This window comes from Callithrix jacchus, chromosome 11 (genome assembly GCF_049354715.1).
Source record: "Callithrix jacchus isolate 240 chromosome 11, calJac240_pri, whole genome shotgun sequence".
NCBI classification, from domain to species: Eukaryota; Metazoa; Chordata; class Mammalia; order Primates; family Cebidae; genus Callithrix; species Callithrix jacchus.
In genome coordinates, this window is record NC_133512.1 from 44,476,322 (window position 1) to 44,620,500 (window position 144,179).

Sequence of the window (144,179 nt, forward strand, 5' to 3'; positions counted from 1 at the left end):
AAGGAAATCAGCCCAATAGTGGACCTAACACCCCAATAATGAGAACTGGAGACTCGATACACATGGTTTCAGTATCCCCGGGCGCCTTAACAATAAGCTGCGGGTTTCCGAGGAAGTCGAGTCTCTCCGTGGCGTTTCCAGGCTGCGGACCCAGCGCCTACCCGCCGAGCACCCCCTAGGGCCGAGGGGCGAGGGAGACCCGCGGGAAGGGGCAGCAAGCCGCCTGATTGACAGCCCGAAATCTGATCTTGTGAAAGAGACGCGGAGCCAATGGGAGGCAGCGATCCATCAGTTTGGATTGGAGGCCCCTGGAGGAGAAGTAGAGGAAAAACCACCGAATTGAGCTCTGTCAGAGGCGCTTTCGGCTTTCAAGGGGGAAGTGCTGGGCAATAATTAATGTTTTTATTAAATTTGGAGGGAAGTTTTTGCAGCCTTTCGCCTAGCGTGGCCTTCAGGTGGGTCTTTCCAACAACTTTCTATGTCTCTCCAGATAATTGCATGGTTGTGGGTCGCAAAAACTATCCTGATGAAAGAGGTGTCTCCGTCTCTTTAGTCCCGTTAGGTGCAAAGCAAGTCTCGTTGATCGCCATTGCTAGTTTTGCACACGTTTGCGAATCAGAGCTGCCCGGGGTACACCGACCGCGCAGGGAAACATCGAGAGTGTAAATAAATACATCGCCTCTTGTTCGGATTTTTGCTACTACCGAAAATATATAAATTGTGAACTCTCTTGGTTCTCTTTGGATCCAGGTGAAGGAGGCGGTGTAGGGAGGGTTATTTTTGTGAATGGGACTGTCGGAGGGTAATTAGCTATGCAAATTCAAGAGCTTCATTCATGATTTTTTTTTTTTTTTAAGCCTAAAAGCCATCTTGTTCCCCTCTAGGTTGATAGAAGTCCAGATCCCGAGGAAATCTCCAGCTAAATGGTCAAAATATAAAATACTGAGCTGAGATTTGCGAAGAGCAGCAGCATGGATGGATTTTATGACCAGCAAGTGCCTTACATGGTCACCAATGTGAGTGATCAGTTTGAAAGTTGCTGTTTATAAACTTGACTCCGACGGGGGTGGGGAGAGGCAGAAAATGAGAAGGGAGGGGGCACGGGGGTTGGGATTGCAGATACTTATCTGCTTTGTTGCCACTGTAGGGCGACTCTGCTTCTAGAAGCCCAGTCTTCAAAATGAGCTTACCTTTCAGTGATTTGGATAAGGCATAGTTTTGTTTTTAAGACCCCTTTTTTTCTGATTAAAGTGCCCAAGATGAGTGGAAGAGGAGGTGGAGGGCAGCAGCAGCTGCTGCACTCAAAGTTTTTGGCTGGGTTTGTCTGCCACATTGAAAAGAATGAAGTTGAGACAAATGCTGACACTTTTTGTTTATATGGGGTGTTTTTGTTTCTTATTCCCTTCCCCCCCGTTTTATTTCTCTCTCTTTTTTAAATTTCTCTACTCTTTTGGTTTTTTTTTTTTGGTTTGGTGCGGGGGAGGGGAGGGGTTGTCCAAGAGAGAATAAAATTCACTGTTTTAATCTAGCATTGAAACAGCCTAAAAACAACTTTAAGTGTAAATGCTTAAGCTTGTTTTGATGCTGAGATACCATGAATATATGACTGATAAATAGTAATGTCCTAGGATCGGCACTGGGAAGCAACTCTCCCTGACTGCTGAATTCTCAACCTAAGCTTTCACTGTCAAATAAGTGAGAAAATGAATATTACAGTTGATACTATGGACTTTTATTTTTCTATTCAGAGAGAAGATCCACTAGACTTGTGTATGCGTGCGTGCATGTGTGTGTACGTGTGTGTGTGTCATCTGAGGTTTACATTCTTTTAAAGGATTTTATCTTTCCCTTTGTAGAGTCAGCGTGGGAGAAATTGTAACGAGAAACCAACAAATGTCAGGAAAAGAAAATTCATTAACAGAGATCTGGCTCATGATTCAGAAGGTGAGGTTTGATTTTGGGCTGAATCTTTATTTTTTTACCTACACTCTCCACCCTGCTAAAAGAAAAGGAGCACTTCAGACTTTAAAATAATAAACTTTGAAATTACTGAATTTAAGACTTTAACTTGGAACAATTTACATAATGTGGCAGTTTGCATGGAAGAATATTTTATGGTCCTTATCACAAACTAATGAAAGAAGGAAATAAAAACTTAACAATGACATCCTTCTTTTAATCATTGTTTTGTGTTTAAATACCTTTGTCCATATGGCATATAACTCACCCCATTCACTAAGATAACAATTAAAAAATGTCCAATACAGTGGGACAAATTCAACAGCTATGTACACTGCTTACTTTCTTTCTTTCTACTTTATTGCAAGTTAAACAATATTAGTGATTGTTTGGTTTTCCACCCCTTTACACTAAAACCATCTACTGTAAACAGAATTTTCAAGGGCGATTTTGATGACTAAATTGTGAGGTCATAATACCTTGTTTATTGGCCATAAAATGTTCACTGAATCATACTTAAGGCCTACTTAATCATTATAATACTGTTTGGGAAATTAGTTTGTAGATTCTTTTTATGAACTCTTGGTAGGAAGTCAATATATTACAAATTATTGCAGCCATATGGAGACATTCATAATAAACTTAATATACTTAGATTTAATTATCAAAGTTCAGTTGGCAATTTTAATTAGATATACTGAATTCTGAAACTTCCTCAAATCTTCATACTATTTAGACACCTCCCTCCCTCCCTAACATGACCATATAGTTTTGAACTTGATGATAACCTAGTGCCAGAGAATTGTGTGTCTGACTTTTATAAACCTCTTATTGTAGTAATTTTCCTCTAAAAACTTGTATTTGAAGTGATTTCTTTTAGTTTTGAGGTAAAAAAGTTGAAAACATAGTATTTACAATTATACCATGTATTGTCATATCTTTTAGGTAAGATTCAGAAGATATAAATAAAATGCTTTTCGGTTTCCTAATCTTCCCCTCACTACTAGTTTAGCTGGAGTTAAATACATTTGAGAAAGATTTCAGTGAATAGACACACATTCATTTCAGCCTTTTTGTGAATTCAGGTAATCCTGAGCTTATTTAGTAAGTTGTTTGTTAAAAAGGAAAAAGAAAAGATGATTGACTATATTCTTTAGTTGACTAAAATAATTTCTTAAAGAGTTGCTTAATAGGCATGAAAAGTAGGCAGCATTATTGAGATACTGAAGTCATGCCTCCTATTTTCTTTTTATGTTGACTACATCTCTTGAAATTAAATTTATATTTAATACCAATTTCATGACAAACATTTCCATTTAATGCAGACTGCAGATTTGCAAATCTTATGTTTATGTCTTTGACTTGTTTTTTAGAACTTTTTCAAGATCTAAGTCAATTACAGGAAACGTGGCTTGCAGAAGGTAAGGCAAAAATTGCTTTAAAAGGGGGGAAAAGCAACTCTGGAAGGAAAAAAAAAAGTCCTGAACTTGCTGTCTTAATATTCAGCCCAATTAATTGAGCTCTAAAAGAGCCACCTCATGTGTCATGCATACATTAGAGCCTCTGATGAGTTTGTCTTTGGGGACTCTGGGGCTGCACTACCCAGTGTCATCACAAATTACCAGGAGAAATTGCTTCCAGCTCACAATCACATCTGCTTTTGGCAAGAACTAATGCACCAAGACTTCAAGTTCTAAGCCTCTGTTCAGATTTTAATTGCAATTGATCAGGTTTATATTATTGTACCTCCAGAGACCTCCTAGAGCCAGAACCCGGCTGGCTTGCTGTTTCCTTTCGAGCAGCGCATATCATTATTTGGTGTTCTGGTGGAGGACTTTTCTGATGGCAGAAATTAGTTTCTCTGGGTTCATCAGGACGGGATGCTTCAAGATTTAAGTGCAAGTGTCTTCTTTCCACCTTGTTCACAACACAGAACGTTAGGTGTGTATCCAATACTTAGGAAATCTGTGGGTTTAAAATAAATGTTTGGGAGATACGAGGATTTTTTAAATGTTTTCTATGTGTAACTCTTCATGTGATGTTTGTTGAAATTGACCTTTGCTGTTTTGTCAGTTTTATTAGGATTTATTTAATATAGCAAGGATACATTTAAAGGCATTACTTTTATTTTAGATGACTTAGTGATAAAAATTTGTGTTGCGATCTGTTATATCTTTAATTGTATGCAACTTTATTTGTAGGAACAATGAGATATTGCTTCATAAAGCTTTGTACAACTTCAAAAATGCCTAATATTGAGGAACTTTTGTTGGCATTCATAATTTGAAATTTTTCTTTTGGATTTGGCAGAAAAATGTGAATTATTAGTTTTATGATGTGTTTTGTGGGAAATGCAAAGAGGAAAATTATAGATATTTAATCATTGAGTGTATAACTGTGTTACTTGGTGTTCACATTATATGGGAAACATGCAAGTTTTGGAACAGATTTTAAGATGGTTAAAAAGGAGAGAGTGCCTCGCTTTAAATGGAACCCAGGTGTTGCTGTAGCTACTTTGAGGCAGACTGATGTGTTTTATCGGTGATCTTGAATGCAGTTGATCAAGTTGCTGTTAGCATGTAAAATAAGTTTCTTTGTTTTGCTGATAGTCTAGTTCTCCAAAGAGCTTTTTCATTCTTTATCAATCTTTAAAGTTAAATAGCTTTCCTAATAGTCCTTTGAAAGGGTGATTGTATTTATATGTTAACGAAGGTAAGACTTACTGAAAGTTTTGGCTGTATGTAAAGATCATTTTGCTAGTCTCTGTAAATGAAGCTTATTGCAACAGATTACTTTTACTGCAACCTAAGTCATATTCAGATATAACTTTTTCATGGAAGATTTGCATGAAGATTCTTCATTAACTTATGCCTATTAGTTTCGCAAAGTGAAAGGTTGTGAGGACATTACATTTATGAGAGAATTTATTTGCTTCTCCAAAATAACTTAAAATATCTATTTTAATTGTTCTGGAAGGTTTGTTGGTTCTTAGATGTTTAAATCTCATTGATTCCAAGTCAGTGCACTTGCTGGCAGATTTTGAATGTGCATAACAACTCTGTTTCTGGAATTTTAAAATGTGGAATCTGACAGACTCTTACCATTTTATAATCAGTTTCAGTACATTTTTTTTTTTAACTTTTGACTTGTTTTATGTCTTGTAGCTCAGATAAGTGATTTGAATAATTTATCCAAGTTTATCTTTTAAAACTCTGCAGGGAATAGTCTTTCCCCGGTATTATTAACATACCTGTAAATCAAACCTTAAGATTTAGCATTACAAAAAATAAACCTAGAAAATGATCAATGCATTTGAAAGAACATGGACTTTTGCTTAGAAAAGAATTATAATTTCAATTAAGTTTAGGAATTGATCATGAAGGTTTTATATGAATTCCCAGGTGGAGTACTATTTACAAACTATGAATAAGATTTCATTTTAGAATAATTTAAAAATATTCAAAATAGTTTACATTAATTTATCTTATGAAGTAAGCAAAAAGTTGTTAATGTGATATTTAAAATCTAATAGTGAGAAAAGAGATCTTTTTAAGTGCTTGTTTCTAGACTCCCCCTTTTTTTGGAAAATTGAATATATTATTTTGCACTGCTATTTTAACTTGACTTATCCAACGTCTTGAACAGTATCAACCAAGATGAAACCCCAAAATTACCCTAGTTTATTTGTAGCAAGATGTGTGCATTTATGTCTTTCTGGACATCCAGAAATTAAAACATTGCCAAATTGGCAGACTATGAACCATTTACGTATTTCTTTTTGTAAGGCTCTATAGCCAAGAAAGTGAACATGGAATTTTAAGACATCTTGACCCTTTTAAAAAAGATCATTGGCAATTAACCAAGTTTCTCCCATGGGTTAGAATTCCACCGGGAAGTTAAACAGGTCTAAAAACCTTGTTAGATATGAAAGTCAAGTTAGTTGTAACATGTCATATGATAATTGTGTTTTTGAAAAATTATGAAAGTCCTCAAATATTTGTGAAATGATATCTTAGCTATTTAGTTTGTTTTTTTTTTGTAAGACTATTCATAAATTTTACCCCAAATGCAACATATGGATTAGTCATGGTTAAATTACTGTGGATTAAAAAATTTGTTTTATTTCTAAGGGGAAGTTGGAACAGATAAGGCAGGACTGTTTGAGGGTGAGGATGGAACAAATATTTTCAATTCAGTGAAGTGCTCTCTAAAAATATGCTTGCATTCTACCAAGAAAATTAATTTTTATACAGAGATTTAAATATGTTTGTGGCGAATATAACTTTACATTAATATAATTTCCCAGGAACTAACACTGCAATATAAAGTGTATTTTTTTTGACATATATACACAGTTAAAAATAATCATCTTATTCTAAAGAATATTGAAAAGTTAATGTATTCAGTGACCACAGTAGCAGTTAAAAAAAAAAGCCAGGGAATATGCCAATTTTAAAATGTTGCCTTACCCACTTTGTTATAATTTTACTATGTGCAATTCTTTATTGATTCTTTGTCTTTTGAATTAGACTGCTACTGACAGAAAGGCTATTGCAGTTATTTGATCCCATGAAATAATGGGTTTAAATATCAATCCTATCAACATCATGGTGATGTCTTAGTCTTAACAACTTAAAACTCATAGTTAAAATGGAACCTCTTGTGGATGCAGAACAAAACGAGAAAGAAGTAAAAAATTGAGTTAAGTAAAGATTGCATTCTCCCAACTTGCTTCTTAAAACTCACCTACTAACACAACTTAAAGGGAATCATAGTTTTTAGCATATATCTAATGTAAATGTATGGCTGCTCTCTTGACTGTTATTTTGAGGTTCTCTTTCAATCAACAATATTCTGTCTTCAGGGTAAAATGTTTTTCAGTGGTTTTGTATTGAGTCAAGTTTAGTGCTGCCGCCACTCTTTGAGTCAGAGTTTTATCTCCGACACAGCCTTTCTATAGCAAAGGTTATTACATCATATGAATAATTTTTTTTCCTTTTGGTTTTATGTGACCTTCAAGCAACAGTTGGATTGACTTAAAAGTAGAGATGTCATTACTTTCTCCTCCATTCACTTTAATGGCTGATGCTAAATTTATATTCAAAATCATATGATCTTTCTTAAATAATATTTGCTATTGTTGTTCACTATGTATAATGTCATTCACAATATACAGTAGTCATAATACACTCATTTTTATTATTCAAAAATTCGACTTTTTTTTATGGAGCCTGTAATTGGTTGTGTGCTCATGAATTGTTTTTTCCCACTTGGTGCGATAAGGATAAAAGGCTTTAAAAACTACGTTATTTTATGTGGTTTACATAAAACATGAATTTAGAATTAAGCGTTGAATTAGAGAAGTTCATACAGTTTCTTACAATTGAACAGCAATCATTTCATGTGTATGTGGGCAGGGGGAGGATGGGCTATCACTTCTCTGTTGTATCAGAAAATAATCTAAAACATGAGAGAAAGACTTCTTATTTGAGTTCGATTTAAAGATAGCAGACAGAGTAAGTAGACTTTATTTCTAAACATTCACTGGAATTGCATACATTTTTTCATCCATGTCTTATTTATAAAATAGAAAAGGTTTTGTAAAAATAGAAAAATAGGATTTGGTATAGTGTACTGTAGTTTTTCCAGAGGATCCTAATAAATGAAACATTGCTGAGTTTTTCTATTTCAGTTAAAGGAAAGGTGCAGTTTCATAAATTTTATAGGGTAACTTATTCCCTTTGACTTCTGTGTAATGTTATAATCAAAAAATAATAATAATAGAGTCAGACCTCTGAAGCGTTAGATAAAATATTTGGCTAGAAGCAACAGCTAGTTGGCTCTGAGCTTCTCTTGAGTTTTCAAGGTACTGCCAGTCAATCCTAGTTAGGAACTTCAGCTGATTTGAGACTCGCCACAACTAAAACTTTACTGTTAGAGTAAGAATATAGAAATATTGAAAGAATGCCTTTATCAAGTATTAAAGGGGTTTTTGTCATTGGAAAATTGTCTCCTTTTTCTGTATGTTTTACTGTGTTTATACAATCATTTTAATGTTAAAAGTGGATGTGGTATAAAACCAGGCTTAGTGGACTCATGATTATTTCATTCCACGGCCTGTAGCTTCAGTTTAGGATTAAACAGAATACCACTCCATAAATGTGGATTTTTCTTGTTTTACTTCTTATTTGAAATAAAATTTAAATTTCTCACAAGAAATTTGTTTCTAACTCTTTGATTCAAAGAGAAATGCTACAGAGTTCAGCAAGCAGTTTACAGTATTCTTATGATAAAAATATTTGACTAATAGGCAAGAAAAATGAAACATTTCTGTAACGGTTTTTCTTTTCCTGTCTTTGAAAGCTACTTCGCATCTTTCTGTCTCCTTTTTTCCTGGTTTTATGTATGAAAGTTTCTGTAACAAGTTACTCTAAAGCAGGATGGGATATGTGTATGTATGTATTTGTGTGTGTGTGTATATATATATATATATATATGTATCTTTGTAAACTTGTCATTTATTTAAATATGTTTCTTTAATGGAACTGAGCTCTGAGACAGAGCAATAATATTGGTATGTTTATATTGCAAGTCCAAGTTTACTTGCTTTAGCTGCCTGGAAGGGTGTGACATGAAAAGATTGTGGTTGGGCCACATGGCTCATATGCTGGACTGTGTTTTTGTGAATGGAGGCAGAACTCCAGTTCTGCCTGCTTGTCTTGAGGAATTGCTGAGGAGATCAGCTGTCTCATTCACGGGCAGAAAGAATGACTCATACATCTTCCGCCTTGTTTGGCTCCAGGTCATTGTTACAGTGGATAGAACTGGTTTTAATTAAATATTAACCCCTTTTATACTTTGCTTTTGTTTTATTTGTAATTCTTCCACTTTTTCTTTAGCTTTAAAAGAAAATCCAACAGGCACATAGTTTGTAAGAAAAAGAGTGTTTTTGCTTGCCTGCAGCCAACCTTGGAAAATTTTTCATCGCTTACTTTTTCTTAAGTAATGATTATTATTTCATGTGAAAGTTAAAAATAGGCATAGCATAAAGGCAAGCTATTTTAAAATTACCCACCCCCAAGGCAATATTAGCTAAGAAAGGATATTCAAATTAAAAAGGAGAATTGGTGAGTCTGTGACATATAGTCATAATTAATATTTTTATGTGTTTATTCTGATAATATGTATGATATGTAGCAGAAAGAGAGAAAACTGTAAAACAATTTTGGATAATAATCTAGGTAAAGCAAATAGCTGAGAGGGCAGATCCCTTTTAAAGCTGAGATCCTGAGACTTCATGGCAACTTATCTATTAATGTGCAATGAACTGATAGAGCCACTCCAGCTATTACCAATAAAATCCACATGCTTCATCTTCTTGAAAGCATTTTATTGGTCTTTTGCTGTATACTTTCTCCCCTTCTCCTTTCCTCCTCTTCCTCTTCATCTTTAATTACATAGTGTGGGGAAACATTTTCATTCCCCAAAGGTGATTATATCAGGCACAGTTTATAATGGATAGTAGTGGAAAAAACATTACTTTTTTAGGTTGACCGGTATTGTTAATTTTCAACTTTGGAGTCTGTGTGGCTTGTTGCAAATTTTCAGGCAGCTGTAGTTTGCTCCTTCACAGAATTCCCCTGAATGAAGAAAAAAGGAAATGTATGATAGGAGTGTGGCAATACTCTGTCATATTTTCCTTGCCTAGATCCAACTTGTGTTTTTAGTTAACTTCTTTCCGTTTGCTCTAACTTGAAATTAGAGGTATACTTAAGCCTTTGTCTATTTAAGTAGCATGCTGCTTCATTTGCTCTATTCAGTTGCTGAAGATTAGCTTCTGTGAAAATGTGAGTCATATGTTTTTTGTTAAAATTCTGTAATATGTTCAGGAGTAAGTGTGAAGTATTTATTCAGTGTGTTAAAGAGTTAGAACAGGAATAGGATTTCTTATTCTTTTTACAAATTGTTAGTGTGCAGCTATTTTCTGTATATCTGTGAGGTATAATTTCTAGATTGTTCTACTCCTAAAATTTGGCCCTTTTTCTCCCCCCACACATATTACACCCATCAGTAACTCAATGCTGCTGTTGCCGTGATACATATTATGAAGTTGCAAATTAGCTTATGACACTACAAAAACAAACAAAAGACCTTTAGGACATTCATACCATCCTATTCAGTTACAAATATACTTTTGTTACTCACCAGCTATTTTTAACTTTTCCTGTAAAGGGATATTATATTTTTATTAGATTCTTGTAAATGCTGGCTTTTTAAAAGCCCAGTAATTGTTGTGGTTGATAAATTTGCATCTCAATAGTTATATCTCTTTAGCTGTTAATTCTGAGGGAAAACCAAAGCAAGGATATAATGGGAAAAATGTGCAGGATTCGATTCTGTGTACTTTCTGTTATTTATTCAATATATACTTAAAACACTTGTAATTTCTTTTGGCATGAAGACTTCTTTGAAAGCGCACCCTTCGACTTGTAATTTTTGCATTTTAGAACATTTTTTTCTACAGTGTCAAAAAATGTGTTAATAGCTGAGAGAATGCTAATGTACCAGTATTAGTTTTTTTTTCTCCTCTCCAGTAGTCTTTCATTAGAAGTAAAGATAATAAACTGAGCATTGTAATGACAGGTACTTTTTTGTGTATGACTTGAAAGACAAGGGTGCGTGGATAGAGGACTGGACAGAAGAAAATAAGGAACATTTCTTGAGTAGCTGGCATTGTGTTCAGACTGTTTCATTTAATTCTCACCAGAAAACGTGTATTATCACTATTAAACTGATGAGGAAAATTCAATTCGAAGAGGTTCAGTAACTTAACCGGAGTTGCGCAGTTAGCATGTCACAGAATTAAGATTTACAGTTCGCCGACTTTAAAATCGTTACCTTAGAGTATCAGATATTAGAGCAATACAAAGAGAAAAAAATTCTCCTTGTAATATATGCTGATCAAATAGGCATCAAGTTTTCAGTTAAAACTTGAAAAAGTTCTTAACTTGTTTGATTTCATTTGGTCGTGGGGATAGACTGCATTAGTAATAAGATTAATTATTGGTGTACAGAAAAGAGCTGTTAGAAGACAATTGAATGTCAAAATGCATACACTTTATAGCAGGCACAGTTATCAGATTGTTATGCTCTTCATAATATAAGCATAAATTTTATTCAGCCAAATATGTCTGTTTTGAAAGAATACTGTTGAGCTAATAAAAAACTTTACTTCTGGATATCGTATTCCTTTTTTATATAAATTTTTTTAAATGTGGAATTCCTTTTTAAGTAGATTTTTTTTAATTACCAACCTGAAGCATTTTCAAAAGAGACTGTTTATTTTGATAATCATTCCCCATCCAGAATAGGCTCGTTTAAAAAAGTTAATTAACAGCTATTTAAATATGACTTGGCTGGATAAAAAAGTTTCAGTATTATATAACACTAATAAAATAATATCAGCTAGTCAAATCACAGTTAATTAGGATGATAATTCATTATATTTTTATCCAATTAAAAGTAAGCTAACTTCTTTTTTTCGGGTGTGTGTGTGCGTGTGTGTGTGTGTATTTATGTGTACTTGTGAAAGCTTATTTTAGTAATATTTAGTTTGAAATAGGTTACTTCGATGTCTAAATCAACTGATGAAAACGTTTTAGAAGTGAAAAATGCACTTGTGTTTTGATTGCTGCCAAATGCATTAAGTCCTTGCTATTCAGTATTTTTCCTTTACTAAAAATAGGAAAGTCTTTTGACGTTAGGACTGATGAAATAGTGGTATTCTTTCTGTTAGTGATTAGTAGTTGCCAGGAAAATACTTTGAATGAAAAGAAGACACATGTTACTGTTTATTATTTTATTAATATGAATATAATCTTTGAAATACAGTACTTTATTATATGTCACCCAAATCAAGGACCATTCTTTCATTTAAAAGCTTTGTAGCATACTTTGGCAAAATTCAGGGCAAGCATTTTAAATTATTGTGTATTTTGCATGACAGAGAACATGCACCAGCAGACGTTTCTAAAAATGCGGAGGGACGTTTGTCATAACTGCACATCACTTAATGATTGTGTGGTTAATTTAAATGGGCTGCTTACACACTGGTAGTAGGTGAATTGAAATAGCTTTTGCTCCTTTCTTTAAAAAAAACTGCAGGAAATGAAAATTCTATAGCTTTCTTTATTTTGCATCTTTTATTTCCATCTGGCAGGTGAAATTCAGAGGGAATACACCTGCCATCCTCATATTTCTGACATATATGGTTCCTAGTTGACACTGATGATCCCCTTCTATTTCCCCTCATATGTAGTGTTATCAATACCATTTTAAATAAGAGCTCATTGGCAAATAATTATAGGTTTGGCATTGTGTTCAGACTGTTTCATTTAATTCTCACCAGAAAACGTGTATTATCACTATTAAACTGATGAGGAAAATTCAATTCGAAGAGGTTCAGTAACTTAACCAGAGTTAAGTTATTGGGAAGATCACCCTAAGAAGATCTTACCTGACAGATTTTACTTGACATTCCTTATGCTTTTGGCAGTTTCTTTCTTAATTTTTGTTTTTTTAATTTTCTTTTTCTTCTTCAGCTCAGGTACCTGACAATGATGAGCAGTTTGTGCCAGACTATCAGGCTGAAAGTTGTAAGTATAGTATGACTCATCTCTTGTATTTTCTTTGTCTTTCTGGTTTCCTTCTTTCCTGCTCTCTCTTTGGTTGGTTTTCATGTCTAGTGTCTTGTCTTGCATTGTACAAGCGCCTTTTAAACTTACAGTCATAAAATGATTTGATTTGTTAGGTTGTGACATCCGCAGAAACTCTATTTTGAGCAGAACCCCTGAATTTTGTATATCCGAAGAGAACTCCAAATAGTAGGCAAAGAAGACTGAGTTGATTAAAAGATGCTTTTGTTTTTTGTATTTGGTAAATATCTTTGGGAGGAAATAGGGTGTGATCCGTGAACGTGCACAGGTTTACTTCCAGTTTGCCAATATGCTTACTGAGAAAATCCTGGATACTGATGCAAGATAGAGTTAAAGTCTACTTGAGATTAGTTATTGTATAATTTATAAAAGATTCTGGACCAAACATTCATTGGCTTATTGTAGTATTTTTACATTCGTGAATTTATCACCTGCTTTTATTTAATTTTTAACCTGAAATTTTCTGCTTTCTGGTTGCAGTAACACCAATGGAAGTAGCCACTGGCTTCTCTCAGGGTTATTCCTCCTGTGTTCCTTTCCCTGATCCTTGCTCCAGGGTCTGTCAGAGAATGCATGAGGAATGATTCATGGAATACTTACTGTCCCTTAATCGCAGAGTGAGCGTTTTGTCTGTACAAACGTGGCTGCCTCGGGGTTTGCTGCTGATATTTATAATTTGCTATTCTACCAGCTAGCTGCTGTACTGACCTAAGGAGCAAATAGTAAGGGAAAGGGTGTAAATGCCATCTGGATTATAAAACTAGCCTAATGCATTTCTGTTTTGTTGGTGACATCTAAACCTGTTTTATTTCTTCAGACCATTGATAGTATCAGAGGAGGCAATATCAATAGTAACGGAGATGCTTGATATCTTACATCTTATGAAACCCATATGTTCACACCGTTATATCATAAATCTAATACAAATACCTGCAGTACTTCAAGTAACAGATGTTGGTGGGCAACGGCTTCAGCATTAATGTTTGGTATATTAAATTTCTCAGGCATAGAGGGTTGTGCAAGGTTTTGCCCAGATTCTTTAACAGGTTACATGATTTAGCTCAGCTTGGTTAAAAGATATTACTGTGGGTAAAATATACATACCAAAAAATTGATCATTTCAACTATTTTTTAGTTTGTAGTTCAGTTACATTAAGTACATTCACACTGTAGTACAACCTTCACCACTGTTCAACTTCAGAACTTTTTTATATCCCAAACTGAGGTTCTGTACTTGTAAAACGGTAACTCCCATTCCTCTGCCCTCAGTCCCTGGTAACCACTGTTCTATTAGTTTTATTTTTGATCTGAGAAGAAAATTATATAATGCTGTTTGATGTCTAAATACTGGGATTTGGCATACGCTTTCAAGAACTTACTCAGCAACTATTATAGACGTTAATTAGAGACCCTTAGAAACACTCCCAGAAGGACGATGGCTCACACAAGTCCTCCCTTTCTTAATTAAAGTATGGGAAGAGAATGGTCCTATTTCCAACATTTCCCTTCCTGTGGGCAGTTGAATTCTTTCTAAAAGCTAAACATGTTGTCTGAGTAAAAGAATTGATCTCATTGAGTTATTTTACATCTAAAGTCATTGGTAACAATTCCAATACTATACCAATTGTCAGGGTAAAATAAACCACTTAGAGGTAATTTTTTACTCCCTTGCTTATGTGACCTCTTTTCAGCTTTTCTTATTCTTGAATATTTAGTCTCTTTTTGAGATGGAGTCTTGTTCTGTCGCCCAGGCTGGAGTGCAAAGGCACAATTTCAGCTCACTGCAACCTCCGCCTCTTGGGTTCAGGCTATTCTCCTTCCTCAGCCTCTTGAGTAGCTGGGATTACAGGCACACACCACACCGCCTGGCTAAATTTTGTATTTTAGTAGAGACAAGGTTTCTTCATGTTGGTCAGGCTGGTCTCGAACTCTTGACCTTGTGATTCACCTGCCTCAACCTCCCGAAGTACTGCGATTACAGGCATGAGCCACCATGCCCGGCCCTACTAAGTTTCTTTGAACTCTCTTCTCTAGGTCACACTGGTGTGGTTTTTTTCCTTTTTCTTCTTACTCCTTTGATCACTCCTCTCACTCTACTCATCTTTCTTCCTCCTCTTTGTGGACCTCTTCTTTCCCTAGGGTTCTGTCCCCAAACCTTTCCTCTTATTTTACATGCACCATGCCAGCTTTGTCCCGAAGAACTTTCTGTGATGGAAATGACTATACCTGTGCCACCTGATACAGTGTCTACTAACCACATTGGCTGTTTAGAACATGAAATGTGGTTAATGGGACTGAGGAAATCAATTTTTAACCTTATTTAATTTTGGTTATTTTAAATGTAGACATGTCTGGCTCCTGGCAACTGTATTGGTCGACACAGCTTTGAAAAGCACTGTCTTCCACATTGTTGTCTCCAGCCTGGTTCTTCCCTCTGAAGCTGTCTACTGGACATCCTCGCCTGATTCCCCGCTAGTGTCCCTATGCAGATTAGAAAAAGGCAACACGTCTGGACTCACTCCCTCAGCCCTCGGCTGTGCATTGCACAATGTACCATTTACACACCAACTCCAATCTTTAACGCAATGCTCCACAGACAATTTACACTCAGCCACATTGAAATCATGCTTTTTCCTGACCAACGTTGCTCTTTTACTTCTGTTGCCTTTCTAAGTTAGTGGCATCAACATCCAAACTGAAATCCTGATATTATTCTCAGACAGCTCAGTTCTTTACCATAAACCTCAAATTGGTAATCAAGTTGTTTATCCTCCCTTTCAAAACTATCTTACTTTCATGGCCTCTCCTTCATCCCTATTTCATTGCTTTGATTCACCACCCACATTCTGCCTTGATTGAACTTCTGAATCAGCCTTTTGGTTGGTTTTCTTGCCTTTGATTTTCCCTCCTTGCGAACCATTAATGAAGCAGTGCAGTAGCATTAACACATAGCTCTTTGGCCTTGTTAATTTTCCTCTTAAACTTTCTGCAGGACAAAGTCCTATTTCTTTAGCTGTACAGAAAATTGTTCTATAACCCAGACCTTCACTGTCTTTTTGACTTTAACTCTTGCTACTCCAGTACCCTGTCTTTTCCTTTCCTCTGTACTTTAACCCATCTAATTTTTCAATTATCTGGGCAGATTGAGCTGTTTTAAGTCTCTTTGCCCTTGCATATGTTCATTTTGCTTTAAAAGTTTTCATTTTTGCTTTGCGATCTGGTGAAACTCCTATTTCAGAGTCACCTTAAAGTTCCCCTCATTGAAGGCTTTCTCAGCCTTTTTGGCCACCTTTACCCTACAGTTAGCTGGACTGCACAGCATCTTGTATATGGTATTTATTATATTATAGTATTTTAGATACATTTGTGTCTTTGATAAGATTGTGAACTTCTTGCGGGTGCAAGAAGCATGTCACAGTCAGCATGGCTTGCATGTTATAGAAGAACAATAAGTAAAATTACCACTGTTTTCATGATCACCTTCTTAGTGCTTATTTCCTCCGAAGATCTTCAGAGTCTTAATTCCTTTCTTAAGGTAGAAACATATGATATGCCTTAAAGTCGCATGTATAGCCTCATTCTGGGAAAACCTACTGAGACCATGATAGTTTAACCAAATGTTTGTTTTCAGAATCGTGAAGGTTTATTTTACTTCAATTAGAGAATATTTGCAGTTTAACAAATGTGGCTTTGGGACATGTAAATAAGATACATAATAATTACAAAACCTATAAACAGAGGCAAAAATAAATCTGAAATAGCCTAATTTTTAAAAAGTGGGGATATATCTTATTTGAAGTTTTCACAGACATGAAGGACTACTATTCATATCATAGTGACCAGTTAATTTCCATATTCACTGAGGAAAGGAGAAGAGAGAACTGATTTAACAAGAAGAATAGGGCATTTGTACTAGATGGTAAAGAGGATTTCTGGCTGCAGAAGTTTATCAAATATTGGAATCGAGAGGTTACGTGGTCTCCAAAATGCCTTTAAACAGATTTTTGATTCTCGTCTGTCTGGGTATGCTTAGTGGAGGCAGAGGGATCCCATCTCCAGAAAGAGAAAGAAACTCCATCCCCTCTGTGTGGCCTGTCTATAAACTCTGTGGGCTTATTTTAAAAAATAGGCCAGGCGTGGTGGCTCACGCCTGTAATCCTAGCACTTTGGGAGGCCGAGGTAGGTGGATCACGAGGTCAAGAGATCAAGACCATCCTGGCCTACATGGTGAAACACTGTCTCTACTGAAATATAAAAATTAGCTGGGCATGGTGGCATGTGCCTGTAGTCCCAGTTTCTCAGGAGGCTGAGGCAGAAGAATTGCTCAAACCCAGGAGATGGAGGTTGTAGTGAGCTGAGATTGTGCCACTTGCACTCTAGCCTGGCGCCTGGCAACAGAGCGAGACTCTGTCATAAAAAACAAATGTGAATAATCAGATTTCCTTGCATACCTCGATGAAATAAGGTGTTTCTGCCTTAGCTTTTGCTTTAGTCCTTTGGTAAATGAAGGTTAAGAGGATGAAGAACAGAATTTTGCTCAACACTGGATTTGACTGTAACATGTTTAAATGTATGCAGAATAATAGAGATCAGAGCATCCAAAAATTGTGAAAATGAGATTAAACCATAACACTTGGGAACTTTCTAGAAATTTTCCTGAGCATTCTTTATTTTTGTTTATAAAATATTTCTATTGGAAATGTGGAATCCAGTGATGGTTTACTATAGATTGCTAACGTTTGAAGGATTCTAACTTTGAAGCAAGTATAGGCATTAGAAACAAGTGAACACAGAGCCTGGGCATGGTGGCTTATGCCTCTAATCCCAGCACTTTGGAAGGGATTAGAGAATTCTCTTTGAAGTAGAGAATCTCTTGAGCTTGAGAGGTAGAGACCAGAGTGGGCAACATAGTGAGACCCCATATCTATCAGAAAATACAAATAAAAAACAAGTGAAAACAACTTTCTACAAGGGTATCCCAGGAAATCAATGAAAACTAAGAGAATCAAAACATGCTTTAACGAATTGTTCATTCCATAGCAATAAATATTTCCATAACTCAGACACTCTGGTGGAAAAAATAGAATTACATTAGGATGTGTTTTAGTCGAGAAAAAATAGAAGTGTATCTCCTTGAAAAGGAAAAATTAAGGTATATTTCAAACATAGGTGAACCTAATGTTTCTGAAGTGGATATACATTTGTATTTAAACAGAATTTTCCTAAATTGTATACTTTAATTACATCAGTAATCTTGTTTTCAATCTTATTTATTTTGAGGCAGGGTCTCGCTTGGTCGCCCTGGCTAGAGGGTAGTGGCACGATTTGGCTCACTGCAAACTCTGCCTCCTGAGTTCAAGTCTACTTCAGAACTCCTGAGTAACTGGGGCTACAGGCACGCACCACCACACCTGGCCAATTTTTGTATTTTAAGTAGAAATGGGGTTTTGTCCTGTTGCCCGGGCTGGTCTTGAACTACTGGGTTTAAGTGATCTGCCTGTTTCGGCCTCCTAAATTCTCGGATTGCAGGCACGAGCCACCGTGCCCAGCCTTAAATTACATGTTTTTAATTTAATTATATCATTTTTGTTTTGTTTTTGTGATGGAGTCTCATTCTGTCATCCAGACTGGAGTGCAGTGGCACAATCTCAGCTCATTGCAACCTCCACCTCCTGGGTTCAAGCATTTCTGGCCTCAACTTCCTAGGTTACAGGCAAGCGCTATTATGCCAGCTAATTTATGCATTTGTAGTAGAGATGGAGTTACACCATGTTTGCCAGGCTGGTCTCGAACTCCTGACTCAAGTGATCCTCCTACCTTAGTCTCCCAAAGTGCTGGGATTACAGGCGTGAGCCACTGTGCCCAGCCTTTATATCATTGATCTTTAAAAATCTATCACCTTTCATTTTGTTCCTTATAAAAAGTTTATGTGTTATTTTTATAACTAGTTTGTTTCCATTTGGTTACATTAGTTCATTTCAGTATTTTCTCTATAATGATTCACTTGATAGATGATGTTCGCATTTGCATTTCATATTCTCCTAGGACACTTCAAGGAGTGTGCATAACTCCCAGGGTTATGCAAAATTCCCAACAGGGTAGATCCTTATAACTCTAGTGCTTTGTCTTACACTCAAGAAAACACACTGGAATGCAAGTTGATTGGAAAAAATGTTATTAAAGAAATAGTAATAACCCTGACTCTATGCTATTTACAGAAGCATATCTCTTGCAAACTTATATGCTTTGTCAGATGTCTGTAATATAATACTAGTGGACCATACAGAAATCATCGAGACAAACCACTATGTGGGGAATCAACTGTTTAAAACCACTGTTATTATTACATGGATGACACTTTCTTTAAGTATATGAGAATCATAACTACACTTTGTTTCTTTAGGAATGTCTAGTTTTAAGAATAGGATTTAAGTTCGGTGCAGTGGCTCACACCTATAGTCCCAGCACTTTGGGAGGTCGAGGTGGGTAGATCACTTGAGGTCAGGAGTTTGAGACCAGCGTGGCTAACATGGCAAAACCCTCCCTAGTAAAAATACAAAATTAGCCAGGCGTGGTATCGAATGCCTGTAATCCCAGCTACTCGGAAGGCTGAGGCAAAATTGCTTAAACCTGAGATGTAGAGGTAGCAGTGAGCTGAGATTGTGCCATTGCACTCCAGCATGGGTGACAGAAAGAGACTCTGTCTCAAAAAAAAAAAAAGCATTTGACTCTTTTTTTTTTCTTTTTTTGCAATGAAGTGGAGAAAAGAAATACTTAGATTACTGTTACAAATCTGCTTCTTAGAAAACTGAAGTCAGACAGGTCTATGTAGACCCTGACTGAATAATTTATGTTAACATGTACTTGTCTAGGATCAGAAAATTCCATTTATGGTTTGTTTTCATAATTTCCTGCCTTTTTACTAAGCTACCTTTCTACATTTTGTTTCTTTCAACACATACAGTGAATACTTTATAAAGTTGATTTTTTTAATTACTAATTTTGAAAACTTTCTTGCCCGATTACATTTTTTGATATGAATGGTTAGGAAAACTTTGTCTTCTTTCATTTTCCTGACTGCTTTTACCAAAATGAGAGGACACACTCAAAGAGAAATGGAATTTCTTGGATTTAAGAACACGAGTTTTTTTTTTGTGGTTTGTTTTCAGTTTTAAATTTTTTTGAGGCATATTTAAACATGTCACCAAATAGCCAGACTCAAACTATCCATTTCAAGGATGACTAGTTGCATACCTTCTCATCCAAGTTAGTGTTCCTGAGAGCTATATGATAGCTGCCTCTTGATGGTTCTGAGTTTCTTTTGGGTATGCTTTCTGTAGCTGCTTTGTGGGTTTTGTTTTTCTTTTTTGGTCGTTTCCTTTTTTTATCTTTTTTACAGTTTAAATATTTTGTCAAAGCAGTATATTCATAGAGTAGGAAAAATGCAAATAAAATTACTCCCCATTCCTGCAACTCCACAACTCACAGGCCTCTCTAGAAGCAACTGCCTTTTAGTTATGCTACATATTAAATAATATGCTTACACTGCAACTTCTTGTTTTATCAGTTTTAGATTTTACCTGTTATCCTATGAAAACATGTTGGATAGGTTTTAATTACTTTAATGCCAGTAATCAGCTGTTTGATTCTACTTCAATCCGTTAACCTTATTCAGACCTGGGCATGAATAAAATCATTTGGGAAGCTCGTGCAAATGCAGCCTCATGTTTCCTGTCCTGTGAGAGCTTGACATGAGAGGCTTAGAACTAGGCCCCCAAATCTCTAAGGAGCTGTTACATGATTCTGATGCAGGCCCTTATGGAGTGTAAGGTTAGATATTTTGTCATGTACTTAATTGTAAAATAAAGACAGCAGTATCAGCCTTTTGCATTTCAGTTGTAAGATGAACCTTGTCATTCATACCCATATACAATTTGTTATGTAACAGAGGCAATCCATTTCTGAAAAATATTTAAGTAATGTTGTCATCTTTTTTTAAAAAATATACTAGGGAATCAAAAAATGAAGTCTATATAAAAATGATATTGTCAATACATTCTTAATTTTTATCATCTTTGCTAGAATTATATGTATTTTTCACTTCCAAATTATTCTCTACTTTAACTGTGAGAAAGTTATTGCTGATTGTAGATTTCTGGTATAGTAGAATCAATTCTAATTTAGAAGCATAACTAGCAAATTGTAAATCTTCCCAATGCTGATTGGAGAGGACCAAGGCATTGATGACCCACCCTGTTCTAGGTGTGTCTGGTAGGAATTCTTGTCATTAGATGTTCCACTCTTCCATTGATGCAGAGGTGTTCTATGTCATAATTTAAGTCCAGTCTCCCCCTTTCAAGTAAAGCAAAAATTTTAGTTTGATGCTTGATTATTTTATAAGGAATAAATTTTTCAAATCAAAATGAAAATCTAATGAAAAGTAGGCTCCATCTTGCAAGTATGCTTTCTTGCAAGAATTTTGGTTTTAGATATCTTCCCTGGAATCCATCAAGTCCAATAAAAGAAATAAAATCGAAATCATAGACTTTGGGTATGTCTGTTAACCTTTATTTACTTATCATAAGTTGACAGGGAAACAAATCTTTCAGGCCCAGAGCCACGTTATGATTTTGTGACAGAGGGAGAAGAGAAAGGATACTATCTAAACATAGTGAATGCATGCTTGAAGTTAAAAGTGGGTTTTAGAAAAAAACATAATTAATGGGGGAATCATGTATGTAGAATTTACTATGCAGGACCACTTTCATTTATAGTAAGTAGGTCTACTTTCCTTTATTGGTATACGTAAAATTTTCTCATTGTAAGTTTATGGAATATAACTATTACCCAGGTGCAGCCAGTACTTATGTTCTGTATGCTTATAGTGAGAAAATCACATTAGTCTTAATTTTAATAATGAATGCTCTAGTTGATACTTGTCACATTTTTGGTTTTACCAGTATGTTGTTGATAAGATAGACAGGGAAAACTTAATGCCAAGATGAAAACCAAAAATTAAATCCAGAGGTGCTTGTTCTTCCAGGTTTTTAGCCTGAAAGCTAAAAATATGTATCGTAACCCAAGTCTTTAGCTTTTGCTTTCTTATTTTTTCTTTAATTTTGTCCTTAATATAACAATATATTGTAGAAATTGACTTTTTAAATATGCTCAAGGGAAGTATGTCAGCAAATATTTTTTACTTACCCTCCCTATAATTAGTAAAAAGTTATTTTGAAGAAAGTGATCTATACCTTGTTTGGTTGAACTTGACCTCATATTAAATAATAATTTTGTTATGCAGTGAATGGACTTGTTAGAAATATAAGCCAAACAATATTTATTAGAAAAATATAGGTAAAGGATGTGAGTGGAAAATTATTTGCAGTACCAAATATTATATTATTTGTTTACATATTTTTAATAAATACACATACGTTTGTATATGCTGATATGTAAAAACATAAACACAACATTTATTACTATTTGAAACTAAAACAAAAGCAGTCATGAAAATAAATATATTTTGGGACTACCACTTCATGGAATATGTAAATGACCTGAAATAAGATATAAAGAAGAAATAATCTCAGCTCTAAACTAGTACTTGTGGACCTTCACATCATAATTATATGTTTAGTGTTTGTTATGGGTTTTTGTTCATATCATTTTTCCATTTTTTTCTTTTTATCATAATAAACATCTATTTAAGATGCACAATGCATATTTGCTTCTTTCTGTTACTGAATTTTTTTCTGATGAGAGTTTGTGCTGTGTCTTACTAAGTAAAAATTTTGGTTGGATGCTGTTGCTTTATAAAATCTAAAGTAAAGTACTATTTGCATGTGATTTTTTTCATGTAATTTTATAAGTATATTTGCATTATATGGTAGCTAATGGTAATGTTAACTCAAGAACTCCATTATTGGCAATATATCAGGAATGGCTAGATTAAACCTGTTTATACAATGTTTGATTAAGCTATAAGATCAGAAAAGTACCTTTGTGCAATAATTTTATATGTAATCTTTTGAATCTTGTAAATCTAGACTTTAGAAAAAAGGTTTTTTGTTTTTTTTTTTTAGTTTATTTCGCTGTAGGTGTGACATTATTAACCTATTCAGAGATTTGTTTCATAGTAACTCTAGTTGTTGGCTATACAGTCCTGTTATTAGTTTTCAGGTCCTGTTGAAAAGGTTTGAATTGTGATGGATCCTTTAATCGTCTCTTACTGTAGCAGAATCTTGTATTCACATTTCTGTTTGCAAAATTGGAATGATTATATTCTTGCAAATGAGATCCATATCCATTAGCTTTATTTTTATGATTTCAAATATGAATAATAAATCTTAACAGTTTGACAATTCTTATTTTACCTATGAGATTTTAGTTTAATTAATTAATTTATTGGGTACATATGCCTACGCAGTTGTAATCTGTACAGATGTTAAGTAGGTTTATAAGACTATAGATGTTTATTCATTCAATAGATGTGTTTTGAGTCCATATTATATGCCAGGCTTTGTCTTAGTCACAGGGGATAAAGTGGTGGAAAATGTCAGAAAAATATCTGCTATCATGGAGCATATTTACCCCATAATAGCAGATTTTTTTTTTTTGAATTATTTTCTTCAATTATTACATGTTGAAGAAAATGTGCTTAGATTTCATGTAATTTTTTGGTATTTTTTATTTGCTTGTATTTTGTTTTTGTTTTTGAGACAGGGTTTCACTTGTTGCTCAGTCTGGAGTGAAGTGGCATGATCTTGGCTCACTGTAGCCTCAATCTCCTGGGCTCAAGCAAACTCAATCTCCTTGGCTCAAGAGAACTCGGTCTCCTGGGCTCAAGTGACCCTCCCACATCAGCTTAGAACCATAGGTGTGTGCCACCATGCCCGGCTAATTTTTGTATTTTTTGTAGAGTTTAGGTTTCGCCATGTTGCCCAGGCTGGTCTCGAACTCCTGGGGTCAAGCAATCCTCATGCCTTCGCCTCCTAATGTGCTGGGTTCACAGGTGTGAGCCACCAAACCCAGACTTAATTTTATGTTTATTTCAACAAAATGTCCTCTGTCCAAAGGCAAGGCCACTAGATTTTCCAGTGGTTAATGGCTATCAGTGTCTGTGTTCACACCTTTTTGACCTATGCTAAAATTCATGTTATAGGGGACTGAGAATAATACCTTTGGACTTTTTAAAAATTATGTACTCTAATGTTAATTATTACTAGATACAGAGTATTGTTCTATTCATTGAGATTATATTTGTTCTTTAATATTCAGATCAGATGTTATTTTTCCCTTGATTATCTTAGTCAGAATTAGCTACTTCTATGTTCCAATACATACTTTACATACATTCAAATTTTAATCCTACTTTCATTGGCTTGTAGAGGATGGATCATGCCCTATTTATGTGTATGATTCACATTTTTGAGGTACTCATTGAATACTGAATTGAATGAATAGCTTCTTGGGTATTTAGAATCTTTTTTTTTTTTTAATGTATTCATGCACAGGTGGGTTGAACTGTTTGAAAACTAATGTTAATATCTGCTTTTATTTCCCTCTGTTTTATTTTTCTTTGTGGGCTAATGGAAGGCTGTTTGAATCTATGTAACGTTGGAGCTAAATCTCAGTTATCAGATTAGGGCACTCTAATAAATATTGTTAGATACTGCTATCTCACCATACATTTCTTAGTAATCTCTATTAGGACAAATAGTCTGAAATAACTTGATATTGTTCCCGTTTTACTTGAAGAGAAACCCAGGGCATAAAATAATCAAATCACTAAGGCATGTGATGACTGATATTACACAGCTGAGAATCCCAACACATGCTTGCTTTGTCTATGCAGATCTTCCCTCCCTGGTCGCCAATACTCAGACTACACGTACACGTTTCAAAACTGTTTCTATTCTGAAAACAGAAATCTGTATGGCTAACAAACATTGCTTTTTACTGATAGTTTTTGAAAATTTTTCTCATCAAGGTAGGACAGATGAAGAGAGACCAAGAGAACCCTCCAATAGAGGTCTGTCCCAAGAAAGATGTACTGTGAACTCATTTGAGTGAATAGCTGTGGGAAAAGTAGATGGGAGGCCATGAACTATTCTAGTCCTTGTCTGGGCTGCAGTGTATGCCCTTCTCTGCTTCAAAGATTCTCTCTTATTTATTCAGAATTTGAGAGATGTTTATGATAACACTGTATATTTGTGTGTTGTTTATGCACAGGTTTTGGCCCCAAAATGTTTCAGACATGGTGTATTTTTCTCATTGGAGGAGAACAGCCGTTTGGGAATGAAGGCAGTAGTAGTAGCAGCAGCAGTGGGGATATTAGTAGTAGCACTAGGAGTGTTACTGATGTTCATGGAATTCCCACTGTAGTAGTAAATATTCATAGAAATTTCAAGCTGCAGCTTGAGATGATAAAGATTAATGATATCAACTCCTTTAACTTAGAGATGAAAAACTGAAATCCAAAAAGGTTATCAGGCTCTTTATGATTTTAAAAGAAAGATTATATGCCCTTAACTGTGTATTGGGAAAATAGTAAATAAGGACAAATATTTGCTATTGGATACCTTTACTTATTAGTGATTTTTTTTTCTTTATGACATTCACTGTTTGTAACACTGGAATAATAAATACTTTTCTCACCCATTTTCTTATTCAAGAGGGTATTTTTAACTTCTGCTACATCACTAGCACAAATGTATATTTGCTGGATGAAGGAATGAATTCAATTCATTATCTTTAAGCCAGCTTTTGTCTCCTTTATCAATGTTAATGTTATATATGCATAATTCTTAGCTTAGTATTATGTAGATTTTTCACATTAAGGATCATGAGCTATAAACCAATACAAAATTTTGGATACATTTTGATTAGAAAGAAATATATGTCCCCCTTTCTCCATTCATTCCCCAGAACTTTTCAACACTAACATTTAGTCCTAAACTGTAAGATGCTTTTCTTAGAATTCTTTCCAGCCACAGATTTACCAACAAAAGTTCTGTCAAATACTATCAAGGCCACACAACATGGTTAGAAATGGCTCATCCCTATCAAGATGTATGGGTAGTATTGAAGCAAACCTCTAAGTAGTGTTAGCTTTTCCTTTGAAATGGTGGTCATGCTGTGAAGTGAACTTTTACTGCTGTTTGGGGTTGTTTTTCTCTGTTCTCATGAACACAACAGGCTTATTATGTTGATCTGATTTGACTCCCTAGTCCTTGGCACTGGGGCCAGAATGTCAGGTGATGCAGTTGTCTCAACTCACGGGTCTACAGGGAAAGCCAAATAGCTGGATGTCATCGCTGTGTTTCTCTGGATTTTTTTGCCATCCCAAATCTCCATGTTCTCATATTCTTTCAGGAGTCAATCCCTGTTTTCCTTGGTGAAAGCTCTATTTTCATTCACAGTTTTATTGTAGATTAAAGGCTGATGCATTAGAAAGTTATCAGCTAATCAATAAACTTCAGTCATCCTATTTTGTATTGAAGCTGTCCTGTTGATCAAAGGGGAAATTTAGGCTTTTGGCTTTTAAACAGCAATTTCTGAAAGTTCAGATAATGTGCTATGGAATGTGTAGACCTATCCTCTCATGTATAGGTCTTATGTAGAGATAGAGACGTGAATTTATGTGTGTGTGATGTACATATAAGCAGGCTAATATATACAAACATCTGAATTTTATGTAAAATATAACATTCTTTTCTTATGATTTTTGTTAAATTCTAAGAAAATGAGAAGTCATCAGTAAACTTCTCTCTCTATATATATGCACAGATGTGTGTGTGTGCATTACATTTTCTTTCCTAAGATTGGTATTAAAATGCTTCAAAAACCTTAATGTAAAATTTCAATAGTTGTAAATATATCAAAACACACATGAATTTTGTGATTACAGAAGTGGAAAAAATATGCTTTTTTTCATATTATTTATAATAGTTAAGGAAAAACAGTTTTAGACTCTTTACATTTGGCATCTTTATTTTGGTAACATGTAGCTTGTCCTTTTGGTTAAATTCCTACCATAGCTTTTTTTTTTCCATTATATGTCTTCCTACCATTATACCCATTATATAAGTTCCTACCATAGCCTTTTTTTTTTCATAATAAAAAATAAGTAATGTTCGCAAACATTCAAAGTGCCAGGCATTGTGCTAAGTGCTGTGAACTGAAAGATGAATACAATACTAGCAGTAATACTAATCACTTATATTTGTTTAGCATTTTAGATTTCATAGGCCATTTTCATATCCCGCATCTCATTTGCTTCTCACAACGACTTTGGGATATAGACAAAGCTCATATGAGTTTAGTCTGGTTCCTGTACAAGGAACCACATTCATAAGTGTTGAATGGCAGAACCAAAACTCACCTGGTAACATTTTCCCTTGTATGCCTTCCAGTAAAATGTACAAACTTGTTATTATTTGATTTGCCATGACTGTACAAGTGAATTAAAGACATATAATAAGTGTTTTTGCCACACGCATATTTACATACATAAATTTGTATGCTCCTATAATGCAATAAAAGAAAAATGGAAAATTTATCAAAAATGATTTTTATTCTTCATGGAATTATTCTAATTTATAACATAATGCACAAACTAATACATATATGGAAAACATGGATGGAGCAGACAATCGCCAAAGTTCCCTGTTTCTCTATGAAAATCTTTATCCTTGTGTTTTGGATTGCAGAAATGTGGTTAAGTTCTATGTATATGTAGGTCTTCGGCTTAGGGAATCCTGGTTTGCTTAGCAAAATGATGATGTTCTCAAAACAGAATTTTTAGATTTTGGTTTGGACTCTATTTGGCAAGATATAATTAGGCCAGCAACATTTACTAATGTTTGCTGAAATTAATTGTATGTCACATTGTGCATTTTGTCTGATCCTACTTTTTTGTATTATTTCATGCTACTCATAGTGTTGATGTGGAAGACACCAAAGCCATATGATGCAAACATGAGATTTATTTAGGCGACTGAGTCCAATGTACTGCATAAGAGTAGGACATTAGACCTTTGCCACTTGATTTCAAATCTCTATTATTTACTAAGTTTGTGACTTTGTACAAGCAATTTAAGATCATTATGCCTCAGTTTCCTCTTGTATAAAAATGGGATAAATATTATCTTCCCTAGGGTGAACGTAATACTAACTGAGTATATATATATATACACATACATATATATATATATATGTATATATATATAAATATATGTCCGTGTGTGTATGTGTGTGTAACATTGTATATGATTATGTGAAATATATAAGTAACATATTTGGCACATAGAACATGCTATATAAGTTTTTATTCTGTGTATACAGAAATATACAGATATATGAAATACACAATACATATGATTTATAATATATCACAAGTGCATTCATTTCTGATCATCTTACCTTTTTGTGTTGCTCTTCATACTCAAATAATGTCTCCCCATACCAGTATATGGGCTGTATCTACTGTACCTTTACATACTGTAAATAGTTATAACAACTTGACCTTTTGAGGTTGATCACACTAAGTAGTTCAATGCATATCTGTCATGACACTGTCAGAAAAAACTCAGAAGTGTTATTTGTTCAAACCTACTGTCTCTTTGACCATAGGAATTCATAAACAGAAAAGTGTTGTGCTGGAAACACTCTAAAACTTATAATACAGACCATGTTACAGGATCAGTTAGCATCTTATGTGTAAGATTATGGGTTATGAATTCTGGTCAGTCAAGAATACCCTAATTTGTGGGTCTAGCAAAATTGCTTCTATCCTCAATGTTTTTGTTGATTCTAAAGTTGATGTATTCGTTAAAAGAAAAAAAGTGTTGATTTTTCAATTAAGATGCAACCTTTACAATGCAAAGCAATAATAATTATAGTGTTCACTCAGCCGGAAGAAAAAATTTCACTAGTTAAATAGCAATAATCAAGATGAGAACTACATTAGAAGGGTGCTAATTTTATGATCATTGCTGTTTAAATGATAAAAATGAATCCACGGGACCCTTGCTGGAACACTATCTGCAGTGAAGTGGCCCTCTGGAAGTCCATTTAAAATTAATGGGCTGCTTAAATTGTGACTGACCAAAGATCACCTTATAAAATAGCTACTTTTCCAATGAATCAGTTATTAGGCTGTGGCTGGGCTTCTACAGGACCAGATGTGTTTGACCCAAAGTATTTCACAAATATTAGTGCAATCATTATATATAATAACAGATTTTTTTTTTTTTGAGATGAGGTCTTGTTCTCTTGTCCAGGCTGGAGTGCCCTGGGGCAATCACGGCTCACTGCAGCCTCAACCACCAGCACTCAAGCCATGCCTCCAATTCAGCCTCTCAAGTAGCTGGGACTACAGGTGTGCACTACCATGCCCAACTATTTTCAAATTATTATTTTTATTTGTAGAAAGGAGGTATTGCTGTGTTGCCCAGCTAGTGTTGAACTTATAGACTCAAGTGATCCTTCCTCACAAAGTGTGGGGATTGTAGGCATGAGCCACCATGACCAGGATATGATAACAGATTCTTACATTTTCAGCTTCCAAGGGAGATCAATAACAACAACTAAACAAATTAGAATTTGAGTTTCAACAATTGGATTCTGCATGCTAAATATAAGAAAAATAGATTCTAGATTTTCCCTCTCCAAAAGGAATTACTAGCATCAAAGAATTTGGCACTGAGATAAAATCTTAAAGTAGATATAAACTCACACAGTAACGTGAGCTTTGGAGTACTGCATGTCTAGGTTTGAATCTTAGTTTTATAATTTGCCATTTTTATGATTTTGAACTAATTAACATCTTTAAGCTGTGTAAGAAAAAGGGGAAAAATAAATGGGTTGATGTAATGATTAAATGAGGTATCTTATGTGAAGAATTTGGCACGTAGATGAGTATTGAATAACTCAGTAGCTCTGTAGAGTCAGGCAACATCAATATCTACTTAATTTATTTACTGTTTTGAGGGCAGAGGACTTTATAAGCTACAATAACAGTAATGAAGATTCAGAATAGCAATGTTGATCATACAGTTAAAGGAATTTAAGATAATCGCATTTGATTAATTTAGCCATGAAAGAGTTGGTTTGTGATGTCATTACTGCTGCCACATACTGGTAGCATATCTTCCCTAGATAGATGTAATTACTCATTATAGATTTTTCTCTAAGAGGTGAACACCATCTTCCTTTCCATTGTCCTCCACTAACAACTCAGAAAAGAAGAAATACTTTAGATGTAGCAGCAAATGTGTTACAGGTCTGTGGAAGACCCTGCTCTTTAATTTATGTCGCAGGTTATCTACGCATGGTACTCTAAGTATTTAACTTAAGAAAGGTAAATAATCTATGTATAGCTCACAATTTTTAAAAAAATGGGTTCCAGAGAACAAACGTCTTTTTTTTTTAAATTTTGAGACAGAGTCTCACTCTGTTGCCCAGGCTGGAGTGCAGTGGCATGTTCTTGGCTCATTGCAACTTCTACCTCCCAGGTTCAAGCCATTCTCCTGCCTCAGCCTCCTGAGCAGCTGGGATTACAGGCGCTGGCTACCACTCCTGGCTACTTTTTGTATTTTTAGTAGAGACGTGGTTTCACCATGTTGGTTAGGCTGGTCTCAAACTCCTGACTTCAAATGATGCCCCGGCCTCGGCCTTGCAAAGTGCTGGGATTACAGGTGTGAGCCACTGCAACCTGGCCAGAACAAATCATTTTTAAGTGATGATGTTGAAACTCATTTCATTTTAGACATTATATGAATTACTTGCATAGTTATAATGCCAGGATAAAGATAGAGAGATACTTAAGTATCTATTTATATGGGAAACAATTCTTATGCATAAAAACATTAGGAAAAAAAATGTGATTCCTGCCTTGAAAAAGCATACGGCGAAGTATGGAAGAAGGGGAAGCATATGCTGGGACTAGTTAAGGTACAGTAGAGTGGGGAAGTTAAAATAGCACGTAGGGCTGCAGGCTTTGGAGCCTAACCCTACTAGTTAGGCTCAATGCCCTGTCTCCTACTTCCTATTAATGGCTAGGTAACGTCGGTACGCCACTTAATCTCTTAGTACTTCCATTTCCGCATCTTTCAAAGGGGCTTTGAAGAGTGAGGTTATCATAGATAGAAGTGTAAGGAGGATAAAATAGGCCACTCATAATTATTAATATTACTACTATTATTGTGTTAACAATTTTAAAAATACTACCTGACAAATTAAATGAATGGTCCTTACAGATAATAATTTCTATAGTTTTTTTTTAAAGTAAGATCAACACAAATTGGAGTACTTGAGAAAGACCTCAAGAGGAATATGAAGCCTGACCTAGAACAGAAACTAGAAATCTACTCACGATATATTAGAAATGACAGGAGCCTAGAGATTATTCACCTGATTTTTCTGTATTTGTTGGATAATAACAGGTAATACTTGTGTAATGTTCACTGTGTGCTAGTTCCTCTTCTAAACACTTTATAGATAACTTAAGGCAGCCGATCTTCATAACATCTTTCATTAGTAGAAACTATTATTATCTCCTTTTTTCGGTGAGAAAATTGAGGCACAGAGTAGTTAGGTGGATTGTCTGGGGTCACACAGCAGCCAAGTTGTAGATCTAGCTCCAGAGTTTCCACTCTAAACCACGATGTTACACTGTCTCTTAGAGCTGTGTGCCAAAACTAAGATTGTCAGGAGCAAAACAGTTTGCCCAAAGTACCCAAGGGGTGACAGAACTGGAATGATCTTCCTTGGTACCTACTTTTTAACATATCTGTGCTTACCACACATCAACTGGCTTTTCAAGATTTGTATGATTTACCCAGTGGTGAGGGGAGGGCCTATTAAGTTGGGAAAAGACCAGGTATTAATTGCTCTGAAGTAAAAATGAGAATTTTCTGTCCATCAGAGAGAATGGTCGCAGTGTTTGAATATAGACATTCACACTGGATAGCGATGGGAATGAGTTTTGATAGGTTATTTTGTGAGTTAGCAAAACTCAGATGTATTCTAGGTTCATCTGAAGAACAACCAGAGGCAGCCTGGAAATTCCTGAGGATGAAAATGTCTGTTATTGGGGAGGAGAAAGTGGAAAGAAAAAGGCAAAGGAGTATAATGTATTTTTTAAAATGGATTTTAGCATATAGGCACACTTCTACTTAACCATATTTAAAACAAATACATGCTAAATAATGCATATATACCAGACGTTTTATGTCAGTGGAATCAAATGTAATAATTGAAAGAAATAGTCACTGGCTAAGAATTTATGCATGCCTTGTGTGGGAAGAGGAGAATCAGGCTTTATCTGACTTAACTTTTATCCCTGTGCACACCCTCAATTTACAAAGCTTCTATTTACTTCAAAGGGGTGAGGAGGAGAATGCAAACCAGGCCTATCATGTTTGTGGTCATAGGATTGTTTTGCAGGTGGTATCCATGTGTTTCTCCAAAGCTCATCTTTTCTATTTGCACATTTGGAAGGAGAGCTGAGAGCCCTTTCATCTTCATACTTTCTAGTTTCTTGGAACTATCAATTACAAAGGAGTGCTGTATAAATCTTCTTTGTGTGTTTAAGTGCTAATAGAAGCTGCTGAATATATCAACTGGCTACAGTATTTGACGCACCTTACACCTGGAGTTACTGCAGACACTTTGGTCCAGAGCTAAGTGTTCTAAAGAATTAGATTATAATGCAGAAAATAAAATGAGAGAGAAATATAAAACAAATTCATTCTATATGCAAGTCTCCACCATTGCTGTTTGTTGTCATTGTTTGCCATGCTATTTCATCACCAAGTGATAGAAAATGATTATCCCTATAATTGATCTGTGATCTAGAGCAGACGTTGTAATACCTGTTCCTTAAAATGGGCTTGGTGCCAACAGCTAAGCATCTCAAAAGGTTACATCTAAATAGGTGCCTTAGGTTTACGTAGCAGTGAATATAGTTTGACGTTTTTTAAAATAGGCAGTTAAACAGTAGAACACTTGAGTATTTAATATACCACCTCATTTAAAAATAGAGATCCACCTTAATAATTACATCTTTATTTTTTTGACATTTTGCAGTTTTCCTTGGAGTCTTTTAAACATTTTACTAATCCATAGGGATTAGTAATTTACATTTATTTAAATGAAATTTATGTGAAAATAAAATCACATGCAGAGTTTATTTCCTATGTAGTGCCTCTGTATACTGTATATTATGTATAACTTAAAGACTTGCATTGTGCAAGGATTAGTATGATTTGATATATATTTTAATGTTACTACAAAATCCTCTACCCAAGATAGAAGTAAAAAGATTTGTAATGTTCAAGTATTATTGCTTCCATGCTGAGATTTTCTATTTCCAATAGCACCTGTACACCACTGCTACCTAGTTATGATCTGCATTTTGTGCTTAATGTGGTAATCTAGTTTCCCCTTATTTGCAGTTAGCAAGTCAAAGTAAAAAATACACATTGGAATGTTGCCATGACACTATTGCTATGGAGGCAAATTTAGTAACAGTTGAAATATCTTAGTGCCCATCAGATAAGGCTTGGTTCCTAAAATATGGCAATGATCTTATTATATGGAGTTCTGTCCTGCAATATACCCTTAAGGGTACCCTCCTGGAATTGTGTAATAGGGAGACTCTAGTGCCGATAAAAAAGAAAGAAAGATCCTTTAAACTAGCTGCTGGGAGGTTATATCAACAACTCTGTAAAGTGTAATAAGAGTTTAAGGAACATTTAAGAAGCCCTTCTGGATTATAAATAGCATGAAAATTAAGAACATTTCTTAGCTTACAAGTGTATGTAATTAATGAATTGTGTAATACTTGATTTTATATTTTCAGCTCTTGCAATATTTCTTTATCACTAGATCATATCAACGAAGTCCAATATAATTGTAGCTTTGTATAAACATGTCTTAGTATAAATTGTGTGCAGAGTATTGGTATTGAAATCAGATTTCACAAGCTGCATATCTATGATTAGAGTACTTCTCAGTAACTGTTCATTTTAAAGACCATGCAGGTAGACAGGAGTAATCTCCTAACCTCCTTATGAAATACTGTGATTTGGCTTGGTTCATTTGTGATTCAGAACTCCCAAGTGGATCCCAGTGAAAAATCAGAGATGTGTTCTTGTGGAAAAAAAATGAGTGTATTACGAAGTCACAAAAATTGCTGATAATATGCTAGTATAATTCAAAAATTCTTCATTCCAATAATAATTTTCTTGGGATTATTATCTTATAGGTATGGAAATATGATCCAATAAATACATCTAGTTCCTACAACACTTGCAAAGTATTTAAGAAAATATTAAAATTGGTTTATTGTATAGGTGTCTTACACAGTGTCACCTCTTTCATGGCTGCGGTTACGTCTGTCCAAGGCTTTCTTGCTTTGCTTTCCTTTTCAGCATTTGGCTTGTTTGCTTCTCGTTCTATTGGCAATGGCTAGGTTTGTGTCAGTGGAGACTCATAGTTCATTATTCTGATGTAGCTCTTGTGCTGTAAATGTTTTTAAGTTAATATTTATTTTATTGTTAAGAAATGAAAAAAGAGGTTGATTGTTAAAAAGAAAGTAGCCCTGCCCGATCACAGACTTTAATTTTGAATGTCATACATCTCCCCTTTTTTTTGAGGGGGGATTTTTAGTCCTACAGAGTTAAATGAAAATTTTTCAAATTGGGTGAAATACTTTAGGTAAAAGCTTTTTCTGTAAGAGTGGCAGTTCCTCGTGGAAATTCCTTTAATATACATTGAATTAAATATTAGAAGAGATTTTTAAAATAACATTTTCCAAATTTATTTTGGGGTAAAAATTATTAAAATGTTGTGCCAAATAAGTAGTCAGTTCAAATAAAAAAAAATTTTTTTTTGCAGGATTTACCCCAGCTAGTATTAACAGCTGTAACAATTGAGGCCAGGTGACAGAAAATTTTGTTTTAAGAAGGTGTTTATTGTCAGGAAAATTGTGAGGTTTCCTTTGTAATCACTCTATCTTTGTTATTTTGGCAGCCTGTAAAGTTTTATTGGCATTTACTGAAAGGTACTTTTTTTGGCCCTAGCCAGCTGGCTTTCTTTTTTTGGGCAAACTTTCCTAGCTCTGGTATTCAGAACTTATTTTCAGCTTTGATTGTCTACCAATGGGGTTGTTTTGAACAAGGAGCCAAGCGACTGGTGATGTCTGAATCGGTCTCAATCATGTCTTCAGTAGGGTGACATAAGAATGCTGCAGGTGTAGTTCAACCATTGAGGGTTGTTTTCTACTTGTCCAGCATGTCATTTTGGTGCTAAAATAGTCCATTTAAGACCATTCACACTACAGACCCTTTTTACATACAGACTGGAAGAAAAGTATGTGAAATTATGTACCAAAAGTAAGGATTCAATCACTCAAAAGAGAATAAAAATTTTTAAGCTATATGGGATCACCAGACAAACTGAAATATCCTTTCCCAGAGCTAAATATTAAAACAGGTAATGCACAAACATGGAATAATGGAATAGTAATCGTATTTCCCAAGACTCATCAGTGTGGCGTATAGATGTGGAGTGTTATTTGCCTTGGTGTTGGTCTTCTCCACATTGTAAGCCATGTACCGTTGCTCTTACCTCTGGGCTTATTTGAAGAATTGTTTAGATCATGCTGATGCATGTGAGATGAATTCTAAATTTGGAATTATCCTGCTCTGGTTCTGAAGACCAGGGTAATAAATTCATTTAAGCAAGTATTTGCATCACTAATTACTTATTTTATTGCCTTTAATATACTGCTGGAGAAAATTATTTTATTTCATGTTAACGTATTTATTTGACTACTTGTTCTTAGTAAGTAAAACTTACAAATCTTAGAAATGCCCTTTTAGCAATTATTATTTCAAAGTGATGACAGGCATATTAGTATTTGGCAGTCTTCTGTGACAATGCAATATTATCTTAATTTTGTTTTGTATGTTACTATGGCACATAGATAAAATAACTAATGTAAAATCTTAAGGTGGAGCTCCTGTGTTTGTGCTTTAATAAAAAAGGAAAATTAAAGAACACATTTATCATTTACTTTTAAATCAGTTACCTTTAGATGCTACGTCTTTATCAACTATTGTCTGTTGCTTATGATCTGCTTTCTTTTTTTGGTAGCACCGGATTTCAAGGAATATATTTACCACTTTGTTTTAAACTATTTGTTAGAGGTCTATACAGATTGTCTACAGAGGAGACCACTGTGGAATTTGTTCTGGCATTCTGGTGGAGGTAGGCAATGCAGGATAGAAGGAAGCCCACTTTTCTTTTCTTTCTTTCTTTCTTTTCTTTGTTTTTTTTTAAACAGGTTCTTGTGGGAAGAACCTGTCTTCATAGTCACTCAGTAGCCAGGACAAAGCACCTTTGGTGTCTGTACATTCTGCAGGCCCATCTGCTGTAGCATGCCTGAGTACTTCATCCTGGACTGAGAAACACCAGGAAGTATTGGATTCTTCCAGCCCCTACTCAGCTAGGAATAATAACAAATACTCACCAGTCTTTTCCAAATACTTATTGTCCATTATTTGAAAGAAATTACAGTATTACTAGGCAGAGAAGAGATGGTTTATTTTTGGAACTTTGCAGGGCTTAAAGAGTGTCCCTGTTACAGCAGAGTGGGACAATTTCTGTAGAAGAAGTGTTTTCCATATTCAAAAAGGTCATAATTAGGTAATTTATTAAGTATAGCAAATTTTGAGAGGTGTGGATTTGGATGGGTATCTTGATTCAGGCACTTCATTTCAATTTATTAGATCTGTTTCTCAAATAGCTGCAGCTTGTTCAGGTTTTATTCTTGCCAGTTGGATATGAAGTACTGTATGTTTGAGCTCCCTGTACAGAATTTGTTTCCAAAAAAATAGTGTCGTGCTGCTTTCCATCTACTGGACCAGTAGGGGTAGAAAGATCTGATTTGAAGCCAATGCAAAATGCAAAACTGATTAGATTTGGATTGTTCATACATTAGGCCTTCCTTTCCCTGTTCTTATCCTTTTCCAGATGGAAGAACCAGTTTCCTCCCAGGGCGCTTTCTCCTGGCAATTAGACTGTGAAGATGAGAATCATTTAGTACCACTACTGCTGAAGTATCATTATATTAAGTTTGGGCTTTAAAATTTAGAGGAATGAATCAACATACTCTACATTTAGTCTCTTTATTTTTCAATGAATGAAGCTTGTGATGCTTTTAAAATTTGGAATATAACTTTGTCTTTCAATTCAAATAATAACATCTTACTTTCTCACATTTCCTACTGGAAAGTGAGGGGCCGATGTAGTCAAATTTTAAAGCATCCAGTGTTTTAAAATGTTAACCGTATTGCATCCACTGCTTTCTAATGTGTATTATGTGCCCTCCCTCCCTTCTTAAATTACAGTACTTGTACCCAATTTTGCTTTTTCGTGATGATTAAGGATTGTCATTATGAACCTCAGTTGCCACTCTTTGCTAAAATGCATCAAATGCCATCAGTTTTTATTGAGGCTTGTAGAGCTCTATGCCCTTATTACTAAATGGCTTTAGAATGTTATGCCCTTGGAATTCTTGTATCAGAACTTTACCATTTTCGTCTTGCCTCTTACATCTGTAAGCAGGCACTTACAGGCAGTGCATTTTAGAGATATAAAAACGATTACTTCACCTAATGCCTTCATTTTGCAGGTTAGGAATAGAAGCCCAGAGAGGTTGCACATTTAGTCTGTGATCATGCAGCTGGCTGCGGGTAGAAACTAGCTAGAGATTATACCACCGCTAATCCAGTGCTCTCTCTACCAGGCCACAGCTTTTGCTTTTCCTTCTGTCAGGAGATCTTGTCCTAACTGGCTTTTTCCATGTTTACTTTTATTTATTTTTTTTCCTTTTAGTGTGTAGTTAACTGACAGGGAAATTAGAAACAAGATTAAATAGAAAAAGTAGTGAAGTAACATCTGATGGCTGGAAGCTCTGTTTCTACAAGTCAATGTGCATCCTTGAGTTTGTTTGTCTTCTGTATAAGGAAGTGGTTGGACTAATACTGATAGAAGCAAACCTTTACTGAGTACTTGCCGCATGTCAGGTACTAAGTTCTCCTATGTGTTACCTCACTGAATTCTTACACAAATCCCAAGAGGAAGTTCTGTGGGATTTGTGACCTTACAATATTTGATATTATAGTAAGAAATTTTGATATAACTATATTTGCTATTACAAAAGGGGGAACTGAGTAACACAAAGGTTACCTAGCTCACCAGAGGTCCTTCAGTTAGTAAGTGGTAAAGTCAGGATTTAGTCTCGAGGCTGGGTGCCGTTGCTCACACCTATAATCCTAGCACTTTGGGAGTCCTAGGTGGGCGGATCACGAGGTCAGGAGTTCGAGACCAGCATGACCAACATGGTGAAACCCTGTCTCTATTAAAAATACAAAAATTAGCTGGGCATGGTGGCACGCACCTGTAATCCCAGCTACTCAGGAGGCTGCAGCAGGAGAATCACCTGAACCCAGGAGGTGGAGGGTGCAGTGAGCCAAGATTGCACCACTGCACTCCAGCCTGGGTGTCAGAGCAAGATTCCATCTCAAAAAAAAAAAAAAAAAAAGATTTAGCCTCCATGTTCGTAACCAGTCAGCTTTTATATGGCTGAGTCATCTACATGATCTCTTTTGGCTGTAACACTTGATGATTCTGGGTTTGAATGATAACAACGACTGGCTAACAGCATTAAGGACTCAATATACACTTTACTCATAGCGGCTCCCTCAGTCCTATCAGCAACTCTATGAGGGAGGTGCTGTGATTATTGCATTTTATAGATGAGGAAACTGAAGTACAGAGAGATTAAGTGGCTTGCCCAGTCTTTAGTTAGTAAGTGGCAGTGGCAAGATTTGGAACTACACAGATTTAAGTGCCTGCCAGCTTTGCCACTATGTCTTATTGCCTGAGAGTAGGTACTTGAGGATTTAACCTGCGAGTGTAACATGAGTTTTATAATACTTATTTTTGCTAATTAGAGGTGATGGGGTGTGTGTGTGTGAGAGAGAGAGAGAGAGCGAGAGCATGCACATGCATATTTACATGTAAACACATAGTCATTGATGATTTCTCTTTTTTTTTTTTTTGAGATGGAGTTTTGCTCTTGTTGCCCGCGCTGGAGTGCAGTGGTGTGAACTCGGCTCACTGCAACCTCTGCCTCTTGAGTATAAAGTGATTCTCTACCCTCAGGCTCCCAAGAAGCTGGTATTACAGGCATCTGCCACCACACCTGGCTAATTTTTTGCATTTTTAGTAGAGATGAGGTTTCACTATGTTGGCCAGGCTGGTCTCGAACTCCTGACCTCAGGTGATCCACCCGCCTCGGCCTCCAAAGTGCTGGGATTACAGGTGTGAGCCACTGTGCCCTGACTGTCACTGGTGATTTCTTATCTATGTCTTAGATAAGGGGTAGGCAGGTAAATAAGTGAATGAAGTGAACTTAGTACAGGTGGTATGGGGAATGGGGTGGTGGGGACTGTGGGGACTGTGGCATATAGGAAAGCACAGATCCTGGTCAAAGGAGAAGCTGATACCAGGCTCAGCCAACTCTTGACCTGTTTTTCAAGCAGGAAAGTGGACCCAGTATTTGCTGGATAGTGTGTATGTGTGTGTGAGTGTGTGTGTGTGTGTGTGTGTGTGTATGTGTTCCTAGAGAAGGAAGCAGTTTGGATGTTTAAACCAGGAAAAGATTTTGAAGCTGATTTTTAAATGATTGCAGTTAACTGAAGTTATTTAAAACCACTCTGAAACAAAGAAATGTTGCCAACATCTGATTTAGATCATCAGGGCTAGGGGAAAGTGACCTTCCGAAAGTGAGAGTTGGCCACATCTTGGTATCCCTAGTACTTTTTGAAAAGATGAAAGATGGATCCCAATCCGGAATACTTATCCATTCTCTTCTATTAAGATGTTATATGGTATTCTGCAATGTAGAGACAGTTGAATCTATGTCTGCTTTTGAGAAACAGCTGCCTCATGAGGCTGCAGCATTCATCCGAAGGCCCCAACTCTGTAGAGTGAAGAACTCTGGCATCTGATTGAAGCTCTGTCCTCAGCACCAGTTTTCAAGTCTGCAGACACCTGATGCTAAATAGGGGTGTGAGGTCTAGGATCACTTCCAGGACATTTTCCCAACTCTTTCATTTAGGTACACCCCTTGTGGGATCCCTGTAGGGATCCCTGAAAGAGAGTTACTGATAGGAGTCTGGGATCTCTCTCTCATTCTGTCTTCTCTTTCTCTCTGTCTCTGTCTCTGTCTCTCTCTCTCTCTCTCTCTCTCACACACACACACACACACTCACAAAAGTTTAATGTTGTCTTGTTTGAAATGAGTTCTGAGACTCAGGACTGATTTTTGAACTGCCCAGGAAGATCCTTGCAAGTGCTAAGGATCTACTTCAGGAAGCAAGGTGGGGCATATTGATGACTGCTTGCCTTCCCCCATAAAAGTAGCTTTACTTTTATGTATTTTACACATTGGCCTTTCCTTTATGATTCCTTTAGTACAAAGGTCTCTGAAGCTAAAACAAACACTGGCTTAATCCTGAAAACTTAATCATATCTAATGTCTGCTTTAAAAACCCTGATGTTCCTAACAAGGGATCAGAGTTTACAGTACTTTTTCCCTGTGTTGCCAAAATAACATCCAGAGGCAAACTGGGTATCTGATCTCAGCAGACTGACAATACTCCTTTAAAAACTTTGTGGCTTTTTTTTTTTTATAGCTGCTCTCCTTAAATAATATTATTTAAGAAAGAAATACATATCAACTTGCTGTGCTATGGTCTAAATTCCTGTCTCAGAAATATTATAGGTGAATGTATTTCCAGATGCTGCAAATAATGGAAAATCATGAAAACTCGAATCAGGGTCCCTGTCCTTAAATGTGTTTCAGTTTGCATTTTGATAGCAGTTTAGAAATGTTATCGCTTGTTTTGTCACAGACATAATTCACATCTTTCTTCAGGCACTGTAAACAAGAGAAATGGTTTAATGGCCCCATAAAGGCACTCTGCTGATGGCTGAGATTAGGCCCTTTAGTAATGGATATTGGTGTGTGTATGTGTGAGTGGTATATGTACACAGTGGGGGTGGGGAGGGCTTGGGAGAGGTAAATGTACCAGAAAAGAGTCTTTGAGAGTTTCAGATGCAGCTGAAAGTGCCTTCTGCTTTTGTGTGTCTTGGAAGATGGATTCACAAAGCGTGTGACACCATTGTCTTTATTTATACTCAAGCCTTCCCCTTTGCTTCTAGAATTTAACTGAGCACTAATTGAGGTCATTGCGATCCATTTATTACCTGAAATTGAAGTGATATTAACTTAAAGTGAATGCTTTTCATCTATTGAGTGTATTCCTAACTACATATATTTGTATAAAAGGCTGTGTGCATTTTTCATGCCATGCTTATATCTGGTCTTAAATAATCTAATTTATGTACACCTTTTACTTTCCCCCTCCCTTTAACAGAGATTTTTTAAAACATCACTGCTATAGCCAAGTGAACATTTATTTTACAAGCACTTTAGTGTCCACATCATGATTTGTTTTGAGATTTTCAGTTACATTTTTTAGACAGGTGCAAAAAATTCTCCATGTTATACATCATCACCCTGGTCTAAGTAAATGCCTTGAAATTTCTCAAAGCACATAAATTTGTAGATATTTAGTCTCAATTTTGTGTTATTTTTTAAATCAGCTAGTTTGTGTATATTGCTGTAAAATTGGCTACACAAGGCTGTTCATTTTTGATTTTGAGAGTCGGAGAAAACCAAGAGTTAAGAGATTAAAATTAAGTGTCCTTTGTTGACTAGTTGAGCTGCCTCTGTTACTAGCAGGTGTCACTTTCCAGCCGGCCACTTTTATGTTTTTCTTATCCTTTTTCATTATAGACTATATTCTGGAGCAGGAATCAGCAAACTTTTCTCTGTAAGGAGTCAGATGGTAAATATTTCAGGCTCTGTGGGTCATATGGTTTCTGTTACAACTATTGCATTTGGCCATTGTAGCTCAAAGTAGCCCTAGACTAGACCGAAATGAATGGGTGGGAGAGTGTTCTACTAACACTTCATTTACAAAAACAGGTGGAAGGCCGGATTTGGCCCCTGGGCTGTAATTTGCCAACCTCTGTTCTAGAACAGCATACAGAAGACTATCCTAAAAGAATTTTTGAACAGATGGCAAATCACAAACCCAAAATAAAGGGACTGTCTTCAAGGCTCTTCCTCCAAAACTACCGATTTGATTTCTGTTTAGAGAAGAATTAAAAATGTGATGTGTTTCTCTTCCCAGGGTAATTGTTTGCTCCACACAGAAACTGCTACCCTATTTCACTCTTATGACGAGAGTTGGGAGGAAAGCTGAGTGAAAGGTCAGAGCCAAGACAACTTATCACTGTGTTTGCTTTCACTGTCCACATATAGAAGGAGACCTTTCCATCATTGTGACATGTTGGTTATCAGAGTGTAGGGAAAGCTTCAAATGTAGAATAGCAACATTCTTTCTTCAGTGGAATATGAGTGGTGTGAATTTTTAAATGCTTTTCGTCACAGTAATAAATTGCAAGAAGGCAGAATGCCTAAAAGCAAGCATGAATACTCTGAGAAGTATTGCTTTTTTTTTTTTAAGATGCAAGTGCCAAGAATATAGTACTAAGGTCATGTATACAGATACATTTATCATACACACATGAATTAGTCAAACTTAAAGAATACTGTCTAATATCTTTATTGGGGAATTTTAAAAACACTAAATAAAGCTCTAATTGGACTTCTAGGAGCTCTTGATAATAAGGACTGTGTCTTACTATTTATCTTCCTTCCATAGCTTCATTTTCCTTCACCCTCTCAGGACCTGCCGTAGTGTCTGGGGCGTGGTAGATGAATTAATAATTAGCTGCTTAAGAAATGAATGAATAAAAATCTCATATAATGTGATGGTGGTGGTCATACGTGAGTGTGTGTGTATAAATAAATTTGAATTATATGCTCAAGAGTTCAACAGTTGCAATGTTAAGATTGAGTCCAGGGCTCTAATTCTTAATGTGTTAGGACTTAGCATTAGATCTTTAGTCAGACATGGTGCTTAGCTTCTTTAGGCCTTTTTAAAAGATCTGTTAAATGGGGATGATTATATATACTCTTGTCTTGAATGATGAGACTCAAATACAGTATGGGACTATTCTTTGAAAATGGTTAATTATTATGTGTGTTTGAGTTACTTTTTTGTTGTTTATATATATATATATATATATATATAGGTTGTGTTTTCTATTAGGATTAGTTAGTTTTTTCTGTTAAGAATCCAAACTCAAGTAGAGTTTGTTAACATTTAAACATATTATCTTTGTTAAATTTACAAGACATCATCATCTTTACTGTAAAAATATAAACAAAAACATATGATTCATAGATTTATTTGTTCATTCTCTGGATTTACATTATCCTGTCAGTTATAACAAATATTATGTGTTTTCAATGCAAGGATACAACTAATGCCCCAATGTTATGATTGTTTGGGAAAGTATTCTCCTATGAGCAAATTTTAAATTTATATTCTCCACCAGGTGCAGTGGCTCACTCCTGTAATCCCAGCACTTTGGGAGGCAGAGGCAGTCAGGAGTTCGATTCTAGCCTGGCCAACATGGTGAAACCCTGTCTGTACTAAAAATACAGCCAGATGGGGGCGTATACCTGTAATCCCAGCTACTCAGGAGGCTGAGGCAGGAAAATTGCTTGAACCCGCAAGATGGAGGTTGCAGTGAGCTGAGATTGTGCCACTGTACTCCAGCCTGGGCAACAGAGCGAGACTCTGCCTCAAAATAAATAAATAAATAAAATAAGTAAATTAAAAAAATTCACATTCTACACCTGTATTTCAAGTGTCCAAATGTGATTTTAAGTTATGTATCTACCCTCAACCAAAGATGCAGTCATATATCAGCATTGCTCTTGGAAATTTAAGGGCATTTATGCTTTGGTAGAATAATAATGACAAGATTGTGTCCCCTTTCTAAAATATAGGCAGAAAAAATTGAAAGTGATGATGAGTCAGAGTTCATAGTTTTAAGATGAAAACAGTTACTAATTAAGCAAACACTTCATGAAGAATACCATAACCCCAAGTAAACTTCTGAATTAAGAAGTGGTTAAGTTTATTTTGGAAGTGCATTTTTTAAAGTCTTGGTATTTTGGAGCTCTTAAATTTAACCATTAGAACAACTCAAGTCATCATTAGTCAGCCTTAAGATGTGGTTTTAAAGGTCACGCTTCCATCAAAGAAAAAATGCAAGACACATTGCTTGAGCGTTCTTTCTGCCTTTCCTCCCCAAAATTTGGTTGTCCAGAGGAGTTGTGGATCATACAAGTTTCCATGGAAAATGTGTTTGAAGAATGCCTGAGGAAGACTGCAGATTTTCCAGATAAATTATCTGAACTGTCTGAAGTTAGGGATAAAAATATAGTATCATTTTGAACCACCGCTTTGCAAATGAAATGAAGGAGTTAACTCACTTGATTTGATACACTTGAAGAAGGAAAGATTCACTTTAATTAAAACTACAAACAATACAGATGCCTGTAACTCTGTACCAGACCCGGCAAGTATAGTACTATAAGAGAAATGAAAAGTACCTAGCAGCCTCAGCAGCAGGCTGGAGCCATGTTCAACGAAAGTAATTTAATTAGTGTTGATCATGACTCCAGATGATGGTGATTTGATAAGGAATAATTTAGTACTTAACAGCCTTTTACATGCACCAACTCCATGTGGGAAGGTAAAGCAAATTGCACAAAATGAATGTGCTGCTTTTGCTTGTGCCTGTGCCAATGAACTGGAAAACTGCCTCTTAGCAGACTCAGATTCTCAGCACGGTGATGAAATACCCAACACATTTTCAACTCAGCCCTCTCTGATGAAAGTGAGTACACTACTCTTATTTAAGAATAAATAAGAGAAGTCATTTTTGTGACATAGAATCTCCAGGAAGCAGGAAACTTAAAATGAGAAACATAATGTAGCCTGTGGCTTTTGTGCAATAAGTTGAAGATTTTAGGTTGGCTTTCTCTATTTTCCTCACATGCAGCAATTCAAAAAAAAAAAAATTCTTGCCAACTCAGATTCATTGGATTACTTATTTGGCTTATGATTAGAAAAAAAAAAATCAGTTTCAAGGGCCCACAGCTATGTAGCTATATCTATCTAATAGACAGATATAGTTATCACTAGACCTGTGTGACTGAGGCCCACATATGTTGAACCTGTTACAGAAAGAGCTGGGGATCCTAAAATTGCTGGAGCTGGAGAACCTGTAAGAATCCTGTTGGCATCTAAGGAAAAGGAAGATGTTGCTGGATTTTTTTTTTTTAACTCTTTTCAAGTACTAGACCTGTTTGAATGCAGCATACATCAGGTCACAGTGGATTCAAATTTGCCAATTATGAACATCACCTAGAAAGTTTTATAAGATTCAGAATCCTGATACAACCCAGCTGTAATGATTGGAATTTCTGGGAGTGGTATATTAGTTTTCTCCGGCTGCCATAGCAAAGTATCACTAACTCAGTTGCTTTGTGAAATGTGTTGCCTCACTGTTCTGGAGGCTGGAAATCCAAGATGAAGGGTGCGAGTAGGGCTCTGAGGGCTGTGAGAGAGAATCTATTCCCTGCCTCTTCCCTAGCTTCTGGTAGTTTCCTGGGAACCTCTGGCATTCCTTGGCTTGTAGAGGCCTCATTCTTACCTCTGCCTTCATTTTCACGTGGCAGTCTCCCTGTATGCATGTCTCTTTATCCAGATTCCCCTTTTATAAGGATATTAGTTATACTGGATCAGTGCTCACCTTAGTGACGTTATGTTGATTTAATCTTCCAAGTAAGGCCACTCCTGAGATTCTGGTGTTGAAATTTCAGCATGTAAATTTTGAGGGGACACAATCCAACCAATAACAAATGGGGTCTGAGAACCCGTGTTTCTCCAGAAGCTTCCTAGATAATTTGATGATGCGCCAGATATGGGGATCCTGTGTTCAGGCATTGGCTTGTGTCTGAGAACCCTTTGAGAATTCTTATGCCCTGCAGTAGACTGAATATTTGTGTCCCCCTTCCCGTCCTCACCCCTAGAAAGTTCAGATAGTGAAACTTAAACTCCAATGTGATGGTATTTGAAGGTAAGGACTCTAGGAAGTGATTAGGTCATGAAGGTGGAGCCAATGGGATTAGTTCCCTTGTTCCTTTATTAAAGAGATCCCAGGGAGCGCCCTTGTGATTTTTGCCATGTGAAGTTGCAACAAGAAGATGGCTATCTATGAACCCAGATGTGAGCTTTCGCCAAACATCGAATCTGCTGATGACTTGACACTGGATTTCCCAGCTTCCAGAACTGTAAGCAGTAAATACCTGTTGTTTATAAACCACACAGTCTATGGTTTTATTGTTATAGCAGCCTAAACAGACTAAGACATGCCCTCTCTTCTAAGGTCACTTCAGGAAACTCACTAGGCCAATCTGAAAGCAGTAGGGCACCAAACAACATTGACACTAGGAAATGCCTTTTGCTTCTAGGTCGATGCAAATGGACATTTTGATAGGAGGCTGTTGTCATTCTAGCAGCCATTCCTGATGGCACCCCAAACATGCCATTCCTCCCAACCCACCATTTCCTACCCATCTGGAATAATTTCTCCTGTGAAGTTGAAGCACATTTTCAGATGTCTCAGCTGGGTCAAAAAACCAGACATGTTCAAGTGTAGCTTAATCCCCCTCAGATGTTTTTAAACTTCATATTGATATACATTCATTATAATGCAAAAATCTGAATTGTATAGTTTCATGAATTTTACGTATGTATATATCTATATAACCACCACCCAGAGCAAGATATAAAATGTTTCCAGCTAGTTATAAGATGTTTCCCCAACTTCCCACCTGTGAGGTCATCTGTTTTTGCATGTAGTTTGTGCCTTTTTATTCCTGTGTTGTATTCATTCCATTGTATGCGTATGCCGTGATTTATTTATCCATTTGCCCATTGATGAATATTTGAGTTTTTCCAGGTTTTGCTACAATGAATAAAGCTTCTTTGAAAATTCTTACACATGTCTTTTGGTGAACATATCCCCTCCTTTTTCTTGGATATATACCTAAGGGTGTATTAACGGACCATAGGGTAGATTTATGTTGCCGTAGTAGATGTTGCCAAAAAGTTTTCCAAAGTGCTTTTCATACTATTCCATACTCTGCATCTTGCATAAAAATTCCCATTGCTCCTGGGCAACGAGCAAAACACTGTCTGAAAAAAAAAAATTCCCATTGCTTCATGTCTTCACCAATACTTGGTAATGTCTATCTTTTGCAGGTTAGTTATTCTGGTGCTATATATATCTATCCATCAGATAGCAATAGCTATGTAGTGATAATCTCATGTGGATTATTTTGCAGTTTTCTGAAGAATAAATATTTTAAATACCTTTTCATATATTTTGTTGTTGTTCCCATTTGTTTTGCAATCTGGATATCCTCTTTTATGAGCCAACTGCCTGTTTCAAGAGTTTTTGCACATTTTTTAAATGGGGAATATGTTTCGTCTTATTTATATGTTGCAATTCTTATTTTGTTAGATATGAGTTCTTTGGCAGACCTTTCTACTGGAAACATCTTATAGCTTGTGACTTACTTTGCTTTTTGTTAAATAGTGTCTTTTGAAAGTGTTCTTAATTTCAGTGAAGTCTAATTTGTTGATTTTTTTTTATGGTTAGTGCTTTTTGTGTACTGTTTATAAATATGTTCCTAATTCATGGTACTCAAGACTTAAAATATAATAATATTAAACAGTATAGTCTCTAATATGGCTGACATTTTATAGTCTCTAATATGGCTGATAAAGATGATAAGCTTTATATCATACTGCATGCATATGAATTAGCTATAGAGGTCTTATCAATTTTTAGTCATGTATATTTGATCTAATCTCTCAGGTATAATGTGATTTGTTATTTGAATTCCTTATATGTTGCTATGCTTTTTCTTATAAAAATGTAATACCTGATACTTAATCATCTCATCATCTAACTCCCACTTACAAGTAAGAACATGCATAAACCCAAGTTTTAGCACTAAACCTTAGTTTATGCATGTTCTTACTTGTAAGTGGGAGTTAGATGATGAGAACACATGGACACAAAGGGGAAGAACAGATGCTGGGGCCTACTTGAGGGTGGAGGGTGGGAAGATGAAGAGGATCAGAAGAAATAACTACTGGGTACTAGGCTTAGCATCTGGCTGATGAAATAATTGGTACAACAAACCTCCATGACACGAGTTTACCTATATAACAAATCTGCACATGTACCCCTGAACCTAAAATGAAAGTTAAAAAGAAAAAACCAAAACTTGGTTATACACATTTTGCTAAATATGTTCAAAGATGTAATGAATAATTAAAAACCATTTGTTTAAAAAAAAAGAAATGGATGGTTAATGTATTACAATGGTGTGTCATTTAGTAATTATTATTCTAAGATGTCATGTACACACATACAACATGCAGATATACACAGGGAGACAATTTTCTTTCTTTTTTTTTTTGAGGCAGAGTCTTGCTCCCTAGCCCAGGCTGGAGTACAATAGTACAATCTAGGCTCACTGTAACCTTTGCCTCCCGGGTTCAAGTGGTTCTCCTGTTAGCCTCCTGAGTAGCTGGGATTACAGGCACCCTCCACCACACCTGGCTAAGTTTTGTATTTTTAGTAGGGACGGGGTTTTGCCATGTTGGCCAGGCTGATTTTGAACTCCCGGCCTCAAGCAATCAGTCTGCCTCAGCCTCCCAAAGTGCTGAGATTACAGGTGGGAGCCACCACGCCCAGCAACAATTTTCTTATAGAGTACCACTTTATTGATTTATTTGAGACAGAGTCTTGGTTTGTCACCCAGACTGGAGTACAGTGGTGCAATCTTGTCAACCACTGCTTCATGGTTTCCAGTGATTCTCATGCCCTAGCCTCCTGAGTAGCTGGAATTATAGGTGGACACCATCAGGCCTGGCTAATTTTTGTATTTTTAGTGAAGATGGGGTTTCACCATGTTGACCAGGCTGGTCTGGAACTCTTGGCCTCAAGTGATCCGCCCTCATTGGCCTCCCAAAGAGCTGAGATTACCGGTAGAAGCCACCAATGCTGGACCTAGAGCACTACTTTAAAATCGTGGATTTTCTTTTCACATTTAACTAATTTTGTCCAGGAAATTTAGGACACATAGACAGATGTAAAGAGAATAATGTTAACTCCCTCCTGCCCTTCATTTGGCTTTTATCATTTATCAAAATTTTTCTAATCTTATTTATCACTTTCCTCATACATAATGATTTTTATAGAGTATTTTAAAGAAAATTCTGGATATTTTATTTGTACATATTTTATGAACCTCTAATATTAAAACTTTTTAAATATGACTACTGTGCCATTATCACATCCAACAAAATTTACAATGATTTATTAAATTATCTAATACTAGTCTATATTAAAATGAGTTATTTGTTCCAGAGTTGTCTTTTATAGTTGTTTGTTCAAATCAGAATTCAAACAAGTCCTCTTATAATTGACTCTTGAGGCTCTTAAGCCTTTTCTACGAGAAGAATTAGAGCTTTCTGCCTTGGTAACGTTAATGCACATGAGTATTCCTGACCTATGGAGATATACAAAATTTCCCTTTTGTTTTTATTTCTTTTTTCTTTACTTTAAATAGGTATATTAACCATGTGTGTACACACACACACTTTACATTAAAAAATACTTTGAAATAGAATACCCAGGGTAATTATTTTATTATTATGTATTAAGTTTCTTAGATCACTTAAGTAAAATTTGCCAATTTGGCAAATTGGTTTTCTAGCATTTTTCAGATGATTCTTGAGTGCCACTGAATACTTGTATCAAAATTTAAAACAAATAATATTTGTTTCCCCAAAGCTTGGTAGTTTCTGATATCAATTTTTTTCTTTTTTTAAATAGAATTCTAAATCTCATCCTGAATTGTATTTTTTCTTCTTTTTTATAGAATTTGTGGTATCAAATTTTTATATGAAAAATTATATGTAACATTCAAGCTAATGCAAATTTATAATGCTGTAATGACGTAATTAAGATTGAATGACAAATGACATCATAAATGACAAAATTCCTCTTGTCATATCTTCCTTGCAGATTTAACATACTGTGTTTTAATTTCAGTTTGTATAAAAGTTAGAATACATCTCCAGAACGTGTGTCTCTGTTATGTTTATCCCTGGACTATTCATACCTATTGTTATTGTATGTAAATTACAAAACCTATTCTTATGAGTGCTTTTTCCTTTTTTAACCCAATTTTCCATTTATACCAAAAATTTCATTATTCTAATTGGATTTCTAATAGGCATTTATATTCAGTTTTGTATGGAAGAATAAAAAATATATAGTTTTTTTTTTTCTGTGACGGAGTCTCACTCTGTCGCTCAGGCTGGAGTGTAATGGCATAATCTCAGCTCACTGCAACGTCTGCCTCCTGGGTTCAATCAATTCTCCTGCCTCAGCCTCCCACGTACCTGGGATTATAAGCACCCAACATTATACCCCGCTAATTTTTGTATTTTTGTAGAGACAGGGCTTGAAGTTCTGACCTTAGGTGATCCACTTGTTTCAGCCTCCCAAAGTGTTGGGATTATAGGTGTGAGCCACCGCGCCCAGCATATAGCATGTCTTTTAATTATTGGATTTAAAGCTGTGATTCCCTCCCCATATAAATATTTTTCTAGTTTTCCTATTTTATGATGTAGCTTTGTATGTTATTAAACATAAATGCATATAAGCATTACCGTGCATTAAGTCACTGTAAAAAGGTGAAAATATCATTTGATATAGAATAATTGTTTTATGGTGGATTACATGTGACAACGTTTATATATTTCGCAGATTTAATCTTCGCAGTTCTGGTAACTAGATAGGCTGATACTTAATCTCCATTTTATAGATGAAAACTGGCCTCAAAGATGTTGAGTTTTTGCCCAAAATAGTAGCGGTTGCTTCTGGACCTGCTCCTGGATTTTCTTTGTCACAGTCTAGTTGCCACTTCATTAAACTATTATTATTGATGCAGTTCATATATTTTCCTTTCAATAATGCTTAAAATTATATTTTGATCTTTATTTGAATCTTGACTAATCAGTTGTAATCTTTCTGTTTTAGTCATTGGAAACCGTTGTTGTTTCCAAAATGTACTTTCTTGAAGCTGAGCTTCTAGCATTGTTAATATCACTTAAGCAAATGACAAGTGATTCACTTCAGTTATGAGAGAAAATTCAAGCATGCATTTTGTTCCACAATAAATGCAGAAAAGGAGTATATGAAAATTCTTTGGAATATTCTGCTATTGAAAAATCATCAAATGTGATTTTTCTTCTATATATATGTTAATATGAAATGTGAATGACATTTTTAACAAAAGAAGTAGAACACATTAATCTTCATAATTCATAATAGCGTTTAATTTTTGTGGGTATTTTTTTCTTTTTTCTAGTGGCTTTTCATGGCCTACCATTGAAAATCAAGAAAGAACCCCACAGTCCATGTTCAGAAATCGGATCTGCCTGCAGTCAAGAACAGCCCTTTAAATTCAGCTATGGAGAAAAGTGCCTGTACAATGTCAGGTAAAGCCACGAGGTCTATGTATATAGGAGAGTGGTTCTTACTGAAAGAAAAAGTCCAGAATAATATGAAATATCAAGTCATATTTTATGAGTTGCACCTTTAATATGGAACAAGCTAATTAGGCAATGCATTTAGCAGAATTCTAAAGAACAATTTACCATCCAGTCACACACTTTGGATTCATTTTAAAGCAATAGTTTTCATCCAGATCATTAGTTGCTTTTCTACTATAGTGATGCATCTTGGGTTTGAAAAAGGGGTCTTATTTGGCACAAGCAGCTTTTGAAAGTTCCCATTAGAATGAATGCATTATACACTTTAGATAGAGTGTTTGTAGAAAAAAATGAAACATTTGGCAGGTCTAAGCAGTACATTAGTTATCTGTCAGGCTTTGCAGATGATCTATAAGATGAGTTCATGGACAATTGCAATAAAACTGGAATTTTATAAGGCTTAGCAAAGGCTATTAGCTATTAAAAAGCTGGTTGTTCTTCTGATGATAATAAAGGGTGGTGCAGTAATAGTACATTGTTCATTTGTTAGAAAATTTAGTAACATATATGTTCATTAAAAACCCTTAAAAGTAAATTGCATGCTGCTACTTTTCATATTGGCCTTTAATTGCATAAAGAAAAGGTTGGCTGTCTCTAGACTATTATCACTCTCAATTACAGTAGAAACTTAGTTCTTAAAAGGAGTTAGTTAGGAAACTTACACAAATGATTCCAAATATTTGTATGTTTTATGTTATATCACTTCAGACTCATAGTACATTATGATCCAAAGGGGTCTTCTACTAACTATTTCCTCAGATATTTATTGCATACACTGTTTATGTGCAAGATATATAAGATTCTAGAAACTTAGACTTGTGCCATTATGGCAGCTGACCAATGCTCAGATATTTTATTACCATTTGTTCTTGCAAACTTGTATTTTATATTTGCTTTCTAAGAGGTTTGCCAGAGCCTGAAATTATGAGCTAGCTCAATTGAAACTACAAGATTTTATTTTAAAAGGTCTCTTGGCGGGGCGCGATGGCTCACGCCTGTAATCCCAGCACTTTGGGAGGCCGAGGCGGGCAGATCACGAGGTCAGGAAATCGAGACCATCCTGGCCAATATGGTGAAACCCAGTCTCAACTAAAAAATACAAAAATTAGCTGGGCGTGGGGGCACACGCCTGTAGTCCCAGCTACTTGGGAGGCTGAGAGGCAGGAGAATGACTTGAACCCAGGGGGCGGAGCTGCAGTGAGCGGAGATCACGCCACTGCACTCTAGCCAGGCCCCTGGCAACAGAGCAAGACTCTTTCTCCAAAAAAAAAAAAAAAAAAAGTCTCTTGTAGAAGCTAACTATTAAAGCGTACTGAGTTCAGATAAGACAGTATTGATTGATCTGAGTTCTATTTTAGTGTCATTTTTACTTTTTCTCCTTAGAAGTACTGTGTATCCACAGCATTCTTATTTAACATATGAAAGAATTTCTAGTCAATGACAGTTAGATATGGAATTGTCATTGCATTTCAGCATTAATCAGAATTGTGACCGTGAAATCATCACTGTTTTATATGCCATATCTGACATCCATAAATACATAATACAGGAATTGCCTGAATATTTTGAGTTTCTTTTGGTGGATGAATCATCCCCACAGTGTTATATAGTATATGCAATAAATTCTGGTACTTCCATCTCTACACAGAAAATGTTATTGAGTATAGCATTTCATAGGGGAATAGTATCATTTTTTTCTTCATTCATGAGAGTGAGTTAGGTGAACCATTTCGTGGAAAAAGTGAGGTTTTATCCAGAAATACTGGTGAAGAACATAGGTGAAACCAAACATGAACTTCATTATATGAACGCTGCTGACTTTGCTTTAAAGCAAAAGCAACCTTGTGCAGCATATATTCCTTTACTACTTGTAAAATATTTTTTGCAGCTGGATATAATTCTGTTGCATTGATGGAGCCACAGAATAAATTATTTCATAATTTAATTCAAAAAGAAATATTTCTTTCTTAAAAAAAGTATACTGATCCTTGCTTTTTATTTTATTTATTTATTTTTTTGGTGACAGGGTCTCACTCTGTCACCCAGGCTGGAGTACAGTGGTAAGATCTTGGCTCACTGCAACCTCTGCCTCCCAGGTTCACGAGATCCTCACACCTCAGCCTCCTGAATATCTGGGCCTACAGACATGCACTACCATGCCCATCTAATTTTTTATACTTTTAGGAGACATGGGGGTTTCACCATTGTTGCTCAGGCTGGTCTTAAACTACTGTGCTTAAGCGATCCTCCCATCTCAGCCTCCCAAAGTGCTGGGATCATGGGCATGAGCCACTGCGCCCAGCAAATGCTTTTTATTTTAAAATGAAATACAGCATTCTAACTTAGAAATGTTCTGTTGTTAAAACATTTAAGAAAATTTATTTTCAGAAAAATATTTTATAGATGACAAAAATTAGTTAAATCACATTCCTGAAAGCTACACATAGGAAAGCAGTTTAAATTCATGATATGAGATCAAGCTTACTCATTGTATTCTTTGGTAATTGTGAGTGTTAGACTATAATAGTATTTTATTCCTAATAACATTATTTTGTAGTCATTCTCCAAGAAAGTTTAAATATATGGGAGACATTTTAATTTACCTCATTAATCTTCATTATCTCATGTGAGGAAGTTAATGCCAAGAATCACTTATTTAATATAATAATATGAAAATAAAGTAAAAGCATTGCCTTCTTAAAATCCCACCACAAATAAAGGCAAGCCAGATGTAGCCTCTATCTTATTAAGCTGATGCTAGTTCATTTTAAAATCTTACATAATATAAAAGTATTATAATATCAGAACTATTTAATGATTTAGGAAAAATCTATCAAACTTTATCAAATAGGTATATCAAGAACAGATAGAAAAAAATACCACTGCTTTTTTGGACAGTAATTTTACTTATACTAAGTTGTTTGTATATGCATTGAAAATACACGTTTTATATTTGCTCTGTTAAAAGGTTTTGCATTAATTATCCTATTTTCTGTTTAAGGGTGTTGTAATTTTGAAGTTTATCTTTTCTGGAATTAAAAGAAACAACAGCAACAACAAAGTTTTCATTTCCATTTGACTTAAGTCTAAAATATCTTTTCTTCCTTTGGATTAGGAACTTTTTTTAAGAAAATTGCTCCAAAGAAAGAAATGTTCTCTTTTCTTTTGTCCCCTGGGTAGTGCCTATGATCAGAAGCCACAAGTGGGAATGAGGCCCTCCAATCCCCCCACACCATCCAGCACGCCAGTGTCTCCACTGCATCATGCATCTCCAAACTCAACTCATACGCCGAAACCTGACCGGGCCTTCCCAGCTCACCTCCCTCCATCGCAGTCCATACCAGATAGCAGCTACCCCATGGACCACAGGTAACCTGCAGATACCAGTTTTCTAGAAACTGGTTTTTGCATTCTTGTAAGAAATTTCTATCAATAATTCTGAAGACCTAGAGTAGATTTAAGGTGAGCCTATTAATTTTACACATCTGTGCAAACTATTTTTAGAAAGAGCTCACTCTATCTATACTTATCATTTGTGGAGAAAGTCATTTATAAACATTCCTTTTATAAACATTTAAATTGGTTGCTAAAATGGAAAATTAATCTACTGACATTTGAACGTTTCCCTTTCGCTTTGCTTGAATTAAATTGCTTCACTTAAACTTTAAATCAGATCATCCCATTTTTATGAGCATATGTGTGTACTTGTTCTATAAAGTTAGGAGACTAATTTTAGTAGGTAGCTTATGGAATTAGGTTTTTTACCTTATATTGAATGGTTCAGCTATACATAGTTTTGCAGAATAGAACTTACTTGATTAAAACTGTTTACCATCCTTTCCAAGTAATGAATATTTAACGTCAGTAGAGACTTGACTCTGGACACTGAGAATATGCAATTAAAGAGATAGGACTGAATTAGTATTACTTAAAAAGGAGCAAGGCAAGAAACACAGCATAGGTCTAGGGAGAATACTGTGTTGGGTAATTATTGACTTCTAGAGATTAAGAAATTCATATTTAAATAAAATATTAAATAAAACGTTTAGACGTTCTGAGAAGCTTAAAATACAGCTTAAAATCCAGGTTGCTTATATACAGCATTTTTCCTTCTTCTTTTTTTTTTTTCTTTTTTGAGACAGAGTCTCACTTTGGCGCCAGGCGCCAGGCTGGAGTGCAGTGGCACAGTCTTGGCCCACTGCAACCTCCGTCTCCTGGGTTCAAGCAATTCTCCTGCTTCAGCCTCCCGAGTAGCTGGGACTACAGGCACACGCCACCACACCCAGCTAATTTTTGTATTTTTAGTAGAGACAGGCTTTCACCATGTTGGCCAGGATGGTCTTGATCTCTTGACCTAGTTATCCGCCCGCCTCAGCCACCCAAAGTGCTGGGATTACAGGGTTGCGCCACTGCGCCCAGCCAGCATCTCTCCTTCTTTATCTCTTCTGCTTGGGCTTCTCTGTGCAGTGGTGTGCTGGTAAATGTTTAATGGGCTGCATGGGAGAAAAACAAAACACCCCATCTGTAGCTTTTGCTGGGTATGTGATGTACATATCGCTTTCATGACCTACTATGAGCCATCACTGTGACAAACCTGAATGCCTAGTTGGAAAGAGCAATAGCACAGCATAGTATAGTATTTCTATCATAAGGATACGGGAGACATAAGTAACCTCAGGTGCATAATTGGTAAAGAAATGTAAAATAATTAGGAAGTGATGAGTTTTGCATTTTTATCTTTTGTTTTTAACATATATTTTGATGGTGCAGTTATGTAATTTGACTCTTAATAGTGACACTGTTTAAGAAATGGCTCAAAAATTTCCTGTAATTTAACAATAGGTCAATGCAAACTGTCTCTGAGACACCACTGTAAAAATAACTCAGCCAAAGAAATCTTCTAGATCAGCAGAGGAAAGCAGAAGATGTGCCACTGGCAACCTTCTAAATATAAGGGAGCACTCAAATCTGCTTTTTATAGTTTTTTTCATGGGACTCAATCTCTAATTCAGGAACTCATTTTGCAATAAAGGGCATAAGATGAAAGCATTCTTTACAATGTGACACAAAGCCTTATCTTTTCCACCCTTGTTTTCATCACTAAATCCTCTTGTGGGGTGGTTATTAAATGCTTCCTATTATCTTTTTCTTCTCACCCCATAGCCTTGAGTCTTTGTCAGAGGGCAATGGTATGTGCATCTGTGTAAACAGTTTTGTAAATACAGATGAAAGAATTCTTATTGCAGGGTGGGCCATTAAACAGATGCACATTGTGCAGAGCTAAAAGGGAAGGAAAGTATGAACAAACAAAGTTTTATTTTCTCCACTACTGGCGACTTCTTGGAGTTCTTGATAATTGAAGCTCCCTCTTCTGATCAGTGCCAGAATTATAGATTGTATAATTCGCTTTTGGTGCAAACTAGTTATTTCTTGGTGAAGGTGACTGCTGAATAAGCAATGTGCCTGGTTTTAGGTGACCTAACTTGAAATGCTTTTTAGCCAAATCCATTTTAGTTTCTCTACTTGAAGTCAAATATTTGAGACTGAGAACAGCCGGCCCGGAACTCCAAGAGGGAAGCTCAGGGTCTTTTCCCACTGACCCCTGACTGAGTTTTGAGGACAGTACCAGCTGGCCAGTCCCAGGAAAATCTCTAAAGCCGTATGTTTCTGAGGAGGATTTCTTAGAGGGCTCTGGCCAATAAATGACAGTCCCTCAGTTATAAATGGCAAATTTGCTCTGGGAACAGATCCTTTCCCCAGAACACCCCCTCCAGCCAGGCACCCCACTTCACTCTGGGAACGCTTGACAGCCAACTGGCCTGCACCCTGCTTCCTTTCCTCAGCCTCGCTCTGCTCCTCGGGCCAGCCCTTTGGCACCTTTTCCTTAACCCACTGTGCAGGAGTCCTGTCTCTCTTTCTCAGAGTTTCCACCACTTAAGCCCCATTTTTTCTTTATCGACGAGTTCATCAGCATGTTCTCCTTATCTGTTAACTCCTTTGCAGAAGCTTCTTGAATCACATTCTCTTCACCATTGGTCAGTGACTCCTAAGAATTGCACCAAAACCTTGCAAGTTTTCGGGAAGCATGGGTGTTTGATACATATATGTTCCCCAGCAACTTCCAACTGGGATCAGGTCGACTGGTAAAAACGAACGGCTTGATTCCTTACAAAGCTTTCAGTTACAAGTATTATTAACTTCCTTTTAAGGCTTTACAAGTGAGCCAGTTTCTTATTTTAACTTCAAGTTACAATTTTCTGATTCACTCCTTGACAGTCCTTAATGATAATTTCTGTTTCTTTTTTTGGCTAATGAAATAAGCAAGAGAAGGGAAATGAATGCAGTGCCATTCAGCCTAACTGCTTTGCAATATCCGAGTTTCTAAGTTTATTTTCTGCAGGTGTAGGTGGAATTTCAGTGCTTTCCCTCACCACCAGTGAGCCTAGAGTTAAATCACAGGATGGAGTGTTCTTAGAAATGCTAAAGCAATCGCTGTGCCATTCTTTAGCTTTTACCTTATTTTCATTTAACATTACCGAAATTAAATGCTAACTTTCCAAATTAAAGTCTCAGGAATGCTTTTAGTTGGGGGGGTGGTTAATAGGCTTATATTTGCTCATAGAAATGTTTTATAGGTTATTTTTAAGCACTCTTGGGGCATTTTTAGAGCACTTTTAAATCTTTAATTAATCCACATCTTTGTGGTGGGTCAATGATATTATGGATGAGAGACACAGAACAGAATGATTATGTGATTAGCCAATCATTACAAAGTAGAACCAAGAACAAAGAAGGTATAGGACGTAATCCTAGCTGTCTGCCAAGGCCTCAGAACTTCCTCATGTCCTAACAGTGGGACTTGCCCCAAATCTATACAACACTATCTGTTATTTTCACCTTTGGAGATCAGTTGTATATTTTTGCTTGTTTTTATCAACCTGATACTGTATTTGAATCTATAGGAAGCCAATATGGTCTGCATTGCTGTTTGACAGTAAAGAGGTAATTTTTTTAAAACCAGCTTGGTTTTGAGTCCTTATAATACTCAGTTTGTTTCTTACAATGTTAATTAGGACATTGTTGAGGAATTAAAAGTCCTGCTGATTTGAGAAAAGAGTCATTCTTCTCTTGCTTCCTCAGCAATGGATGGCAATGGAAGGAAAACCAATAAATTGATTTTTGTTTTTTTTTTTTTTTGCTTATTGATTAGTTTGGTAACAGATTTAAAAGATAGAAGATGCAGTTTGAGATCAGACTGTTTCCCCCCGCCTTTTTTTTCCTTGTAGATAATCACTTAAGGCCCTTTTTGTGTGGAAATCATAAGTGATCCAATTGATTTAGATCTGGACATTTTAGCCATTAAGGGATGTGTGTGTGTGATCCTCAGAGTTGCTCATTGCTCTCCAATCTGTACTCAAAGTCCATCTTTAATTCATATAGTGCAACAGTGCCGCAAGAGACTGATTAGAAGGGGAATACAAGTCATATGATTAAAAAGCATAGAGCCTCTAATCTAGGAAAGAAAAATGTAATGTTTGTTAAAGATTTCCACTTCAGGTCGGCTGGTATCATGTTCATTCACTAAGACATGAAAAACCGTATTAGTATTTTAAAGAATGTTCCATGTTACCATTTCATCTGAAACACACTCTTTTACTCCCTAGATTTCGCCGCCAGCTTTCTGAACCCTGTAATTCCTTTCCTCCTTTGCCGACAATGCCCAGGGAAGGACGTCCTATGTACCAACGCCAGATGTCTGAGCCAAACATCCCTTTCCCACCACAAGGCTTTAAGCAGGAGTACCACGACCCAGTGTATGAACACAGCACCATGGTTGGCAGTGCGGCCAGCCAAAGCTTTCCCCCTCCTCTGATGATTAAACAGGAACCCAGAGATTTTGCATATGACTCAGGTAGGCCTGTGCTCTGCTCAAATTACATTCAAGGCACCTTTTCACCTCCCTTGTCACATTGGTTAGTGTTGATAGCAGACTGGGTAGCTCTTGACCATTTTTTTAATGAGATCTTTCAGATTTTGTCCCTTCACTGAAACGTCATCTACGTGTAAAGAATTGGATTTCAAGTCATTTTGACATGACGTGAGGTTGAGATAGTGTCTGAAAACAAAAGCAGTTTAAAGAAAAGTACACTTTACAGAATTATGCACACTCTCAGCTCGAGAGGGATACTGCAGTTTTTTTTCTTAATTCAGTGCTTTTTTTAAATTTTTCTATTTTGCTACTGCAGTGCTACTTAATAGCAATGTTTACCAAAAGTAATATTCTTCTGACATGGGTCATATATTGCTTATAACATTAAAAAAATTATTGGTGGCAAAGACTCTGTTTGTAAGTAAGAATTCTTATATATTGATGGGAACAACACAGATTATTCATAGAGCTTAGCTTTGTCTCTGTGAGCTAGAAAGTAGTACAGAGCAGCATATCGAGGGGGAGAGAGGGGTTTCCTGAAAGGAGAGAGGGTTTGAAATCTTTTCCAAATAATATCGCCAACTTTGCCAGTATTTGAACCTTGAGATTTTAGAAGAATTACTTAACTCTGTTGAGTTTTTCCTTCTATAGTCTGCCAAATCAGGACATCTGTTTTTAACACATCTCAGGTATTTTGAAAAAATCTATGAAATAAAAGCTAATGTTTATAAGGTTACCATGTACCTTATAATCACTGAGGCAGGCAGTGATTCTCCTGCCTAAGCCTCCTGAGGCAGTAGAATATTATTAGCGTTATTGTATCAGTGGTCAATAGTTGGTTGTGGATATGGAAATATTTGAGAACAATATCATTTCCTTTTGTCTGGATATAAAGTTTGGGCATTCTTTGTGAAGGAACTGTTGCTTCCTCTGTGAGTTCTATCAGTCTACTGGAGTAAAAACTATCTCCACATCTGGAGTTATCAATTTGCATATAAGATTACCTGCTTCATAATGAACTTCCCTTAAGGCTCTGCAAAAGAGAGCCTATGACTTAGAAGTCTCCCTCTGGTCATCCTTTGTGTACCCTTCTGCACTGGCCAGTAGGTTCAAAGGACTAAGGAAATTGGCCACCTTGAGGCATGCTTCAACTTCTAAAAAGTGTGCCAGCTCCCCAAGATCTATGAATTCTTTGCCCACTGGCCTTCCAGGACCTGAGCGAATTCATCCCAGGCCCTGTTTTCTGAAGGCAGAGCACATTGCTCCTATAGATAGCCCTAGGAGCCTCTCACAGTATGGCACGATATTGAGATCAAGGATAGGAAGAGAAACAAAAAGTAGGGTGGGCTAGGATCTGAAGACTGGGCACTGGCTCTCTCCATACCATCATACTCTACCAGGCTAAATTTGGAGATTTCCTCAACTACTAAATTTAACATAGCTATGAGTTTGTTTTGGGATAGTTGCAAAGATGAGGAGCAGACACCTTATTTATCAGTTTGCTTGGTTGATTTATGATTTAAGAAATTTTAAGAGATTGTATAAGGGTCTTTATTTAAATTTTTGCCCCAGGGACTACAATTTGGGGACCATCTTGAAATTCTCATTGTGGTTTCAGTGTAGAACCTTTTGTACACTGGTATTCAGATACAATAGCAAGAGCAATACAGTGGGCTCTACTATAAATAGTATACCTTTCTCTTCATAAATTTCAAATCCTGTTAATTGATAATGTAATTTGTTATAGTTTCTTAAATTCATCATGATTTCAAGAAACCTTACATGGAAATCTACAAATTAGCTCAAATAATCATGGCACTAAAAAAGTTTCTTTTTGTGCTCTAAAAATCATTTTTGTTTGTTTGTTTTGAGTCTCCCTGTATCTCAAAACAAACAAACACTCCCAGGCTGTAGTGCAGTGGTACATTCTCAGCTAACTGCAAGCTCTGCCTCCCAGGTCCAAGTGATTCTCCTGCCTCAGCCTCCCGAGTAACTGAGATTACAGGTGCATGCCACCCTGCCCAGCTGGTTTTTATATTTTTAGTAGAGACAGGGTTTCACCATGTTGGCCAGGCTGGTCTCGAACTCCTGACCTCAGGTGATCAGCCCACATCTGCCTCCCACAGTGCTAGGATTACAGGTGTGAGCCACCATCCCCAGCCTAGAAATATTATTATATGTATGATACCAAAAAGAGCAACACTGAAACTGTTTTCTTGATCTGTGATTGCTCCATTTGTATCTTCTCATATTTATATCATATATACAGTTATATCTAGTGTGGTATTGAGAATGTATAACTTTTCTTAAGAAGATGTGAACATAATGGAAAAGGCATTTAAAGATTCTAATGAGGGCAAAATATAGGAATTTGTACTGTCAGAGCTAATTGCATTCATATATAATATGAACTTCAGCACTAGTCACTGACCCTCAAAAGCACAGATTGAGTCATGAATAACCTTAAAAACATAATCTAGCATCCTTTTTTGAAGGTATGCATGGCACCTCTTCTGTTAGTATGCCATATGTCTTGCAGATTACTTGTAAAATACTTACCTGAGAAGCTGTTAATTTTATATTGTATTGTCCTCTTTAAATTATATTTAAAATTGCCAAAGTTGTATCACCTTTGAGTTCTAATTTCAATATTGCCAATAAAATACAGTTCTGTGTTGCTCGAACAGTCAAATGCTAAAATTACAACTTTCCAATAGGATTTAAAATAAATATAGTAACCTCATAACCAGGGCCTATGAAAAATTAATCTGTGGGTATCCAAATATATTTTACTGGCCACAAAATTGCTGCAGTTGAGTCATTTGTATATGTGACACATTGCAATCAACAAGTATGATCTGTAGATATTTTGTTTGATTGTCAGTTTTTTTTCCGTCCCTGCCTAAAGTACACTTAATAACCTTTGAGGAAATCTAATGTATTTATCACTGAGAGATTTCTTTTCTCACCTAGTGGTGTTGAACAAATATCACATTAGGAAGTATTTTATGTGTGGTTTAAAAACAGTGTAAAAAAGTATTTCCTTATTTTTATTTGTATTTTATTTTGAGACAGAGCTTCACTCCGTTACCCAGGCTGGAGTGCAGTGGTGTGATCTTGGCTCACTACAACCTCCCCTCCCAGGTTCAAGCAATTAACCTGCTTCAGCCTCCTGAGTAGCTGGGACTACAGGCATGCGCCACCAGGCCTGGCTGATTTTTGTAAATTAGAGAAGGGGGTTCACCATGTTGGCTAGGCTGGTCTCAAACTCCTGACCTCAAGTGATCCGCCTACCCCAGCCTCCCAAAGTGCGGGGATTACAGGCATGAGCCTCTACACCCTGCTGTAAAAAGCATTTTCTAAGTCAGTTAACTCAGCATCTATGATCCAAAGGCTATTCTTACAAAAGGCCATTAGAACTCTTTATTGCTTGATTCAATACCCCATCAATGTTGTGTAAATAAAGGAAGCTTTGTAAGGGAAAAGGTAGCATGACTGTGCTCTAATAAAGCCTAACATTAATTATGACATGGGAAATGGAAGGTCTATTAGTTATAATTACAGCAATGCAATTTCAACTGCCGAATATTTAAGATAAAAAATGCAAAATACTATGTTGGTAGAGTAGAAACTTTTTTTCAGGAGAAGAGGAAAGAATTTTGATAGAAGACTGTGAAGAAACAAAAACTAGATATTTAGGGCCAATTTGATGAAGGAGTACAGTGTGATGATGATTGTACCATGATATTAGGTTTTAAAAGATCCGATCTAATCCATCTCTTCTTGTCCCTTTCCTTCTCTTCTTCTCTAGCATATTGTGCTGCACAAAACAGTACACATTTTTTTGTTGTTGTTGGTTGGCTGTTTTTTCTAAATCCAACATTTTTTTTTCACGCCCTTATGTCCAAATGTCCACATAAAAAGTGTTAAATACACACTGAGTGCTTCATTTGGAGTGTGTCATGGAGATTCCCTTATGCAGTGTCCTTTTTTCTTAGAGTTAAGACCATATTCCCACTTTCACGACCACAAATTTTGCAAATATGTGAGGTTTTGCAAATCTGGAATGCCCAGTGAGGCAGATATTTTAGATGTGTATAGCAATATATTTTATTAGGGCTGAATGTGTTGGTTGGTTGGTATTTTGCTTTTTTTTGTTCATTTTATTTTACTTTTTGATGTCTTACAGATTTTTTTTAGAGGGATAGTGGGCACGTGAAACTAAACTTTGACTTTAGAAAACATCAGCACACAAGGTTCACATGTTTTGATGGGGGTATTTTACTCTCAGGAATTTATTCTAAGAAATAGTGAGAGATACATAGTGAATGTTTGAGGGAAACAGAGAAAACAAAATATTATAAATATATAATAGGTGAATTGTAAAGTAAGTTATGGGTATCTATAAAAGAAATATATAGCCATTAGAAGTCAGATTTTTGAAAAATAGTTAATGAAATGGGACTACTGAGTGTTTGAAAGTATGTAAAGCATAACTCATGCAAATTAAGAGCCAGTACAGAAATACCTTGGCTATATGTAAGTGCTGATATTATAGGTGATCTTTTTAATCTGTGAAGTATTAATACTTCATGTTTTAACAATCCTTACGTGCTGCTTTCCTGGTCAAATAGAGTAAGTATTGTTTTAAAAATCAACCCATTTGTAGTTGAAGAAGAGAAATGTCCAGATTCACTAATCAGTCCTGTAAGTGAAAACAGATCAAGGATGTTATATATATATGCTGTAAGCATAAATGACTTTCTATTGGTTTGTATCTAGGACTGCCTTAGAGGAGGGAATAATGCCCCCTACTTAATGGGATTCATGTTCATCTTCCACAGTGCTTGCAATCCTACCATTAGTATTTTATTCCTTTGCACATTGAAGTGTATTTAAAAATCTTAACCCAGGAGTTGGTTGGAGGGGTAATATATATTATTAAGGTGTTTTTAGCCCTTGAGGCATATTCTGTCATCCTAATTAGTTTAAAGGGTGCTTCTTGGCCAAGTGGTGGAAGAACTTCATGAGAGTAGGGAATGAAGAGAGGGAAAGAAGAACTTTCAAAGGCAAGAGGAAGACAGCTGAAAAAGAAAATGAAGGATAATCCTGCATACTTTGAGCTTAGGGAGAGTAGGAAATAAAAGTAGAGGGTAGGGGTGAGAAGTCAACATTATGTGCTTGCCAAAGAAAATATTTTTGCATTTTTAAATTGTGTTTCTTAAAGCCACTCCTTCTGATACTAATGAGGCCTTTTTTCAATTTGGAGGCACCTAACACTTTGGTGGCGAATGTTGTTCATGCTGTTTTAAATTGGAAAGTTGACACAAATACATGTTTTATATAATTCTGAATCCCTTTATTCATGAAAGGTCTTGAAGTTCACCTACTTCAAACTTCTACTCCACACCCAAATTTTACAAATAAATATCTGACGTTCATCCAAATGAAGTAACTTACTGTCAGTTACACAGATATATTGTGAAGCAGCCAAAACTAAAATTAGGGTTTTCTAATTGTTAGTTTAAAGCAGAGTTCATGGTTTGTCTTTCTACATAGTTGTTCAGATTAAAAGGAAATACTGAGTGTGTTTGTATGATCCGGGGTAATAAGAGCATCTGGTTGAAGATGCTTTCCTTAATTTAGGAGGAGCACATTTCACATTAAATAGTTCCCACTTTATACTCTAAATGTTCACTGTGGTGAAGTGGTAAAATATAGCAACTCAATGATATAAATGATGAAGATGCATTCTACTTTCTTTTAAAAAATATGCCACAAGCATTGTTAAGAAATGAGATTATCAGAGAAGTGATCTTTTGCAATAGCTCTTTGGAAAAAGGTTGAAAAGTAGTGAGAAGAAAAAGTGGCTAATTAATGGCTCTTCCAAGCTATAAATTCCTTGATCGCATGAACTTAGAGTTTAAGTCTTCTCATTGGACCTCACTCTCTTTCTTAATGCCCTTGATGGATCAGTGGCTTATACCTCACCTTAAGCCGTGGTTTTCAGACCATTGTCAGCTGAATCCATTTTTCACAAGTAAGCTTATGAGGGACTGCAGGATCTAAAACAGATGTAAAGAAAGCGGTGTTTGAGGAATAGGGCGCTTGTTCCATTCATTCTTCATTTTTTTTCAATTTTTTTGAGATGGAGTTTTGCTCTTGTTCCCCAGACTGGAGTACAATAGCACAATCTCAGCTTACCACAACCTCTGCCTCCCGGGTTCAAGCAATTCTCCTGCCTCAGCCTCCCGAGTAGCTGGGATTATAGGCATGTGCCACCATGCCCAGCTAATTTTGTATTTTTAGTAGAGATAGGGTTTCTCCATGTTGGTCAGGCTGGTCTCAAACTCCCAACCTCAGGTGAGCCGCCCACCTCAGCCTCCCGGACTGCTAGGATTACAGTCGTGAACCACCGGGCCTGACCCATTCTTCATTTTAAATCCATCCATTGTTCACCCAACAACCCCTCCCAAGCTGCTCATATTCTTCTTTATTACCTTAGGGCTTTGACAAAAAAGCCAGTAGAAAAGCCTGTAAATTTAGAGAACGATTATCTGTCCTTAGCACATTGAAAAATTATGTGTAGGCAGAACAATGATGAAGTAAATACTGAAAAAATATTTACCTCATGTTAAATATGTTAAAACTGGAGTAGGTTTAACTTTCATCTGTCAGAGCTGACAGATCTATCTGGTATTCATAGGCCCAAGCTGGCACTTTAATGAAGAAATCTCGATACTCTTGGATTTCTGAAGTGGTAAGAGAGGAATGCTTTTATGTTGTAAATGTTATTTGATGTTTTGCTGTGTTGGTGGATACTCATCCTTATCAAATAGTATGGAGAAGTAGTGAAGTAATTCCTAAAGCTGCCTGTAGTAGTAAGCACTGCTTGGGCTTCCGCTTGCTGAGTTTATAATATGGTTTCAAAGTGAAAGTTACAGGATTAAATCACTGGGTAATGAAAGGAGAACAAAATGGTTATTTTCTGCATCTATATAAAAATGTTTTAAATGAGTAGTGTTTTATGGGTTTGGAGATGAGGTGTCAGAGCCTCGATCAACTGACTACACTTGCATGAAACTTAAGAAGAAAATAACATTCAGGCAACTAAACTATCCCAGTTGTTTATTTCTAAACTGTTACTATTGCATTTATTACTACTACTCGTCTAGCCATACCTCTGAAATTGTGTCATTAGGATATTTTACCTTAAAAAACAATTTATTATTATTTACTTACAAGAGGAGATACGTATTCTAGGGAAATTAACCTCATATATATTTTCTGATAAATTTTTTTTCATCCTTTCTGAACAATTGGGGCACACATGAACAACCAAAAATATTATCCAGGAAACACAAAGAATGCAGTGACTACCGAAGGAAGCTGTTGAAAGATACTAATTAAAGTCAGGTGGAACACAGGGAGTAGAAATAAAGGTAACTGGTGTTTACTTTGAACATCCCAAGCCTTGCCATAAACTAGCAGGCTTCATTATTTCCAAAATGGAAAGCCCATGATCAATAATTTCTCCCTCTTGAGAATTCTATGTATGTGTGTATCTTGTTTTGTTTTGGCTGATTTTTTTTTAAAAGAGATGGGGTCTTGCTGTCTTGCCCAGGTAAGTTGCTAACTCCTGGCCTCAAGCAATTCTCTCTCCTCAGACTCACCAGTGGTTGTGATTACAGGCACATCCCACCACTGTTTAAACATTCAGCTGTCACAATTCAGTGTTTTCATATTGAGGAAATTATTTTATCTTAGTTAATTTTTTAAAAACTGTATTATTGCTGGGATTCTAATTAGGCAGCTAAGGAGGAAAGGAAGTAGGATAGTATTCTTCTGTTCATATTCCCTTTGAACGTATGGAAGAGTCACCCACCAAGTTCTTACAATGAATGCCTTCTCTTCCCAGCAGCCCCACAGTCTGTCTCGAGGCCCACCTCCCTCTTATATAGTTACAGGAGAAGGCCTAGAATTATAAAAACCACAATATCTAGAACTCTGAACACCTAAACAAATTATTTCAATATAGATAGTTCATGTTTTACTCAAATCAACCTATTATGAATTTTATATCCAGCCCCTAATAATAATAAAGTTGTATTTCATGTATTGCAGTCATCAGACTTTAAATATATTGAATAATGGAAGTTAGGCAACGTATTTTTAAAAAATTAAATTTGAAATATTACATTTAAAAATATTCATCTTCATTTTGTCATTTTTATTTAGATATTTTTGAACCACCTTAAAGAGTAATTCCTTAGAAAATAACTGAGTATTTTTAAATCCCTGAAAAAAAAGTCAGCAAAAAATTAAAAGTTCAGTATATGTTCACTGTTTAGTGATTTTCCTCTGTCCCATATTTTTTTCTGAATGGTGGGTTCATCTCCCACCTGCCTATGTTAAGTATTTTAGTTTTGAGCTCTAACATATGGCCATACATTTATCTATTTATAAATTTATTTATTTATAAATGTATTTATTTGCCAGATATTAGAAATTGGAGGTTAAATATTTATCATAAGCCCATAATAATCCTTTGCAGGTTTAAAACCAAAGAGTGGGCAATTGTTATGTTTATCCTCTTCCTTCTCTGTAGGCATGGTAAGGATCTGTTGATCAGTGGTTTAGAGATACACACAGGGATTGTTTACTGCAGCTTTTTTCTCACATAGCTTCAGGTCTCTGAAAGAACAAAAGTGCTTTTTTCCCTTTGGAGTCAAAGACCAAATTACAAATGCCTGATAAAACCCATTCCATATTTAACACTATTCAGGATAGGACTGACTCTTCATAGAGTATTTCCATAATTACTCATATATTGCTTCCTCCCCCTAAAAACTCTGGATATTTTAAAATATTGCCATCTTAGTAATATCCGGTGCAGCAATGATTATGATTCCATGAACTCTGGCCTTTTGTACTTGATACGTAACACTTCCAAAGGCCAAACTGTGGTCTTATTCCATTCCAAAACATCATTTGCTGTTGGCTACATTTTCTCCTGAAACATGGCAGCTCATTATTTCTCCCCTAACTCTAAAACAATTGTTGAAAGAAATTCAAGGGTAGGATCGCTTGGGAACTTTAAAGAATGAGCAATTGAACTTTCAGAAAATGTTAGCATCCTGTCTCTTTCTCAACATCCGAAGATAATTTTCTTTTACTCAGCCAGTGATTTGTGGACTAGTAGATCACTTAATCTCTGATTTTTAGGTGCTTCAATTATGAAAAGTGACTGTGATGTCTTCCTAATTGGTTTTGTTATTATAATAGAGGTCATAGATTGGCCTCTCAATTTGACTTTGCTTTTTATTGCTTAGTATGTCTGGTAGGAGTTTTCCTCATTCCTTTTGTAGTTAAAATTGCAAATCTCCCAAACCAGTACTCTGACCTACTATATAAGTTTTTCTAAGAAATACTTAAATATGCTCTAAATCCACAGTTACAGTAAGTGGCATTGGCTAGTGATTCGATTTGAGAATTGAGACTACAGTCTGGATTTACTCTTTTTGCATTAACACAGGTCAAATGGACAGGGACTGCATTTTAAGTCAGTAATGGAAGGCTGAAGGCTGTCTTAAACCAATCATATCAGTTTTACCCATGACTGATTGATCCCTAGGGGCAGAGCCCCGTAGGCATTTCTCTTACATGAATGGACGCTATAGAGCCTGGAGTTTCATTCATAAAATGGAGACAGAAAGGAAACACACACATACACACAAGCACACACACACACTCACTCACTCTCTCTGGAATGTCCATTTATACAGAGCTGAAGGGTGTAGTGTTCCATCAGCTGCTGCTTTTGCCAGTTGACTGAAGTAATGATTAATGCTCATTGGTCCTGCTTGCAAGTAACCTGACACTATTTATGGCCTTGCAGTATTCCTAATGTATAGTGAATGAGAAGACAACATTCTCAAATCAGAAACATAAACAGGAACTGGTGGGTCTGAATTCCATTCAAGTATGTCATTTCAGCCCCACAGTGTTTGTCTAACTTGGATTTTACAGGCAGGAAAGGGGGAAGGGATGGATAATCTGCTGCGAGTTGTACTAGCTTGGAAAAAGGCAATTAGAAGAGGGTGGAGTGCTTTTATACTGTGAGACTTTTAGTTTCTTTTTTAATAAAACAACCAGGACATTTAGGCCCAGGACTGCTTATTTCAAGTGCGTAAAATGAACATACAACTGTTTCTATAAGTGGAACTGAGATTAGAAATTAAATGAGACCATTTAAAAGTACATGTTTGGGTCTCTCTCTGTGTGTGTGTGTGTGTGTGTGTGTGTGTGTGTCTTTGTGTTTGTTTCATGAACGTGAACAAAGAATGGAACAGACAACTTTTTAAAAAATGTTTAAGTAAGTATATGCTTCTAGGTTTCAAATATAGTTGGAGAATTTTTACAGTTAAATGATTTCTACACGTGAGCTAACTATTTAATAGGCTTGAGGAAAAGAGAAGTTTTATTTCTTAAAACATTTTTAACTAGGACCTGAATAACTTGAAAAAATTTTCAAGGAATTCTTATCAGATTAAATAGACATTATTGTTTTTATCGAGTGTGTATGTGAGTGTGTGTGTGGGTGTGTGTGTGTGTCTTTTACATTTAGTTTTTTCTAACAGTCTGGAAAATTTTTACAAGAGAGTAATTCAAAGATAAATATGAAAAATATCAAAAAACAAAACCAAAAGAACAACAAGCGTGTGTTACTGTGATTCATGTAACTATTCTCTTTAAAAGTGTTTCTGAACTCTCCATTCTGGTAATTTTTTTTTTTTAATGTGCGGGTTTGTATGGTTCACTGCTTTATCTGTTTTTCTTAGTATGACACTGGAAATATTATACTAAATCCTGAGCCTGACATCCATTTACAATTTGTGTCATATTGAGCATGTTTTGTAACCCCTTATGCCTTCAGCTTCCTCATTTATAAAAGGGAAAATAACTCCCATCTCTTTGTGTTTGTGTAAGGATTAAATATAGTTGTGTTCATAAAGTCACTGATACAGTTTTTAGCACTTAATAGGGGTGCAGGCAATAATACAGGATTTCCATTGACATGATTTTATTTTGACTAAATCTTCAAAGATGGCTAGTCCTTTATTAAGATGACATTATTATTTCTAATAATTAAAAGTACGATATTTGGGGCTAGAGGATAAGATAAAATAAGAGAGCTAATACTTGTAAAGCAATCATATTGTGTTAATCTAGCAGATACTACATACTGTTACACTGCTTCTGATATAGGGAAACAGTCATGAACTTATTATTAGTATTATTCATATTCAAATCAAATAGAAAAAGTTATCTGAATATTGTGGTGATCCAAAAAGAGATGGAAACAAGAGGACAAAGCTGTCATGGTATGGTTTTTCAAATCATGTAGATTCCGGCAATGGAGAAATTTAGCATTGAAGTTCCACATTAAAACACCATCACTTCAGAATTTTGTGTGGCCCATTTTGGCAGCTGATGGCATCCCGTATCATTTTTTTCTTTTAAACCTCTGTTGATTGTCAGAGTATGGTAGTATGAAGTAAAAACTCAAAGTTAGCTGGGCGTATGGCTCACACCTGTAGTCCCAGAACTTTGAGAGGCAGAGGCGAGCAGATCACCTGAGGTCAAGAGTTCAAAACCAGCCTGACCAACATGGTGAAACCCTGTCTCTACTAAAAATACAAAATTAGCTGAGCGTGGTGGCACATACCTGTAATCCCAATCCCAGCTACTAGGGAGCTGAGGCAGGATAATCGCTTGAACCTGGGAGGCAGAGGTTTCAGTGAGCTGAGATTGCACCATTGCACTCTAGCTTGGGCAACCAGAGTAAAATTCCGTCTCAAAAAAAAAAGAAAGAAAGAAATACTCAAAGTTAAAATTGTGCCTATGTTTTCTATCACTTCTGCTTTATTTTAAAATTTTAGCTTATGAGACTATCACAGGCTTGTAAAATTTGTAATAGTGTGAGCCTAATAGATATATTATCTAATGTGGTTTGGATCTGGTCATTGTTTGTGTGGATACTGTCCAAAAACGTCCCCAGGTACTTAAAGAGAAGTCTATAATTGTGTAGATAAAATTTTATACTGTTATTTTCTACCATGTAGCCTTAAATTTTCAAAAGCACCTAAGTTCAAAAAACTGTGATAACTGCGTTATTTACTTATTTTACTTTTTCTTTATTTACTTTTTTTCACTTTTCTTTTCCTTTCTTTTTTTTCGAGACGTCTGGCTGTGTTGCCTAGGTTGGAGTGCAGTGGTATGATCTGGGCTCACTGCAGCTTCTGCCTCCCATGCTCAAACCATCCTCCCACGTCAGCCTCCTGAGTAGCTGGGACTACAGGTGCATGCCACCACACCCAGCTAACATTTTATGTATTTTTGTTAGAGATGGGGTTTCACCATATTGCTCAGGATGGTCTCGAACTCCTCGGCCCAATGAATCCTCCTGCCTCAGCTTCCCAAAGTGCCGGAATTACAGGTATGAGCTACTGTGCCCAGCCTACTTTTTTTTTTTTTTTGAGATGGAGTCTCACTCTGTCACCCAGGCTGGAGTGCAGTGGTGTGATCTTGGCTCACTGCAACCTCTACCTCCTGGGTTCAGGTGATTCTCCTGCCTCAGCCTCCAGAGTAGCTAGGATAATGGGTGCACAGCACCAGGTATGGCTATATTTTGTATTTGTAGTAGATAGAGATGGGCTTTCGCCATTTTGGCCAGGCTGGTCTTGAACCTCTGACCTCAGGTGATTGGCCCACCTCAGCCTCCCAACATGTGAGGATTACAGCCATGAGCTACCATGTCCGGCCCCTAGTTTTCTCTATTTTTTTAAAGATTTTGCAAATGCTACTACAAGCATATTAAAACCATCTAAAAGCTACATAGTTCTCCCTATCAGTCTGGCAACAGTAGATTCAGTACATCTAAGCCATGTGAAATAAATATCTCTGCAGATTTTACATTATTTATATTCACAGTTTACTGGAAACCCTAAAGAGAAAGATCCCATCTAAGTGTGAGTGAGGTAAAACTAAAGTCATCACTCCCTTGTCAGGATTTCTCCAGCTTTGCTGACTTCTTCACATACGGTTCAGTAACTAAGATGTTACATTCATGTGAAGTTCACTAAGTCGTTACATCACATCAAGTTCAATAACTAAGATGTTATGTTCACATTGAGCTTCCTGATGAACAGCAAATAGGTCTTATAAAGCTTGACTTTTTTTTTGCTATCATTCTCACATGAATTCAGATGTACAGGTCCTTAGTTTGGGAGATAATTACTTTTAGATTTGTTCTACAATAGAGTGTTCATGTATGGTAAAAGAGGCAAAAAAAATTGTTATTTCCATTATCATCCATTCTAGGAGACTTTATAAAATAAGTTTTCTCAATTGACTACACTCAATTTGACATCTGACAATTGGAAAAGCAGGCTAAAAATATGGCATATAGGTGATGTGTTTCCATTTAAACACATCTGCATAAAACTCAGGTTATTGATGCACCCTTGAAAATCTTTCGATTTTAAGCATAAACTGTGAGCCTACCAGGAAATGAGAAGAAGTAGGCAAACAAAAAAATCTAGTAAAGTTCTAAGTTTAAAAGAGGTAAAATATTGGCAAGATTCTGCCACTATGCTTATCTTTCTTGAATGAGATGGTAACATTAGTTCTTAATACAACTCAATATTTTTTAGATAGTAGACATTATCTATTTGATAACTAGTTGCAAAGCTAGTTGAAACTCCTAGGTATGCACTGATACACACACTTTTTACTGAGCACATGATAATTTCAGATTTGTGTTTACATATACATTTTGGCTCTGAATATTTAATGTACCAAGTTTTAGAAATCATTCATATATAATAGACAAGTTTATGTGGACTTGACTCTATAGTATTATATCCACAGTGAGTTAGTCAAATGTATAGGCAATCCAACTTTGCACTATATACTTATAGGAAAGCAAATCTACATTAAAATATAACATCAAACATTTATATTTTACTGAGATTTCTCATTTACTCTAAGAGATTCAAATTCTTAATTAAGTTACACACTCATTATTGCTAGAGGAATTTAAGCAGAACCATCAAATGGAAGAGACTTGTTTGTTTTTCTCCCTTATTTAGCATTTATAATATGTAATAATTCCAGATTTGCTCACTATTTCATAGCAGAGCAATTTCAGCGACCTTTGTACTGATATCTCAGATAATTGCGGCAAATCTTTTTTTTTTCCCTGGCCTGATGTAGCTCCTTGAAATTTTAAGCAAAATCTATCTTAAAGGAGAACCTCCATTCTGCCCTAGAGGCAGCAAATATGCAAATCAGAGAGTGCCTAGCAATTTTAGATGTGCAAATTCAGAACTGCACTTTGTGGTCAAACCTTTGGTAAAGCTTCCCAAATCAATATTATGTTTCCCAGCATAGCTTGAAAATGCAAATCAAAAGACAGAGAAGAAGGTAACATTTTAAAAAAAATTTCTGTGTGCATATCTTAATTTGAAGAGAACTTTACTAATGTTGCTAAACGTGAAGACTAATCAAATTAGGTAATTTGGGGTGTTAGTTTATTATTCTTCTTAACTTCCGCTACATTGATTAGTGCATTAAAATGACAACAGTGCTTTGTTGCTTTGAATTTTTGCAGCATAGTAGATCAGCTTTCATCACCATGAACTCATCTGTAACAAATTATAGGCAGTTTAATTTCTGTAAGCTGATTTGGCCAGTACTAATATGTCATAGAGCTCTTTGATCCACAAGTTTTGAAATAAATAAAATTCTTTGTCCTAAATTAAATTTACATAATTTAATTTTTAGATTTAATTTAAAACTTTTAAAGCCAGAGCCCTTTAGGAGCTAACACGAGGGGGGGTGATATGGTAAAAAGAAGCTCAAAAGAGGTACCCCCAAATAGTTAAAGCATCTAGTGGAGAGTCTGGCTTTAAACCTTATAAATCATAAGTTTATAATGAATTTTAGTGTATTTTAAATATCATGGATTAATTGATTTGTGAAAATATTCCAGAATAAGTATACCAATAATCAACAAATCATTCATCTCATGTAATTTAAGAACAGCAAATTAAGATAACAAATGTAACTTATTTAGATATATAATTATCTCTAGTTTTAAGTACTGTGGTCAAAGTACTCAGTTTAGATATTTGTGAGGATCACCTAAAAATAGAGTCTGCTGTTAATAATAAGTCCCATATGGTGAATTTTTACAGTGTGCAGATACTGTGCAAAACATTGCACATAACTTACTTCATATGCTCCTCCCAAAAACACTTTTAAGGATGTCATTATTATTATTCCCATTTTACAGATGAGGAAGTTGGGAGTTAGAGACGTTAAATATAAACAAAATGTCATACTCCCATGTAATGTCAGAACTAAGATTCAAAATCTGTCTATCAGATGACAAGGTGCATGTTTATAACCATTGTGTTGTACTTGTACTAATTATCCTAAAACTGCAATCTGTGGATGCATAATAAGACAGTATGAATAAGCTGTCATCTTAATATTTTTGCATGGGTTAAACTACAGCTTTTTGAACTTTGTTGTTGAACTTTGTACGTTTTATTTGTGAAAATACAGAAGTGAATGCATATGCAATGCCTCCTTTCTCTGCCACAAAACATTTGCCTTTGAAGTCGCCGCTTAGCTAGTTTGGATCATAGTGAAGCATTTAACAAAAGTTAAAATGTAATGCCAAACTTCATTGGTTGGATTTTTTATTAGATAAGGTAGAAATGAAAGCAGCAGGCAATTTAATTAGCAGTAATTTTTCTGGGCAAGTCATTACTTTGATGAACTTCAGAGCAATGTTTATGGCTCCTAATTAACCATGTTAGTCATTTGATTGAATAATCACTTTGGAAATGTTTCTACAATTTGATTAGCGTCTGACCCACTCTGATAGTCATAAATTAACTGATATCACTTTAGGATAACATGACTTTACTTACTTTATGGGAATAATCTTCTCTTGGCCATATTTTTTCAGGCTTCTATGGACTGTATAAAGGACACCAATTAAGTATAGACCATATTTAAACAATGCTAGCCAAGGGTCTCCATTTTTAGAGCTAGTACTAGAGTACAAATAGTAATAGGAATTGCCAAAAACACAATATTACATATATTTCTAAATTGCCATTCATTGCTTTTTTGAGAATTTAGTTCATAAGTTGGGCCTTTGGAAGTGTAATAGAGATTTTGGCATTAGCCTTTTTATATAAGTCATTAATGTATTATGAGTTTTAAATCAATATATCATGAAATATAATAGATTAATAGAATTTACTAGGAATATTATAAAGTAAATATAATATTTTTGTACTGATATCTCAGATAATTGCAATAATATAGCAATAAACAGCAAATCAGCCATTGGAATAGGAATAGTATGTATTAGTGAAATTATCCATCACATCTCAAATTTGATGTAAAATGTCTAGTTTTCCAGGATTATGCTAATTTTGTAATATGTTATAACACTTTTATAAGGTGTTCCTTGACATTAAATAGTGAGTTTCTCAGAAATATTTGTATTTCCTTCTTCCCCACTTTCCTCCCCCTCTGGGAAGGAAAGACTGCATTTAGTCACACTTATATGTAATAGAGTTTAGCCTATCTGTTTTCCTTTAGCTGCCTCCAGAGTCAGCCAGCTGTTTTTATAGCTGCAATCCAGGTGTGCAGCAGTCAATAAAAGTATTTTGTGGCAGGGTGTCAACATTAGCACAACAAAATGCTTGCCTCAAAGCAGCTGCTGAGCTGACAGAGTTATTAACACTGTCCCTTCCAGTCCCAGCTGCTTTAAAGGGACCTTACGCCTGGCAATAAATCAAAACAGCATTAAAAATTAATTCGAAGTACCATTGGTTAAAAAGTTGGGCTGAAATGGATTGCTAACTATGTGGTAACCTGAAAGATTAACTATACCACAATCCTGTTATAAATGCAGATATTGGGAATCAATGTTAACTCTGTCTTGTATATGGTCAGAATTATAAGCTTCATAATGCTTTATATAAAGAAGGCATAGTATAATGGCATAATAAAACTTTTGATAATACATTTTACAGTATTTTCAACTTGAAAGCTTCTAAATGTTTCAAATGTTGCTATATTCATAGAATGCTATGGGATTATACAAATTTATTTGGTAAATGTTCCTGGTGCATATTTAAAACTTGTGACCCTGTTTCAAGGATGCCATCACGTTCATGTGGGTTGCTGTTTGAGCTGACCTTTAGCAAGGTTTATTTGGATAATGCTTTAAATGCACATTCCTGTTCAAGAGAATCAGCATTCACCATGATGTATTCTTCATTCTTTCATTTCATGTGTGGGCCCTGCCCGAAATGTTGATTATATGTTGACGTGTTCCCCACATGGGAACCCTGTCAGTTTCTGTAACTTTTCTGTCTGCACCCTGTCCACTGATAACCACAGCATTTCATCTCCAGGCTCTTTTTGACCAATGTCGTTTCCTCTTTCAGAAGTGCCTAGCTGCCACTCCATTTATATGAGGCAAGAAGGCTTCCTGACTCATCCCAGCAGAACAGAAGTTAAGTTCCCCATCATTGAAACCCCTTGTAAATACCATTCAGAATAATCAGACATCCCTAACATGATGTCATTTCATTATATTATTTGGGAAAAATCATTTATGTTCCCTAAGCAATTGAGACTATCTCCAAAGTAAAAAGATGTTTCAAGTAGTGCTGTTTTGTATTGGGTTGTTAACATGAGTCACATGCATAAAAACAACTGAAAAGTGGATTTCTGTGTTCTTTTTTGCCAACAACCACATTCTTTTAAAATAGAACATACGCTTTATAGATTAGCCCACTTTATGAACTCTGCTGAAATATATCTTCAAGGAATAATTGGTTTTGCTTTTACAGATCTAGTCATAGTTTTGGAATAAAACACCATCAATTTAAAGGTTTTCACTGTTAACTGTTCTGGATTTTACATTTTGGGACTCTTTTTTTTTTTTTTTTTTTTTTTGATGGAGTCTCCCTCTATTGCCAGGCTGGAGTCAGTGGCGCAATCATGGCTCACTGAAACCTCTGCCTCCTGGGTTCAGGTTATTCTCCTGCCTCAGCCTCCAGAGTAGCTGGGACTACAGATACACACTACCATGCCCAGCTAATTTTTGTGTTTTTAGTAGAGACTGGGTTTCACCACATTGGCCAGGCTGGTCTGGAACTCTTGACCTCGTGACCCGCCCATCTCGGCCTCCCAAAGTGCTGGGATTACAGGGTTGAGCCACAGCGCCCAGCCCTGGACAAATAATTTATATGAATGAGATTTCACCTAGGAGGCCTGGAGAAGCAGTTTCCTTTTGGATAGGCTTGTTGTAACCGTGGTAGGAAAGCTTGGCCTCTAGGGGACTTTGATACCTAAAAAGGAATGGTAAAAATGATTTCCTCTGGATATTATCCTCAGTAAAGGATTTCTGAAATATATGCATGGTTTGTAACCTACACACTCCATGTGTCTTTAATAAGATTGACTTGGATGCATCATTTTAGGCTTGATCTAATATTGGTTATTTTGTATAAATGAAATTAGTAGAATTTTAAAGGGCAGTATTAGATGGTAAATATAAAATATATGAAATTAAAAGTTTCACACAAATGCAATGTAATTATTGTTGCTTCTGTTGTTAATATTATATACTGACCATAGAGAGCAATACATTTGAGAAATAAAAGTAAACTCTTACGAAATTTATTCCTGGTAATTAAAGATAGCAACAACAAAAATTCACAGCAGAGTATATTTTGGAGAGGAAATTATTATGAAAAGCTGTTGATTTATTTTACAACTTTTTCTGTGGACTTAGTTGTGTTACAGCAAAAAAAAAAAAAAAAAAGGGAAACTTGCTTTTCCTCTTATCTTGCTAATTGAGTACAGGAAGGTTAACCCATCTAAATATTTCCACAAGAAAGTAAGGGGATAAAATAAATCTGTCTCAGAGCATCAGAGAATAATGTAAAGTAAATAGCAGTAATTCACCTTGCTTTCTCACTTTTTCATTGAACAATAAAATTTAGATGAATCTGAAAAAGAGACAAGATATTATAAATCCTTGCCAGTGTTTATATGAGCTCTGGCTTGGGTTAGCAATAATATAAATAACTAACTTTTATATAAATCACTGTGTACTATCCATCAGTCTAAGCTTGCATATATTAAATCATTTAATCCCTAGGATTAAATCTCTACAGCGACCCTATAACATGGTAGGTGGTGTTACTGTCATTCCTGTTTAATAGATGAGGAAATTGAGGCACAGAGGTTAAATGACTAGGGTCACGGAACTGAAAGGTGGCAGAGTCATTTTTGATCACAATTTTTATGTTAAATTGTTATATTTTTAAGTGTGAGCTTCATTTCTATCACGAATAAATGTATTCCTTTTTCATCCACAGGCTGTATGTTTGAAAAAGGCCCCAGGCAGTTTTATGATGATACCTGTGTTGTCCCAGAAAAATTCGATGGTAGGTTTACACTTTGCTTCAAATTTTGCTTTTTTTAAAAGATGGAGCGATTACCTTCGCCTTTTCTGAAAACCGTGGACATCCCTACCTAAAGATTTCTATGCACATAATTCATCATGCACTTAATTCTAGCTAACGTTGACCTGTTACAATTTATCTCTTTCTTTCCCCTGGTAAAAAAACCTTCTCTTTTGTCTTAGGGGACTGAGTCCATTTTTGGAGAAGTAGCCAAAGAGCATCATTCTTGCTGAGCTCTGTGTAGAGTAAGAGGGGGCTTTCCATTGCTCTGCTGAGCACATGCAGCTTGTTATTCGAGATTTATTGAAAGCTGATCCTGTAATTACAAAGCAGAGCAGAAAGCTGCTACTGTGGATGTACTGATGACTAATGCAACCTCTCTTCTTTTATTGTTCATGAAAAGATGCATTATGGAACACAGGAACAACATAACTGCCCATTTCGTTAGTGATTGTTAGTCCCCCCCTTTTTTTTGTCTGGGGAAGATGTATGTTACTAATGTAACATTGCTTTGTAATTGTTTGAAAGGGAGTTAGGAAAGTATTACCTTTTTAACACCACTTGTTATTGCAATGCAAAGGTCTCAGATGTTAGAAAAGTGTGTCAAGTTAAATAGAATTTACTTTTTTTGACAAAGGCAACAAAAGTTTTCATCTTGAGGAAGCTTGGGTAAAAAGTAAACAGTTAATTGATTTAGTGGTTCTTCACACTTGTCTTCATATTTCCTGCTTTGATTGTTTAACAGGAAACGAGCCAGGGGCCCTCTGATCAGCTGATTGTACAAACTTTGGGGGTCATGGCTATAATGACTTGGGTGCTCCCTGAAGTTTTAAGTTGTTATTATTTAAACAGCAAAGTACACGCTCAGGTTGCTTTTCAATTTCTAATTAGTTGCTTGAAGACTATCCTATGTTCCCTGAGATTTTTGCTAGCTTTACCCTTCTCAGAAGGGTTGGTAAGTCTAGGGAAGATCTGTTTCTTTCTCTTCCCTTTAAAAATTCACTCAAGGTCAAAAAAAAAAAAAAAAAAAAAAAAAAAAGAAAGAAAGAAAAAGAAAAAAAAAGCTCAATAGGAATCACATTTTTGGTTTTATTCTACAATAGATTTTAGTTTTAAGCTTTTCGTATCAGAGGGGTGAATTGTACTATTTAGCAACATTAGCAGAGCATCAGAATTCTTAAAATACAGCTTTTTCTCTTCAGACAACCTATGAGGCCTCTTATTCTTGAAATGACCTTCGTTAGTTTCTTTCATGTTTGGTGAGCTTCATATTTCAGAGATCTTGAAAATTAATAAGGGCTTATAAGGAAGAAAACTGTCTCAAAATTATGGACAGAATTACAATATAATCTGACAGGCCAAGGTCACACTAATATTTAGAGAACTAGCTGACTTGATTATTCCCTTAGATTTTTAAATACTGTTAAATTTTATACGAATAAAACATTTTTTTTTGGAAGATAGTGTTTGTCTTTTATTTTGTAAGTAACGTAGAACAAGAAGAAAGAAAATAGAGGGGGTTATTTTTTCACTGTATATGGTCAGTGTAATCAGTCACATTTATAGGCAGAAGCAATATAGAGACTATAAAATTTCACAATGTTTCACTCTATCTGCATAATTGCTCAGTTACTCCCATAAAAAATAAATTGTAAAACTCAAGGAAAAACTGAGATAAATAAACTGTCATTGAAATCAATATGAAGATACACTTCTGTATTACCCTGTTAAGACCAAAACAACATAATGATTTTTAGCAGCTATTGACTCATACATTTTATATCTTGGTTTAGGCTTTTCAAATGTTGCCCTTTCTATAATAATTTTAAGAGATATATATCTCTCTGCTGACCATGGGTAAGTTTTAAAAAGTATGCGATTTGGTCTGTTTTATAATTCATGCATAGTGTGACATCATAGGCTTAGTATATTTTATCTGAATTGTTTCTTTAGTGGAGAAGAGTAATTTATGCATAAACAATGGTATACTTGCAGGACCCTAGACACTCAGTCCCCAGTGTGAGCAGTTCCACATATTTTTGAGACATGTGTCTGTAGATAGAAGTAAATAATCAGACGTCATAAAACTTTGCATTTTTTATTGTAAAATTAAGGTCACTGACCAGATTTGTACCAGAAGCATTGCAGCACTAGCACCTTTATTGCTGTGCTGTTTAACAGATTTTCACACTAAATATGAATATCAAATAAATGTTAACACCAACTTTTTGTGCTTAAAAATACATACTTACAGAAATCTCTGGTGCATGTATTTTTAAATTGAACTTTCAGAAAAAACAATTGCAAGTTAAATTCAAGTGAATGAAATACAAACAAAAGATAAAGAAAATGAGAGAGAATTTTTGTTTGTTGCCAGTTAAAAAAGTAGTAGCTTCAGTATGAAGCTATGTGATGTTGTGAAGGATGGATAGTACTATGGTTATGCAGTATGCCCTGAATTGCCCACAAGATTTTCCTAATTTATATAAAGTGAAGATTACTTCAGTCAGTTTAGGATACTATTAAATTTGCTTTGGGATATTTGCATTAAAATTTTTGATAGTTCATCACAAGCAGGTAAATAAGGTATTTATAAATGATAGTCTGCAGAATTTAATTTGTATGAATAAAATGCCCAGAGCTTAAGACTGATTATTTCCTCTTCAGTATTGCTTATAGCAGTGGGTAATGGCATTAATAAAAGTAAAGAAGTCTGATGAAATATGATGGTTTTTAAAGAAATCAATTTTTATAAAAGATAATTCCACAATATTTTTGTAAGTAAATGAGGTGCGTCATTCATATTGACCCAGGATTTATTCTGCACCTGTGTTGTATATAGTTATCTGTAAGTCTGTACAGCTTGCTCGTTTATATTCAACCATTTAACCACTTTAAATTCCTCTTTAATAATATATTCAACCATTTAACTATTTTAAATTCCTTTTTAATAATAATAAAGTGGTTGATTGTGGTGTGACCATATTAGTGACTGATTTAATGTAAATTTTATGTAAATAGCATGAGATTGCTAATAATAGAAACTTTAAATTATTTTAATTCAGGGGACATCAAACAGGAGCCAGGAATGTATCGGGAAGGACCAACATACCAACGGCGAGGATCACTTCAGCTCTGGCAGTTTTTGGTAGCTCTTCTGGATGACCCTTCAAATTCTCATTTTATTGCCTGGACTGGTCGAGGCATGGAGTTTAAGCTGATTGAGCCTGAAGAGGTTAGTTTAATAGATTTTAATTAGGACACTCAGACATGTTATAACATGAAGAAACTGATATTTGATTGATACACCAAAAATGTATTCTGAATCATTTTAGGACTTTAGAGAAACTTCCTGAATTAAAAAGTGTGCAAAGATAAAGGCTGTCTACTTTTATAATCACCAATGTGCATATTCCTTTCAGTTGAATACAATCCTACAAAATTGATGTTGGAGAAAATAAACCAGAGCATCGGTTGCACCTTTATTTAGGAATGTCTGGCTTCAGGATTTGTAAAGGAGCATCTAAGTTAAAGAGGCAGGAGGTTTTATGGTCTTTAGGGGAGAAGAACCATGTCTGCTAAAGTCAGCTGGTTTTGGGGATGGAGGGATTATTCTTTCCAATTAGCAATCATTATTTGGACAACCTGGATTTTGTCATGAGGGTTAGAGAGGAGCATTTAGAGACCAAAGTCATGTTCAAAAAGAAGATGGGGTAAAACAACCATGGGGGATAAAGGCATGCAAGGGCAACAATGGAAATTTCTCAGCCCTTAAGTGTCTCTTACAAGACACAGGCCTGTCAGAAACATTTTCCTTGGTTAGTGATGCTTGTTCCAAGTGAGCTGGACTAGCATACTCCATTGGAAGGTTGGGATGAAGTTTACAATGTTGCCATAGCAAATGAGAAATTACTAAAATGAGAAGAGTCTTGATGGAGATGATACTGTATGGAGAAATGAAGGACACTTTCAACTAACTTCAACCGTCCTCTCCTTCCCACTCCCCACATACAAAGGAAGTATTGCTGTGAAGAATTTCTCAGTTCAGTTTTTATTCTTCCCAGGACTAGTTTTAGGCTTAAGGCTACTATTGATGATTTACTATTAGCATAAATCATCAATAGCATTTTTGGACTTCTGATGGAAAGGCAACGTTAATATCAAATTATTGTGTCTTTATTACTAAGGATTCTTTCTGTGCTACAATTAAAATTGACTTCAGTTTTTATCAGCCAAGAAAGCAATGGAAGATTTTTAGCTAAATCCTTAGCTAAATACCTCTGACTGATTATATTAGGTATTGAATCTAAACACTTTAGTAATATTGAAAAATTCAGTAAGTTTAAAAAATATTTGAAATCCAAAGTGATTAAATTTCATATACACTGAACAACCACACCCTTGACTACTGGGTCCATCCGTCTTAAATTTCCTGTCTTTATTAAACCATGTATTCAATTGTAATCAGATAATATGCCCTAATTTGATGTCCAGAAGATAAGATTACATAATTGAAGATTTAAAAGATTATCTGACTCAAGAATGTACTGAAAGTATGACATAAGAGGCACTGGTTAGAACAATTAAGTCTCCTTCAGTTTGTATCAATATTTTAGTAGCACCAGGTGGTAGTTTTGCAGTATCTCCCTTGCCCCATACCAAGCACACACATACAGATTATAGAATCTGAAAATTCTCATTACGTAGGATGATGTTTGGGTGTTTGAATGCTGTAGTGTGTTTAAAACTTAGCTGTCAAAGATTAGTCTTTTCATTGATATACTTAAATGATGTAAGTGAAAGAACCACAAAAATGTGAAGCACTAAAAAATTGAGACTAGAAACATTTAACAGAGTAATTTAAAAGCCTTTCACATAATGGGAGTGTGTGCTTTTCACCTCATGGAAGATGTTAATCACTGCAAGAGTTGGTTCATGCTGGAACCGAGCACATTCAACAGGGATTTGTATCAGTTAAACAGTTACTTCCCTCCACCTGTGATTACAATAAACTGAGCAGAGGGGTGTTTTTTTTTGTTTGTTTGTTTTTTGGTTCTTGCCATATATATTCAGATAGGAAAAAATGACTGAATTATGCCAGTATTTCTGATCCACTCAGAACAACAATTCTTTTGCAAATGATTAACCTTTTTATATAGCAGCTGTTGACTTTTATGATGTTCAGATTTGAATAAGTAGGAGATTTGACCAGATGACCATTACGTTTCATCAAATTCTGAGTTACAGAGGTTTTTAAATGCAGGGAAGAAGTAAATTACATCTGTACTATACAACAAACTGACATCTAGATAACTTTTCTGTAGCAGCCTCATAAAGTTAAAAAGGGGCTGGTTAATTCAGAGTCAGTAGAGCATTTCCAAATAATAACTAACTCAATGGGAATTGCGCAATAAGCACTGCGAATGTCTCCTAAGGCTTTTTGTTCAAAATGAAACATCCCATATCTGATTGCTGCATTGCTGACTGTTGCAATTACTTCCATCAGGCAATGTCTGTAGGGTCTTGTTTAAATTTCTTCTTTGGAAAGGGTTTGTGAAATTTCTTTAGTCTGTGTGGCCTGTGGTCACCCTGTTCCCTCTACTGCCCAGCAGCTCATTGGGTGCCTTTTCACAGTCGGTGAAAGACGTCTCTGAAGCCATCTTGTTGAAATTACTGATGGGTTTCATTTCCTTTTATTTTTACTTTTATTTATTTTTTTTTTTTTGGAGCCCGTCTCACTTTGTCACCAGGCGCCAGGCTGGATCTGGAGTGCAGTGGCGCTATCTCAGCCCACTGCAACCTCTGCCTCCCAGGTTCAAGCAATTCTCCTGCCTCACCCTCCGGAATAGCTGGGACTACAGGCGCATGCCACCACCCCCAGCTAATTTTGGTATTTTAGTAGAGACGGCGTTTCACTATGCCGGCCAAGATGGTCTCCATCTCTTTACCTAGTGATCCACCCGCCTCCGCCTCCCAACGAGCTAGGATTACAGGCGTGAGCCACCGGCCCGGCCTGGGTTTCATTTCTTTGTATTTCAGTTCAAAATGATATTGAGTGAGACTCCAGGCCTGCACAGATTATCTGCTCAATGTGTTCTGGGTAACATTCGAAAACACATAATCTTTAATATCTCTTTTTCTGAGATATTTGAGATAATGAAATATTATTTTTGAATTAATCATGACTCCTAGGCAATTGTTCCAGGAAACAGTTTTTTTCTTTTTGAGGCGAAGTTTCGGTCTGTCACCCAGGCTGGGGTGCAGTGGTGCGATCTCCGTTCGCTGCAACCTCCACCTCCCAGATTCTCCTGCCTCAGCCTCCCTAGTAGCTGGGACTACAGGTGAGCACCACCGTACTTGGCTAATTTTTGTATTTTTAGTAGAGGTGGGGTTTCATCATGGCGGTGGATTGCTTGAGGTCAGGAGTTTGAGACCAGCCTGGCCTGTATAGTTAAAACCCCACCTCTACAAAATATACTCATGATGCTGAGAATGAATCCGCATGATAAGCATCAAACGCCATTTGCGATATGTTTAAAAATCATATTTCTCTCCCCAGAGACATCCACAACATTGTCTTAGAGTTGTTGTGAGGATTTTATTTTCTAGGTACATCCTGATGAGTTTCTAGAAAATAATCATTTATAAATGAATTCAGAAATCATTGTTTAAGGGATACCAATACTTTATTTTCACATCCCCTCCAAGTTTGCATGCTCTTCCGCTGCTATGCCTACTAAGGGTTTATTGATATCCATAGTTAGGTTTTTGAATGAGATTTTCTTTAAAAAATGCTTTCATTTCTTATTGCCCCCCACCACCCTCCTCCCTGCTTCAATTCCCTATTGCTCAGAAGATTTATGTTAAAATGAAGTTTATCTTTGGAGAATTAAGATGTACCTGCCACTGTGATTGTCTGCTGGGATATGTAATGTTGTCCCTGTTATATCACATCTCTCTACTCTTTAAAAAGCATACTGATGCATGTGGTGAAAGTACTTTATGTCTTCATTCAGAGAATAAAAGTTACTGAGAGAAAATCGCTAGGATTGGTATTTTTACAGGTAGTAAAAAACAAGCCTGGAGAAAGGTTATTACTAACAAAGAAGGGAGACAGAATGATCTTTTAGAAAAGCATTCTATTTTAGTATATATGACATAGCAACAACTTGGAATTTTATGGAAATGAAGGTGCTCCCTAGCCCTATTAGATCATGCCCTCTTGGGGTTGCCTAGGCTTGCATGGCAGCCACAGTTTCTGCTCAGACTAATAAAAAGTGGAAATTAATGAGTGAGTGACCTTAGCTGGGGTAGCAAAAGCAAGCTACCCTATTCTGTGTAATGCTTTTACTAGCCTGGGGTGGTGATGAGGTAGGGATATGTATAAACACATTGAGAAGAGATGATTTTTTTCAAAGCACTACTGAAGAACTCTATCTTAATACATTGCTCCTCCAAAGCCACATCATAAAAAGCTCTGAGATTTTTTACTAAACAGCAAAGTAGACATTCTGCTTTAGAGATTTTTGTTTGTAGACTCATATACATGGTGACCTTTTCTGCTTCCTTCTTATTTTTAGCATCCAATTACTGTTCTCTAAATCAATGCATAATTCACCAGTTTAATATTGCCCACAATTTTATTCTGCTGATCCTTTAGGCAATAAAAATTATTTGCAGTTTGGTTTATTAATTGGTATAGTGTTTCCTCTGTTATACACATTGTCACTTGTTCACTTTCTATAGTATTGAGAAGGGTATCTTTTTTCCTTTGGTTTATCATAACCTCAGTAAACACCTTTACAAGGAGATCACTAAGCTGCTCTTTATAGTATATCTCAAAATGAGAAACTTCGTGATTTTGGTGAAGTGTAGCCTGTTGTAAAAACATTCCCTTATTTCCATATAATTTTGTATCCAAAACAATAGTAACAAAGAATTCTATTGTAGCATTTCAGAATGATCACTGCCCACCTGGTTTAAAATGCAAACCAGGCCAGACACAGTGGCTCACACCTGTAATCCTAAAACTTTGGGAGTCCGAGACGGGTGGATCACCTCAGGTCAGGAGTTCAAGACCATCCTGGCCAACATGGTGAAACCCCATCTCTACTTAAAGCATAAAAATTAGCCAGGTCTGTAATTCTAGCTACTCGAGAGACCGAGGTGTAGGAGACTTGCTTGAACCTGGGAGGTGGAGGTTGCAGTGAGCCAAGATCGTGCCACTGCATTCCCAGCCTGGGCGACAGAGTGAGACTCCATCTCAAAAAAAGAAAAAAGCAAACCAGGACACAGGAAATCAGATGATGGTAGCTTTTGCTACTTTACTTATATCCTTGACTTGAACATTATTTTGTGGGTTTGGAAGTAGTTAACTAATTAACCAATTTTTATGAAACATGCTGATAAGTTAACACTTAACACTACAATGTAATTCTCTTTTGGTGGCAGGTGGCCCGACGTTGGGGCATTCAAAAAAACAGGCCCGCTATGAACTATGATAAACTTAGCCGTTCACTCCGCTATTACTATGAGAAAGGAATTATGCAAAAGGTGAGCAGCTAATACAGCATTAAAATTCCCTGAAATGTTGCATGTTAATCTGCATGTCATACTTTAAATGCCACATATCATTGCATTGCTGAAGCAAGGTTTTCAGTCATTTTAACAAATGTTTAGCTCTTGGTTTTGGTATTAAAAGCCTTTCTAGGTAAAAATGCATAGACATTGTAGACAAATGTGTAGTGATATTATATACAACTAACAGGCTTTCTGGAAGTTCCTACTTTGCTGCACATGGTTAAAAAGGATTGTTTTAGTATTAATATTACATGTATCTTCAGAAGTTTTTCTTCTGCACTGTCCACAGTTTATGCTTTTGTTTACAGCAATAAAGAATCTTAGACTAAATTCTTACTTTTTTTCCTTGTTTTGATTCTTAAAACATTCAGACATTTAATTTTCTCCTTTGTAGAAACATTTTTTTCCTTGCCTCACTTCTTGCCTAGTTTTATCTGATACTTTGACATCCTAAGCCATTTATTAAAAATGAATATTTGATCTTATTTGGCTTGTGGAAGATTAATATATTTTATTTTAAATGAGCTTCCCAAAATATTTGAAAGTAGCTTTTTTTTTTTTGAGACAGACTCTAGCTCTGTTGCCCAGGGTGGAGTTCAGTGGCATGATCTTAGCTTACTGCAACCTCTGCCTGCCAGGCTCAAGCAGTTCTCCTGCGACACTGGCGTGTGCCACCACGCCCAGCTAATTTATGTATTTTTAGTAGAGACATGGTTTCACCATATTGGCCAGGCTGGTCTTGAACTTCTGACCTGAGGTGAGCTGCCTGCCTTGGCCTCCAAAGGGCTGGGATTACAGGCATGAGTCAATGCGGCCAGCCAAAGTAGCTTTTTAGAAAAGAGTAGAGATAAAACAAGTGAATTACACTTAAAATAAAATATATAATTTTTGAAGAAAGCAATAAATCAATGAATGAAGGTAAAACGTGGATATTCGTTATCACGCCCTTTAGCTTTGTGTGTGTACAAAAATCTAATTGCCTTGACTATGAACCAAGTTTATGATTTATCTATTGTGAACATTACATTTTTATTCTGTATCATTTGTTTATTTTAGGGTTGGTAAACGTAGTTACATGTTATAGATGGTGGCATATTTTCTTGTCATCACAGTTATGCTGAGAAAAACTAGATTAGTTGCTACATGAAGCTTATTAGAGCAGCGAAAAATAGCACTGTTGACTTTCCTAGAACATAGAGAATCAATGCGCTAGAATTTACTGGCTCAGAAGTTAGAACTTCCATGATCCTTAAGAGAAAAGGCTGACTTCAATTTTCAGTTGCTTCCTGGGGTTTCTGAATCACACCTTCAAAATATGTAACGGGTTGCTACCTTCTCCTCCTGTCTTTTTCATCTCAACTCTGGGGTCATTTTTAATTCCTCCCTTTTCCCTCACCTACCTTTTTGTAGTCAGATCCTTTTAAATACATTCCATTCCTTTCTTTTCACCACCGTCTTCCTAATGCAGGGGCACATCACCTGGGCTGTCACAGATGGTGCTCAGCAGTTTCCCTGGGCAGTACTGCACAGTAGTAGAAAATAATGCAGTCAGGAACTGGGTTTGAATGCTAGCCTCTCACCAGATTACATTCTTGAGCAGATTCTCTTCCTAGTAAATGGTGATATTCTTACCTCATTAAAGTTGCTGTGATTATTAAACAAAATAATGTACTTGAGATACTTTACATTGAACCTGGCACAATAAGAGTCTCCAATAAAGGGTAGCTCTTAGCGCATCTCACATCCTGGAGTCAGTGTAAGCCAAGGCATATTTGGCATATCTCTCTTGACCATTAAGTCTCTTATTAAAGGGAGCATTCTCAAAGAACTAAAAATTACTATGAGATCCCTAACGACACCTTAGCTTTTAGATACAGTGGTAGACAGGGTATCTCTAGGCTGTCATGCCTGGACTTAAATATTCTCAAATGTGTTCAAACTTATTGCTAGTATCTCCGCTTCCTCATTCTCCTTTATTCATCCTTGTATCCCATATCACATTTATACATAGTTTCTTTTAATAAGTTAAAAAGGCAAAGTGCTATGACATAGATACTGAATGATGGGTTAAAATATTGTTGCTCCTCAAATTTTTCCACAATTGGCTGTAATTGTTAGAGGAAACTATTCACAACCCGTTTATTAGCAAATAAAGGAAAGTGCAGTGTGATACACCTTTTGGGGTATCACTGTATCGTGTAAGAAAGGGCAAGCTGTTTAATGGACATGCAGTAGTTCAGGGCTACTGTATTTGTAACTAGCACAACAATCAAGGCCCCTTACAATTTTTATGGCTATACTTAACCTTCTCCTTCACGATCTTCTTTCTGTTCCTTGCCATACCCCTGACTCCCTGAATGCATCGCTCACATTCTTTACTTTTAAAAATTTATTTATTTACTTATTTAGAGCAAGAGTCTCACTATGTTGCCCAGGCTGGCCCTGAACTCCTGGGCTCAAGCAGTCCTCCTGCCTCACCCTCCTGAGTAGCTAGGCCTGCATCACTGCACCCAGCTTACTACATTCTCACATGTGTACCATTCTGGTGTTCGAATGTATTCTAGCATAGTCATTCAGAGGAAAACTTTGCTATCCTTTTTTAAATAGCAAAAACTATGATGTTGAATTATATATTTTAACGTGTAGTAGAAGATATTTATATGGCCCTATTTGCTCATTGACTTAAAACTTTTTGGGCATAGGCCGGGTGTGATGGCTCATACCTGTAATCCTAGCACTTTGGGAGGCTGAGACAGGCGGATCGCCTGAGCTCAGGAGTTTGAGACCAGCCTGGCTAACACGGTGAAACCCCATCTCTACTAAAACACAAAAGATTAGCCGGGCATGGTGGCAGGCACATGTAGTCCCAGCTACTCTAGAGGCTGAGGCAGGAGAATTGCTAGAATGCAGGAGGTGGAGGTTGCAGTGAGCAGAGATTGTGCAACTGCACTCCAGCCTGGGCAACAGAGCAAGACTTCGTCTCTTAAAAAAAAAAAAAAAAAAAAAACACGTTGTGAGCATATGTGGTGTATGTAACATAAAAAATAGAAGATTAGAGAAAAATAAAAATAACTTACATCTAAACATGTTAAAAAAATTGAAAACTGGTCATTAATTTTAGTAATTACAGAAGAAGTAAGAAACAATGAAATAGTGTATATTTACCTTACAGACAATGCCTATGTGTACTTATATTTAAAAATTCGGAAATGCCTAGAACGGTATATACCAATATGTTCATGGTGATTATATTCTGGATGATGTAATTACAGATCCTTCTTATTTTAACTTAGTCACTAATTTCTAAGTTATCATCCGGTATCCCCATATTACTTCTGAAATTTTAAATGATAAAACATAATTTAAATTCCCAGCCATTGAAAGCACAGCTCTAAAGCTATCTTCTTCTTTACTTTTGATTTATGTCCCTTGAAAAATGCCTGTTTTTTACTGTCTGTCTTAGTGTTGCAGTTTGCCTGTACTTAATGTACAGCATTTTTTACGTTAGTAATTGTATTAATAATAATGGAAGACCTTCGTTGGGATCCCTTGTTCTAAACTCAGTAGTGTTTAACCTAGTCCAAAAAATGAAGTAGTAACCCTAAAAATGTTTATTCAAAAGGAATGCAGAAGGAAGCAGGAAAGGCAGAGTTCTTAAGAGATTGTATAATCTTGATTGCATGTTATACATTTTAATTCATTTGTTACATAATTTCTAAGTATAGCCAATGGCAACCCATCAAAGTCCAATACAAAGCAAATGTCTCTTACTCCACAGCTCCGAACAAAGCAAAGCGCATTATAAAACACTCAGAGGTATGCAGGCCATTTATTTTATTTTTTTCTCAAAATACTTTGAACAAAGAAAAAATAAAGGAAAACTAGAATTTATTACCTCATCTTTGTTCCTGATACTGCCTATGGTCATTTTATCATTTCGCCATTAAGATCCTAATTTCTTTTGTATAAAGGACTAAAGTAAATAAATGTATGCCAGACTTCTCTGTTTATACCACAGTGCTCTGTGCTGGAGACTTCCATCCCAACCTCACATAAAAGAAATGCCGCTTTCTAAGGCGCCATTTCTGTCTTCATTTCACAGAAAAGGCCCCTGAGAGATAGTCTAAGAAACAGGTCCAAATTCATAAAAACTTCTAATATTCATTTCTTCAAACCTAGGAACATTGAGATTATTTGAATTCTCTAAAGTGGTTCCTCTGACTTAAATTCCGGGCAAAAGAAAAAAAAAAGTTCTAGACCGGGCTCGGTGGCTCACACCTGTAATCCCAGCACTTTAGGAATCCAAGGCCGGTCGATCACGAGGTCAGAAGTTCAAGACCAGCCTGAAAAACATGATGAAACCCCGTCTCTACTAAAAATGCAACAATTAGCCAGGCGTGGTATTGCCTGCCTATAATCCCAGCTACTCAGGAGAATCGCTTGAACCTGGGAGGCAGTGGTTACAGTGAGTCGAGATGGTGTCACTGCACTCCAGCCTGGGTGACAAAGCGACACTCCGCCTCAAAAAAAAAAAAAAAAAAAAGAACGTTCTAAATTTGATTTCAGAGCAGCAGTGTTGATTGACAATTGTTTCTTTTCCGCCAAAGATATAACGATATTTTATAAGCCAGGACACTGTTGACCCATATCAAAATCAGCCATCAAATGCCTTGCCGATACGCAGGAACATGGAGGTGTTGTGTCACCTTCAGCTTTCTAAAATCTCATGCCTTCACACGCCCAAGCAAAGTTACTATCAAAGTTAATACAAACAACTGTCTTCATCCACTCACCCCCTTGGGTTTTGAGAGCATCTCAGCGTTATTTGTTTCACTCAATTGCTTATAATTTTCTAGGGAAGCATTACTCTTTAGAATTTAAGTTCGGGGTATGTCATACTCTAAAAATTATGCTACTTCTTTATTCCAGGCAGTTGTCACATTTCTTTTTCTCATTTCCTCCCTGTGTATTGTGTATTTTAAATTCCTTTCACTGTTTTACACATCTTACTTCAATCTGACACTTTACACACATCCTTAATTCTGTCTAATGCATCTTGCCTTCATTTTTAAAAGTGATGTACCCAAGATGCTGTCCTTTTGATCCATCTTTCATTTAAATAAGGCTATGTATCTTTTCTTTCTTTCTTTTTTTTTAATGTGAAAACACACAGTGCTAATAAAAAAAGTAAAGAATCAATTTACTCTGTGAATCAGTGAATTACTAGTCTAGTCTTATTGGGAATAAAGCACATTTTTCTTTTAAATTTTGAATTCAGTTTTTCTACCATTTCAGATACATAATATTAAAAGAGAGCGTATAGCTTAAAAGTACAAATTTGTAGATATTGCCTTTCAAAAATGCAGAAAATAACTTTCAATATGAAATGCCTGCATTAAATAATTGATTTTTTATTTTTCAAAACAACAATGTAAGTTGACCCCTATATTAAAACAAGCAAATTCCTGTGCTTCCTAGCTGTATCTGGAATGAATCAATTATTCAAGGTCAACATATGGCATTTCCCTTGTCTGAACGTAGCTTATTTGACACAGTAAAGACTTTTTTTTGTTTCCTTATATGTGTACCTGCTATTAGTTGTTTGCCTTTTTGGGACCAGAGTTACTCATCCTTTCTGGTATATTAAACCGTGTTTTTGTTTTTTTCCTTTCCTGTCCTTCCCCGTCTCGTAATGGGGAGAATGGGTTTTTCTCTTCCATGTTATCATCAGGTGGCTGGAGAGAGATATGTCTACAAATTCGTGTGTGATCCAGAAGCCCTTTTCTCCATGGCCTTTCCAGATAATCAGCGCCCACTGCTGAAGACAGACATGGAACGTCACATCAACGAGGAGGACACAGTGCCTCTTTCTCACTTTGATGAGGGCATGGCCTACATGCCGGAAGGGGGCTGCTGCAACCCCCACCCCTACAACGAAGGCTACGTGTATTAACACAAGTGACAGTCACGCCGGGCGTTTTGCGCTTTTCCTTTTTTCTGCAAGATACAGAGAATCGCTGAATCTTTGTTTTGTTTCTGTTGTTTGTATTTTATTTTTAAATAATAATACACAAAAAGGGGCTTTTCCTGTTGCATTATTCTATGGTCTGCCATGGACTGTGCACTTTATTTGAAGGTGGGTGGGAGTAATCTAAACATTTATTCTGTGTAACAGGAAGCTAATGGGTGAATGGGCAGAGGGATTTGGGGATTACTTTTTACTTAGGCTTGGGATGGGGTCCTACAAGTTTTGAGTATGATGAAACTATATCATGTCTATTTGATTTCATAACAACATAAGATAATGTTTATTTTCTCTGGGTATCTATGGTACAGTTAATTTCACGTTGTGTAAATATCCACTTGGAGACTATCTGCCTTGGGCATTTTCCCCTATCATTTCTGAGTCTCTGCAGGTGTACAAAAAAAAAAACCCCAATCTACTGTAAATGGCAGTTTAATTGTTAGAAATGACTGTTTTTGCACCTCTTGTAAAAAGGTATTTAGCAATTGCATTTGCCGTTTGTTGTTTTGTTTTGCTTTATATATGACTTGCAGAGGATAACCATAAAATGGGTAATTCTCTCTGAAGTTGAGTAATCACCATGACTGTAAATGAGGGGCACAATTTTGGACTCTGGCTCCAAACTGAGTCATAGGCCAGTAGCATTACGTGTATCTGGTGCCACCTTGCTGTTTAGATACAAATCATGTTGTCTTTTAAATATTTTGAAACCCATTTCAGTTAAATAATGACACGTCATGGTCCTTTGGAATCTTCACTTCAATGTTAAATCTGGGATCAAAATGAAGCAAAAAATATCTGTCTCCTTTTCACTCCATTCAGTACATAAATACATTATTTAATCAATAAGAATTAACTGTACTAAATCACATATTATGCTGTTCTAGTTACAGCAAGCACTCTTTAAGAAAAATATCCAATACACTAAATAGGTACTATAGTAATTTTTAGACATGGTACCCATTGATATGCATTTAAACCTTTTACTGCTGTGTTATGTTGATAACATATATAAATATTAGATAATGCTAATGCTTCTGCTGCTCTCTTTTCTGTAATACTCTCTTTCATGCTGAATTTACTATGACCATTTATAAGCAATGCAGTTAACTACAGATAGCATTTCAGGACAAAATAGATGACTCAAACCATTTATTGCTTAAAAAATAGCTTACGCCATGCTATAAGCAGCTTTTATGCACATTGACAAATGAAGAGTAAGCTTCAGCTTGCTAAGGGAAACTGTGGAACCTTTTGTAACTTTTGGTGATATGGAAAATTATTTACAAACTATCAAAAAATACGAGGAAGTTGCTGTATGACATAGTGCTGGCACTGATATTATCCATCATCTCTTTTTGGACACTTCTGTAAATGTGATTGGATTGTTTGAAAGCAGATTTAAAGATTTAAAGTTTCAAAGATTTTTGCTTTGTTTTTGTTTTGTATTTGGAGAAAATATTGAAAGTGGTACGTGTTTCATTCCCCTTCAAAAAAACATGAGTAAATGGGAATATAGGATCTCTGAATACCTTTCTAAAAGATTCGGTCAAGGAACATGAATTTTGTTCAGTCTATCGGTAACATTCCAGAAGAACAACTTTTTTAAAGAATCTGTAGAAAAATGCAAAAAAAATTCTAAACACAAAGTCAAAATAAACCTATTATAAAAGCATTTTATGATGAGCATGGAAAAGATTGTTTAAAGATGATCCTCCCCAGCTACCGATTTTCCAAAACTACACAGATCACAGCTCATTTCTCTAAATGAACAGTTATTGAGAAACCCAAACACCAAAATTGCTACTATTCACATTTAATCCTACAAAAAATACTCCAATTTCAAAATATGTATGTAACCTGCGATTTCAATGATTGTTGTTCATATACATCATATATTATTTTGGCCTGTTACGGACCTAAAAAGAAAACTATGCCTTAAAAATCAGAACCTTTTCCTCCTACTATGCGTATGTGGCCATCTACAGCACTTATAATAAAAACAGATGTTAAAATATTCAGCGAAAGTTTTATTGGGAAAATAATTGAGATATATAATTAAGATTTGGTGAAATTGAAGGAGAAAATTTAAGTGAGTCTTTAAATATCTTCTGAATGAAAACTGTATTGAGGATTTATTTTTGTTCCATTTTTTTCTTTTTCCCTTTTCTCCTTTTCTTCTTTTTAATAGTCTAGTTTTAGTCAGTCAGTGAGGAAGAATTGGGCCATGTGTTATCACAAGAGATCAATGGCAAAAATGGTATTCACCATATAACATTTAAGGACAAACTATATGTTTTGCGTTTAAGGTAGTGACTCACTGAACTAAATACATAATTGACCAACATTAAGTGTGTTTCCAATGCAGAAGGGTTGAAAATATTACATTATAAACTCTTTTGAAAAATGTATCTAAAATTTTTTGAAGTTCTGTTTTTATTCCACTTTTTGTTTGGTTGTGTTTTTATGTTTTTATTTTCAGGTAGATTAATAAATCTGGCAGCTGATTTCTGCAAGATTCTTGTGTTTTGAATTTCTAATTGAATTGGCTACTCAAACATAGAAATCACTCTTTAATGATGGAATGTCTTCTTTCAACTTTTATCTTCACTGCTGTTTGCTGTCTCTTGATGATGACATGCTAATACCCAATAGATTAATTGCAACAAACTCTTTTATATCTCAAATAACTAAGGAAAAATAATTTTTCTTAAGTTATGTTCATGAAAGTACTTCAAAATAAAATCCACAAGCTGACAATGCAGAACATTTTTCTCAAATCATAGAAGAATCATGGAGGTCTAGTTTTTTATAGATGCTGTAACAAATTGCCACAACCTCAGTAGTTTACACAAATTTATCTTATAATTCTGGGGGCAGAAGTTCAAAAGAAGCCTTAAGAGACTAAATCCCAGATGGCCATAGGTCTGGTTCCTTCTGGATGTTCCAGGGGAGACTCTTCTAGCTTTCACTTCTAGGGTCAGCATTCCTTGGCTCCTGGGTACATCTCTTGAATATCTGCTTCCATTTCTGCCTGCCTCTTATGAGGACGCTTACGAGTACATTTAGGGGATGCTCAGATAACCCAAGACAATACCTCATCTCAAGATCCTTAATTAATGACTTGTGCCAAGTCCCTTTCACTAGATAAGTTATTCACAGAGCCCAGGGATTAGAACACGGATATAAGGGATGGGATAGGGCTGTTATTCAGACCACCATACAGAGAAGGAAGACTGTAAAAAAGATTCTAATTGACTAACTCAGGAACAATAGCATTCTGCTGCAGGAGCTAGGATTCGAAAGTACTAAAGATCGTTTTTATTTATCACTGAGATATTTTCCCCTTATTCTGCATAAATAAATTTGAAAGCTTGCTATATTAAGTTCATCTATTCCACTAAAATGTCTGCTAGTCACATCAAGCCTGTAGATTATTCAAATCCTTCCCCACCACCAGGAATGCACTATGTAATGGGGGGGAACAAAAACAAGATGCGATAATAATAGTAATAACAGTTAAATTAGTGGTCTAATCCAGATTTTATTTTTTAATATCTTTCTTTTGGCGTTAATGATGGGTTACTACGTGATCTTTTCATTTGCTAGTGATTATTTATTAGGTAATAACAATGTATAAAATATGTCTGTTACTAAAAAGAAAAATTGTAAAAATGAATCAACTTATCTTTATATAACAAGGAAAGAAATATATTGCCAGAAGTTACAGAGTTTTGCCAGATCATGGCGGTTTCTAAAATGAGCCACTTTGTCCATCATGCAGCCTTTTCAGAGCTTATAATGAGAAAACATTACAGAGGAGAAGGTCAGTTGGATGTTTATTGCTTGGAATCTTAGAAAACAAAAACTAAAATTAAAAAATAAGAAGTGAGTAAGCTATTTTCCAGTTGCAATTTGGTATGGAGAAGGGAGGAAACAGAGTTATAAAAAACATACAAATTGGGTAAAAGTGATGGTGGGAAAAATATAAAGAAGGCAAATGTACATATTAAACAATTCTAATCAAAATTGCAAAAATCAAGTTTCAAAAAGATGGTAGTGTTGGACATGATACTAGAAAACTTCACCCAGTTAATTCAGAGCTCAACTAGTACTTTTAGGACTTCCTTTTTTTCATACATGAGACTCACTTAGACGTACTTAAGAAAAAATAACCAGTTTATGGAAAGTATGGTTTAAGAGGAGAATTTGACTAGGCTAGCGGATACCTTTATAGAAATATTAAGGATTTTAGAATGTTCAATTAAAAGTGTATATACTGTAGCTATTGTTTATGGATTCATATGTACGGTAGGGTCTTTTTTGCATATAGACTCCAATATTCTTATTTACTTCCATTCTAAAATTATATTTATGCTTCTATGGGGAAGATAATTTTTAATTCACTTGGTTGTATTAAAATTATACTTATGGTTTGAGAAAACATGCTATGAAAATCGTGATGATAGCAAATTAAATATACTCAAAATTTAAATCTAAAATAAAAGCCCAGAAACTGAAAATATTGGACTGTCGTGATCACTCTGAAAGGTAGCACATCTGAAACTGATAAATGTCATCTAAATTTTTGACTGCCTTCTGATCATCTTATCATTTTTAGTAGCGTACAAACATAGCACTTAAGTAATGTCTTTGTACTACTTTTCCATATATTATTCTCTTTCTGGATAATTTAGGTACCAGGACACCTGATAAATGCTTTTTCAGTTCTATGTTCTAATCTCTTTATACCTTGTTTCACATAAATCCTTCAATAAATAGATCAAGGAGAAATTTGGGGAAGGGAATTAACTAAATTATTTCAGTGACTCCCACGTGCCAGACAGCACAGATATGTGACTTATGTTACTGCCTCAAAATTGCTTGGTTTTGTCTGATGAGAAGCTGAGGCTAATGGCAAACCTAGAATGTCTTTGTGTCAAGATGTTGCGATCACAGGCAAATTATGAACCCTACATTTTTTGTGGAACTTGGACCTAGCTACTTTTCTGATTTAATTTCTAATGATAAAAATATCTATAATAATAATGCACTCTGCTGAAACAGTGTTATTAAAATTTTTTTTACCATTTTTGAATATTCTTTTGTAGAAAAATCTAAAAAGGAAATCAAGCACTATTTAACAGCAACAATAAACTGAGTTTTTTGTTTGTTTTTTTTGTTTGTTTGAGACAGAGTCTTGCTTTGCCACCAGGTGCCAGGCTGGAGTGCAGTGGTGGGATCTCGGCTCATTGCAACCTCCGCCTCCTGGTTTCAAGCAATTCTCCTGCCTCAGCCTCATGAGTAGCTGTGACTACAGGCGCATACCACCACGCCCAAATAATTTTTGTATTTTTAGTAGAGACGGGGTTTCACCATGTTGGCCAGGATGGTCTTGATCTCTTGACCTCGTGATCCGCCCACCTCAGCCTCCCAAAGTGCTGGGATTACAGGTGTGAGCCACCGCACCCGGCCAACTGAGTTGTTTTTTAAGTGTGTTTAAGCATTTAGAAGTCAAACCGATTGAAGTACTTCTTTGTTTCTTTCTATTGGAGAGGGGAACAGCTTAATGAAGAAACAGAAATACTAATCAAATTCTTCAGAAAGTTAAATACACTTTTCCCATAATTTACGTTATTAGAGAGGACTTCTGAAAGTAATAGAATTTTTAGAAAACTTTTTTAAAAAAGCAAAAATAAAAGGTTTTTAAAGTAGAAAGTAAGACTAGAAACATAGAAATTATTGTATGAAACAATCTTAATTGTTTTAAATGTCTTATTTCTGCAAAGGGGACTATAGCCTTCTTGTACACATTTGATTTAAGTAACCAGTAAAACTATCTTATAGAAACTTTAATGTGAGAATTTAATTGGCAAGGTTTGTGGGAAGAAAGAAAATAAGATTACACATGTGACATTACTTTTTTTATTTTTATTTGAGACAGGATCTCCCTCTGTCACCCATGCTGGAGTGTCATGTGAACATGGCTCACTGCAGTCTTCTCCCAGGCTCAAGCCGTCCTCCCACCTCAGCCTCCTATGTAGCTGGGACCACAGGTGTGTACCACTATGCCCAGCTAATGTCTGTATTTTTTTTTTTTTTTTTTTTTTGGTAGAGGTGAGGTCTCACCACTTTTTTTGGTTGCTTTTTTTTTTTTTTTTTTTTTTTGTAGAGATGATGTCTTCCTATGAGGGTTCTTATGTTGCCCCGGCTGGTCTTGAACTCCTGGACTCAAGCAATCCTCCTGCCTTGGCCTCCCAAAGTGCTGAGATTACAGGTGTGAGCCATCATGCTTGGTCATTACTTTTTAAACTGCAAAATACTATACTACTTTCAATGACCACAAAAATATTTCTCTTTATTCTTAAAAATATTTGCAAACATTACATTCTTTAAACAAATGTATATATGTTTGGAGTCTTGCTCCTGTTGCCCAGGCTGGAGTGCAATGGCACCATCTCGGCTCACCACAACCTCCACCTCCCAGGTTCCAGTGATTTTCCTGCCTCAGCCTCCCCAGTAGCTGGGATTACAGGCGCCTGCCAACCATGCCCGGCTAATTTTTTGAATGTTTAGTAGAAACGGGGTTTCACTATGTTGTTGGTTAGGCTAGTCTCGAACTCCTGACCCCAGGTGATCCACCTGCCTCTGTCTCCCAAAGTGCTGGTATTACCAGTGTGAGCCACCATTCCCGGCCAAACAAACATTTTTATATATAAAAAAAAAATTGTGATAAAACTTATAAGAACTACTACTCATCATTTTAACCTTTTTTTTTTTTTTTTTGAGTCGGAGTTTCTCTCTTGTTACCCAGGCTGGAGTGCAATGGCGCGATCTCGGCTCACTGCAACCTCCACCTCCTGGGTTCAGGCAATTCTCCTGCCTCAGCCTCCTGAGTAGCTGGGATTACAGGCACGCGCCACCATGCCCAGCTAATTTTTTGTATTTTTAGTAGAGACCGGGTTTCACCATGTCCACCAGGATGATCTCGATCTCTTGACTTCGTGATCCACCCACTTCGGCCTCCCAAAGTGCTGGGATTGCAGGCGTGAGCCACCACGCCCGGCCCCATTTTTACCATTTTTAAGTGTACAATTCAGTGGCATGAATTACATTCTCAGTGTTGTGCAACCATCACTATTATCTATTTCCAAAGTATTTAGATTTTTTTATCACGAAGTAGTATTAAAAATGGTCAAGGAGGCCTGGTGTGGTGGCTCATGCCTTTAATCCCAGAACTTTGGGAGACCGAGGCAAGTGCTTCACTTGATATCAGGCATTAGAAACCAGCCTGGCGGCCGGGCGCGGTGGCTCAAGCCTGTAATTCCAGCACTTGGGGAGGCCGAGGCGGGTGGATCACGAGGTCAAGAGATCGAGACCATCCTGGTCAACATGGTGAAACCCCATCTCTACTAAAAATACAAAAAGTTAGCTGGGCATGGTGGCGCGTGCCTGTAATCCCAGCTGCTCAGGAGGCTGAGGCAGGAGAATTGCCTGAACCCAGGAGGCGGAGGTTGCGGTAAGCCGAGATTGCACTCCAGCCTGCTCTCCAGCCTGGGTAACAAGAGCGAAAACTCCGTCTCAAAAAAAAAAAAAGAAACCAGCCTGGCCAAAATGACAAAACCCTGTCTCCACTAAAAATACAAAAATTAGTCGGGCATGGTGGTGTTTGCCTGTAATCTCAGCTACTCGGGAGGCTGAGGCAGGAGAATCACATAAACCTGGGAGGTGGAGGTTGCAGTGAGCTGAGATTGCACCACTGCACTCCAGCCTGGGTGACAGCAAGATTCCATCTTCAAAAAAATTTTTTGAGTAAAAATAAATAAAAATAAAAATGGTCAAAGAAATGTTTTCATATATTACAATGAGAAATGTAAACATGCAAATTTATGCTTTCTAATAATTTAAATGAATTGCAGTTTATTTACCAATTGGTTGGTCTTGATTTTATACTGTAGTTTGACAGCTTTATTAAAGAAAAAAACACTGTATATAAACAGTGCTGTGCAAAACACTATTTTACATAGCTCCAACAACTGTTGAAAGGAAAAAAAATTAAGTAACTAGTTTATTGAAAATTTTCAAATCACTCAGTATTTTATACTGAAATTTACATACAGCCCCTTAAAACAAACCACATCAAACAAACTGATCTTTCACACTCATGTTTATTTAGTTTGAATTAATAGATTTGATTAACATGTCATAAAGACACAAACATACTGCAACTATAGATTATTGTTAAACTCTTTAGGACTGTAATAATTTCAGATAACTTTTTTTTAGGAGAAAAAATTCAAAACAGAAACATACTAGATCTAACAACAGTATTTAATTAAAGCGAAATTAGGCTAATGAGATAAATTGGCCCTGTCTCCACTATCCCCTCACCATATTGTGGGTTAAAACACTGAGAACTTCATAAATTAAAACAGAAACTGAATATTTTTCTGTGACATCTCAGACTTGAGTGCCCAGATTTAAGTATATGTGGGGGACATGGAACCAATCTCTAGCATATACTGAGGGATACCTGTGATACCAACCCCTAATGAGATGCATTCCAAATGTGTTCATTGTTTCTGATTTGTTGGCTTTGTGAAGAGCTTGTTTTGCAGGTGTAAATAGTAAATATTACAAATATAACTCATAAAATTGCCATTCAATTTATTTCACATTCTTACTTCTGAACTCCAGTATCAAGAAAATTAGGAAACAGAATCAAGTGAAAAAAGAATTCATTTCCTGCATTTACTGTTTACTTATTTTCACAAGAATTTGTGATTCTGTAAAAAGCCTGAGGCAGTATTTCTAAAACCAAAACAAGGAGAAATATGAAAATAAATATTTGGATAATTCTGATTCTAAAGCAGAAAAACTGTACACTGATTCATTCACTGAGTGGGTACTAATTCTCTCATATTAGAAAACACTCTGGATTATTCATTTCACTTTGTTCTGTGCTGAGAAATCCCTTAGTCAATCCTTTCGAATCCCCACATGTGAATATCTTACTAATCCGTTTTAAACACCTCTATAGCATCAGCTGACTGCATTTTCTGGCTCCAACTTCACAGGTAGATTCTCTGGAAGAGACAATAGATTTATGAAAAGTGATCCCTGTCCTCAAACTATGTAAGACTCGCGCACATAGATCTAACATACACTTGGATGATACATGATGTGGCCTCTCATTTAGTGCTCTACAATAGGGTTTAGACCCTATGTAAAAGGGGTACAGTAAATAAGTAGCCTTAAGATTGCTGATGGCAGTGGGAAGCCTGGATACTTTTATTCAAATTTATGAGTGAAGTTCAATCACACCTGTTGCTATCAAATGAAGCATTAATTAATCACTAAGGTAATTCTATATGGCACATAATGCAGTAGGATGTTGAAAATTTAAGTTAAAATCAAGGCAGGGCAGATCACTGACTCATTAACTTGTGGACTGCCTTGATCGTGATCATTTTGATTAAAAGCATTTATCAACTGCCCTCATGCTGTGCACATGTACGTACTAGGAATCCTCACTGTGTCCTAAAGGGGTCATTGTATTAGTGAGTGTTTGCTGGTTCCAATCAACAGTTACCAACTGGTTAGGTTTTCAAAGCCAAGAGGTTCCATTTTGTGGCTGCTGTGGAACGCACCTAACAACTGACCCCTTGCCAGACCCCACCACCATCGATGCTCAGAAGGGGAGCTAGAAGTGAGTCACAGGATCTTTCCAACTCTGAGGGATTCCAGTCCTTGAGCTACCCGTCCACTGCAGTGAGTACTTTGTAAAAGAAAGCTCCTAACTTGGTACTGCCTATGTACTACAGTGTATCTCAGGATAGTCCCTGTTTACACCTATTTTCTCAGCATGATACTAACAGTGACCACTTTTACTGTCAAAGTTTAGAAAATAAATTGACTCTTCACCTGCACCCGCATTCAGACAACCTGGTTGAAATGCTCTTCATGGGTTGCCTTGCAGGAGAAATTTGGTTGTTGAATTATCACAACATCCTTCCAGAACAAATATCCCAAAGAGGAACACTTTTCTATGTCTGGTAAAATTAACCTTTTCCCCCTTTTATATCTAGGGTGACCCAAAACAGCTCTCATCTTCTTTTATCAAATTTCCAACCAATTGTGGAAATTTAGAGAAATTAGGGACATATGCATCTGAGTTTTTGTGAGGCTGAACTGGGTAGATTTTTTAAGGTTTGTAAATTTTAGACATATTTTCATGAAAATGAATGTAGCACAGCCATGCCTGCTTTAGGTAGAAAGGGAGCTTAGTACAAGGACAGTGAATAGATGGCAAAACTGATGGAAATAATAGAGAACTTTGCTTTAAACTCTTATTTATTGATTATTCCTGTTGATTCTTCCAGCAGGAGATAATAATGGGTTTATTCAGGTCACCGTTGCTGAAATCAATGATCATCAACTACCTTTCCTTTCTTGCATTGCTTCACACAAGATTCAGAGCCCAAGAGAGAGAAATCAAACATTTCCCCTTGATTTGGGTTTCCACCTGGTGCCTTTATAAAGACACGTGGTCTTATCTTCCTGTTGCATTAAGCCCTTGAGCAAAGGATGAGAAGTAATTCTCCCAAGTAACTGACAATGTAAAAAGAAGTAGAATTAACTCCTGGGTGTTAAGTCTTTCTCAAAGTTACTAAAACTGATATCATCCATCTTTAGAAGTGAAAAACTGCTGGATATATAATATCCTTTCTTATCTTTCATTTTTTCATGAAGAAAACTTTTGATATTTTGATTCCTAAATTTTCTTAAGGCTTGCTGTGGTAGTACATGTGCATAAAAGCAGTGATTAGTAAGAACCAGAAATATTTATCACATTATAGAAGAACATAATCTAAGAGGAATAATGATAATAACAAAATGATGTACATGTAACATGGGTATTATATTGGATTGCCAGGTCTGCTGTAGCAAAGTAGCACAGATGCTGGTTTAAATGACAGAAAATTATTACCTTGTAATTCTAGAGGCTAGAATTCCAAAGTCAAGGTGTGAGCAGGGATGGTACCTCCGGAGGGCCATCTATTTCAGGCTGCTTTACTTGACTTGTAGGTCCTTCCACTGTCTCTCTCATCTTCCCTGTACACATTTCTGTTTCTGCCTAAATTTCCTCCTATTTGAAGAACACCAGTCATAATGGAATTCAGACCTACCCAAATGTCCTCATTTCAATGTACCCCTATAAAGACCCTGTTTCTAAATAAGATCACATTCTGAGGTACTGGGTTTAGGACTCCAACAGACCTTCTTTGAGGGACACAATACAACCCATAACAAGTTCTTAAATTATGGCCACATGAAAGTGATCCATAAAAATGAAATGATTACCACCAGTATATGTGAGATTAAGAGGTGAATTGCAGCTGGGCGAGGTGGCTTACACCTGTAATCCCAGTACTTTGGAGGCAGGCAGATCATAAGGTTAGGAGTTCGAGACCAGCCTGACCCAGGTGGTGAAACCCGTCTCTACTAAAAGCACAAAACAATTAGCCGGGCATGGTGGCACATCCCTATAGTCCCAGCTATTTGGGAGGCTGAGGCAGAAGAATCACCTGAACCCAGGAGGTGGGGGTTGGAGTGAGCCAAGATCATGCCACTGCACTCTAGCCTGGGTGACAGAGTGAGACTCCATCTCAAAAAAAAAAAAAAAAAAAGGTGAATTGCAAATCTTTCTTATATTAAATGACTAATATGGAGAAAGAAATTATATAACTATAACCAAGGCATCCTCCTTTATTCTCCATGGAGATGCTTGAAATAAATTGTATTCTTGTAACTCACTAACACTTTTCTTAAAAAGATGTTATATGAAAATAAGAATAAAGAAATTACTCACATAGTAAATTTAATGAAAAATCTAATAAGAAAAAGTAGGAATAATAAACTGGCAAAAGAATACTATAAAGGCAAAAATTAAAAAAAGTTGCTGTAATAAAGCTTGTATAATCTTTCTATTCTCTGGTTTTCAGGACCTAGAAACTAGCGATGTGGTGGGAAGAAATCTATGAACAAAAACAGTATAGACTTTTCTGAGCTGAAATGAGAAGTTAGATTAGGAAATTTGCACTGAGCGCTACTTATCATTTAAGCACCATTGAGCAATAAGCAGCCTGGGTTTACACAGAACTAATCATGCCAAACAAATCTGATTCCTCTTTTTTTATTGAATTACAAGATTAGTGGATGAATGCAAAGTAAGAGATATAATACATTAGTATTTTAGCAAAAACATTTGATGCGGCATCTCATGAACTTTAAAACGAATTCCAATAGTCAGGAATATTAACACCAAAGTAAGGAATGGAAATTAAATGAAGGATTGCAAAAAAAAAGAAGTAATAATCAACCATGATGTGGCAGCTTGGGAATACATCATTATACGGTACTACAGTGATCACAAGATTTATTCAGTACCTATCAACATTCACACTGCTTTCTTGGGCTTGATAAAAACAACAGAATAAAGGACTTAGAATGCACCCCATGACTCAGACAATATATACAATCAATCTAGTTTAGAGAAAGAAGAAAATAGATTTTGCCTAGAAGATTTTTGCTGCTTTTGAAAGTAGTTCCTTACATTACTAACCATTTATTCACTTCATGCTCTAAAATTCGGTCACAGATACCTTTATTCATCTTTTCTTGTGTCTTAGGATAAGCGAGATTTTTCAGTCATCCAGTGTTCCTGGTCTAATACTAAGGATCCTTGGAAAAGATGACAGAGGCACTCTTGGTTTCTTGACTTTTTAGTGTTCAGGATACTTGGATTCCACCAGAGTGTATGGATAATTTGTTACATAGCACCCTCAAGGTGAAAGTTAAATATAATACTTAATTAAATAAATAGACGGAAGTAGAATTATTCCAACCAAATTCACAGTTGATACAAGGTGCTGCTAAAAGCAGTGAGGCCAGTAAAATTACACCAATACCCTGGCACCAGTAAGAAATGCACATATGAAATGCAACGCACAAGAGTAACTTGGATGGGAGAGAAACACGCAGCAGCAATGCTAAGGGTGCAATTAGCTGACAGAAAATAGCAACTCGCATATAAGTTTACAGTGTCAGGTATCACCCAAGAGACATAACACAGTGTTTGATCTATTAGAAGAAGATGAACAAGATTAATCAGTTTCTGAATATAATATTAAAGTTTCTTCTAGAAGGCAGAATTTATTCTCTTTAGAAACATTTCTTTCTAGAATAACAAAAAGGTAGAGAGGAAAATCAGAGCATAGCAACAGGAATGATGATGAAGTGACAGGATCAGCTTATAATGAAATACCAAAATATGCATGTACTGTTAAATAAAGGAGAAAGAAGCTATAAAGTCAGTCTGCAGATATATACCATCTGCTAAGGATAACGGTAAAAGATAGTATTTTCTAAAGGTCAGGAAAGCATACAACTGGAAAAACTGGGAATAAATAAATTGATACCTACATTAGTAATAATTAAAATCTTGGTGGGAGGGAGAACAGTATATATAAGGGAAAAGTCTTTCATACATCCCCCTTTGATTAAAGAATTCACTCAGGAATGTACCACAAAATTAGAAATGCAATGACTTTCTGAACAAGGGCTTAGAAGAATACATGAGAATATTCTTGACAAATCTGTAGATTCAATAATCTATTTGAATGAAGGTTAAATTCTGGTACACGTTTTTGATAAATCCACTACAAAAGTAACTGTTGAATCTGCACGTTTGTTGCTGGTTTGCATGGTCCAGTGTCTCTCCGCCAAAGCAATGGGTATTTGGCTTGACAATTCTTCTTGAGCGGTCTCTCTTGCATTGCAGGATATATAGCATCTGTAGCCCCTAGGTAATACATGATAGTAGGTGTCCCGTGACTGTAACAGCCAAGCCCTGCCCCCAACGCCCACGAGGGCGTCCCTTTTTTGACTCTCCCCAGAAAAAAAGCTCAAAAAACTGTTGAACGCACCATAGCAAACCCATGCTCAGGTTAATTGTCATATCTGCTTGGGAAACTCTAAGATACTATGGTTATTCAAGAGTACAATGTCACAAGGGCAGTTCCTCAGTCAGGATATACCAAATTGTGCTAAATGGTTTGGAAAAGCATAGCGTATTTTGTTCTTTCTTTACATATCCACATGGTGCAACTGCAGTCCTGTTTTAGTTTTCCTTCTGATGGTATAGTATCAAGCCAGAACATTAATGATACTTACTTCATCGAGGGGAAAGAAAGCAACTTGGTAATCATCTGCTCTGAAGTTAACACTCAGCACTTTCATTCACAGTGATTGGCCATAGAATGTCACATGGCTATGTTTGAGTTGAAGTGAGTGGGGATTTATAATTTTTTTTTCAGGAGTGGGCATTTAATATGTGAAAACAATCTGCCATTAGCCTTTAATGCTTCTTTTGAATTTAAAGGAAAATAATATTGGAATTCATCCTAAAGTTTCCCATAGTGGATATGACACCTTTAAATGAGATGATGATGACTACACTGATATTCATAGTGAGAAATTTAGGAAAACATGGATAGTAGTGCTTTGCATCTAGCCACACAGAGTTCGCTGAAGACAAGCGTATCAGCATTGCAAAACTGGAACTTCTTACTTGTCTATTACTTTTACTGAGGAAATTGTTTTATTGTGTTTATAAACCATGCAGTTTTTAATTACTTTAATATAATTTGTTGAACATGCTCTGGACGTAACAAAGACAAAGAAGACAGCACCTCCTCTGAAGAATTCACAGTTAAGTAGTTGAGAAAGACACAGAGGCCATCGACTATAATTCCATGTGGGAAATTTTGTATTATAAATATCTAATAAGTATTTGAGTACAGTTATAAGAGCAGTTAATCTTGCTTAAATGTGAATATGTAGACATCTTTATAGATGAGTTGATATATGACATGAGCATATAAATTTGATGGACAATTTCAGGTGGATAATGGGGCCAGGCAGGCAGAAAGAAGAAAAAGAGAGAAAGGAAGAAAATCTGGGATTTTCAGATTCTTCTGGAAAACTTTCTGAAACTATGTACCTTAATCCCCAACTCTAAAGACAACAGAAAAGTTGGAGGTACACTCATTCTGATCAAACTTCCAAGATGATTATAATTCGTCTTTAACCTGTATGAACACCGCCACCCCTCCATGTTTCAAACTGGAGTTCTGGGCTGGGTTCTTTAACCTTCAAATGATTTGGGGTTTTATTTTGAAATAGAAATTCCTGAGTTTCAGATTTAGCCCTAGAATGAAATTCAAATCTGTATGTCACATAATTCTACTGTAGGTGATTCATGGACCTCACTGATTGTGAATGGGTAATTAAGGGAAATATGGCAGAGGAGAAGACTAGTGAAAGCTGAGACCAAAGTTTACAAGTCTTTTGATGGCAAGGTAAAGAACAGGGATTATAGCCTATTTCTTAAGGACTGTGTGCTTAATTAGACTCTTCTGAGTTGGGATACATTAACAATAGCCCTCAGGTAGTTTTTAAGATCAATACAGTTTAAGAATCACTTATTTGGACCAATATTTCCCAAAACTGCTTAATCAAAAAATCAGTTATGACAACTGTGAAAATAGAAATCTAGGATAGAATAAGTAATCTGGCACCTAAAAAGTAAACCACCACAGCAATTCCATAGAAATATGTTAAGTGGTAGACTCATGTCTGTTGGCATTCTAGAATAAACAGGAGTGAATAGGGGCTGGACAGAATGTGGAACAGTCAAAGCAAAAGTGTAGCTGGCCAAGGCTCATCAGTGTAGAGCAGGAACCAGTGGAACAGGCAGGATCACACAAGGGCCTGAAGACTGACTGCAGCCAGTGTCAACAGGCAGGAGGGTCACACCAAGGAAAAATGCAAGGAACCTTTTTGCTGCGCACCACATACTTCACAACTTAAGAGGCAATTTCTACTCTGCGTGGAGAAGGCATGCTGTGATAAAAATACGTCTAGCACTTACAGAAATTTCAATTCTAGGATGCCTTGTTTGGGATCGAGGGACAAAGCCTTTTTGTAACATGTGGCCCATTTCTCTGCCTTTAGGAGGCTTCCCCATTTTGCTTGGTTTTGCCTTTTCAGCTACTGCCTTCAGGTCCTTGTGTGAGTTCTTTTTTCTCTGGTGCCCATTCTTGGCCTTCTAGTCGTACTTCATGCATTCCACCACTTATTCTGACAGGTTGTAAAAACCTAAATCCTAGCACCTACTTCCAAATCCTAATTCAAACGGGATATTCTGCAATATCCACAAGTCTCTCATATTTAATGTGTCCAAAACAGAATTTAAAAATCATCTTCGAACACACTCTTTGTTCTACTGTGTTGAGCCCTTAACTCCCCTATGTTTACTCTTATTCCAGTAGGCAACCTGCCCTTGTCGAATACAGAAATCTGGGGAGCATTTTAGAGCATCTCTTGTCATATCCCCTTCTTGGTTTCTCTCACAGTATCTTCCCAATTCTATTCTCCCTGCCTGAAGCTCTGTTCTTCTCTCATTTCTTCTTCATTAATGCATTCAGAGATTTTTCTAAAATCAGCATGTAATCATGTTTAAACCTTTCAATGGCTAAAATTTTCAAAAGTTAAATCAAATTCCTTAGGATATTATTTAAAGACCTTATTATTGGACCTGTACTATCTTTCTAGAGGCATCAACTTTATTTTACACACACACACACACACACACACACACACACACACAGTTCTTCACACCAGTCTTACAGAACAAGTTGTGGCTTCCGGAATGCAGTCTATTTTCCCTAATGCTACTATGCTTTTGTTCTCCGTCTTCCTTCTATCTGTAATTCTTCATACTTTATCCTCTAAATCCTACTCATCTTTTAAGACATTTTCACTATATCTTAGATTTCCTCTCAGACCTTATCTGCAGGATAGATGAACTAATCTTCTTTAGAAATTATGCATTAGCTACTTTTATCAAAATCGAAAACACATTATTATAATCATTATATTATAAAGAAGCTAAGTATTGTATTAATCATATTATCTAGGATTCTCATTAATGCAGAGAAAAATATTCTTGAATGAACAAACGAAAGATTGATTTAATGAATAGATTATTTACTTAATGTCACAGCAAATGGGCTTGGCTTGGACACACTTTCTAGTCTGTATATTAGTCTGTTTTCACACTGCTGATAAAGACATACCTGAGACTGGAAAGAAAAAGAGGTTTAATGGGCTTATACTTTCACATGACTGAGGAGGCCTCACAATCATGGCAGAAGGCAAGAAGAAACAAGTCATCTCTTACATGGATGGTAGCAGGCAAAGAGAGAGGTTGCACAGGACAACTCCTGTTTTTAAAACCATCACTGTCTTGAGAACAGCACAGAGAAGTCCATATAATTCAGTTGTCTCCCACTGAGTCCATTTCACAACACTTGAGAAATACGGGAGCTACAAAATGAGATTTGGGTGGGGACACAGAGCCAAACCATATCAGTCTGACAAATGACACCCATGATGATCCCATAGACACCCAGTATAGGTTGTATACTAGCAAAAAATATGAGATGTATGTTGTAAACCCTAAATTATTTGCTACAGCAAACCCAAATGGAAGGAAGCGAGCACATTAGAATCAGGAAAGATGGTATAGGAGTTAATATGCCATCAGGGTAGACTAACCTATGAGGTTCACTCAGTAATCCAAATCTCACTGTGTCTGTTACGGGATTTTGGAATCTCTAAGTTTAAGTTCAACTCTTTTTATATTTGGTCCAATGTCTGAAGGAAATCATTACAAGTCAATTTTTGTAGAAAGGTTTTTAATTCATAGCTTAGTGCATCTTACATTTCTTAGGACTGGATAACTGTGCCAGGTTGCTGAGGACAGAGTGATTCACCTGTTCATTCAACAAAAATTATTAACATGTCAGGCATGTTCTAGCACTTGGGATACATAAGTAAAGACAAGAGACAAAAATGCATGCTCGTGGGTCTTACATTCTCATAGTAAGACATGGAAAATATTCGGTGATATGAATAGATTAATTAAAATATCTAGTATTTTAGAAAGTGTTGGGTCATATGAGAAAAGACAGAACAGAGAAGGGTGTGTGTGTGAGAGGCAGATACAATTTTAATTAATGTGGACAGAGTAAGCCTCATGAAGAAAGTGACATCTCAGAAAATATTTGAAGCAAGAAAGTGACTTAATCAGGTAGATATCAGAGAAAGCAGCCAGTGGGAAGAGGCTAAGATGATGAATATCTGCCCTGACAGAAGAGTAAAGAGGCCTGTATGACTGAAGTAGAACGAGGATTGGGGGAAGCAGCAAAAAATGAGCAAATGGAAAGACGTAGTTGCCAACAACTGAAATGTCGGGCAGAGATCAGGAACTCAGTTTCAGACATGTTAAGTTTGAAATATCTACCAGACATCCAGTGGACATGAAATTCATTCTTGGCTAAAATATTTGATATTTATAGGTAGATACAACAACCATTTTTTTTGTGGTGGAAAGTGTTTGATTATTATTTCCTATGAAACAGTTAAAGTAGGAATATCAACACTAAGGAGGAGGAGTTAGCATCATAGAATATAACCCTGAGTTCTTTTTTCTTAATACTTTAAGTTCTGGGGTAAGTGTGCAGATCATGTAGGTTTGTTACACAGGTACACACATGCCATGGTTATGGTTTGCTGCATCCATTGCCCTGTCATCTACATTAGGTATTTCTCCTAAGGCTATCCCTCCCCGCTCTACCCACCCTCTGCTCTTCATCCCCTATCCCCCTACCTTCCAGGCGCCAGTGTGTGATGTTCCCCTCCCCACATCTGTGTGTTCTCATTGTTCAACACCCACTTATAAGTAAGAACATGCAGTGTTTGGTTTTCTGTTCTTGGGTCAGTTTGCTGAGAATGATGTAAACCTGAGTTCTTAACATGTAGAAAGGTATTAACTTTGATTTCTTAACACTTTATATTGTTGCATTGGACTGGGTTAACAAAAACAATACAATATTTTAACTGGTTTAAACAAAGGCAGTTTGTTGGTATACAGAATTAAAAGAGTTAAGAGGAAATTATGATTGAGGCATGATCTGATTAAGACTCCTAGTTCTGCAATTCTTCCAGCTCTGTCCTTTGTGTCAGCTTCGTCCTTGGGCTGTGTATTAGTCAGGGTTCTCTAGAGGGACAGGCTAATAGGATAGACATATCTATGAAAGGGAGCTTATTAAGGAGTATTGACTTACATGATTAAAGGTGAAGTCCCACAATAGGCCGTCTGCAAGCTGAGGAGCACGGAAGCCAGTCCGAGTTTCAAAACCTCAGAAGTAGGAAAGCTAATAGTGCAGCCTTCAGGCTGCGGCAGGAGAATCACTTGAACCAGGAAGCAGAGCTTGCAGTGAGCCAAGATCGCACAACTGCACTCCAGCCTGGGCAACAGAGCGAGACTCTATCTCAAAAATATAAATTTTAAGTGATGTTCAAATGAGGTCAGCTGCTGAACCCAGAGAGCTGCTTATTGGACCTGATAAAGAAAGAACATGTTTTGTTGCTTCAGGGGAATAATTAGTAAAAGTCACATATAATAAGTTTATTAAAAACAAGCTTATTCATTAGTAGGTTAATACAATATACAATAATAGATCACCTCTAGATACCAATTTCATCTTTCTATCTTTTCTCCCATTAAGAGTTTTGTTCTTTGCCCCAAGAACCGATAATACCATTTGACCCAGCAATCCCATTATAAATCATTCTACAATAAAGATACATGCATGCATGTTCACTGTGGCACTATTCACAATAGCAAAGACATGGAATCAACCCAAATACCCGTTAATGATGCAGTGGATAAAGAAAATGTGATACTTAAACACCATGAAATACTATGCAGCCATAAAAAACCATAGGATCATGTCCTTTGCAGGGACATGGATGGAGCTGAAAGCCATCATCTTCAGCAAACTAATGCAGAAACAGAAAACCAAATATCACATGCTCTTACTTATAAGTGAGAGCTGAACAATGAGAACACATGGACACAGGAAGGGGAACAACACACATTTGGACCTGTTTGGGTGGGGGGACAGGAGCAGTGATAGTAGGCTAAGTAGCTAATGCGTGCAGGACTTAATACCTAGGTGATGGAATGACAGCTGCAGCAAACCACCATGGCACGTTTCTCTATGTAACAAACCTGAACAGCCTGCACATATGTCCCAGAACTTAAAATAAAATAAATTTTTAAAAAGTAACATTTCTAAGGAAAACAAGATGACAACAAGGCCGGGCGTGGTGGCTCATGCCTATAATCTCAGCATTTTGGAAGGCTGAGGCAGGCGGATCACCTGAGGTCAGGAGTTCAAGACCAGCCTGGCCAACATGGTGAAACCCTGTCTTTATTAAAACAAAATAAAATAAAAAAAAGGAAACAAAATGACAACAAAAAAGTTTGTTCTTTGCAATGCCTCTTCAGGATTCTTCTCCTCATTTTTTGTTCCATAAATGTGCTTTAAAATGTCTTTTGTTTCAGGTGACTGGGGCACTAGACACATGTATTGGTTTTGAGTTGCAACACTTTTAGGATGAATAGTTATATTTTTAAATTTCAAATGGCATTTGGACTCTTTTGACCACTAGTAAAACATGAGTAGAAGGTAATCAACTCATTTTTTAGCTTTAACTCGGTTTACATGTTTAGCCAATGAGATTGCTACCTATGAGTAATGTTTCACTAGTGGCCAATGGAATCTGAGCTCAGTTTGGAACTGAAAATCACAAATGCTATTTATATTATTGATTCACAAGAGAAAGGTAATTTCTTGTTCTTCTTTTGTAAAACAGGTATTTAAAAATAGATTATTTAGTAGCATTTCGGAAGGAAGTATGGTTCTGATAGCATTCAAATGTCTCTGTTATTTTGCTCTTCTAACTGTCATATATCAAGGACTATTAGGCAGCTTGATAACTCCATGGGAATGTAATTAAATTGTCAAATATTTATTCATAATACACTCGTGTCAGATCCTAGCCCACGTTTAGAGTCTCTGTATTTGATTGGTACATTCTCTTCCACAACTCTATATCCTTGATTCCCAAGGGGAAAAGGAAACACTGCAATATAGGACTAGGACAGGAGTCTAACAGAGTAGATCAGCATAAGCTGAAATGTATATGCATCAAGTTCAGGGTAAATCCTGGGACACTTAGTCTTGACCCTACACACTACCTCTCAGTAGGCTGGTAACATTAAGAAGTCTCCAAACCAGGTGTTCTTCCAGATCAATAATTAACTGGTTCTTAAAAGGCTTCAGGGTAAAGCATCTATTTCTTTCTTTTTTTTTTTTTTCATTTCAAGTTTTAATCAAAGCTTGTATATAAGATTACTTTATTCCTGCATCTTCTCAATTGTTTCTTCCTTGTATTTTGCCCTTTTCCTTTCCTTGGCAACTTGGTGAGATCTGGCTTTCTGTTCAAGAATCTTTTTTCGGGACACAGGGAGGGGAACATTACACACCAGGGCATGTTGTGGAAGGTGGAATAGGGGAGGGATGGCATTAGGAGAAATACCTAGTGTGGATGGCAGTTTGATGGGTGCAGCAAACCATCATGGCACGTGTATACCTATGTAACAAACCTGCACATTCTGCACATGTATCTCAGAACTTAAAGTATCATAATTACAAAAAAAAAAAGAATCTTTTTGCAGTCTTTGTCCAGCTGTAGCCTAGTGATAATCACCTTGCTGGGGTGAATGCCTACCTGGACAGTTGTGCCATTAGCCTTTTCCCGCTGCACCTGTTCAATGTAGGTGACATATTTCTCCCTGTAAACCTGGACTACTTTGCCGATTTGCTGACCTTTATATTGTCCTCATACAACCTGAACTTCATCAGCCTTGCAGATAAGCATGGATCACACATTGTACTTCCGTCTCAGCTCTTTGGGAGGAGGGAAAGACATAATCTTCCTGCGAATGTGGGAAGGTGCATTAAAATGCCTTTTGTGGTTTTGCTTCAGTTGGAAGTCACAAAGAGACTGAACTTCATTTTGGCCACTCCTGCTTCAGTGATGGCCGAAAAAGGAGCATCTATTCATTCATTTATTCATTTATTTTTTTGAAAAGGAGTCTCACTCTGTTGCCCAGGTTGGAGTGCAGTGGCACAGTCTGGGCTCGCTGCAACCTCCACCTCCCAGCTTCAAGCGATTCTCCTGCTTCAGCCTCCTGAGTAGCTGAGATTACAGAAGTGCACCACCACACCCAGCTAATTTTTGTATCTTTAGTACAGATGGGATTTCACTGTATTGGCCAGGCTGGTCTTGAACTCCTGACTTTGTGATCCACCCGCCTCAGCCTCCCAAAGTGCTGGAATTTTAGGCATGAGCCACCCCATGCCTGGCTGCGTCTAATCATTTCTAAAAAACACTTATGTATGTTCACCTCTGTGTCATTCATGGTAATAAATGCTCAAAGTACAGAGCTGAATAAGATGAAGTCCTTGCTCTTACAGTTTATAATGTAAGAGGGGAAGCACTGCTTCCAACTTATCATATAAAAAAACTGTAAATGGAGTTTTTACTGTAAAAAAATACCATAAATGAAGTGAATAACTCTTCGTTGACAGTGGGGAAGATAATACATGAACTAGTCACTCAATTATGAATAGAAACTCACTGGTAGTAAAAAAAAGAGCTTGATCAAAAACATGGACATGTGACGCAAAAGAAAATGAACTCATTTGCTAAGTTCTAGAATTCAGGAAAGCCAATGAGGTTGACTATGTGATGTTGGTTCACTTAGACGTAAAATTTTAAAAGGCAGAAAATATGACCAATACGTTCTAAGTAATATCATGGAAATTCACATATTGGTGGTGTTTATGGGAATAGTGTCAGGGAAGTCCACAATTTTAATGACCAATAGAATTTGCCAGATGGGCTACTAATATTAATGTTATTCAGAATCATGGGAGTCTGTAATATGATTTATAAATATCATCGGGAGTAAAATTAGCAAGATGAAAAGCATGGATCTACTTTTACAAAGAAATAAATCAACTTCAGTTGTAAGTGGTGATTGCAAGACAGTTCTCTAAGTGCTCTCGAACTGATCCAACTCTTCCCGTTTTCTAGCTTGCAGTTCTCAAGAATAATCATAGAATGTGCTGGGAATGCGATATCTTGCAGTAGCAAGGGACTGGCCGGAACAGCCTGGGCTCTGTTTCAGTCCCCCAGCAGAACAGGATGTCTTCTCAACCCTTCAGCTCAGCGCATCCCATCACCCTGAGGTATAAAACCCAAGGTGGGCTGCTTTCTGGGGTTCCTCAGCAGCTGCAGTTCAAGCACGATATGTACAGATGAGACTCCATCCATTTTAGACAGCTTTCCTGAGCTTTGGGGGACTGAAATATGAGGAATTCGAGGTTTCTGTTCTTTTTGTTGCCTATCTGGAAGAAATAAACTCTCCATATAAGCTGCTGTGTGTGTTGCAAGGGTATTCTGTATCACTGGACTCAGACAAGCTGGTAAGCAGGGAGCAGCAAACCTACTTTACCACCAAGCCCACGGATATTGAAACTCATCTGTCCAGACGAAGAAAATCATAGGTGCCTGTGTTATTTCTTTGTATAAAGCTCTGAACCTGGGAAATGGCCATGGGCAGGCACTTCTTATAAAAGTTTATTATTATGGAAAGTTATTAATTAATATACAAGGCACTGTGTAAAACTGATTTTGGCCCTGAAAAGATAAAAAACAGAAAAATACTTTCAAATCCATGTATGTTGTCCAGTTTCCCTCAAGAACATTTCTAGTTTTTGCTTTGGTCTCTGCTTTCCTTTTGTCTTTAGAGGGAGAAATTCTATGTAGTCCTAACTTTTGCCATCTAACCTATGAGTAATTCTGGGATAAACAATTGACAATGTGATTTATTGACTTGAACAATTTTCTATGTTCTTAATTATTGTACAGTATAAATTTTATTTATTTACTTATCTAGTTAGTTTTTAGACAGGGTGTCACCCTGTCACCTGGGCTGGAGTGAAGTGGCACAATCATGGCTCACTGTAGCCTCCACCTCCTTCAGGCTCAAGTGATCCTCCCACTTCAGTCTCCCAAGTAGCTGGGACTATAGGTTTGCAGTACTATGCCCAGCTAATTTCTTCTTTTTCTATAGAGATGGTGTCTGGCTATGTTGCCTAGGCTGGTTTTGAACACCTGGGCCACAGCAATCCTCCTGCCATGGCCTTCCAAAGTATTGGGATTACCGGCCTGAGTCACCATGCCTGGCCAGTATAATTTTTAAAGGTTATATCAAAGTTTATTGTATAGATGTCCTACAATTTATATAACCAGTTTTCTAATGTTTGATATTTTGTTTTTTCTGGGTTGTTTTTATTATTTTGTACCATTATAAAACATATATTTATGTTTGTATTTTTATCTTAGAGTTTTTTGGTTAAATTTTTAGAAGGGAATATTCTGGGTCACAGAATAAGCTGCTGTGCCATTAATTTAACTTTTGCTGAAGTTCAATCAACCAGGAGGCAAATCATGTCAAGGTCATTTCAGAGAAAAATAACAAAGCCGTATCTCTGAATAAAAGGAAACCATGCAAAAACGAATCAATAAAATCTTTTTAGTTAAGGTAAGTGACTATGGAAGTTCAGGGTGGTTTATTGAATATTAGAGTAATTGACTTATTTCTAGCTACAGGGAGATGTAAATATTCTCTGGGCTTAGGGGGAACAGTGGAAAAGGCCTGGGAACATTGTCTTCTTTCTACTCATGGAGGAAAAATAATTTTTTTCAGAGTGAATATAATATCTCATATCCAGACAATCATAGAATCCCAAAGTACATGCAGACCTAGGCATAACTATTGGCATGAGAAGGGGTAAACATAGTGCTGTGGTTATAGCAGGAGGAAGTGGGGACACCAATTACATGTTGAGATTTTATGGCAGCAATACAGAGAAAGAATGAGAGAAGGAAATAGCAGAAGGCAACAAGAGCAGTAGTCTAGTAAGGTATACAGAGAGACCCAGAAAGTATAGGATCAAAATGAGTATAAAAAGAAAAGAGCAACCTACATATCCAGCATTGGTAAACAGTTAGAACTAATACAAATTCAGTAAAGCTACAGGTTCCAAAATCAACATACAAAAATGAGAAGCAACTTACACTTGGGACCATACTCTCAGGTCTTAAAAAGACAGCTTGTTTGTGTGGAAGATAATGAGATTCAGTATGCAAAATTAAGGAGAAATGAGACAGGGAAAAAAATTTTTAAATTCATATTATATTTTTAAACTCCTGGGTCCAAGGATATCAGGAACCTGAAGATGTAAGCCCAGACTTCCTTGTTATCCTAAGCCAGAAAAAAACTTTTTACTTTGAGCCTGTGTTCTGTAGTCATTGGGTTGGGTATACTCTCTCTCTCTCTCTCTCTCTCTCTCTCTCTCTCTCTCTCTCTCTCTCTCCATATATATATATATATTCTCTCAGAGAGAGACTGAGTCTCGCTCTGTCACCCAGGCTGGAGTGCAGTGGTGTGATCTTGGCTGACTGCAACATTTTCCTCTTGGGTTCAAGCAGTTCTCCTGCCTCAGCCTCCTAAGTAGCTGGAATTACTGATATAGACCACCACAGCTGGCTAATTTTTGTATTTTTAGTAGAGACGGAGTTTCACCATGTTGGCCAGGCTGTTCTAGAACTCCTGACTTCATGATCTGCCTGCCTCAGCCTCCCAAAGTGCTGGGATTACAGGTGTGAGCCACCGCTACTAGCCGTGTACACTATATTTGTCAATTACATCATTACTTAGTCACATTGTTCAACTCTTCTATAACCTTACTGATGTATCTGCTTGTCCTACCAGTTGCTGAGAGGGGTGTCTTAAAATCTCTCAAGGTATTTGTGAAAGTGACTATGTTTTCTTGTAGTTCTATAAAATGCTGCATTTCATCTTTTGAGGCTATGTTATTAGGTGTATACAAATTAGGAATCATATTTTCCTAGTGCCCTGAAATAGTTCTTCAATCTTTAATAATGTGCCTTGGCTCTTAGTCTACATTGTCTGACATTAGTGTAGCTTCAATTTTCTTTTAGTGTTGCTCATTTTTAGATGTTTTTGAATATTAAAAATAAAAATGTCTTAAAATCAGCATTGATTTTAAGAGATTTTAATCTAAATTTTTTAAATTATAATTTTAGTTCATTTACATTAAAAGTGTTTATGTAATAGTGTTCAAATCTAGCATCTTCCTATTTTCCATTTATGTCATCCATTCTATGTATTTTTGATTATTATATCTGATACTCATTTGCTTATTAGTGACACATTCTTTTACTATTTTTACTATTATAACATTCCTTAACATATTAATATCCATGTAGAGATTTTGACACTCTCTAATTAAAGTCTAATGTAAATTAAGACTTTTATTATTTCCAGACAATGTAGTGACTTCCAAACTGCACACATGCATGTGAGTGTGTGCACACAAAGACACACACACACACACAAACACACACACACATAAGCCTAAACACACACAAAAGCTGTAGGTTTGCCTACAGCTTTATCCTTACTGCTTCTCTTCTACATATTCTTTCTTCATATCTATGCTTCTCTCTTTCATCAGTTTCATCTGCCTAAGAACTTTCTTTAGTATTTCACTAGGAAAATGTATGGACTGTGATGGTGTCTGGTCAGAAGTGAATACAGCCCTCTCTGGAGATGCAGATGAGGGATCACTGATAGCTATGCCTAAACTGTTCCACTTGAAGAGTGGGCAAACGCTCTTTTGGATCTCTTGTGGCTCTTGACTTTGTACTACATTGCTGTCTTTGAATGTTGGCCTCAGTCTATAATATTCCCTGTCAGACTCCCAGATCTTTATTTTGGATTCCTGGATTGAAAATTGCATGGATTTATGTCTGGCAATTTACTTGACTTCTCTATGTCTGAAACAGCCTCACGGTGACAAGATTAATCTGGTTAAACTCAAGAGACTGGAAGTTTTAGTGAATGATACTTATGAGCTGATTTATACTGAACAAAAATTATCCTCTAAATAATGTGAATTCCCCAACACCATGCAAATTAAACCTTACTTCTGTCATATGCTCCATTAATGCATATAATTAATTTTCTATGAAAATACTGAATTATGTTGCTGATTTTATAAAATCTAGACTAACATTTTTAAAGATTGAATTTCAAATATGTTCATGTATACACATTCTAACTAAGTACAAAACGTTAGTGGCAATTGTTCAATGGGTTTTGTCCACACTATTCAGCTATAACATTCCTTTGAGTGAAAAAGCACTTCATGTTCTCATCATAAAGTTCTTTGTTACTGAGAGTGTGCTTTTCCCCTGTCTGAATAGCCTGAATTGAGTTTTATTTTGAGTTTTGTATCTGCTTCAAAGATTGTTAGCACACAGGCAATGCTTTATGAAAATATAGAGGTTGTAAATGCCATTTTTCTATTCTTGAAGCATATGTCTGCAAATGACAGATGATTATTGATTTGTTGGTAGAAAAATGCACAAAAACTACCAAGACCTGACTGCCGTAAAAACTCACATATTTCTTATACATAGCAGGAAAACAACATACATTATATACTTTACAACTCGTAACAATGGAACTGATAGTGTTCTTGTCCTTCCATTTTGATTCTTGGACACTCTCTAGTCTCAAAACTATGCCTTTTTCCAGTTCCAGCTCTCCACCACATACCTTGACCTGAAAGCAGGTAAGATGCTACTTTACAAAGCCTTATACTAAAACAGAAAACAACAAAAAAAATCGTGAGCTTTTAACAAGTTGATCTATTGAAGAAAAACCAAATGCAACTTATAGCAAAATATATCTTTATCTTTCTGAGTCCATCAGAGATGAAAAACAGCTCCCTTCTCCCCCTTTTACCTAATCAAAAGCTTAAATCTGTTCACAGGCTTTACAGCCCAGCATTGTACTATTGTATATTGATTGCACCAGAGGGCACCTCCTTGTGGAGAACAATTGATTTTTCTTTGTTAGCAAAGCGATTTTAATAGTCTTTCTACAGCCTGTCATGTTTCAAGGCCCCAGAAGCAAGACGCACCTGTTACTAAAACTTAGTGATGAATCGTTCAATCCACAGAAAATGTGCCTCTCTGCTGTGTGAAAACCCCTTCACAGCAATTATTTGGAAGGTTACTTTAACTTGTTTTGATATGCTGCTTAGGAGTCTCAGGTGTGTTGCTTAAGCATTTTTACCTCTGAGCCTAAAATTAGGTGTTTTGTTAAATTGCCATTAAGATTGCATAGTCACAAGAACAGATTTTTGCCGTTTAATGTTACTGCAGCAGCTTCGTGCCAAACTTCCTTGCCAAAGAAACTAGCCCAAAGTAAAGGTCATTGCTTTGAAGAGTGAATGATGATAATAACTCTATTTGTATTGCCCTTGATATTTGGAAATGGCTCTTTTGGCTAATTGTGAGGCGTGACTACAAAGTCAAAGGTAGGATCTGTAGCTTAATTCTGCACAATTGCTATCTGTTCTCCTTGACCAGTAGTGACCACTGTTTCCTTAAGGTTATATAAAGTGCCTCTTATTTTTTTTTCCTCTTTACGAATCAAGCTCAAATAGTTTCTCTGTGTATTGAGACTTCTCTGTGATCTATAAACAACTTAAAGTCTTTAAATACTTCTTGAAAGCCTCTAAAAACTTGTCAGCACTATAAATAATAATAGGTTATCTAAGTGTCCTAGACAACAATATTATTGGCTATCACTGGTTAAGATGTTGTGTATATCATCTTAATCAACTTTCAGTCAAATCCTTTAGGGTAGGAATTACATGTCATGCTTTTATAAATGAGAAAATACGAGGGAAATATGAATGCAAGTGACAAAATCAGAATTTGGACTCTGGTCCATTCTCTTAACCAATACTGTACTATTTCTCATCACTATGGTGAAAATATGACCTAGAAGTGTAGAGGTCTTGCTTGGCTCTTAAAGTGCAATAAAATCCCTGTCGGCCGGGCACGGTGGCTCAAGCCTGTAATCCCAGCACTTTGGGAGGCCGAGGCGGGTGGATCACGAAGTCAAGAGATCGAGACCATCCTGGTCAACATGGTGAAACCCTGTCTCTACTAAAAATACAAAAAATTAGCTGGGCATGGTGGCACGTGCCTGTAATCCCAGCTACTAAGGAGGCTGAGGCAGGAGAATTGCCTGAACCCAGGAGGTGGAGGTTGTGGTGAGCTGAGATGGCGCCATTGCACTCCAGCCTGGGTAACAAGGGCGAAAACTCCGTCTGAAAAAAATCAATCAATCAATCAATCAATCAATCAATCAATCCCTGTCATCTCTAGAGTGTAGAAGACAAAACTTTCTCTTTGACCTAGCAGACTTCCTTTTTGTTTGTTTTTTAGTGAGACAGGGTCTCACTCTGTTACACAGGCTGGAGTGCAGTGGCGCTATCTCAACTTGTTGCAGCCTCGACCTCCCGGGCTCAAATGATCCTGTCACCTCAGCCACCCGAGTAGCTGAGACTACAGGCATGTGCTGTCAAGCCCGGATAACTTTTTTTTTTTTTTTTTTTTTGTAGAGAAGGGGTTTTGCCATGTTGGCCAGGCTGTTTTCACACTGCTGAGCACAAGTGATCCGCCCTTCTTGGCTTCCCAAAAGGCTGGGATTACAGACATGAGCCGCTGTGTCCATCTTACAGCAAACATTTTTTGATATCTGTTGAATACCAGACAACATGACGGACATTGTTGTAAAGTAACAAACTGAGAAATACACAATTCCTGATTTCAAGAAATTAGTCATGAAGTAGAAAGAAGGAATGGTTACCAAGAGGCTCAGCAGGGGAAAACATCTCAGCCTAGAGGCAGGAAATGTTTGATGGAAGATAATTGCTTCTGTATAAGGTGTAGAAATACAAAGAGGGCTATTATGGGGTGAATTGCATCTCCCTACAAAATCATGGGGAAGTCATAGGTGTGTCATATGTTGAAGTGTAACTCCTTCTGCCTCAGAAAGAGTTTTTATTTCGGGAAAAGGCCTTTGCAGATATAGCCAAATTAAGATGAAGTCATTGAGGTGGGTTCTAATCTAATCTGACTAGTGTCCTCATAAGAAAGGAAAATTTGGACATAGAGACACAGGGAGAAGACCATGTGAAGCTTGGATTTATGTTGCCACAAGCCAAGGAATGCCAAATGTCACCAGCAAACCACCATAAGGCAAAGGTATGAACAGATTCTCCTTCACAGCCCTCCAAAAAAACTAACTCTTTCAAATAGACTTCTGGAAATTTGCTGACCTCGATTTCAGACTTCCGATCTCCAGAACTGGGAAGCAATACATTTTTGTTTCTGAAGCCACTTTGTTCGTGGTCCTCTTACAGCAGCTCTGGCAAACCAATGCCAGGGTTTTAATAAGAATAATGGTAGAGAGAGAGATACAGAGGTTTGTTTTGTTTTGTTTTGATGTGAAGGAAAGAAAAAGCGAAACTTGAAGACAAGGCGATGTTTGTAGTCTGGGGAGGCAGTAAGGAGCCTCTGAATGTTTCTGAGTAAGCAGCAGAGTGGCATTTTCAAAACTGCACTTGAGTGAAGTTTCTCTCATATCACAGGTAGGAAGATCAGCATAGGCAGACTTAGCTCACCTTGAGACTGTCCTGTAGCTGAAAGTTAGTGAAAAAAAGGGAAGAAAGCTTGATTTGAGGAATTTATTTTAAAACTAAACTTTCTTTAAAGATCGAATCAACTCTGACCTTTATGTTTGTAAACCGGTGGAGGGGAGGCAGGAAATATAGATGAGAAAACAGGTTCCAGTCATTTCACCTGAGGGATCAGAATGAAGAATAATGATGTGATATGTTAGATCGACAGAAGAAAAAACACTCTGGAAATGCTTCTGTCTTGTTCCACACGTTCAAGTCTCATGAAGTTAGAAAGAGTCCTCAGATGGTGAATCAGCAGATGTGGATCTTAGAATCAGTTCTCCAAAGAAGTCTAAAACCAGTTAAATAAATGACTGAACTTCCTGACTTCAGTTTTCCTTTTTCTTTTTTAACTTTTAAGTTCAGGAGTAGATGTGCAGGTTTGTTGCATAGGTAAACTTGTGTCCTGGCGGTTAGTGGTACGGATTATTTCATCACTCAGGTATTATTAGGCCTTGTACCCATTAGTTATTTTTCCTGATCCTCTCTCTCCTCCCACTCTCCATGCTACAACAGGCCCCAGTGTGTATTCTTCTATTTTTAAATAAAACAAAATGGTGGATGTATTAGTAGTTACATTCCTTCCAGTTCTAATAGACAATATTAAGGAATGTGGTAAGCTTACTTTCACTTTAGATGTGTGTTGTTTCATCTTGCTTTTCTTTCTTAGTGTTTTCTATGCTGTATTAATGCAATTAAAGTTTTGAATAAAATTGAACTCATAAGAGTTTCCTCACTAAACTGACTTTCCTAATCATTTGAAGGGCTCATAGAATTTATGTGTCCATAGTCACAGATGCTATATGTATACATAAATGTGTTAAAATTAGAGCTTAATAAGGAAAAGACAGCAAACGAAGTACAAGTCACAGAATTTATTTTTAAGTGAAAAGTTCAGAAGCCAAGTAACTTTTCAAACAAAAAAAAAAAAATAGGTAGCTAAGAAGAAAAAAGTACAGGTGTAGGAAACGACGAGGGTCAATATAAGTGAACAGCAAGCAGGTGATGAACAGGTGCAGCACGAGGTGCAAAAATGAGTCGTCTGTTATGGAAAAGTCACATCAAGGGTCTGGGTCTGTTTCTGTCTCCATTACCCAGTTGGAACAGACGCACTAAGTGAAATACATCAGTGCAGATTACTAAAACCTTACCTATGTAAGCGAGGTTAACAGCAATAAAAGAGAAAGTAGTGATGCAGCCTTTAATGCTATTTTTGTGAGTGATGCCTTAATAAGACTGAGCAAATCGTTTGCCACAGCAGTTAAAAGGAGTCAGGGATTAGCAAACCAGGGCTGGTGGGCTAAATCTGGCTGACTTCTGTTTTTGAAAATAAACTTTGATTGGAACACAGCCGTGCCCGTGTGTATACATATGTCTATGGCTACTTTTGTACTACAATGGCAAAAATGGTTAAGTAGTTGCAAAATGAAACCATACAGCTCCAAAACCCAAAAATATTTACCATTTGGCTTTTTACAGGAAAAGATTTTTTTTTTTTTACAGGAATAGATTTCTGACCACTGCTCTAGAGGGTTTCTAACATACATTTTAGAAAATTCTCAGCTCTTAGAATTTAATTGCTTTTCTCTTTTACCTCCTGACTCTGGGTCTTGGACTTGACATTTACTATTCTTTAACTTTTAGTTTTCTTCATGTAAAAAGCAGATATAATAAAAGTCTTTCACGAATAGTGTCCCTGCTAGGAGCAATGAAAATAGTCTAAGTACTCTAAGCACCACTGTGCTCACTTACACATCGATCTAAACTTTTGAAGTGTTTCTGTGTTTTTGTCTCCCTCCTGCAGTTTCCGTCGACCATGTTGACACTTCTGAGATACTTTTGTGACCACCAGGCATTGCAAGGATCCTCAAAGTTCCAAAGTTCCCCAGCTATTTATGCCAGTTTAGAATAGAATGCCTCATACCATCATCTTGTTTTAGAATTTGTGAGAGGCATACCAAAACACTACAAGTTGTACTCTAAACTTTTATCTCTATTTATTTATTTTTTATTTGCATAAATTAATAGGATACAAGTGTAATTTTGTTCATGCATAAATTGCATACTTATGAAGGCAGAGCTTTTATGGTAGCCATCACCCAAAGAACGTATATTGTACCTCTCTCTTGCAACATTGCTCTTTGGGTGTTAACTCAGAGTCATCTATATCCACTAAGAACTAGGTAGGATTTCATAGTGTAGGGCCAGGGACAGTCTGACAGCAGGCTATATTGAGAATCACTCTATCCTTCTGAAAATAAAATGTAGTATGGAATCAAGTTGGTCATTGATAGCTCTCTCTTCTGTCGGAATGAGTTTTCATGTGACACATTCTCAGTTCTCCATGCAGAGTCTTCCTAGTTGCTCTTCATCATTTTTGCAAACAGTACCAAAAATATCAGAGTTTCAAAAAATGACACAGCATAGGCTAAAGATGGTGACACTTTTACCACTTCCTACTATTTTAACTCTTACAGTATTCAAAATAGGAATTCCTGAATATATTTAGAAATAGTTTATATCCTTAAGATAATGTCAATTGCTAATATTTTACTGGACATTTGCTATATGCCAGGTACTGTGCTAATCACGCTGATGTATTATCTTATTTAATTCTCAAAAAACTCTGAGGTATTGTCATTATTTCTACTTTAAAAATAGAAAAATTACAGAAATTGTGTGAGGTCACAGTTTGTGGTGGGAGCAAGGCCTTCAACCAGGCTTTTTCATTCCAAAGTCCATGCTCTTGAGCACAGCCTGTATTGTTTCTCAGTATCAGTAGTTATTATGGATTGAATTGTGTCTCACAAAAAAATGACATGTTGAAGTCCTAATCCCTAGTACCTTAGAATGTAGCCTTATTTGGAATAGATTCCTTGCAGATTTAATTAGTTAGACGAAGTAATACTGGAGTAGGGTGGGTCTTTTTTTTTTTTTGCCCCATCTGTCACCCAGGCTGGAGTGCAGTGGTGTGATCTTGGGGCTCACTGTAGCCTCCGCCTCCCGGGTTCAGTGATTCTCCTGCCTAAGCCTCCTGAGTAGCTGGGATTACAGGCATGCACCACCACACCTGGCTAATTTTTGTATTTTTAGTAGAGATGGGGTTTCACCAGGTTGGTCAGAATGGTCTCGAACTCCTGACTTCAAGCAATCCACCAGCCTCAGCCTCCCAAAGTGTTGGGATTACAGGTGTGAGCCACCATGCCTGATCCAGGGTGGATCTTTAATAAAATATGACTAGTGTCTTTATAAGAACATAGCTATGTGAAGACAGAGAGACATAAAGGGAGAACGCCATTTGACAAATGAGGCAGAGACTGGACTTCTGTGGCTATAGCCCAAGGGATGCCAAAGATTGCTTCCGAACTACCAAAAGGAAAAAAAGAGGCAAAGAAGGACTTCTCTTCAGAAGGAACATGGTCCTGCCAACACCTCGATTTTCATCTTCTAGTCTCCAGAACTGTAAAAAATATATTTCTGTTGTTTTAATCCATCTAGTTTCTGGCATTTTTCTGCATCAGCCCTAGGAAAATAGTACAGCCATATAAATAGAGAAACTCTAAGAAAAAAGATGAAATGCCATAAACAGAGAATCTGAAATGTAATATACCCTAAGGGGAATGAGAGACTCCAAGCATAAAACCGCCCTCTGAATGTGATGATTAATACTGAGTGTCAATTTGATTGGATGGAAGGATACAAAGTATTGATCCTGGATGTGTCTGTGTGGGTGTTGCCAAAGGAGGTTAATATTTGAGTCAGTGGGCTATGAGAGGCAGACCCCCCCCTTAATCTGGGTGGGCACAGTCTAATCAGCTGCCAGCAAGGCTAGAGTATAAGCAGGCAAAAGAATGTGAAAAGAGAGACTGGCCTAGCCTCCCAGCCTACAGCTTTCTTCCATGCTGGATGCTTCCTGCCTTTGAACACTGGACTCCAAGTTCTTCAGTGTTGGAACTCAGACTGACTCTCCTTGCTCCTCAGCCTGCAGATAGCCTATTGTGAGACCTTGTGATTGTGTGAGTTAATACTTAAAAAACTCTCATGTACATACATTAGTTCTGTTCCTCTAGAGAACCCTGACTAATATACTGAGTAAGAAAAAAGAGAAAGAGGAGACCATAAAAAAAAAAGAAAGAAAAAAGTGAACAAAGTAATATGGTTGTAAAATGAGTTTACTAGATTTCTGGTAACATCTGATTTTAATGGAATATTCATAAAGAATGAAATCAGGGATGTAAAACCAAAGTGCATAAATCCATATAACTCATTATTAACAAGGTTAATATTTAGGGGTTTGGTGGTGGTGACTGGGGAGAGAGAATTACAGAAAACTAAAGACCAAAAATAAATAAATAAATAAATAACGGTTAGATTTAATGTAAACTTCAAATTTAAAGTAATATTCCCATGTGGCATCATAGAAATGGCATCCAAAAGAATAAAAACTACAGCAGTAATTTAGATTTATAACCATAAATTGTCTGATGGAAAAATAGGTAAAATTGTTCTCTATTGAAATAGTCTGTGATTGTTACCTATCTCCTCTCAGCTGGTCTCCCTTTTTCTAAATATTAGAATAGAGCATTAGGGTGTCTCAGTTCTGCAGTGGGCTCAAACCAGTTACTACTGGTTTTTATACGGTTCTGAATAATAGACACATCTAATGTGCAGATGCTTTCAAAGATTCGTAGAAATGTTAATGTATTTAAAAAAACCCAGTTAATCTGAAAACAGTCTATGTAGCTATGGAAAGTGGAGTTGCATATGCAACTCCAATTGAATTACCAAGCGTGCAAATGCTCTGCATCTAAAGCTATACTCATTTATTCTTGCCTTTGTGGCTGCTTGGCTTTCTTTTCCTCAGACCTCATCTACTTGGCAAATCCTATTCTTCCTTTGAGGCACAGCTTAAGAATCACTTCCGGCCAGGCGCGGTGGCTCAAGTCTGTAATCCCAGCACTTTGGGAGGCCGAGGCGGGTGGATCACGAGGTCAAGAGATCAAGACCATCCTGGTCAACATCATGTAACCTGTCTCTACTAAAAATACAAAAAATTAGCTGGGCATGGTGGCACGTGCCTGTAATCCCAGCTTCTCAGAAGGCTGAGGCAGGAGAATTGCCTGAACCCAGGAGGCGGAGGTTGCAGTGAGCCGAGATCGCACCATTGCACTCCAGCCTGGGTAACAAGAGTGAAACTCCGTCTCAAAAAAAAACAATCACTTCCTCAGTGGAGCCTTCCTAAACTATTTGCGCTTAGCCCTCATTGCTAATTTTCATCTTTGTGCTAACGGTGTCCTTCTTTTATATTATGTATAATATTATCTGGTATATTTGTGTGCTTCCCTGTAGAATGTGGGCCCTCAAAGTCAAGGCCAGGCCTCTTAAATGTTTTCCTACCTAACATCTAGCACAGTGTTTGGCTAAGTTGGTATGGTAGTCACTTACTGATTAATGAGTTCCATGGTTACGTAGAGCCCAGACAGCCAAAACGAAAATAAATCAGTGGGACTACATCAAGCTAAAAAGCTTCTACATGCAACAGGAACAGTTAATGGAGTGAAAACTTAACCTATATAATGACAGAAAATTTTTGCAAGCTACATGTTTGATAAAAGGCTCATTTCCAAAATATAAGAAACTTCTACACCTTCATATAAAAAGAAAAAACTGTAAACTAACTTAGAAATGGGCTAAGGACTTGAATAGACTTTTTTTTTAATGACATAAGAATGACCATACAGGTATGTTAAAATATGCTCAATGTCAATTAATCATTAGGGAAATGCAAATAAAAGCTACAACATGATTCAGACCTGTTAGTATGGCTACTATCCAGAAGTCACAAGTTAGTAAGTGTTGACAAGGATGTGAAGAAATTGGTGCTCTTATACGTTGTTGAGGCAAACGCAAAATGGTGCAGCTTCAGTGGAAAATACCATGGAGGTGCCTCAAAAAATTAAAAATTGAACTATCATATAATTCAGCAGTCTCACGTCTCATTACATATCCAAAAGAATTGAAATCAGGATCTCAAGGAGATATGAGAACTTTCGTCATGTTCATTACAGCACTACTCACAATAGCCAAGATGTGGAAACAACCAAAATGTACATTGACAGATGAATGAATAGAAACAAACCATGCTATATATGTACAAGAGAATATTGACTTTTCCTTTAAAAAGAAAGAAATTTGCTATGTGCAACAACATGGATGAACCTTAAGAACATTATATTAAGTGAAATAAGCTAGTCACAAAAGGACAAAAACTGCATGACTCCACTTTCATAAGTTCTATAAGAGTCAAACTCACAGAATCAAAGAGTGCAGTAGTGGTTGCCTGAGTAAAAGAGAAAATGGGGAGTTGTTAATACACAGGTGTAAAATTGTGTTATTCAAGATGAATAAGTGTTGGAGATCTGCTGTATGATGATATTGTTCCTATAGATAACAAAACTGTATTGTACACCTAAACATCTGTTAAGAGAGTAGATTTAGTGTTTTCTTACCATAATGCATTTAAAAAAGAAATTTAAAAAATGCATGAACATACGTAATTTGAGAAAAATATTAGGGAAAATGTGAAATAATTTATTAGCTTTATTCAGATCTAGAGATGATCCAGGATAAGCTTAGCCTACTCAAGCAGAGATAACATCAGTATGGAAACGCTAAATGCCTATTCTGCTTCTATCTTGCGGTTAAAGGAGAATCCTTTTAAAAATGTAGCCACTATCATGGTTAAGAGAATTTGAAATCTAAGATCAGGAGTGACTGCTTTCAGTGAATACAAGTTTCTAAAGCTAGAAGACAGACACTCTAAAGTTCAGAAAAAGTCACTTCTCAAATCACTAAGTTATGTTGACTCTTCCTTCACAAAGTTGACCAAGAATCCCTTCACTCCTTTTCTTATTACAGTCAAACATTATCATGCACTTTAATAAAATAATAGCCAAATTGTTATCGCATTTCTCTGCCCCAATTCTGTTCTTTTCTCAGTTCACTTTGCACACTGCCTGGCTTGTGCCATTCCTTGGTTCAGATATCTTAAATTGGTGCCCAGTTTCCTACAGATTAAAGTTTATTTTCCTTAACCTAGTCCTTCATTGCTCCTCCAAATTTACTCATCTCACAAATCATCTTTCTAGCATCATTTCCAATGAGGCTGTTATTTTATTTCACTTCATTTTTAAAAGTAGATGTAATTCATTAAATGGATTACTAAACCTAACTGGATTATTCTACTTTTGAATGAATGTTTTGACAGTGCTTGTCACTACCTCCCAGTGAAGGACCCAAGTTTCCTGCAAACTTTTCTTCTCTCCTGTCCCCTTGAAATTTTTGAGTGACTTGGAAATTCTTCCATCTTTGTGGTTCCACCAAAGTCTTTAAACTTTGCCCAAGGAGCTGTGCTCCTGGTGAAAAGGCCCTAGAGAGTGGTATCAGTCACAGTTTGAATTACGTTCTCTGCTCTAGGATGTCACAGCTTACCCCAAGTCTTGGGTGAATCAGAAATACATTTATCTCATTATCGATCTCACATCACTTAGTTTGTTACACTCATGTGGCACGTTTTATCTGTTTGCCAGTTTAATAATCCAACTTGGTTGATCTGCTATTAACACAGCATCATAATTGCTTTCTTTATCATAGGAAGAAGATTGGAACTATAGTTCTCAGAATTGCCTTTTCTGTAAGGCTCCGGGTTAATCAACATGAAACACTTTACTGAAATTCAGAATGTGAAGAGCAGTGGCTGTTATTCTTCTCCGGAAGAAGCAGCCAGACACATGGACAGGTGTGACTCACCCTGCAGCTTGGATAATTGTCTTAGTTTCCTCAGATTGCCAGAACAAAACGTCATAGACTGGGTGGCTTAAACAACAGGCATTTATTTCACATAGTTCTGGGAGCTAGGATGTCCAAGATCAAGGTACCTTCATGATCAAGCTCTGGAAAGGGTCCTCTTCCTGTCTTATATATGGTTGCCTTCTTACTGTGTCCTCACTTGCAGAAGAGGCAGAAAGCCCCGTTGTCTTATAAGGACACTAATCCCATCATGTGGGGCCACATTCTCATGACCTCATTTAAACCTAATTATCTTTCAAAGACCCCACCTTAAAGCCATCACATTGGAGAGGGGGTTAGAGCTTCAACATGTGAATATTGAGGGCACACACTAAGTCCAAAGCAGCTGAGACAATGAGTGAGAACATTCCAGCATCTTGAGAATTACATAACCTTTTGGGAGAGTTTTTGAGAACCATCCCTTTGGTGCTTTAGTTTGAGATTGAAAGTAGCAGTTTTCCTGACCTTAGTTCCACAGCCCTCTCAGTGATTAAATCTTTAGTTTCCTATATTGAAACTCTTCAAACTTAAAATGCATCGAATAACTTTTGTTTTTATTAACTGAACTCTGATGGCTACACGAATCTTTCATAATTTAGAATTAGGAAGTCCTATTGGCGTAACTAGTTCTGTTTAATCTACAGCTTGTTCTTCCAGCCTCTAGGCAACCTATAGCTCTCCTTGTACCTCTTCTTTCTCACTAAGCATATTGTTACCACACTTGCTGCTGGGTAAGGCAATCAAAGTCAATTTAACCCTTGAGAACATGTGACACTTGGGCTGGAATCTCTCAACCTAGCGGTTAACATGTGTTGGCCTTGAAAGTAAAGAAATGAGACTCCACTACTGTGATTTGTGCTATGGATACAATGTATGTGTCTTCCAGATTTTCTTCCTAGCAGTCAGCACTCCACTTCACAGTTAGCACCCTGAAATATGTCAATCGCAAAATGGATTTTTCCCTTGTCCCAGAGGGGAATCCCCATATAAGATCCTGAAGATACCTGGATGGATTAAAAGCAGATGGGAAAAAATACTGAAAGGAGAAATATTGGACTTCCTGCTTCAGTTGAAACATGGTAATTCTAGCATTGCCCTCTGGATCCTAACTGCTGTTGTGAGAATGCCCTTCATTGATCTCATGGACTCCTGTATGTCTTGCCAGTATGCCATGAATGCAAGGCACTGACTGCTCTTTAAGGGAACCATTTCCCAGGGCTCTGTTTGCAGAGAGCATCCTTAGGGGATTAGGTAATGTCTTCTTGACAAGCAGCAGGCTTGCTTGCTGCTTACTATGAAAATTGTTGCTCTCCTAGGCTCAGTATTCCTTCCCTGCGACACAATCCACTGTGCATGCAGGCAGCTATCTGGGCATTCTGCATCACCTCCATGGACTTGGGAGGGGGTAGCAAGAGAAATCGACACAAACATGTTGATGCTCATGCTACTTGCTGTGCCATGCATGATTAATGAAGTTCTTTGTCTCAAACCCAGAAGTCTCCTGTCTCCTGCCAGTATCTATGAAGCAGAAACAGGCAAACTTATTAGTTTTAAGCAGGATAAAATCAAATTCCAGACGTGACAACTAGGGTACACAGTTTGCATCTCAAGTACTACAGAGGGGCACCCAGTTTCATGCTTTCTTCTTCTGTTGGGTGATGAGCTTCATGAAGACAGAAATTTCTATTTTATTTCATTGACTTTTGTAGCCCAGTTGCTTTATATATTTTATAACTGTTTCAGCACTCATTAAATATTTACTGAATAAATTAATAAAAGGGAGGTATGAATACATCTTGCTTTCAACACTTCTAAACATTCATTAGAATACCACAAAATCTCTGTGGAAATATAGATTAACATCCTCTATCTCTGAAATTCTGATTTAGTAACTTTGATTTTTTTAAATGTGAAAATTAAAGTTACTTTGTGAAGTAACTTGTAGGTTACATGTTCGCAATATTAATCATCGACTTCTCTATCCCTTATTCCAAGTCATTCATTTTTTAAAACAAATTATGAGGAATCTCTGCCCTCTGGATTTTTTTTTCATATTAAGAATTTCAGCTTAACAATCTCACAAATAGCTGCAGTTTCCTTACACAATTCTGACTGTCCTGACAAAATCTCTGTGGAATAAAATCAGGTATTTATAAGATGAGTCCATGGAACTGTTACTTCTCTTGCTTTCTTAAAGTAAAAGCACCATTGCTATCAATTCTATTGGCTGAGAACTTTATATGTTGAATGGTATAGATGCTACCTCTTCTTTATCTTTTCTGCATCATCCCTGTTGGAATACAACTATCTTTAACTTTGTAATGAATGATTCCTACAGTAACTGTGTAGGTTGTGAGTTTTTGTGTTGATTCTTTTTACCCAGACAGCCCAAGTACCCCCTGTAATTATTCCCAGAAATTCAGCAATTGCATATCACTGGAAGCTTCTGGTGCCCTCTGAAGCCTAATTGCCACCCAGTCTCTGATGCCATAGCTGAGAGTTGTGGTTTCATGGCTCTGCCTTGGAGAGGCTGGTAGTGAGCCAGTAAAAGTAAACCAGTAGGTAAGAATCAAGTGAAATGGGCCAACATGGTGGAGTTTGCCAATCTCTGAAGTAAGAGCTTGGCTCTTTGGGTTTGGAATGGCAGAATACATTTTGGTTTTCATTTTCTAATTTGTGGTTCGAAATGCCTCAAGATTTAGTCAAGGATTAATCCTGTGGTTTAACTTCCTTTTTCCTGGGGGTATGAAATGTTTGAGTCAAGCCACTAACCCATATCCCAGCAAATGAAACTTATTTGCATTTCTCATGTGTGTAAGCCTAGTAAATGTTGATTGCTTCCAGCTCACTGACACAGCAGCAGTGTGCTTTCCATTTTGTTACCAAATAATAAAACCTCATACAGAGGCACTGTCTCTGTGCTTAACAGGAAGCATGACTCACACCTCTAACCATGAGAAGGGGAAACAGCAGTGAGGCACTTAACTTGTTTAAAATGCTTGTTAGCATCAACTTTGTAACATACATTAGAAACAGTGGTCTTCCCAGCAGAGTCTCTCCTGTTGAGCATGTTTAGGGGCTGAAGGGCAATTTCGCTTCAATAAGAGAGTATGTGAAATAACATACCGTGTTCTAATGGGCCCAGCAGAAGAACCCCACCATAAGGATTTTATAATTATAGATTTATTTTTCTGCAACTCTGCTTATGTATCAGGAAATTTTTTCTAGTCGAAATGCAAGAAAACCCCACAATGCAACCACCACCATCACCACCATGACCACAAAAAATGCACTGCACATTGGCTTAAAAAATAAAGCTAATATTTGGTTAGTAGACTTTAGGCAATATTCGAAGGTCAGGTTTGTGCTCTGTTCTCTAATTTTCTCAGGCATTTTTCTTTTCCTTCTTTCTTTCTTTTCTTTTTTTTAACTGTTGTCACTTGCTTGTTTTATCATAGTAGGAAAATGGCTGCAGTGGTGTCAGGCTGCCTATCTCTCACCATAGGATCTGGAATAATAGAGCTTTTCATCTTTATTCAACTACTGAATAAACGTATTAGGCTTCACTGATTAGACAAAATTAGGTCATTCGTATCTCTGCCTCTGAACCAACTACTAATCACTGTGGACAATGTACGGCTTAGGCCTGTCCCCCTGACCATCCTGAACCTGTGAAAGCAAAGGCAGTTTACTGGATGAGGCCACTTAACCCTCTATCATCATGCCCCAAAGACAAGAGAGGGCGTGTCCTGCCAAAGTCAGCTAAATCCAGGACATGACAGCATGGCAGTTACGTGGTGCTTCCAGGGAGGAAATCCACAATGTCACTGTAGCATACAACCCAGTGTTGGCCTAAGTTGTGGAGATGTATGTTGGTGACTCCAACATTAGCAGAATTATCTTTGTGATTTTGCCAAATCTCCTAATCTGATTTCTCAGTTGTATATCCGTTTTCTTTTTACAGCAGATATTTCCTACAAAACTACTCTTGGGCTTTAGCTGTGTGTGTGTGTGTGTGTGTGTGTGTGTGTGTGTGTGTGTCTGTCTGTTTTAAATTTGAATCTAGTTTATGCAACCTCATTCCAACACCAAAAATAATTCAGTCACTTCAGTGCCATATGGAATAAATAAATGTTTCAAAACAAATCAAACTTAATTCCCTGCAAAAATCCTCAGCATTGGTTACTCTGACTAAATGTGTAAGGTCAGCAAAGGCCCAGGCTATTGGCAGTCTTATAAAGGAGAAATGAAAGGAATTTGAAAGCAAGAGACTAAAGTCACTTTATGAATTGATGAAGTGATGGCAGAATTTTATTTTTATAATTTCTCAGAATAAAAAAAAATATGGGCTTGCTGCTGAAAATGGCTGGTGATCAGAGTCTGCCAAGTCATGCCAGGGCACATGACCTGTGTGTTTGAGGGAGTGGATCATCCAGACTCTTGTCACATTAGAAAATAACCAAAATTGCAGGGAAATCTTACCACTCAGTTCTATTCAATTTAAGAAACCAATATTGATTAAGCACTCTGGGAAAAGGGAGAGATTGAGTCTGTCATCAAGGAGCTTACTATATTTTAAAGAAATGAGATCATTATCTAAAAATCAAAAAAGTTAAAAACACAAGTCATGAGTCTTATTTTAGAAGAAGGAGTTGATGGAGGTTGTCAGTAGTGAAATCTATCTTATATAAGGATATTAATCTATGGTAAATAAGATGTCTGTGATTTTATGTTCTCAAAAGAAATAAAAGAGCAAGCTGTGAGTTAAACTTTATAATTTTAAGTTTACTGATAAAGAAGAGAAAGAGTTATTTGTATTTCTCAAAGTCTCCGTTCCTAAGTGGCACAGCCAACATAAAAAGTGAAGTTTTATAAGAAACTAAAATATGTCATTTTTGTCCCCACACTGTGTGGCTTCCTTAGGAATCTTGTCTGGGTTAAGAGTTTGAACATCTTGGTCAAACATTAAAGTCAGATAGAAGTGAAGGAAAACTAAAGTCATTGCCTTCAGGGAGATGTCATTGGATGTCAATCTCTGGCCAGATTTTAATAATCCAAGAAAAAGAAATCTATGTTTATAAATTATATACACAGAATTTTGCTTTTCCTGTACCATCCTACAGGGAAAGAAATTAATCGATTTCTATGTCAAGATAGAAAGGAGATCATCCACTATTTTTCCTGTAAACAACTGTTAGCTTCATGTTAGTCCGCAGAGAAATGAAGTTCACTATGGCACAGTTTCTATCCTTCAGTATTTCATAATCAAATACTACAAACACATTTATAATCAGTTAAAATACAATGCAAAAGGTACTATAAAACCAATATTTATAATTTCTATGAGAACAGAGAAGAAATGGGAAAATGGGAAGAGAGTGAGATTGCGGGATCAGGGAGATCCACAGATGTTTATATTGAGGATTGAAGAATTTACTCAGCTGAAAAGAGAAGGTTGAAGAGAATTTAGGCAGGGAACCCTCCACAGAGAAACAGAAAGAGCATGTCACCTTGGCTGAATTTATGCACACAGTGGGTTGAGGTAAGAATTAGTTTGGCCTTTTATTTTCTGCATTTCAATTATGAAACATATCTAAACACTTTTGAAAATGCATACCCAAGATATGTGTATTTCTGTAATTATCATTGCTGTTCCATATTGTAAATATAGGCAAAACTCAATCTGTGTCTTATTAAAAAATGAATAACAGCAATAATAATAACAAGAATTGCTACCATTTATTGGTTAAGGAATCTTCTTCCAAACTATTTTAAATGCTTTCTGTGAATTCACTTATATACCCTTTGAAACAACCATATGGGATAGATATTACTATTAATCCTTTTTTATTAATGAGAAAAATGCAGGTGTAAATATACATACTAAATTTTTCTGCCCACACTCCATGGATCATCTTGCACACAAGTACTATCTGCAGTAGATGTTATAAAGACCAGGCACGGTTATTATAGAGACAAGGTATGGTTGTGACATTCAGAGCTCTGGTTGAATATCTTGATAAATATTAGAGGTGCTTGAAAGTGCATGTGTTTGTGTGTGTATATGTGTGTGTTTAAGCGGGGCAAGAGTCAATATTAAAATGTCAATGAATGTTCCTTCCTGCTTTTGGTTTTTCATAAAATGGTTTTTATTTTCAGTCCCATAATTAAACATGTAACATCTCTAGATCTTTATTTTCTCCTTACTAACCTTCACCTTTATCTATTGCACAGTAAGGATGGTATTAAGGAAAAGAGATTTATTGGGTGCCAGAAACTGCAAGGGATAAAACAGTCATTTCTTTTTCACTCATTGCTAGGTTCATGTGAAAAAAGCATGTGAATTTATGTCATGTAAGTTTTACACGACATGGGAACCTTTGTAAATGAAGACCCAAGGAAACAGGGAAATCTGACTTCTTGTTTTTGTTTGTAGAAAATCATTTATTTAGAGAGAGAAACAGGAGAAGGAGAGAGAAACAGCTAACTCTCATGCTGAGTGAGAGAATCCAGAAAGATGGCATGCAGGAGAGGAAAGCAGCTTCCACACTAAGTGAAAGGGAATAGAGAAAGAGATGGAGTTTAAGAGGGGAAGTCAGGCTTCCATGAGAGAGTGGAAGGGGACTCCAGAGGGGAAATCCAGGAGAGAGAAAAATAGCTTCCACGAAGGGAATGTTCGTGGAGGGGGACCCAAACATGGAGTCCCGAAACCTGAATATTTTTATGCTTAGGGTTGATGAAGTATGAATAGTTGCTTAGAAGTATAAACGAACAAAGCATGATCTAATGGTAATAAAGTAGAGGAACTTAGGCAAAATCTTTTGCTTCAGATTCTTCTTCATGTCCTTGTGTCCTCAGAAATAAAGACATTACTTTCCTCTGGGAATAAGGAGGGCATCTCTGGAATGAGGATCTTACGACCCACTTCAGATGAAGGTTAGATATTTATTTATTTGTTTGTTTGTTTGTTTGAGATGGAGTTTCACTCTTTCTGCCCAGGCTGGAAATAACACAGTGTTGGCTCAATACAACCTTTGCTTCCCGGGTCCAAGTGATTCTCCTGCCTCACCCTCCCAAGTAGCTGGGATTACAAATGTGCACCACCACATCTGGCTAATTTTGTATTTTTAGTAGGGATGGGGTTTCACCATGTTGGCCAGCTGGTCTTGAATCCTTACCTCAGGTGATCAGCCCACTTAAGCCTCCCAAAGTGCTGGGGTTACAAGCATGAGCCACCACACCTGACCAGATAATTCTTGTATGGCTTGCATCAGGGGACAGGTGTGGGAGAAGATGAAAGTGGCCTTTCTGCTTCTGCTGTTTTCTCAAATTTTGAGGTACAGTGTTTAGGTATCAAGTCTGTAACCCCATCAATAATAACATAGTCTCCTCATTATCTAAAATCAATGTTCTGTTCTTGTGCTTACAATAATCGATAGGGTATTTCTTAAAACCAGTGACTTCACAAAACTTCTAAAGTTGCAATTAATTGGGCAACTGTGTTGATTATTTATTTATTTTTCAACGTAGCAGTTTTTTTTCCAAATAATATATTTATGACATTTTCAATGTAGAAAATTTGGGGAAAAAGAAAAATATGATGAAAAGATGATGACTGTACATTCCCTCATCCAAAGCAAATGTTTTTGACATGATGTACTTCCATTGTTATAGCGTTGTTATCATCACTTCTAGACAGGTTTAGTCCTTCATTTAAGACCTCCTTCTGTCTCCCTAACCTTTCTATATCTGCACACCTTTTCTTTATATGTGGCAATTTATGTTAATCTTCGCTGACGTTAAATACATTAATATGGCCAGATTTCCCTTAAGACTACTTACTGATATCTAAGTAAGTGACAATTTCCAGCCCTTTGTAAGAAAATTTCTCATAATTTCCTTTGAAAGCCAACATATTTATGGAGCACTTTGTTATGAATCTTCTTCTTTAATATCTTCTAAATTAGACCTACATTGTGTGTTGAAATCTTTGAAAGTTATAAAAATAATTATTATTTCACTCATTCCACTGTAAAACATAGAGCATTCGTGCATTTCTGTTCTTCACCACAGTAATAACTTTCCCGATAGTGGTAGACCAATACAGTATGAAGTTATTTCTCAGGCTGTGCCTGAGAAAGGGAAACCAGTTATATAGACATTTAAGTGGAATAAAATGCACTAATGCTCTCATAAAAATGAGTAGGGCTCTACTACTGAGATTAGTATTGGAGACAGAGAGACCACCAAAAGGGTATGCATAGGTCAAATGTAAAATGCAGTGTCTGATAGGTTTGTAAATGTCAACACTACACGTTATTTACTACTGGTGCTCCTGGGGAGTGGCTATGTGGGAGTGGAGTGAGATCAGAGGAAGGCAGATGGGAAAAGCAGAGATAAAAAACTTACGGGGGCGGGGGGGAAGAGTATGTTCTCAATGTTGCATAAAGAACTTAAGATTTTAAATATAGGCACCAGCAGACAAACTTGGATTTAAATCCAAATTAATTAAGTTACTCATCTGTAGTTTATCTGGAATAATAAATATTGTTAAGATTTATTGCCTAGAGTTGCATAGCCAGTAGGTAGCTCAGTTATATTCAAACCTCCGCATTCTAACATCAGAGACCATGTATGTGACAATACCATGATAATAACTTTCTAAATAGTGATAGATTAATATAGTATAAATTTATAAAGTTGGGAGCATAAGTTCTGGAGAGAAAGTGCTATTTTTAAAGCATGGAATAGCTTTAAGAATGGAGTCCTGGCCGGGCGTGGTGGTTCTCATCTATAATCCTAGCACTTTGGGAGGCCGAGGCAGGCAGATCAACTGAGGTCAGGAGTTCAAGACCAGCCTGGCCAATGTAGTGAAATTCTGTGTCTACTAAAATACAAAAATTAGCCAGGCATGGTGGCATGTGCCTGTAATCTCAGCTGTTTGTGAGGCTAAGGCAGGAGAATTGCTTGAACCTGGGAGGTGGAGGTTGCAGTGAGCCAAGTTCATGCCATTGCAATCCCACCTGGACAACACAGTTAGACTTCCTCTCCAAAAAAAAAAAAAAAAAAATGGAGTCCTTAGGTGACCAAGTGGTCCTGAAGGAAGTTTGCAAAATCAAAAATGTTTTATTAACACTACCAGATAGTTACCTGCTTTAGTATTAGAAATTTATCTGCTTATTTCTTCTGTGTTAAAATTTGCATTCATGTTACAAAAGCAATAGTGGATAACATTCCTGATGCCTAAATAAAGGCAATGGCACCAAATTTACTAGCAGTCATAATTTTTTACCATGATTCATTCACAGAGAGGGGGAAAAGACATAAAATTTTTTAATTAAATCTCAATCTTTGAGTTCATGCCTATTTAATAGTGTTTGTGAAGAAACATGAAGTTCTCATAAAGAACAACTACTAAATATCAAGATAAAATAGTCATTTCAAGGGAAATCACTAGTATGATTGTTTCAGTTGCAAGCTAAACTTGCCATGTTATTATTACTTTTTTTTTTTTTTTTAGGAAACTGGTTTTACTTGAAATAATGGCTAACAGACAAAAACTACAACTATTTATACTTGGGTAGTAGACAAATTTTCTTGAAAGCAGAGGAAGTGAGTTTGTAACTTCAGGGAAGATAATAGGCAGGTGTTTGTTGTCAATAATAAAATTTAAGTGTTCAAGTGATAATTAATTTTGTAAAACTTATATCCACCACTTTTTGGTACTTAAATACTTTCCAATAAGATTGGAAGTGATATTGGTAAATGTAATTTCTAAAATGTATAATGACTTGTGTCAGTATTTGATAGATCTGCTTAATTCAATAAATTACTGTGTTTCATATGGTCAGTAAATAGTTACAAAGACTTGAGTGAATAATAGCTATATTTGTAAAGCATGATAGACAAATGAATGTTAATGTAACACATTCCCAAAGGTTTTGCATAGGATTTCAGATACAACATTGTAACAAATTTTTAAGAACCTACTGCATGTTGAATTTTGCTCTGCTATCAGGGAAGAATATTGACAATTATCTGAAAAGGTTATTGAGATACTCTTCCATTTGTAATTACATAACAGTATGAGGCAAGGCTTTCTTTTTTCATTTCAACCAATACTACATATTATATCAGATTAAATTCAGGAGCAGATATGAGAATATAATTGTGTTAAGCCAGACATTAAAGAGATTCACAAACATTTAAAACAATAGCACTGTACTCATTAAATACTTCTGTTTTAGAAAATTTAGTTATATTTTATAAAAATATGTTATTAGTAAAATATGGGGCTACTGTTTCGTTTGATGATAAAATTTAAGTCAACACATGTAATTTTAGAATTTCCAGATATTCGCCAGTATGACCCAAAGAAGCCAAAGCTTTTATAGGTCCTTATTGACTTTAAGAGTAGGAAAGTGTCCTAAAGCAATATATTAAAGAACCATTTACTTAGATTTGAAGCTTTGCTGAGAGTCTAAGTTGATGTGTATCTTTTAGGGGAGTTGTTGAATGCCATTTAGTCTCAGTTTCCTACACTAAAGATGGCCGTAAGGTTAATAACTACTTTTAAGAATGAAATGAGAAAAACTACTGCTCCAGAAATAACAATAGAGATTCAGTGAAGGGCTCTGATAAAGCAGGAGACAAAATTTGGAGCAATTCCTGATTGACTACATGAAGATATGGGAAGAGCATAGACTGTGATGTGAATGGTGGTTTTCTGAATGTGATGACTTTAAAAATGACCTTCTGTTTTATCATGATGAGAAATATATGAGGAATATATTTGGGCACTGTTGTTGGGGGGATAGTTTCTGGTTTGGAGATGTTGATCTTGTACTTACAGAAGATAGCCATTTAGTGATCTTGATTTAGATGTTGAAAAGATGATTATTTACCCAGAGAAGTAGACTGGGCAGGGGACATGAATTTGGAATGTATTAGAGGCTTCAGTTATAAATTAAGGGAATGGGTAAAATTCCCAGGAAAAATATGTATATAAATAAAAGAAGAAAGCGGGGAATGAGTCTATGATTCTCAGAACAGGTAGGACAAGACAAGTTTAAAAAGAATACTAAGAAGAAGTAATCAGAGAGGTAGAAAGAAAAGAGGATGTTTTGGAGAGGATGTGAAGAAACTTTCAAGGAATTGGTTTTAAACGCTGCACAAAGTTAAATAAAGACTGTAGGTGGTTCGTTAGTTTATGACAGTAGTTTTTTTAATAATAGTCTAAACCGATAGTTCTCAAACTTTAGCCAGCATCAAAATGAGGGAACAGGGCTAGTTAAGACAGATGATTGACCCTCAACCCTAGATTTTCATTAGGCCTATGATAGGGCCCCAAAATGAGCATTTGTAACAAATTCCCAGGTGGTTCTGATGCCATCAATCCAATGACCGCATTTGGAGAACCATTGGTTTAGTCATTTAGAAGATCCCTGCCATTATTCACAGGGAAATAGGGAACTGGAGCGCAGGGAGGTTATCGAGAAGTAAGAAAGTGAGTCTGGCAGTTAACTCTTTAAGAAATGCATCTATGAATATAGGGCAGTAGTTGCAGAAGATGAAGAATAGGGGAAGGAGTATTTGAAACTTAAATGAATAAATAGATGGATAAATTAAATGGTTGAGACTTAAAATTATCTATAACTGATGTTGAAGTAGGCAGAAAAGTGATTGATGATACAAGAGCTTGTGGAACAGGTTTCAGAGGTCGTGTGTGGGGATTAACATTGAACAACAAACAATGCTGGTACAGTAAGGGCTACAATACATTACAGGTTTTCTAGCAAATGTTAGATACTCATTTTCATAGTTAATATTTCTATAACTCTGTAAGATAGAGGGTAGGAAGAAGAGATGTTTCTCTAAGATTCATGGGAAGGAGGAAAGAATGGCTTATTTATAGATAAGTTAATTGATTTCAGGTTTAACTGAAAAGAAATTGTTAAAGTTCAGAGAAGAGGGATGCCTTGGAATGAATCAATAGAGAAAGGTTTGACTATGGTTTAAGGAGCTATGGTAAGTAGCC

At 36.4% G+C, this 144,179-nt stretch overlaps 1 protein-coding gene across 4 annotated transcripts; it reads left to right on the forward strand.

Moving 5' to 3' along the window:
- The first annotated feature begins 351 nt into the window (after positions 1–351).
- ETV1 (ETS variant transcription factor 1) lies at positions 352–98,077 on the forward strand. Of its 4 annotated transcripts, XM_054237225.2 has the most exons (13): positions 352–455; positions 885–1,016; positions 1,857–1,944; positions 3,333–3,380; positions 12,561–12,614; positions 51,265–51,394; positions 54,629–54,817; positions 59,113–59,360; positions 76,919–76,985; positions 78,861–78,931; positions 82,015–82,184; positions 87,401–87,502; positions 93,261–98,077. In XM_054237225.2, exons 2-13 carry the CDS (start codon positions 972–974, stop codon positions 93,480–93,482), a joined length of 1,434 nt encoding a protein of 477 aa, XP_054093200.1. In that variant the 5' UTR covers positions 352–455; positions 885–971; the 3' UTR covers positions 93,483–98,077. The 4 variants fall into 4 exon arrangements, with proteins under 4 accessions (XP_054093200.1, XP_054093199.1, XP_054093202.1 ...); XM_054237224.2 differs by lacking the exons at positions 352–455; positions 885–1,016 and adding an exon at positions 1,151–1,346; XM_054237227.2 differs by lacking the exons at positions 352–455; positions 885–1,016 and adding an exon at positions 1,151–1,210.
- The last annotated feature ends 46,102 nt before the right edge of the window (positions 98,078–144,179 follow it).

Coding starts and splice junctions, on each gene's coding strand:
- ETV1 (XM_054237224.2), top strand. CDS start 1,260: ATGAGTGGAAGAGGAGGTGGAGGGCAGCAGCAGCTGCTGCACTCAAAG. Junction 76,986..78,860: donor ACTCATCCCAGCAGAACAGA/AGTTAAGTTCCC, acceptor TTTTTCATCCAC/AGGCTGTATGTTTGAAAAAG. Junction 87,503..93,260: donor AGAAAGGAATTATGCAAAAG/GTGAGCAGCTAA, acceptor TGTTATCATCAG/GTGGCTGGAGAGAGATATGT.